Source organism: Ylistrum balloti, unplaced genomic scaffold, assembly GCF_031769215.1.
Source record: "Ylistrum balloti isolate Yb309-2 unplaced genomic scaffold, AGI_CSIRO_Ybal_v1 Utg371130, whole genome shotgun sequence".
In the NCBI taxonomy this organism is placed as follows: domain Eukaryota; kingdom Metazoa; phylum Mollusca; class Bivalvia; order Pectinida; family Pectinidae; genus Ylistrum; species Ylistrum balloti.
In genome coordinates this window covers 596,783-697,982 of record NW_026782620.1, presented here as the reverse complement: position 1 = coordinate 697,982, position 101,200 = coordinate 596,783, and the positions used below count along the sequence as shown (strand labels likewise).

The following is a 101,200-nucleotide window of genomic DNA, read 5'->3' as shown; positions in this document are numbered from 1 at the left end:
GGAATTTGAAAGTAGCGCGAAGCGGAAACGGCGGAAACTGAATCTGCAGAGAAAATAAAAACTTAAATGTTGCTAAAAACTACGCATTCACTATATAAAATGTTTTGAAATAAATTTTTAACATCACAATTTGTTAAATTTAAGGTTTATAATCAGAATCAAAATAAACGAAAACCAAACTCTCATCGTAATCTCGCACTTGAGACTTGCATCATCAACCAAGATGGCGTCATACCTGATCGAACGTGGATCGCTGTCCTGATCATATACAAACTGAGGTTACGGTGATAGGACTTCACTCAAACTTCTGATTGTTGGTGAAATCAAAGCGGTAATTTAAAGCAGTCTTCAAGCATTTTAAATTTTTCGTTAAAAACAACTTGCAGTGAGAGGCGGCGGCGATCGATAGGCTCTACCACGGACGGATATATATATATATATCAGATGTATACTGTCATGACTGTACTGTACAGTAGCGGTCTATCTAAAAAGCGTCAACAAGTGCCAACAAGCGACAACAAGCGTCTTCAGATAATATCTTTTAAAATACTCAATAAACCTAGCGACATCAGAAGATATGTTGTTAATATGATCATAATACATATATACACCAAGTTTCAAGTTGATATTTGCAAAATTGAGTGAGTTAGAGACAATTGAATTTTCGCCGATCGCCGGCGGTACATGTGTGTATTTTGTATATCACGCTGTAGTAGTGTCTTCAAACTATATCTCTAAAAATACTTCATAAAGTAAGCGACATCAGTTGAGTATTTTAAAAGATATTATCTGAAGACGCTTGTTGTCGCTTGTTGGCACTTGTTGACGCTTTTTAGATAGACCCTACAGTAGACATATATATATCCGTGGCTCAGTACACCTACAGATCTATATTTCCTGTATTTTTTCATATATTCAATTGATTTTCTTAACTTCATTTTTGGCCGATTTCAATAAAAGATCACATACAAGAAAGTAACCAACTCCATCTTCTGTTGTTCTGGTAGGCCTAGTTTGAAAGCTGGTTTTCCGGAGCTCTCTTTCAGAGTAGTCGATGATTATTGCCGTGCGTTAACACAAGCGCCGCCATTTCTGTCCTTACCAAAAAAATGTCAACAATAATTGTCTTGAGAATAATCTCTTATATCATTAACTTAATCAGTATATACATTCAGGAAGTTAAGAAAACACAATCAGCGAAATTTATGTTAAACACTTTATATGCACGCATTGCAGAGTAATAAACTCATGAGAGGTCATTGAAAAAAAAAAAAAAATTGGATAGGTCTAGTAAAATTAGCGAGTGACTGAATACTTTCAGCATGGTTCTGCATCTATATCCAGAATTTTTGCTATATTTTTAATAAATATTCATTAATAATTTCTGCTATGTAAATCGTATCTTCGTTACTTCTTGTCTGTTGCTTTTTAAGAAATAGATAATTCTATATTTTGTTTTCATATGCGATACATAATAACTTGCAAATCGACAATCAAAATTATGATGCATTTCGTTTCCCTAATGATAGAATTTAAAATATTCATTTAATGTGTTTGAAGGTTTACATTTGGGACTACAAGACTAAAAGATCTGTTCACTGAACATGGATGAAGATGACATCTTAAAATGCAGGGTGGACGACAAAGTGTGGAAATGCCCTATGGATGGATGTGAGAAATTGTTGTCAAGGAAACAGACTTTAATATGTCATCTTTCAAGCCAGCATCATGTGCAAGGTACAGTTTAATGTATGGTGAAAAACAAATACAAGCATAGAAACTAATGTAATTTCCTTGTTTTATGTGAACTTGTAAATATATTTAAAAAACTTAAAAGAAAACAACAACAAATTTAAAGAAAAGACTAAACACACTTCAGCAGATTTATTTACAATACACTATAAATTTTATGCGTAGTGTAACTCTACATTACACTTTTCCTTGTGACAGCTGGACCACCTTCGAAGCGATACAAACTCTATGAGACTGACAGCTCTGTTTCCGTTCCAAGGACAACTTTTTTTAATAGGCGAAAGGCAGGAGGGTAAATATTTAAAGATAGATAAAGTCATGTATTCTTTGAAAGCATTTTTTTCGAGAACAACTCTGAATGAGGGGTTCAAAAAAATGTACTAAATAAGAAGTAACCTCAATTCTTGCTATATAGTTTATAAAACTCTAAAAACCTTATTTTCCATTATGTACCAAGATTTATGAGCTGAAGAAAGGATTCTATTATTTGAATATAAATTTTACTTGGTCTGAATGTTACCTATGTAACATGACAGAACTCTTAAGACAAATCTTAGCTGATTTTGTAATCAATTGTAAATGTGATCTTACTAAAGATAACAGCAGTTAAGTTTCACCAGAAAATGTCTTTCATTTGACAGTAACAGCATTTACATTACAGAAGTCAATAAATAACTAAATAAGCAGTAATTCATTTCAAATATGCAATGGGACATAATCAAAATGACAATGCTGTGTTTACTGAATGGTAATTTTATTAAACTATATTAAGAAGAGTTATTGCCCTTTATTCCATTTTTTCTTACACCTGTTTCAATTTCCGTTAATCTTTCTGTAGGCTGTCATGTTTGACAGAGAATTTTAGAATGTGATTTAGGAATAGTTTTTAATTGTGACCTTTCCTTAGAAGTGTTATTACTGTTTGCTACACAAAACAGTAAATAATTATGTCTGGTATGTGCTGTGGTGTTATTATGTCTTAACCATCTACTACTTAATTTATAAAGTAACATGCCACAAATACTTCTTTTTTTTATTGTAGTAATCTGGAGAATTACGACTCTCTGCCAGGAAAAACAGGATCTTCCACTGAAGATGAAATGATATCCATCCCTTTCTCACTGGAACAGGCTTCTGATGATGAAATCAACCTTGGTAATATTACTGATGAAGAGGATGACTTCACAGAACAGCCAATGGACATGGTGGATCTATCATCTGATGAAGATGACATTGACAATCAAGAGAATGACACTGGGAGTATCCCCAATCCAGATACCATTAATAATGATCCACCTTTATATGTACTTCCACCAAGTGAGGCAATATATAAATCTGAAGTGCCACAATCAGAATATCTCTTAGCTGCCAGTGCCTTGGTATCAAAATACAATATGTCAGCTACAATGATCAAAGACGTTCTCAAATTTTCTCAGTTGGGGATGCCAGAAAACAACATTGGTGAAACATCTTTAAATCATCTTCAGACAGTTTGTGGTTTTAATTCAGATTACCTGAATTACCATCTTTATTGTGACTTTTGCAAAAAGCTCTTTGATACAGATGCAGAGATAGAAAACTGTAAAACACCCGGATGTACTGGCTCAAAGACCACTCGTCAAACTTATTTTGTCACAGGAAAATTTGACCTACAGCTGCAAGAAATTCTGGAGCGTGAAGGTATGTGGGATTCAATAGAGGAGACGAGACATGCCCCTAATGGAATATTCTCAATTTCTGATATAAGAAGTGGCCAAGGATATAGGAAGCTTCAAGAAAAAGGAGGATTTTTTGATGGAACGCCCAATTTAACCTTCTCAATGTTTATTGATGAAATACCCTTGTACAAAAGTTCATCAGTTTCATTGTGGCCAGTATATCTTTTGATTAATGAGATACCTCCCAAGAAGCACTTTCGGAAAAAGAACATGCTGTTATGGGGTGTTTGGCAAGGGGTTGGGAAACCAAACATGAACATGTTTCTGCGTCCCCTTGTGATAGATTTATTGGAACTCTACGCAACTGGTGTGCCTATATCCATTCCGTCTAAGGATCTAACAAAGAGGACAGTCTTTGTAAAAGCAATGCTTATTGTTGCAACAATGGATTTGCAGGCTAGAGCTTATGTGTCCAATATGACCCAGCACAATGGTGAAAATGGATGTATGTAATAAAACGCTTGCCAAGAATTCTGTCCAACACATATCACCACTGGAAGGCATCAGAGTTAAGGAACTGACTTTTGTTTTATTCATTACCATGCCTTATGGATCACCTTCCCAATGTGTATCTTATACACTTCAGTTGTCTTGTAGAAGCTACCTATACTCTTCTGACTGAGGGAATATCGAAGGAAGAACTTGTGAGAGCAGAGTTGCTTCTACAGGTTTTTGTGAAATCTACACAAGAGATATACGGTCAAAATGCTATGAGTCTAAATGTCCACAACTTGACACATATTCTCAGTTTTGTACGACAATGGGGTCCACTGTGGGCGTGGTCATGTTTTCCCTTTGAATCCTTTAATGGAGAGATTAAGCGATCTGTTCACGGAACAGGAAATGTATGTAAACAGATATTTTGGGCACTTCAAGCTCAAAAACATGTTGAAGCAAGATATTTGCAGGCTACATCTCCCCAAGTGCAAGAATTTTTACAAGGAATGCTTGACCATCATTCTGAAGAGTTCAGCAGAAGCGCACAAGCTTTTCAATGTTCTGTTGTGAAGAGTTCCAACACCACAGTTCAATTACAGGATGATGTTAGAGAATCATTGAAATCTCAAACAAACAGAGACTGTGAATTTGTAAATATATCAAAAATAGCACGCAATGGATATCAGATGTTCAGCAAATCTTGCACTCGTGTGAGAAAACAAAATTCATTCACCATCAAGCTAGAAATGCCCCTGGAAGAAAATGCAGACATAATTGAAGTTTACAATTATGTCATGGAAAAACAAACAAGGAAAGTATTTGCAGTTGGTCCATTAATGAAGTCCTCTGGATCTATCCTCCCAAGGCGTGTTCCACATTTGCAAAAGATTGAATCGATAGGGTAAGTAAATGAACAACCAAGGTATTTTAATTTTAGAGCTAAAATGGAATTTAATAACTTTTTAATATACAGACTTCTTTATCATTAATCGTTACATTAGTATTCATAGTATTTAATTGGTTCTTGATTGTAACTTCTTTGTAACTTTGTAACAATTCTCTAGTTACAAAAAAAGTGGTGATGAACTTAAAAAAAAAAAAATAACACTACAGGTTCTTTGCTTTCAGAAACAAGCATCACGTGGTGGCGGCAGAAAATCTACAGGAGCCAATGATGGTGAATAAAGTCGGTACCTCTGTGTTTGCTTCTGTACTACCGAACAACATGGAACGAGACTGAAAAGTGTTGAAGTCAAAGATTAAGAATTGTCCTGATTTTTAGAACTCAAAAAAATGTTGTCCTGGACTGACAATTTTTCTGCAATGGTTGACACCCCAGATATTTGTGATTTGGGAATGGTTCAAACTTTATTTTATGTGTCTAGGACTTGACAGCAAAAAACCTACAATGAGTACCGATTTAGATGTTTGGTAGTGTATTTGTTGTTTTGTTTTTTTAGGAGAATTACCATATGTGCTTTATAATTTATATGAGATTTCCACATCTGTGACATGTTCGTATTGAGATTCTGGTTAATTTGATATGTATTACGACCATGCTGATAAAAGGAAACTCAAAATATAGAATTTAAAACTTTTTTCCATGTTTTTCACATTTTTCTTACTTGTGTTATTTCTACTTCAGGATGACTCAGCTCTACCCTTTATAATACAAGTTCATTAACAGTGGAATTTTTTCTAAGTCCAACTTTCCACGGCATTCTGCAGAACTTTTGTAGAATTCTGCAGAATATTTCCGCAGATTTATCAAAGCGCGGAAAAATTCTGCAAGTTTTACAGTAGGAATTGCGGATATTTTCCGCGGATTACAAATTTCTGTGGTTTTCTGCAGTTTTCCACAAAATTCTGTGGAATTCTGCGGAAAAGTGCAGAAATTTAATTAAGCGATAAAATTTCTGCGGAAAATCTACAGCCGGGCGTCTCTGTGGTAGAAGCACCTGAACGTACAGGCTGACGACCAGCCAGCTGCATTTAGTATCTGATGTAGAGGGATTTTGTCTAATGGCTGCCGCACTAGTTGCTGCTGCCCTAGTACTGTGAGGTCCGAACTCTGATACATTGATCCCTGCACTAGTCAAAACACTCGTAATCCATCTAGAAATGGAACTGCGACACACTGGTCCATGTGGTGGAACAGTACTTATAAATAATTGTTCAGTGTTGACCCGCAAAGACTCTGTCCGATCTAAATAATCGTAGAATAGACACATAAAGATGGCTTATCATGGAACTTTTTTACCCTAATAGGGACCTGATGATAACCTGGTTTAGATGTCTTTAATATGTTCTTTGTATATAATGTCATGACATCCGCTGTGAAAGAAATACCAGAAGTCTCCAGCATATGAAGATATTGTCCTCTCTGGCCAGTCACTAATGCTAATTTTTTGGTAAGTTCTAACAAGGTTAACGTATTTACAGGAGTAAGGGTTTCTAAAAAGTCTAAAACACTACTAACATTCCAAGTTTTTGCGTACTTAGGTAAACTTGGCCTACTAACAAATATACCCTTTAATAATCTACACAATGGTGGATGTTTACTTACTGGATTATTTGTTGACAATTCCAAAGAACTAATTGCTGACCTGGCAGTATTAATGGCGCTATAGCCCAGTCCTTGAGAAAACAGGCCAGTCAAAAACTCTAACACCTCATTTATGCATAAAGATGGGGAATATGGATCAATCTTCCGTTGACCACAAAATTGCATCTATCGCGAGAGATAACCCCTATACTGTTTTTGTGTATTTTGTCGCCATGAAGCTGACAAGAGAGTGGTAACGTCTTTTGAAAATCCACACTTCTGTTGTGAAGACCTGACACTTGAAAAACTCCAAGAAACATCTTCCCGAGGGGATGTATCCTCTCCCTGTCTGTGGAATGACAGAGACTTTGACGAGGTGCTGGTAATACGTAACATGGTCCCGATATCAGACGTAAGAGGACAGGAAACCAAACTTGTGTCCGCCATATTGGTGCGACAATGACCATTTCTGGGGTACTGTCCTCCTGCACCTTCCTCAGTAGTCTGTGGAGCACAAGTTATATTATCTGAAAGGCTATCCTGATGATCTAAATTGTCTTGGCTGGCTTTCCTGGTGACTTGTCCGTCTTGTGCCGCCCTCATAAAAAAAAGGAGCAACCTTTTTTGAGTGGTGCTGAAAACTGTTGGCGTGACGACGATCCTGGTGGAAATTAGGCTTGCAAGAATTATGTCGTTGTTCTCGATCATTGCCTCCTAAGTGGTAGAGTGAAAACCGTTGAAACTGTTGCCGATGCCTATGCTGATTACCACCTGTTGAACTACGATGGCGAGATCCCTGGTTGGAAGCTGAATTTTTTCCCAGCTTTTTGCTAAATTGTTGGACGGTGGAAATCTCCTTGATACGTTGGTGTAGATCATCTCCAAACAAATCGTCAGTTACAGGTGCATCATCGTTACATAATTCCCTGAAGTCCAGATGTAACTGATCGCGGATCATTTGACGACGTTTTGAGTTCAAGTCACTGAACAAAATTTGTGTCATTTTGAATGTGTCGGTGGCGTATTGCAAGCACTCCCTAATTTCCGCCCCAAACACAGGGCGATTTGCCATCTTCGCCGCATTGAGACGATCCATGAGTCGGAGCAAAGGAAAGGCAGCAGAACACACATGAGTTTGACAGAGTTAAAACACAATGTCAGCATCATGTCCCGTTTGTGTCATATTTTTCCACACAGTTTTGTGGACTCTAGGGGTCTTGAAAGACGGGCAATTTGCTGGCCTGTAATACGCTTTCATGAGTTTGTCACGTTTGTCCTTCCCGACTTTGGCATGAAAGTTAATTGCACTAGCTAATGCTTCGGTCATGTTATCCGAGCATTTGTCTTCTTTGGCGAAATGGTCCAGAAGTTCGTTAAAAAAGTCAGATTTCACCTGAGGATCAAAATTGTCACTGTCGGTTACCGTGTCACTATCTTTGGACTCACCTTGCACAAATACGTCCAAATCATCAACCTCCGATACACTTTCAGAGTGACACAATGTCGAATCAAGCGGAGGTTCCTTGTTACCCGCATTGTTGCTGGATTGTGCAGTCATTAACGCCTCTGATAACGAAATGTAAGCCGACAGGAAGGCCTGAACGTCCATATTGGGCGGAAGTGTCACTGTTGGCAGGTCAGCACTCGACACATGCGCAATAGGCACGGAATTCTGTGACGTCACTGGAGCAGTTGAAGATGCCGGAAGTGAGTTAAAAACATGGCGATCTTCAATATTTTCGACTGTGGCTTCCACATGTACCGTATCCTCACTCAAGCAAGGAGTAGACAAATCCGTACCGGAACAGCCTGAATCGCAGCTAAAAAATGCCGCATTGGCAATGAAGTACGTCCGCACCCTAGGATTGGACGTTTCCACCGACATTTCCCTAGGAAAGTCTTTATGAGTAGGCACCGCCCCTTGCGCAGGCTCTGACGCCATTGTTCCGCCCTCTGACCAGCGAGGTAAACAAAAAACCTCACGTGCCTAGCACGTGGTATCACAAAATAGGCGTCCAAAATCACTAAACAAAACTGTGCAAAACAGTTACAGTGATGAGCGCGTTTTGCCCACGGCAAAACGATAAGGTGAGGATAAAAAACGATGAAAAGAATGCTAGTAGAAAATCCTTGTTGACTGAATCAACTGCAAAGCATGTACTGAATCATATGCGCATGTCATCTCATGGGATCTCTCAGCAGGGTTGATGTGAGAAAATCTCGCACTATCCAAAACTAATGCCAAACAACCGGAGTTCCCACAAACACGTCTGTGCTCTCAAACATCCCAACTAAAAACTCCCGAGATCAGGCTTTTCCCAAACTTAATCAAACACATAAAAGTGATTAATCTAAAGTAATTACACTGAATCTGTCCAAACTCAGGCCAGCGTGTAAGGTAATCCGAGAACACTATGATATATCTGTTGCCTTTGTCTGATGGTGGAAATGGTCCCAACACATCAATTGCGACCCTGTCGATTGGTCCATCAACAGGTATGGGAAGAATAGGTGCACGTTGTCTGTTTTTCGGTGTTTTCTTAGTAAAACAATCAACACAAGATATACTCCAATGTTCAACATCAGCATACATCCCAATCCAAAAGAACCGTTCCTGGATTTTATGATATGTTTTCTTCATAGCCAGATGACCTGCTGTTACATCATCATGGCACCAATATATCACCTCATCAACCAGCGATCTGGGAACAACTAATTGTTTCCTAACGTTCTGATGTTTTCACCGAGAACCTGGACACCAATAATGATATAGCACTCCACTGATCAAGTCATAATCCAGTGCACTTGCTACAACTTTACGACACGCTAAAAGTATCCTGGGATAATATTCCGCTTTCCAGGTACCGTATAAGGAATTAAAGTGTTGGATCTTTTCTCTGTCGTTCTCTAACATTGTCCAGTCTTAGTCCTGGTTCTACATTGTTGTTCACACATACAGACATAGGACAAACAATGTCTTTATCATCTCTGATTTGCCTTCGTGATAATCCGTCTGTGTTTTGATGTTTCACTCCTGGGCGATACTGAATGTCTATGTCATACTCCTGTAGAGATAACACCCAGCGTGCAAGACGTCCAGTGAGATCTTTCTTCCCCATTAGCCAGCGTAGGGGGTTATGGTCAGTAATTACGGTAAATTGCCTACCATACAAGTAATGGCGGAATGTCTTAACTCCCCAAACCACAGCTAATGCTTCAAGTTCTATCAGAGCGTAATTCTTTTCGTGCTTTCGATGCTGTCTACTGGCGTAAGCTATAGTTTTCTCTCGCACTTGTGTCTTTTGAACAAGGACAACTCCTAAACCTGTACCACAAGCATCACAATGGACATAAAATGGTTGTTTAAAATCAGGATAGCTCAATACCGGAGCCTCAGTAAGAGCCATTTTAAGTTCAGAGAAAGATTGTTCTGCATCCAAATTCCACTTGAATGAATGTCCCTTCTTTAACAAATTTGTTAATGGGCTCAATATAGCTGCAAAGTTCTTGATAAACTTAGGGTAGTATGACGCGAGACCTAGAAATGATCTGAGTTCGGTTTCTGAACTGGGTTTTGGATAGTTCTTTACAAATGATATTTTAGCAGGATCTGCTTTCACTCCCTTTGCGGAAACAATGTGTCCCAGAAATGAGACCTCGGGTTTACAGAAGTCACATTTTTCTGGCCTCAATTTCATATTAGCAGCTCTTAGTCTTTGAAACACTTCTCAGTCTTTCTAGATGTTCAGGAAATGTGCTTGAAAACACTATAACATCGTCAATGTACACAAGACATATCTTATCTTGAATACCAGCTAATAACATATCCATAAGTTTTTTAAATGTTCCGGGCACGTTACACAGACCAAATGGCATTACATTGAATTCATATAAACCCTCATTGGTTATAAACGCTGTCTTTTCTCGGTCTGTCTCTGAAACTGGTACCTGCCAGTACCCTGACATCAAGTCCAAGGTGGTAAAATACCTAGCATTATGAAATGTGTCTAACATATCATCCATGCGAGGGAGAGGGTACACGTCGCAACACAGGTCTGCAACACTGGAACTCGATATGGCCTTTGTTTGATAGGTTTTGTGCTACCGGTATCTATGGAATGTTCAGTCAAATGAGTTTTGCCTAGTTGATAATCATTTTGAGCAAATACATCCGGGAACTCAAATATTAATTTCTGAAGTTGTTCTTTTTCCGAAAAAAACATTTTCTGCCTGATCAAATGGAATTTTAGGAGATACTTCAAAGGTCTTCTTACCTTGTGGATTTACTCCATCTACCTCCTCCAACATTCCTACAACAGTATTTCTATTAAACGTAACGCATGTTTAACGGACAAAGCAATACAATAGTTTAATAATTTCGACCCGGTTACATTAACTATATTTATGGTACACTCGACATCATGATTGTGCTGTAGATCGAATAAATTCAAATACATTTTATTCCAATGATTACTGGCAATGTTTCTCACGGTTAATTCACCAATTCTGTAAAAAGACCGATTGACCATTATATGACAAATACACCAAGCGAAATATACTACTCACAATTTGATAGGGATCACACCTAATAATTAGCAAAATTTTCTTTTAAAATAAAATAATACGTATTCCTTATGTTTGTTGGTTTATATCTGTACCGAGGTCTATGTGTATCGGGTGTTTATGTGGTCAGTCACCCGTAACGCCTACACTTCATGTGTACACGCATGAGCCTCCTACGTGCAGATTGTCATCAATACGTTTGTGGCAGAATATCTCGCTTTTTGCTTTACATTTAGAATTTTAATGGTTTCCAAATGCCCCAACAGCAGGCTAGAAGACGTCTAAGCACTTCAGATATGGACAGGGTCATTGGTATGATCCAGTCTAGTAGGTCACAAAGGGAGGTGGCCAATGACCTTGGTGTGTCCCAGAGTTTTGTGTCCCGTATGTGGAATTGTTACCAAAATTATGGAACTGCCTCCAGAAGACATGGTTGGGGTCGGGAACGACTTACCTCGCAGCGTCAAAACCGTTATCTTGTTATTGCATCTCGACGTCAAAAGTTCATCAACGCTACGTCACTACGTAATGTCTTCCAGAATGTCACCGGAACTCATATCTCCACACAAACTGAGAAATAGACTTCATGATGCTGGTTTAAGGTCGCGCAGACCTGCTGTGAGAATTCCTTTGACGTTACGACATGGTCAAGCTAGTCTTGCTTGGGTTCGTGATCATGTGAATTGGAACCTCCATGACTGGTCCCCTGTGCTTTTTACAGACAAGTCTAGATTTTGCTTAGATTTCACTGACCGCCGTGCCAGGGTGTGGTGACTACCAAATGAGAGGTTCCATGCCGCTAACGTTTACCAACATGAACGATACGGTGGTGGATTTGTTATGGTTTGGGGTGGCATTAGCATGCAAGGCAAGACCGACCTTCATGTGTTCCTTAATGGCAGTTTGACTGCACAGAGGTACTGTGACGAAGTCCTGGACGTGTACGTCAGGCCTTATGCTGGTGCTATAGGTCCGGAATTCATTCTTATGGACGATAATGCGCGACCACACAGAGCTCGTGTGACTGAACAGTATCTGGAAAGGGAAACAATTGAGAGGATGGACTGGTCAGCCCGATCTCCATATCTGAATCCTATAGAACATGTGTGGGACATGCTTCAGAACGCAGTTTCGGCGAGAAACATACAACATAGAATGCTTCAGGAACTTCAAGCAGCTCCTGTCGCTGAATGGACAAGTATTCCCCAAAACCGGACACGAGACTTGATCAGGAGCATGCGCTGCCGCTGTCAGAGCGTAATTGATGCTTGAGGACGTTATACTCGATACTAACACTGCATTTTTCGCACTGTTTCGTAGGACTTAATTTTTCGCCCCTTTTGTCGTAATTTGCGATTTTCGGGGTATCTGTGTACAATGAGCATTGAAGCAAATTAATACTGTTATTCTTCGCTTGGTGTTGTTAAATCTTCATCTTATAATGCCAAAATATGTATAAATTGAACTGTATAATATATTCTTAAAATAGATACCGTTACAATTTAACAGGGATCACTTTTTATTTAATGTGCGAGTAGTATATATACAAATGCAGCCTATCTTAAGTTTATTTCCGGGCCAGGATTTAGAAAATCCAATTCGCCAGATTCAAAACATACTAAACAAAAAAAGAAAGGTAACACTACTTTTTTATTCTGTGATTAATTAATTAACCCCTTCATAAATCCTTACCAATCATGTACGAATAAAGTAATTGATCAATTCTGATAAAACTGCAGTCATGGTTCATTATAAAACTTTGCGTTCAGTTGATTTTATTCGACTGTAAATGACGTTGGGGTCAATTTCAAAGGTAACACCATTAGTAACGGGTATGGCCACCATTTGCGAAGTAAACAGCATTGCAGCGTCGTCGCATGGTACTCATAAACCGGCGGATAATTCGAGGAGAGATGTTCTATTCAGCGATCAAGGCTTGGGCCAGCTCTTGCAAGTTTGACGGCTGATTTTGATGTTCTCTCACGCATTGCCCAAGAACGTCCCAGACATGACAAATCAGGTGATTTAGATGGCCAATCTAACACCTGTACGTTATTCTGCTGACGCTACTGGTGTGCGCTGGTGCGTTATCCTGTTAAAAAATGGCAGAACCACTGGTCTTAAAATTTCGTCCCGATATCAAATGCCAGTTAAATTGCCATTTAACAAAACAAGCCAGGTACGAGTCCCCCCACAAATACCAGCCCAAACCATTACACTTTCGCCGCCAAAGCGGTCCCGTTCTGCGACGCAGCAAAACGCTCCCCTCGTCGCCTCCACACTCTGCGCCTTCCGTCACCATGTTGCAGACAAAACCTGGACTCATCTGAAAACAGAACGTTGTTCCATTGTCGTAAGGCCCAACGACTGTGAACACGGGTCCAGTTACGCCGATTATTACGGTGACGTCACAACAAATTGGGTCCAGTGTAGGGATGCCGCACTTTCAATTGGTAGGCCCTCAACCTGTTACCGACTGTTTGGGGAGACCCACAATGCCCAAACAATATCCTTGTAGTCGCTACTGCAGTTACGAATTGATTGCGCAAGTGTATCAATCGTATATGACGGTCATCCCTGGCGGTCGTTTTACTGGGTCGGCCGCTTCGGGGACAATCAGATATTGACCCAGTTAGGTTTAAACGACTTACCAACTGGCAAATTGTCTTAACACTGCAACCAAAATGGCGTGCAACTCCCCAGCCTGGATCATGCCTACAGCCCTTTCTCTCTCTACTTGTGACAGCCGGGGCATAATGATAAAGTTGATAGATAGCAAGATTCGGTGATTTCTAAGTCCTAAGGATCTAAGGAACAGTTGTCAGTTTGAATGTTTATGAAATTCAAGCAAAGATACAAGTTAGTCGCAGAAAACAACGTGCAGCTCCTTCGCTAATACAGACTTTCACGCTTGAATGATTTTGGTAACCTCCTTGGATAATGTAATGTACAACATTACCATTTTCTAATATTGCACAAACGTCATTTTGTTTTCACTCATTTACAGGTATTCGCCAACGAAACATGTTAACCTTTCTTTTTTAGTTGAGTATATATGAATATACAGTACATAATACTAAAAAAAGACAAAATGTACAGTGTAATACAGTGGTATAGACTGGTCAGTTTCGCTTTATTAAATTTAAAGGTCAAACGAAAGTTTGGCTCTATAATTGTAAACAATATCCTGATTTTCCCTAAATTTATCTAATCGATTTTTGAAACAGTTAGTGGTTGGTGCTGATATAACAGATTCTGGTAAAGAGTTCCAAATGCGTGTTGATCTAATGGTAAAAGAGTTCCTTCTTTGTGTAGAATTCGCTCTTTGTGGCAAGAGTTTTTTGGTATTCTCTCTTCCGTTGTGTTTAGAGGCCACATCTGACCATAATTTTATCAAAGTACAACATTCTTATCATAAATCCCGTTTATCATTTTCTATACTTCAATCATGTCCCTGCTCATACGCCGATATGACAATGTAGGTAACTTGAGTTTTCTTAACCTTTCTTCATATGGTAATTTCTGTAGGCCTGGTAGACATCTTGTGGCTCGGCGTTGAACATTCTGAATTAAATCAATATGTTTGTACTTATATGGCTACCACACTGCACTTTCATAGTCAAGTTGTGATCGCACCAGACTAAAGGTATGAATAGCTTAATGTTCATGAAATGAAAGGTTCTTAACATGCCGAACATTCAGTTTGCTTTTTTTACTTTTTCACTAATATGGTTTTCAAAATTTAAGTCAGACCCGATGATTACTTCTGTTTTTTTCCTTCTTTGTAGTTTCTAGTTCTTCATCATTAAGGCTTAATCTGACATACTTTTCTGAAGTTCCTGCGTTCCTTCAAACATGCATGTGTTTGCACTTCTCTGGATGCATTTTCAGCAGCCAATCTTCGCTCCATTTACACGTTTTATCCAAGTCCTGTTTAAGTATTTTTCTCTTGGTAATAATTTTTAAAATGTTCTTATCATCTGCAAAGAGGTACATGTCAGAATTCACCAAACTTTGGAATTCATTTACGAAGATTACAAAAAGTAGTGGTCCCAGAACCGACCTTGTGGTATTCCAGAAGTAACGTCCGTTCACTCCGAGTCCTTTCCATTTACTGTTACCTTCTGTTGCCGACCTGAGACAAAGTTTGAAATCCAAGAGATTAATTGGTGTGAAAAGTTATATGGACGAAGTTTTCTTATAAGGCGCAAATGAGGAACAGTGTCAAATGCTTTCTTATAATCCAGAAATATACAGTCAACCGCATGCCCTTTATCAAATGCATCTGACCATTTGTCAAGAACTTCAAGTAGCTGAAGGGAGGTTGATCTTCCAGATATGAAGCCATATTGTTTAGCCGAAAAGTAATTATTTATCCGCATGTAACAGCTTATATGTTCCCTTATATTACATTCCAGAATTTTACACACTACTGATGTCAAGCTGACTGGACGGTAATTTTCAGTCTCACATTTGTCCCCTTTCTTGTATATGGCACATACATAGTATGTACTTCAGCTTTCTTCCAGTCTTTTGGCAGGTCACCAGAGGACAGTGAGAGGTTGAAGAATTTTGTTAATGGTCTGAAGATAGAACTGGGTGTGAATTTCAGATATGTAGGGTGTAGATCATTCAAGTCCTGGTGACTTCTCCGATTTCAATGCTGACAGATACTTGTTGTTCGTGCACGAGGAGGGAGGTCATTTTGGTGGTTACGGCTCTATTTGGAATTTCTGGTATGTCATTCCTTCCCTCTGTTACAAACACATAACTGAAGAAGTTTGGAAGGACGTTTGCCTTTTCCTTATCTGTGGTAGCTTTAGGCAAGTTCTTGCTCTCCGGTATACAGTATAGATTTCCAATACCATTTTTTGTCTTAGATTTAGAGTTGATATATCTCCAGATAGCTTTTGGACTTGATTTAGCTTTAGTTGCAAGGTTAAATTCAAACTCTTTACGAATATTGCGAGTGAGGTTTCTTTATTTCTTACCCTGTTGTATTCTTTTCTAACTTCCGGGTTCTGATTTCTGAATGCCTTCCTAGAAAGGTAGTGTTTTTTCCAGATCAGTTCTATTGTATATTTGTCTGCAGGGAAACTGTATGTGTTGTTACTCCCTATTCTAACTGATTTGGTAGGGACAAACTTATCCTCTATATACTTTAGAATGGCTTTGAATTTTCCCCAGTTTACATTTACAGTGTTCAATTAATTTAATGTTGTGTCCCAATCTATCCTATTGAGTATATTTATTTCTGAAAAAATTGCCTTATCGTAACATTTTTTTACCCTTTTCTGAATATTTTTTTCAAAATTGCATTCCACACTAAGATAGAACACAGTGATCACTTTTTCCAAGTGGGCAGAGATATTCAATGTTTGAAATGCTGTTCTCCTCCTTAGTACAAGATTTAATATATGAGGAATATCGCTGGCCCGCCATCTGGTTGGGTGAGCCACATGCTGGAAGAAGTTGTCCTCAAGTTTCTGTATGAATTTATATTCTTGAGAGTCAGTGCTGCTCCCTAATGTATCCCATATATCCCAATTAATATTTGGGTAATTAAAATCACCAATTATAAGTATGTCCGAATAACCTTTACCCGATACTTCATCTAAAAGTATTTCTAAATTATTATTGTTCGCTGTTCAACCCGAATCTGATCTATATATGAGACCTATAAGAAATCGCCTATTATTATTCAAATTAATTTCAACAAACAGATTCTCCTGGAAATCAGTTTCTATTTCTACTTCTTTTACCGATAGGTGATTGTTGATAAATAAAAACATGCATCTACCAATGTTATTGTCTACATTTCTAGCTAATATCTGATCCTCCGTATGACTTTCCAATGTGAACACGGATACTTTCATGTCCTGAATCCTGTTTTTTTTTTTTATTTTACCTCCGTTATACATACAATGTCAGGGTTTGTAATTGGTATTCTTTAGTTTAATTCTGGTAATTTATTTTTTAGTTGATCTGCATTGGTGTAGAAAAATTTCAGACTTTTCTGATGTTTGTGTTTTAGGTTTAGCTGCTGATTCTTTTTAACTTTGGTCATTTTTCTTGCCCAGGGTGGCCCTCTGACTTTGTATATAAATTCTCCCGAGGGGTTAGTACCCTGCTTGGTTTATTTAGTTTCTTCTCTTGCTCCCTTTCTGTTTTAGTGAGATCATTACTGATTCTATAATTCCTTAATTCTTCACTGTCTCCAAGCCTCTAACTGTTTTTAAACATGGTTTTCTTAACTTCCGGTGATGGTAATGACACCAGTAGTGGTCTGGCCTTTGCCATGTGAGTATCCTTGTTGAAGCATCTCAGACGGGTACATTTTATCCAATCGTTATCCTTAACATCACATTCGTTCAGAATCCTGTTTGTTATCAGTGTGTCGTGGGACACTCTTTCAGTACGGATGTTGGTATCCATCTCCTCTACACCATAAATCACAATATTAAATTCCCGTGATTTTCTCTCGTTGATTTCAGTCATGATGGATTTGACACTCTGTTTCGGAGTTCTGGCCCTGTTGAACCTTTGGTTCTTCTGCTCTTTCTTCTGTGATCTCCTCATCGCATTTACTTGAAATTTTCTTGCACATTTCCTCAATCTTCTTGATGATATCGGTTCTTATATTAATTTTCACTTGTGGTTTACAACTAGTGCAGAACCAAATTGAGTCCGATTGTTCTAGAAAGGCAAATTTCTTATTGGATTTCCCAAGACATGCGATACAGAAGTGCAGACTGCAGCGCTCACACTCTAGCATTTTGGCTTCGGTGTCCGTGAAAACATCGTTGCACAGTCGGCATTTCCAAGTTTCTTCACAGCTTCTTCGATGTTTTCACGAACCACATTGAGTCCGATTGTTGTAGAAAGGCAAATTCCTTATTGGATTTCCCAAGACATGCGACACAGAAGTGCAGACTGCAGCGCTCACACTCTAGCATTTTGGCTTCGTTGTCCGTGAAAACATTGTTGCACAGTCGGCATTTCCAAGTTTCTTCACAGCTTCTTCATCACTGTTAAATGGGGAGTTAAATTCGGGGATATCTTCTTGGCTGTATGTTTGTCCTACCGCCTCTTGGAGACTTTTTTCCGATTTTTTAGAATTAAATCTGACACTCGGAGGTCATTGCCTTGCCTTGCCTTGCCTTCCTCGTCTCTTGCTAGGGCCGCCGCCATCTTGTTTAGCCTTCTGTGAGGCCATCCCCCGAAAATCGAGTTTTTCCAATGAACTATCCTATGAGACTAATTTAAAGATTATTAATAACCGGTAACGTAGTATGAGAATGTTACTTTACATTCCCATATACGGATCATGACTCAAATCTACTAGAAATCGAGTTTTTCGACGGATCCGAAATTCCGATTGTTTACTCGCCAAAATACGAAGCTACCTATCTCATGGGAAAAACCTCGCATAAAATAAATATTTTTCAAGCTGCAGACCACGTCAAATTTATGCTGACGCACGTGTCGATCTACAAGAGCATTCCCTTACCTGACATATTTGCGTGCTTCAAAACCTTCTTAGCTATAGGTTGCTATACGCAAACAATAATCTTATATACAAATATGTGTGCGGAATTAGATGGCCATCCATTCTACGCTACGGTGCAACAACTGATCATGTATACATCAACAAAGACTGATAAGTTATTACTATACTGCCTTTTGGATTTGCAGCTAGTTAACCAGATATAAAAACGTCAGACTCCTTCATGCCATCACGAAGTTTATTCTGTTTGTCATAGTTATTATATATAAGAATTGTGGTTAAATCTGTTAAAATACAGTTTTGCGATTTGAGTTATATTTCGGTCTGGACAGAAATCACACAAACCATCCATTATCTATCGAACTTGCATGGTTATTTCTACTTCCGGTCCTGCGTGTTACTTGACACGCGTATGCTTCAATGCCCTAAACAAGTCAGGCTATCAAAACAAACCAACATTACTTATACTACTATAACATACAAGAAAAAACATTCTAAGTAAACTGAAATTGACTTATGATTTGACAAATTGCTGACTTAATGTAACCGGGGTGTAATAAATCACCAAGGCATTAAAGTGTTCATCGTGTTGACACTTCGATATAGTCAGGATGTTCTCCGTTCGTCTATTTTCTCTCGCTTCTCAACACCGCACTGAACTACTCACACTGCATGACCTACTTTCAGTCTCTCGGCAATACATACACGATTCGATCTGCCCAAACTGCCTTGAGGGATCTATTCTGATGGCCCGGGAAAGAATCTACCAGGCGTTTAAATCCAAAAGTACAAATTAGGGAATGTTGCTGCCCAAGGACCTTAAGTGTATCATTTTCAACAATCAATCTATATTATTCTTAATTATGATGTCCCTTTTCCTTTTATCTACCATTCTTTTCCATAAGAAGTTTTTTTTGTTTAAGAAATCCTCTGGATTTGGTATTGCAATACATAGTGCAATGATTTGTATGATATGATACTACCTATTCCCTGTAGTATCTTATTACACACATAGGTATTGTAATATGTCTTTATTTTAACTAGTTCATCTTATTACACACACGTGGATGAAGTGTAATATCTACCTGAAAGTTGATGCCAAGAACAGTAAATGCTAATTCACACAATGTAATTTCCATTCTGGATATAGAATTTCCTGTATATTTACACACAAGTGGATCCCTTTCCATATATACTAAGGCAGAGATTTTGATATATTATATTACACAGAAGTTGATAAAAGTTGTACATATATACTGAGGCAGACCATTCCCTGTACATCTAATTACACACAGAAGTGGATAAAAGTTGTTCATATATACTAAGGCAGACCATTTTCCTGTACATCTTATTACACACACGTGGATAAAAGTTGTACATATATACTGAGGCAGACCATTCCCTGTACATCTAATTACACACACAAGTGGATAAAAGTTGTACATATATACTAAGGCAGACCATTTTCCTATACATCTTATTACACACAAGTGGATAAAAGTTGTACATATATACTAAGGCAGACCATTCCCTGTACATCTAATTACACACACAAGTGGATAAAAGTTGTACATATATACTGAGGCAGACCATTCCCTGTACATCTAATTACACACAGAAGTGGATAAAAGTTGTTCATATATACTAAGGCAGACCATTTTCCTGTACATCTTATTACACACACGTGGATAAAAGTTGTACATATACTGAGGCAGACCATTCCCTGTACATCTAATTATACACAAGTGGATAAAAGTTGTACATATATACTAAGTCACACCATCTTATTACACACACAAGTATACACATACATCTTATTACACACAAGTTGATAAAAGTTGTACATATATACTAAGGCAGACCATTCCCTGTACATCTAATTACACACACAAGTGGATAAAAGTTGTACATATATACTGAGGCAGACCATTCCCTGTACATCTAATTACACAAACAAGTGGATAAAAGTTGTACATATATACTGAGGCAGACCATTCCCTGTACATCTAATTACACACACAAGTGGATAAAAGGTGTACATATACACTAAGTCAGACCATTTTCCTATACATCTTATTACACACAAGTTGATAAAAGTTGTACATATATACTAAATCAGGACATTCCCTGTACATCTTATTACACACACAAGTGGATAAAAGTTGTACATATACACTAAGCCAGACCATTGTCCTATACATCTTATTACAGACAAGTTGATAAAAGTTGTACATATATACTAAGGCAGAGCATTCCATGTACATCTAATTACACACACAAATTGATATAAGTTGTACATATATAGTGATGCAGATAATTCCCTCTACATCTAATTACACAAACAAGTGGATAAAAGTTGTACATATACTGAGGCAGACCATTCCCTGTACACAACATCTTGTACATATATACACACAAGTGGATAAAAGTTGTACATATATATATACATCTATTCCCTACATCTATTGTATATATACACACATTCCCTGTACATCTAATTACACAAAGAAGTGGATAAAAGTTGTTCATATATACTAAGGCAGACCATTTTCCTGTACATCTAATTACACACAGAATATATACCAGGCAGACCATTCCCTGTACATCTACTTACACAAACAAGTGGATAAAAGTTGTACATATATAGTCAGACCATTTTTCTGTACATCTTATTACACACAAGTTGGATAAAAGTTGTACATATATACTACACAGTACATCTAATTACACACACAAATTGATAAAAGTTGTACATATACTGAGGCAGACCATTCCCTGTACATCTAATTACACACACAAGTGGATAAAAGTTGTACATATATACTGAGGCAGACCATTCCCTGTACATCTAATTACACAAAGAAGTGGATAAAAGTTGTTCATATATACTAAGGCAGACCATTTTCCTGTACATCTTATTACACACACGTGGATAAAAGTTGTACATATATACTGAGGCAGACCATTCCCTGTACATCTAATTACACACACAAGTGGATAAAAGTTGTACATATACACTAAGTCAGACCATTTTCCTATACATCTTATTACACACAAGTTGATAAAAGTTGTACATGTACACTAAGGCAGACCATTTTCCTATACATCTTATTACACACAAGTTGATAAAAGTTGTACATATATACAGACACACAGCTTGAGTGACTCTTGATCTTTCGAAAAGTTGTATGTTCGTCATATAAGACAATAATGTCGTCAATATAGACAAAACATATCTGTGTATGAAGACCGTGCAGGCACTCCTCCATCACACACACGTTTGGATAAAAGTTCGTATATATATAAACCGAGTGGTCCGACAGTGAAGGCCGTCCATTCCTTGTGGTCTTCATGGATTTCTACCTGATGATACACACACAAAAAGTGGATTTCCTGCTAAAAGTTGTCGATTCTCAGGGCGTATCTTTGACTGTTCTCTGGTTAAGCTGTCTGTAGTCAACGCATAGCCTAAGGGCACTATTCTTCTTTCTAACCAGCACAACATTCTGTGTCCATGGTGAATGTGACCGCTGGATGACACCCGCTGCCAGAAGCTGATGAAGGTGACTCCTGACTTCTTCCAACATCGATGGCGGAATACGGCGGTGTCTCTGTCTAAATGGCGTGACATCATGGAGGTCTATTCGGTGTCTAATAACATCAGTATGACCTAAGTCAACGTCGCTTGTGGCAAAGATCGAACGATACCGCTCTAGAAGTGCTCTCCCTCGGGCTTCTTCCTCATCAGACAGTCTGTCTGTGTTGACCTCAATCTTGTCGAGGGCATCCTCAGAATTTTCTTTGTCGTCCATCTCAGAACTGTCTTCTATCGTAACAAGCTGCAGCTCACACAGCAAAGCCCTCGGCTGTATCGTCGCTGTACGAGTCGATATGTTGGTAACATGGACCTTAATGTTACTTCTATCCTGGTGGCTGTAGGAAGTAATCGCCGGGGTGATGTCCATATCTTCTGGGATAGACGATCCAGGTGTAGCATGTATAAGGGCGCACACCTTTGGGAAACTATGTTTCTTCTCCAGATGTCCTGTGATGGTTACCTCGGAGTTGGGACGGATGGTGATGGGTCCAGCCTCTGCTGACCGTACAAGGGCCAATCGGTGATGGTTCCGCGCAAGATCTCTCGAAAAGTAACATAGAACGAAACGACAGGTACATAGGAGTGGTAAGCTTTCCCTCTTGCAGAAATTTCTTCCCATACCAGTGTTCTGTTCTCTCCAACAAGATCCCAAGTAGGTTGGTTCCTATCAGGACTGGTACCTTGGCGTTGTAGGGACTTGGAGGGACTATCAGAAACAAACCCTTCTGGATGGTACTATCATCTTGCTTCATTCCCATTCCAGAGAACTCAATGGGTACTTCTACTAGTCCGGAGTAAGGAAGAAGCTGACCGTCGGCAAACTCAATGTGCAATACCTCCTTTAACTTCTGTACGGGTATGCTATGAAGGTGTCTCTCATAGAATTCCTGAGAAATAGTCGATATAGTTGATCCAATATCCAACAGTGCCTTGGTGATGATTCCATTCACCTTCACGCTGGCCTCGTTGGCTGTTCCTACCAACTCTGTCTTGGGGCTGGTCGTCTGACTGCAGGCTAGTGTCCGCCCTCTGAAGCTAGCCTGTTGGGGTTTAAATCGGATGGTAGCTTCGCTCGACATCCAAGCTTGATGTGTCCCTTCTGGCCGCATCTGTAGCAGGTTGGCTCCTCATATTATCCAGTTCCTTGCTGCTCTCTCCCATTGACAGAGTACTGTTGGGACTGTTGGCGGCTCTGCTCTCTGTTTCCTCTGTTCCGTTGCTGTCCACCTCTCCTCTCTCTATGTTGCCCCTGGTTTCCACCGCGATCTGTTTTTAGCTCTTTTACCTCTGTTGCCAGCTGCTGGATCATTCCCTTTAGCTTTATCATCTCAGAATGATCAGGATCTGGTGCTGCGGTCGCTGCCTTCGCTATTGCCGCCTCCTTCTTTCCTCCCTTATCAGACTTCCGGCTATTCCAGTCTTCTTCTATGCGTCTCATGGCTATCCTCAGGGCATCAAAATCATGGAGACTCTCATGAAGATAACCGGAGGCATCCTTAAGGGCAGGCTTCATTCCACACCAAAACATGGTACAGAGCATGGAATTGGCATGGGACTTCTCCACTTGTCCACTCTCGATGGCATTAGACAGGTCCTCAAGGCGGCAACTCCATGAAGCAACATCCTCATCACTGTGTTTTCTCGCACTATAAAACTGCGCTAACAACATCTCAGCTTGCTGAACATTACCAAACACGCTGTCCATCTTGTCAAGTATTTCCTGGACAGAAGCTGATGGGTCAAGGTGAGAGCGAACTCGTAAGGCATTTCCTCTCAGGGAACTTCTGATGGCTTGCTGTATAGTTGCAGGTGGATGTCCTTCCTTGATGATACATTGGACCTCGCTCCGCCACACATCATAAGCAACGTCTTTTTCCTTCTTGCTGTCCCCAGAGAATGGTGATATCTTGGGAAAGTGTTGCATCGTCCCTGTAGAGTATGGTGGCATCATGTGCATCATGGTAGGCTTAGACTCTTCAGCTTCAGCTAATGCTGCTGTAGTACCCTGTATCCATACTTGGAAATCCTTCAAAGTATCTACTTTGGGCTTGAGCTTCAGAGTCTTCATGTGCTCCAGGAGCTTCTGCACTTCATCCTCTGTCATGTCAGACATGATTAGAGATGGGAGGGCCAGCAACAGAAATACTACACAAGTAACTCTCAACAGCATCCAAATACCAGTTAATATAGTTAGGTGTTTGTCTCAAGAAAATAATAACTCAATATCACAAGAAATTGTGGGCAGCACTATAAAATGCGAGTGCAAAATAGTTACTACTGAGTATCATATAGGACAGAGTGACAATACGTGTACTATGGTACTATTCAATATGTAAATAAATCCCTCAAAATAATCAAAATATCAATGATATAAAATGGTATAGGGATATACATCAAAGGTAGTACACAAGTAGAGGTAAGACAAAAAATAAACGAAAAAAAAACCCCATAGAACACTGATCACAGAGTACTGAATATATAAGGATAAATGATGTGTGACACAACTACAATCACAACTGATCACCGTCAAAAATATGATCAAAATTTGTGTAAAAAATCTAAGTACACGTTTTACAGTAGTATTACGAAAATATCAATGATCAGAATCAGAAATTTATTCCAAATAAATTGTCCATCTGAATTTTAAGTTCATCATGGGCGCCGCCATCTTGGGGAATACATCTGGATCACTGTTGCGTTTGTAAGGAACAGTTCCTGGATTCGGTATCACCCGAACGCTTGAAAGCGCCTGTCCGTTTACCTGTGTCCGTATCGTAGTACTAAGTAATCACTGAGCGCATCGACCTATCGTCACTGGAAAGTCACAAATCCTCATGCACGCGAAATACAGGTGGTGGAATCATTCATAATACGGCTTCACACTGCACTCGTACGGTCCACGATGTAAACCAGAAATGGTTCCTCACTGGGGGCTCCAATGTTACAGGGTCGGTTATGGGCAAAATACCACAACAACACCTTCGTAAGTTCTCAACCATTAACCTGGTTTTTTCATTGCAGGCGACAAGAGATTAACTCTGTGTATGGCACAGAGTTATAGGGGAAATCTTGTCTTGTAAATATGACCGGCATCGTACATTTGAGCGGGTAGTTATACATGAGGTTTGCAGATATTCACTCGCACGACTTTACAATTTCTCTGGTCACCTCACTGTCCAGTCAGACAATGACCGGAACAAACAAAAAGTGTGAAATGGACAAGAGCCAATAAAATAAGACACAAGATTGTGACGTAAGACAAAGACAAAACTGACCAATGACCAAACGATACGATATAAACAGACGAAAACTAGACTAAACACTTAGACGCATACAGTATAAACGAAACTAATAAATAAGACTAATACAATACTGAGACAATTCAATACAAATATTAAAATTATAGATCCTGCCACACGAGTAAAACGAGACAGTAAGTGGATACCAGCAGTTGTCACCAAACAGAACAACTCCAGGTCATACACAATAAGCACCCCAGACGGAGGTTTTTACAGGAGAAACAGACACCAAATATTGAAAACAAATGAAACACCAATAGATTACACACCTCACATAACAAATAGTCTATCCCCAGATGATCTTACTGATCTGGCACAAAGTTTCATTTCACCAAAGTCTGAAGACTCCAGGAAAATAACAACCACCCAAAAACCACTAGCAACTCCCCAGAAACCTGTGGTAACATGTAAAGTGACAACCCTCAAACTACTAAGCCCTTGCAAGGTGGAATTTCCCAATCCAATACCCAGTGTTGAATCTACCCCAAAGTCTCCCCAGTCAGTGTTGCATGAACCTGTTTATATCACTCGATCAGGTCGACAGGTAAAGGCAAACGTAAAGCCATCAATGTGAGATTATATGTGGGTCATGAACATTGCTTTTCATGAATATTTCGTGATAAGTGTTTAGTTGATTAATTCAGGATGAATTAACTTGCGTTCATTATTACAATGTTCCAACTGAATGAGTTTTTCTTGAATAATTAAGTTGATAGTTAATAATTTCAGTATCGCTGAATCAAATTTATAATTTTTCATAATTCAATATAAAGTGACAATCTTCTACATGAAACGGACAATTGATGAATGGAATTGATATTCCACATGTGATGGACAGTGCTAAATGTGGATGAACTTTCTATTGCATAATTTTCATGGAATCACAGATTGTAATTAGATCTACTTGAATTGATTGTCATTTTGAAATATTTGATTAGTTAAAATTAATCTCAAAGAAGGGAGATGTAACAGTATTAGTATAGACGATCAGAGCTATCGCCCTTATAAGAACTCCCTGTATATCATTATGTAATCCCTGATTATGTGTGCCCGGAGGTAAAAAAAAAAGAAATAAAATAAATGGCTGAAGTTGGAGCACGCTGTCTCTCGTCGTTCCTTCCGAGGGTCTGGCAGCCCTTTATTATAAGGTGCTACCATTTCAGGTAGTAGCTGGAGAGAGAAGTTGGAGCCTAGGGACTTAAAGCGGGAGATGGGGGGAGGATTTAACCAGGAACTTTTGTAACCACAGTGCCAAATAAAACTGAACTCAAATACCACGTGTCGGATTAATTATTGTGCAACACACGTGATATTTTTGGTGCCATTCAGCAGGATTCAAACATGGAACTCTAAAAAAAGTGCTCATAATTGGAAACCGAAGTAATGCGTGGCCATGAACTATTTAACAACGGGAAAAGGGAAATTCAACCCGGCGGAGATTCTCTAAAAGTGAGCGAGTTATTATATGTTTGCAATTGATGATTCAAGGATGACAGAATAAAATGTTGGTCTCTTAATCGAAAATGTAACAGCCCAGTTAACGGGACTCATGTCGGCCATTAACACACAAGGGGTATCCAGCGCAGTTATTAGTTACGAGGGGGACCCGCAAAAATTTAAGGAATGGGTAGCATCAATAGAAAAGTATGCAACATTAACGGGAATAGCTCCCGATAGAATAAAATTGGTAGCATGCCAGTCTAGTAAGGGCCCGGTGGGATATTTTGTGATACTCCGTACCAATACAGTAACCAAAAGTAGGCATGTGGAACCCATGGACACTAGCCCTGCGGCAGTCCAATGGATGTGGGGCACAGCCGAGCTGCCCGTAAGTGCTACAATTGCGGCAAGGTGGGGCACATTCCTAAATAATGTAGAAAAAAACCGTCGAGCTAGGACTGGTGTGGGACAATATCAAGAGGTCTGTTGGGCTTGTGGGAATCCAGGCCATTTTCAACGGGATTGCCAGCAATATAGACAAAGAAAAAACTAGGTTACTCTCCCTTGAGCGAAACCGCTGGGAGAGAAATGTTTGCAATATACATTTGGCAGGGAGTCCAAGCTCATGTATAATAAAAAATGAGAAACAACGATATAGGTCTTAAGTTGACTCTGGGGCAGAGGTCTCGCTAGCACATAAACGCGCTCTGGGAAATTTACAATCGGTAAATGGAGATACATTGCCGGTAGAGGGTTGTGTTGATATAAAATTTAAATTAGGAGATAATAAAGTAACCCAACTGTTTCATGTGGTCAGAGACATGAATCGAAATTTTATCTTGGGCCTGGACTGGTTGACAGACAATTGAGTGAGGTTGTATTTTGATCTAGGTTCCTTAAGATTTCGGAATCAATACATCCAATTATAGGAAGATATTCATATTGTATCACTAGTGCGCCTAAGGCAAAATGTTAGTATTAAACCACAAACAGCTACCTTATGTTTCGGTAGGGTAGGGCCAGCAAACCGTAGAACTGCAGAGCTACTGCAGGTAAAACCTGTGGATTCAGGTTACATCAGCACTGAACCCGGTCCTATGGTCAGCAACGCCGTAACAAAGGTGTCGAATCGTGGACACTTGCCCATTATGATTGTGAATAATACCTATAAATATTACAAACTAAATCGCGGTTGTGTAATTGGCAGGACTGAGTCCCTAGGTGAAGCTTATCTCATAAAGACTCATCAACGGTCGACAAAATCGGAGACGACTCCGGTAACTAAGGACAACTTGAGGGAAATTAAAGTAACACCAGAGCAAAGGGGTGTAGTCACCGAGTTGATTTACACAAATAGGGACCTTTTTGTAGACAACGACAAAGATCTAAGCCATACAGACACAGTCACAATGCAAATAGATACAGGGAATAATGAGCCCATAAAGCTTAAGCCATATCGGACCCCACTACACAAACGAGATATAGTTGATAAGGCGATATATGTTGCAGGCAAACATAATTGAGCGACCAAAATCCCCGTGGTCATTTCCGATAGTAATAGTGGACAAGAAAGACGGTACAAAGAGGTTTTGTGTCGATTTTCGGCAGTTGAATAAAATCACTAAACCATTTTCCTATGCATTGCCGCTCATAGATGATATTTTGGCCCTGCTAGACCGGGCGCAATATTTCACAACTTTGGATCATAAATCAGGCTACTGGCAGGTACTAATGGAAGGAAAGGACAAGGAAAAAACCGCATTTATTTGTCATTTTAAATTTAATGTAATGCCTTTCGGTCAAAGTAATGTCCCCGCAGTTTTCTCGGAACTTATGTCTATAGTCCTTCAGGGGCTAGACATAATAGCTATCGCTTATCTGGACGACATCTCAATATTTTCTCCCACTATAGAAGAACACCTGCACCATATCGAGATCGTTTTCAATCGGTTGAGGCAGCACAACTTGCGTTTTAAGTTAATAAAATGTTTTTCGCCCAAACAGAAACAAAATACCGAGGGTTTACAATCTACAAAGACGGCGTCATGCCGGACATGCAGAAGGTTGAAGCAATCAGAAACATGGCCGCACCAACAGATGTAGGGAAGTGCGTGGGTTCATAGGTTGTATCAGCTATAATCGCATGTTTATCCCCAACTTTTCCCATATTGTGGAGCCACTTCTAGCATTGACAAGGAAATATGCTAAGTTTAAATGGACTCAGGAATGCCAGAAAGCATTCGAATACTTGAAAGACAGTCTTACTGCTATACGTTATCTGGCCTACCCAGATATCAATCAGCCATACATTTTGTATACTGATGCTAGTGACAAATGCATTGGTGCATGTCTTTCGCAACCAACAACTGACGGGGACCCATTTTTACCAAACGTTAAAAACGAAAAACCCTTTTACTCGTTGGTCTACTATAGAAAAGGAGGCATTTGCTATCCACTATGCATTACAAGAGTTAGATCATTATCTACACCAGGCCGAGTTTGTTAATCGTACTGACCATAAACCACTTAAGTATATATTAGACTCACCGATGCAAAACAGAAATATCCAGTTTTGGGCTTTAGGCATATCTGGCTATAACTGCAAGGTAGAGTATATTCCCGGGACGGAAAATATTTGTGCTGGTCTCTTATCATGATCCCCAGGACAGCCCACCGCAGCTGACCATACAATTACCAATGGCGATTGTCCTAACATTACAGATAAAACTTTCGAAATAGCGGTCTTTAATTCCAATTAATTCAATCCCAAAATATTTTGCTAGTTGTCAGATAGCTGGCGACGCCGACATTGACAAATAAAGACTAACATTGCTGGATCTCGATATGAAACAGGAACAGTCAAAGGACAAGACAATTGTTGATTTAATAAAAAAAATGACCGAAGCCGAGGACAGTAAGGCGATATATAGAAAATACATGTTAGTAGAGGAGGTCCTGTTTTACATAACAGACCCAGATACTGAGGCAAAACTAAGGTTATACGTTCCGGAGCACTTGCATGGGGAGGTAGCTACGCAGTACCATGATGAAAACGGGCGCATGGGCATAGATAAAACTTTTGAGGCAATTAAACAAAATATTTCTGGCCAAATCTGTACAAACAACTCTATTCCTCACCTATTCTCAGATAAAACGTACAAAGGACAATTATCAAGTCTTCTTGATACAAATAAAATATTTCGGTAAAATTTCAAACATACACATTTTTCTTAATTTTATATACACCAGTGTCTAACAATTAGCTACATAAATGATGTTTGAAAGGCGAAATGCTATCCTCAGCATGATGGAAATGAAGCAATGATGGCGAAAATTGCCTGTCGCTCGGCCAATATAAATTCCAGAGTCAGCAAAAATATTTTTTAAGCTGTAGCTGCCGTTATTAATGATAAATTCTTGACCTTTATAACATCAGCTGTCAACAAGCCAATTTTTATGATAATATACTCGGCGCCAATGAAAACGCAACACTAAAATTTTGGACATAATATATTCTTCACAACAAGGATTAGATTCTTATTCTGCTGTATTTAGCCACAACACAATGCACTACAAAACTAACGAAATAATGATCGAGTAATATCAACTCCTTGCCGTACCACAGGGCATTGTCGTAAAAGCATGAGTTTGCACGTCGGCGCTCTAAAGGGCGTTATATCCTTGCTCAGTCACTACTAGTGAACACTGTAGTTACAGGCAGACATTTTTCCGTCATCAATTTTTTAAATTGTCATCATTATTTGATACAAATGCCTCGACTGACAGACAATGAAAGACACGAAGCTCGGGGTATGCTGGCAGGAGGGCTTTCTCAGAGGGAAGTTGCCAGGAGAATGGGTTGTTCTGCTTCCACAATCAATCGACTGGCAGAACGAGTGCGACAAACCGGATCCGTGAGAGATCGACCTCGTCCGGGGCGACAGAGAGTGACGACGCCAAACCAGGACCGTTACATTCGACTAAGTCACCAGCTTTCCGAACCGACATGGATTTTGATTGTACAGCTTGGACAGCCTTGGCCAAGTTTGATCGGTCGTACTGCAATATCTTGTTACGTTTCGGCATCTGAAAAAGAGTATTTTCACAGATGAAAATACACATAATATTAATATGTCATATGTGGTATATTGTTTATATTTTGATAAAATAATAAATAAATTAATAAATATATAATATCGATTTTAATTTTCAATATTCATCTAAGACCTTATAAAAAACATTTTTGAACCTTCCCAAACCTTTCTGTTAGATGTGTCCGACATTTATTGCTCTCTGTAAAATATTGTTAATTATTTCAAATATTATATAAAAGGTCATATCTTTTTTTGTTTTCTTGTGGCTAGTAGAATTTTTAAACTTATTAAAAACAATAAAAACAGTATGACGTTGTATTCATTATTTCTACTTACAGCTATTGCAGCTTGAAGTTGGCCCACAAACGTGCACAACAACCTTGAATTTTGTCGGTCGACAACTTCAATCACGTGACTTTCGAAATATCCGAATTTCACCGTAATTTTACCCGACTTTTAGAATCTCCCTATTGATATTTTTAGCAATACGGTTGTTTCCATTGATTCTGAATCACAGAAACGTTTGTATATAATAGAGAATGAACAAGCAAAAAGAACAGCGACAGAAAAAACATTGTTTATTGAAAAAACCTCCGACTTTGAGTGCCTGTCCGAGATTGTACGGATTGCCCCTAACGGCCGTGATTAACTTCCGAACTTTCGAAAACTTTCAATTAAAGGTAAAATTTTATCTAGCACAAGCGTCGTTCATAAATGCGCGCGTTCAGCAACAATTTGCATTACACGCAAAGGACGAGTATCGGGATACCATAACCGCAGTCAAAAGAGAGAATATTTAAATGCAAGTTATTTTTCCGTTAAAGATGGATTTCTGGAGTAAAAGCCCATGAACAATCAGTATAAACGTAGTTTACTACCAACAGTAGCAAAGGCATTGAGCTTCATATTCGGATCACCTAGATTCTATTCATCAGGGTATTAACACATTGGTGGAGAACCAAGAACACATCGCGCATGTGGTCCAACACAGCATGTCGATAATAAACATTACGAGAGTCCATGTATCTGAAAATAGACAAGCAATCAATGCACTGATCCTAAATGTCCTTGAACCAGACTTTAAAATAGCTAATGCCACAAAGGTGTTGGAACGGCAGTTTTTGGAATTTGAACACTTTGTACAAATACACGCCCAACTTAAATCGATCCTTGCTGAGCTCAAATATTTGTGTGATGCCGAAATGTTTTATCTTGAAAATTTAAAGCTACAGCTGAATATGCAATCACTAGGTCATTTATCGCCGAGTGTCATCTCTCCAACGAAACTAAAGTTCGTTGTTGCTCCAAATTGACACCTAATTGCCTTCACACTTCAAATTACATTATGACCCTAGGCGAGAATTATGGAATTTCTTTAATTCGCTGACGTGTAAAACCGTACTCGATGAAAACAAGATCGTTATAATAACTAGTGTTCCTCTACTTGAATCCGATAGCTATTTCAACCTGTATGAAGTTCACAATATACCGTCACCGATGGGGGAGATGAAGCGTCATGAACCTGCTAGAAAAGGGGACATGGTTGTTCATTACGATCTTGAGGCGACTGCTTTAGCTGTTGACGTTGACCGTACACGCTTTTTGTTGCTGGATACCGAACTCTCGCTTTATTAGACCCATTTCACACATTAGTACTTCCGGTGACACAATACACATTGGCCGCCATATTGGATGACACCCTTTACACTTGCACACATGTACAGAGCTATACGTTTTCTTTCTAAAACGCTTACACATTGCTTCCAAAAGACACCTGCGTACTTCGAGAAAATATCGAACGTGACCTACCCGAACATTGTAAACTATCTGCTTTACTCAACAAGTTCTTACACCTTAGATGAATTGAAGGCTTATAAAGGATCCGATGCATATAATCAATTCGTGTGTGGATGGGTACATGCTCCTTCCTAGTCACCAGTAAAGCAATATATATATGTGTAGTATATTTATTTCAAGTATGAGGAGAAAAAAATAATTAAGATGAAAACCGGAAGGGTTTGTTTACCTCGCGCATGTTGTTTACATGTAAAACTTAAAGAAAATGCAGTGAGGTTGGCTAATGCTATTAGGCCAGACAAAATAATGTAAGTGGGAAAACATGCGAAAGAGTATGGGTAGGTGCAGCTAGGTAGATAGAAGGGGGTGTTTGTGTTTAAGAGAATCTGGACTTTAGCAGTGCTTCTTAGAAATTATTGGCTTAAAAAAAATCGGATGACACACAAAATTTACATGTAGGAAGAGTTACTGCAATCACGATTTTTGTTTTATCTTAGGTATTATGAGCTATATGTCATGGATAATATACTGATGCAGTGCTAATGCATGTTATATTGTTCAGTTTTCCTAATGAACAATACAAATTAAAATATCAAAGCGAAATGACTTATAAAATATTGGGGGAAAAATGAGGGGCGTCATTAATGATATAATCTTAATAATAATCAATATGATATAATTATAAGGGTCATCCGCTGAAAGGTTGAAAAGTCTAATATGGTGGCATATAACTCGTAAATAATTATTTCAACAATTTTAGTTTGCGTATTCAGCCTGTACATAGACACATGTTTCATAAATTGTCAGCATCAATAAAGTCCAAACTGGTAAATTAAAATGATATCATTAATTGTGGTAGCAAATCAATGATAAGCATTTGATTTTCAAAACTGATGTTTTTGTTTTCACAGGTACTCCATTCACAGCGTCCCAGTCAGACATCACTTTCACCATGGATCATCATCCAGACAGATGGCAGAGTTCTCTCCGCCCATTGTACGTGTATGGCTGGCATAGGGGAGACATGTTCCCATGTTGCTGCGACTCTGTTTGCCATAGAGGCATCTGTGAAGTTGTGTAGTTCAAGGACAGTAACACAGGATAAATCATATTGGTTACCAGCATCAGTCAGAAGTGTATCTTAAAGCGACATAAGCAGCATTGGATTTACTTCTGCCAAGACATCTAAGCGGAACCTAGACTGTAACTTAAGTGGTACACCTGTCCCACAAAGAAATCACTATGACAGACCCCTTCCCAAGCCAACTACACTGGAGAAGATGAATTTTAATCAAGCGATTCACAATGCTTGTGTCACCATTCAAAGAACAACTTGTTCCAAAGGGCCTTGACGGTAAATTTCCCTTGGTGTTGACAGAACTAATTAATGAGGAAATATTTCCTATGAATTATGCTGAACTGCAACAGCATTGTGCAGCCATCAAAGTGGAAGTGTCAGGCAGAGAGGCTATTGCTGTCGAGGAGGCAACACGTGACCAGTCCAACTGCAAGTTGTGGAATAAATTCCGAAGTGGACGCATTACTGCCTCGCACATGTAATCAGCATGTCACAGTCAATGATCCAAGCCATCTCAAAGCCTGATTAATGCTATTTGTCATCCTTCTGGTGTTAAATTCAAGACAGCTGCTACTGAATGGGGATGTTCACATGAAAAGGAAGCCAAGGAAATTTACACACAGGCTATGTGCTTAGTGCACGAGAACTTAAGAATCAGAGGCTGGCTTCTGGATAAATCCTGATTTCCCCATATTCGGAGCCTCCCCAGATGGACTGTGTTCATGTGACTGTTGTGGTGAAGGACTCGTCGAAGTTAAGTGTCCCTATTGTGCAAGAAAAGGTGGGTTAACTGACAATGCTCGGGAATAATGTTTGGAAATTGGTGATGGTGGACTTAGATTAAAACCCTCCCATCAGTATTTTTACCAGGTCCAGACACAGATTCATGTTACAAGAAAAAAATTCTGTGACTGTTGTATGGACAGAGAAGGAGGTTCATGTTCAGCGTATTGAACCAGACAAGGCTATGTGGGAAAACATCTGTGAAAGGGCAGGAAATTTTTAAAAGATGGCAGTGATGCCAGAGCTTGTCGGTAGATTCTTCTCAAGAGTCCACCAGGAGACCCTTACAGAGCTTGTCTCCAGTGCTACATCAGCAACCACAGAACTCTTATGCATTTGTCAGAAACCAGAGACTCCGAACATGATCACATGTGACAATGAAAATTGTAAACTGCAATGGTTTCATTTTGAATGTCTTAATAAGTGCAAAGTCTGTACCTGAAGGATAGTGGTCCTACCATGACTGCTAAATTACCTCAGTTCCAGAAAAGAAAAAGGATGAGATGCCAGTAGTGAGTGACATTGATGTGTGATGAACAATAATTGATTCAACATTCTACATACATTAATGTGAAAATACTGAAAAGTGCTATTTCAGAAATAATGCTCATGGATTTCTTATTACAGTATTTTATTTTGTTTATTCAAGAATCCACAATTTCCCAAGGAGAGCGCGTTATTTTCGGTATTTAACTCGATATATCCTTTTTGTTTATCAACCGATTTTGACATTTTTTAAAAATGTTTTCCTTCTTTTAGCAAGGCCAATAAGAATTAAGTGATATATCTTCTCTCTAACTATTTCTAAATTATGTTTGGAGTCCCTACTGTTAGCCCACGCGTACATCTTGTCAAAATATCCCGCCGTAACACTTAGTTACAGTCAAATATTGGTTTTCATATTTTTCACGTACAATACAAAATGTATCTCAAAATACTAATCAGAAGGCATCTAAATAATAACAACAGGGTCGATTTTATCCCGTGTATGCAATGTCTTGTCTGATGATGACAGGATATAGGTATAGTCTTATGAAGAATTTCAAACTTGTTCGTAAGAAGTCCTATGACACGCTCCACATGAAGCATAACATTTGCCGCCCTCCTTGTACTTTCAATGTCCATTGCTGAAAGTTGCGATTTTCCTTTAGTAAAGGAAGGCATCTTAATACATGTATCGGCCCAGTCAGTTTGATATTTGTTGCTTGATTACAATGTTACACGAGCAAGTGATAACCAAATGGTATGTTTCAGTTTTTAACCTCATACATCGGTATATTTGTGTAAAAGTTGTGTCTGGCAGTGTGTTATGTGTATAGTAATACCGGCCAGTCGTGTGAATGGGTTCACCGTTGTGGGTATGTGTTTATGGTGTGGATGATTGGGTACTGTTAGGATACTACCTGTTTTATATATCTGTACTATGGATTGCTGTCGTTGGGACTGGGTCTGTTGTCACTGTGTCTTCCATGTTGTAAACTTCCGTGTTAAATTCCGGGGAGGGTTGTAGTTTGTTTAAGCTAGACGCCGATAGGCTGACGGCATGTGTGCATATTGTAACCCTTATTCTCATTGGGTACCGTGACCACATAATACAGGTAACACACGTGCATTCGGGAGTTAGTGATTACGGAGCCCCTTTGGGGACACACAAAACTTTTTTTATCTGGTGCGCACTTGTTATTTTTCTTGTGCGCACATGATAATATCTTGTGTGCACGTGTTAATTATCTTGTGCGTACGTGATGCAATCTTTTGCGCACATAATTTTCTTGTGCGCACATATTAATTTTCTTGTGAGCACGTGAAATTATCTTGTGCGCACGTGATATTATATTTGGCGGGAAAATCATAGCGCGCAGATCCAGTATCGTGTGTACCCGCACGCAGCACCACTACATGTTTTAAAGGTAAGTAAACATGCCGTGTATCACTAATCATATATAACTAGAACCTACTGTAGTCTGTTTGATCTTATTAAGCGGAGAAATTGGGATACGATTTGAATAGACTGACGTCAGCGAAACTAGGTTATGCCATTAAAGAAAATGATGAGAAAGCCAAAGAGGAAGCAAGAGATTTTCAGAAGTTGCTACAAATGGAATTGGGTGTTAAGGTGTCCAAATTGGCGAGGGTTACATTAAAAGACAGACATTTCAACAAACGGACAGAATTACCAGATCCGGAGGATATAAAAAAGTTAGCAACATACCTTGTGGATAAATGGAAAAATCTGTAACTGCAAAACGTCACTGAGACCACCTTCAGGGAAGCCATTGTTTTGGCACAATGCAGACTGCTATTGTACAATAGGCGTAGACCAGGGGAACTTGAAAGTATTGGGTAAATATTCAAGTGGACATGTCTTGCAAGCTTCTGTGCCTTGTAGTTTTCTTTTTTCAAAGTTTCTAGCTTGTTTTGATAACTCAAAAAAATATTCTGGTATAATACCTTAATTAAGTCATTGTGATTGGCAATGTCCTATCAGAATTATCATGGATTTGGAGGGGTGGGGGGTGTGCAAACAACAAAATGTTACTTCCAATTGGTATTTTCCCCAATGAATTTGATAACTTTCTGTACACAGATGTGTCAATGCGGCAGTCCTTGACTGAGCTCGAGAAAGTACTGTTGAAGTCACAGGATCTGGTTGAAATAAGGGGGAAGGTAATTTTTTTCTATCCCATTTTGATGTTAAATAAGATAAAGCTCAGTTCAGATGTGTGTTATAACAAATGGCATTTTCAATTTCTTAATAACCAGAAAGGTCAAGAAATCAGACCAGTATTATGCTGGGATAAAGAGCTGTCTGATCTGTTCAAATGAATGCCCTTGACCTATTTTCAAGGTCACATGGATAATACTTGTTAAAGATTTTTAATTTAAAGTGAAAATATATACTAAAAATATGTATTTCAGGAATAGAAGTATGTATTTAGGTATGTGACAGTAAATGCCCATGGGCCTTGAGTGTGTTATGTTTCTATCTCTGTACAGTTATCTTGTTTCAAATAATAATGAATGTTTATATTTTCAAAATGTATTTTCATAATTGGTGGTATGTGGAAATACTCGGAACCAAACTCAGTACGAATTTATCGGTTTAAAACAAGTTATTCCAGCTTTTATTAATCACTCTTTTTGGAAGAGCACAAGGTGTCTTGATTTGGGAGAAACCTGGAGTACCTGGGGAAGACACACGTGCTTGGGTAGGTGACCCCAAACCTTTTCACATTCTTTCTGGGAATCAAACCTGGCCCACTTAGGTGAACGGCAAGTGAGTTATCACTGCACCATGTGACAACCGTATATGTAACCAATGCCACCCTGTTTGGGAGACATATAAGAAATATAGCATATAGAATAGATACTTGTATTACAGTAAGAAAACCCTATACAGTACTTTAATGTACAACTGGTAGCATGCTTAAAAAATTTGTTTTTTGACTAGACATGGAGAGGAGTTCCTGTCATCATACCAGCAGAAGTAAGAAGGGTGCTAAAGGTCTTGGCTGACAAGGAAAACGGGAAAATGGCTGGGATAAGGAAGAACAATTTCTTGTTTGCAAACACAGGTATAATTTTCTTACCACGATATCAATAAATATTACTTTTGTATTGACCTGTATGTAGTCAATACCTGTTGAATTTACAGTCAACAAAGTTGACAATGTATATGTTGGGGATTATTTCTTGAGTTTTATAGGTAAAATACACATGTTTGTGGTGACGAATTACCATTTCTAGGTCATCTGACCCAAAGGTCATGATGACTTATAGTCATCTTTATTCATCCATCGCCAATGAATTTTGGAAGATTTTTTTTTTAATAACAATTATATGAATTGTTTCTGACCTCCCTGAGCCACTTGCTTTTCTCTTTATTATATGTGTATAAAAATATATTTTATTTGCAGTCAGGTGACTTTATTTTTCATTTAATTGATAAACAACAGTCTTTGGAATAGTAAATTTAGCTTGTAAAGTTTTTTTAGATGTAACTTTTCTCTTTTGTACCTGGTCCATGAATATAATGTGTATAAAAATATATTATATGATCAAGGGAATTTTTTTTTTTTTTGTTTTTTTTTGGCCTTCTTGAATTGTGTTCATCTAAGCTATCTCATGGTCTACTTTTTGGAGTTTTTTAACCTTCACTTTTGGTTTGCACACATTAGGCTCTTCCTAAGTACTACATGTTCTACATATTTCCTGACCTATCCATAGATCTACAGACTTCTAAGAGTGCCCAGGAATGTCTGTTCACCAAGTAATCCCAGTTACTCTATTGCTGGACTTACTCTTAGTTAACATCAGGGCCTTGGTCAGTCAAAAGTGTATTTGGTATTCATGATGATAATGAAGTGAAGTGGGTATGTAACCACTTTGGTCACACCCAACGTATCCATGATCAGTACTACAGACAGACATCTGGCTTAATAGAACGGATAGACATTGCAAAGTTAATGATAATACAAGAGCAGAACTTGGTGGGAAGATTCAACAACAAAAAATTGTCAGATATTCAGTTTGATGGTAAGGTTGATCAAAAATAATTTAACGAAAAGATTGTTACCAAATCAGATTGTATTTTCATTAAACCAAAAGCAATTTATATTTTGGTTCTGTTTCATCAGAAAAAAATGAGGATGTGCATCATTGTGGGAAATTAACTTGAATATATTATCTATGAAATGGAGTAATTACGGAAAAAATGAATGTTTTAGTGGACAATGACTTAATAAACCTGTACATATAAAATAAAGGCCATACTTGTCATCGAGTGATTTTTAGGTCATCTGACCCAAAGGATCAGGATGACCTATCGTCATCATGCACTGTCTGCTATTCATAAATTTTTCACATTTTAAACTTATTCTCAAGTTCCACCGATGTAATAGGGCTGAAATGATCCTGAGAGGCTCCTAACCAAGTGCTATTATTTTTCAGGTTGATTCGAAATTCAAGATGGCTGTCATTGTGGCCATCTTGAAAAACCCTTTTTAAACTTCCTCTGTGTTTCAGTGGTGCAATGTAGTTGAAATTAAGTAGAGAGGAAGAAAGATTGAAATATTTTATTCCTTATCCATCAATGAATTGGGGAGAACATTAAAGAAAGAAATTATATGAAATATTGCTGTTCCCCTTGAGCTGCTGCTGCTATTATATCTTTGATAGTACTTTTTATTAAGATGACTGTTAAGGCCCCTGGGCCTCTTGTTAGAAATGGTTCATACATTCAAAATATTAAAACATATTGTGATTAAAAATTCAGATTTATATGATTTTGTTTACTTTTCCATTACATGAAGAGAAATAGAAAAGATTTAAAATCCACCCTGAGTCTATCACTCAGCAAAAAATAATATACTCCACAAGTGGTACTGTAATTTTCGAAGTTGAAATATAAAAATGCATTCCAGCAAAAGTTGAGTCAATTTTGGATAACATATTTATAACATGTTTACTAGTGGGGTGCCGATTAATCGATTTCGTCGACGATTGATCGTTTTTTGGTTTCAATAAACTGATCGATCACAAACATGAATGATCGATTTTCACTCCAAAAACAGAAGTTTTTGATAAAATGAATAGCATGATATTACACAACAAAACAACAATTACCTTGTTTTAATCTTGTTACCAAACGTAAATTTGTTACGTTAAACGGCATTACAAAGGGCCCTTTACAAGTCGCCTACTTAGTATTGCTACTGCTTACTGCCACTTATGTAATTAAAAATTGCCACCTGTGGGAAGGGACGTAACTCCACCTGTTTATTTTTTCAATGACATAAGCTTATGGATAAGAGAATCATGGAAACGATGTCCTCTGCTCAGGAATTATATCCTCCCAAAAATGGCAGATCGTATGTTTGGAAATGCTTTGGGTTTCCAAAAATAAATCAGAAACTGCCCCCAAGCAAGGATAACATCTTAATGGACGTTGCATATTGTAAAAAATGCAGACGGGGATATAAATACAACGGTTTACCTATAGCGACATGTCTCTTCATTACAGGGACTGGCTACTTATAGCAACATGTCCCTTCATTACAGGGACCGGTTTACCTACAGCAACATGTCCCTTCATTACAGGGACCGGCTACTTATAGCAACATGTCCCTTCATAACAGGGACCAGTTTACCTATAGCGACATGTCACTTCATTACAGGGACCGGCTACTTATAGCAACATGTCCCTTCATTATAGGGACTGGTTTACCTACAGCGACATGTCACTTTATTACAGGGACTGGTTACTTATAGCAACATCTCTCTTCATTACAGGATCCGGTTTACCTATAGCAACATGTCTCTTCATTACAGGGACCGGCTATAGGGACCTGTTACCCAGCGACATGACTTTGATACACATTTATATTTGAAATGACATCAATATGAAGATACCATGGAAATATTATAATGGGATTCAGTTGTATCATACTTACAGTAACATTTGATATACCCTTCTCCAGTAGTCGTTATAGATGTTACATTGCAGAAATATATTCACATATCAATATATAGTTGTAGTCGGAAATTATCTCCCTTGAAATTGGAGCTCTTCCTGTCGATATTGCAAGTTATCGACCTCGATTTTTCGGAGAAATTGTTTTTATTTTCAAGGCCACTTCTCAGAATCTCTATTACAAACTGGATGTTTTTCTTTGAATATTTGGTCATTGTTTAATTACGTAATCTTCTTGCAATATAACGAAAATCGTCCGTACTGACAGCAATGTAAGGTACTAGGGTACCCAACTTATCAATAGGAAATACCACACCGTCCTGCTTATTCTATAAAAAACATGTTGATCTTCGGAACCAATCGTCTATTACAAATAGGATAACGTCATTGAGACCTTGACGCCCTTGACCAATGAAAAATCGGATATAAAAAGACAGGATTTCCGCCGTTTTTAAAGGATTTCCCGGCTATTTTTCGAAACGGTGTTGACGCAATTTTCTACCTGAGTATTCTGCACTGCGCCTGAAATTTATACTTCTCAGCTTAAGTACAAAGACGTGATAAAAGACCATTAAACCATTAATTTTTGCAATCAAAATTTATTTGAAAAAATAACGTGCTGCTTTGCACTGATAACAAAAACAATAATAATAATAAATGAAAAATAGGAATAAAATATAACAGAAAAAGGTGATTACATGTTTAAAGCAATTATAAAATTACATACATGTATAAACCAAGATCCAAGTGAGATAAACAAATCTATGCATGCATTTGCATGTTAAACTTCAACAAAAACTTCATTTCAGTACATGTATTTAATGCAGTCATATATTTCACTTTCATATTAATTGAATGCCTTTTTTTTATATCTGCAGGTATATCATTTTTACATCAACAAATAACTGGCAGTTACACAACCTCAATACAATATAGATTGGATTTTACTTAAGAAAGCATGCTGCATTTTTAATAGATACACACAGAAAACTACTTGGCACATGACTTTGAGTTATGGTCTGCACCATGACAGTTTGAACATTTCCTACTTTCTTTTGTTCTTTTCCCTTTTCCCTCGAGAAATAAGAGCCGATTTTGTTTCTCTAATACTTGCTTCAATGCAGGTAATCCTCTATGACATGATCCCCTAAAAAACTGCTTTGTTATATTATCATTGAGTTTTTCTAGTCCTTGTTGGCTAAATCTTACCATGGTTCCATGAGTTCTAATGATCTCTCCCACATGATATCTCAACAAGTGTATGTATGGGGTAATATCTCTTGTTTGATACACCTGTATATAAAGAGCACACCAGCTTTTTGCCTTCGCTTCAATCTCATCAGGGTCTGGATTTTCAGATTTTATTAACTCATTTATGTCTTTAAAGCCATCCCATAATTCCTGAATCTCTGCTGCTCTGTCCTTATCCTCAAACAAATCTGATGCATGAAAATGGTCAAACAAAACACGCTTCTCTGGACCTGTAAGGTCTCTGTAGTCCAATTTCTTTGTTTCTTGATTTACACCTATCTCAAAATGTATTCCAAGTTGCTGTAGCACATTTTCTAATTTCAAAACATGCTTCAGTTTGTCTTTCTTCTCGTACACACTTGTAAATGTGGAGTTCTCATTTATGTTATCTAAGCATCTTAAGTCAGAAAGGAGAAGATTGAACAATTTGTCAGATATTCTCAAATACATATGCAAATGGTCTATAACAACACGATTTGGAGTAATGCTTGGAAAAAGTGGCTTATTCTTCACAGAAAAAAAACCCTTGTTGACCTTCTTTCTCTTTAGTGATGAAGATTGTACCAATTCCTCACACTTATACTCAAGTCTAGCTCCTTTGGATGGATCAACCATAGACCAATTTCTACTGAGGTCTAGTTTTTCAGCCTTGTTACATGTGCAGTAAATGCAAAAATGCTGACAAGCTACTGAAGATATTCCAGTAGCAAGCAGAAGAAATTTATAATCCCCGCCTAAAACTATTTCAATATCAAAACTTCTATGTTGTACTTTTAGACTATTGCCATCTAGTTCCTCAACTTCCTTAACCAAATCTGATAAACCCAATACTAGATCACTATATTTTTCTGCAGTTCGTATGACAGCCAAAGGGTAGTTTCCCCGGACTGATGCACTCCTTTCTTCATTTACAATAGTAAAAGTAACATTAACAACATGAATCCTTTTCCCTATATTTGTACCATCCCCTGATATTTTAATTTTTACCTTACCTGCAGGGGCAAAGTTCTTGTCAGTTTTAATCTTATGTGAAAGTACGTCATGTAAATGTTTTTTCAAACTCTGCTGAACACCAAGTCCATCTGGAGTTTGGATGATATCAAATTTTGAATTTAAATCTGAAAGAACTTTATTAACAGCGTTAATTCTTGGGAGGGTTTTAAATGCCATACTCAACTCATGATATGCATCTTTACTGATGTTAAATGTATCTAAAATGTAAATCAGAGCATTCAAATCATCTAAAGTTTCACTTGCCTCCAGTGACTGGTTTTCCTTATTTTCACCAGTTTCATACAATCTAAGCACCTCCTCTTTTCCATTCCTGACCACTGTGACAGATACAGGCACAGCATCTGAATCTTTTAAAAATGACAGTGCTTTTTTACAATGTTCTTCATCTTTTTTCCTAATTTTGGACTGCCAACTAGGTGTGCAATCAGCAAATGCTTTCCGCTTTATAGGTTTCACTTCAGGAGTACCAATTACTGCACTTAAATTACATAACTTTTCCCTCAACTCTTTGTTTTCTTTTTCTTTATCCCTTAGATCTTTTTCAGTATCAGCCTTTATTTTATCAACTAAAAACTGAGTTTCTTCTCTATCAACTTTGACGTCCCAACTATATTTGGAATGTTTTAATTGTTCTTTAAACTTTCTAAATTGTGACCCACCCTTCACTTTTGCTTGTAAACCATTTTGTTTAAGCCTAAAAAGTTCAGCACGTAAACATTTCAAACTATGTTCATCTGGGAGAAATTTCAATGTACAGATGCTTTCAATAGCTGTTGATATTTCTTTAACAGTTGGTATATTTAATGGTTTATTCCAATAGTTTTTCAATAGTATATTAAAAAGTTCTTCTCTAGAAATGATGATCATTTTTTAAATGTTAACTTTGGCATTACAAGAGAGGGTCATCCATCAAATTTGGTAACATTCTGTAGTTGCCAGTGCACTTCACAAAACTGACTATGACTTGTTTGCCCCTTGGCCGAAATGATTCTTCAATCCTGAGCTGACCACCAGTCTTTCGGACAACAAATTCTTTGGATTCTCTTAGAGATTTATGATAAATCTTAACTGTTGCTGTTTTAATATAAACACAATCTCCTTCCTTATTAAGTATCCTAAAATCCCAATGTTTCCCAAAAATAGAGTTCAAGTCGAAGCGTGACCTTAAGCTGTACACAGTTTTTGTTTCTGTTTTTTTAAACATGTGTAGCTTTTCTTGAAGACAAGAAAAATCCCTTTCATCCATAGGAGTTTTTAGCCTTACAATGCTGTCCAGTCTTGAACCTGTTGTCAGACTGTCCTTGATCATTGAACCCACATTCACAATTGACTGTGTCCCCTCACATTCATTAGTCTCAAGTTCTGCCTCTTTGATGATAGTGTCATACTTTGCACTCCATCCTATCAATAAAGATTTTACATCATAAATAAACTATGACAAATTTCAATGATGCATTTTATCAAATACACCTGTTGATCTAGTGTGCAAAAACCATTTACCGGTACATTGAATTATTAGCTTGAAGTGACTTCAAACAATTTCTTTCCCCCACCCCCCCCCCCCCCCCCCCTTCCTCTCCCCAATATCCGTTCAATTTCTGGCAGGGAGTTAAATGAGAAGGTACATTTGTAACATTTTGTTCGAAAAATGTTTTGTATTTCATTTCATTACATGTAATATGATCCCATAGTGTTATTTTGTCAAGGGAGGTATTACTCCAGGTAGTTTTTAAAATTAATGTTTTCAAACAAAAATGTATTACTATGATTGAACCATTGATACCTGATAATTTTTTTAAGATGAAGAAGAAGAAGAAAAAGCAGACGAAACTATCATAAGAGTAACAGAGATTATTAATTTTCTTAATGCGTCACTAGGAGTCGAACTCATGACCTCTCACCAGGGACGTATATAACAGAGTATACGTATTATATGTCCCTGCTCTCGCTAACTAGTGTTACACTTTACCGAATGAGATAACAAGATCTCCCTAGCTGAGTTGGTAGGAAACAGCTAGTATTTACAAGGCTGACATAAGATTTTCTTTAGAGGAATTGAAAGATTACATTTGATTATACAGATTTTTCTATATACAATGATATAATATTAATCATGTATCGAAAGTGTTAATGATCACATATTTATGCATATATATAAGGAGACTTGAGTTTAAAAAAATCCTGAAGATTCTTAATTAATGGTATAACATTGGTAATTTGTTTTTAAGTTATAGAACATAACTGTTACTGTTCAACAGCCTGTGTTAAATGTTACACACCTAATGATGAAAGTTTATGCATGCATATATTATATGTATACAGTTAAAAATAAATAATAAAAAAGTCAACAAAATGCTGAAAGCAATAATTATCAATAGTATTTACTACATACAACATACCTGTAAAATGAACTTTGACATAACCATCTTCTGGACTGGACAGGATTTCCACCGGATACAATCCTGCTTTCCACTCTTTTGATTTCAAACTGCTCTTTCTTGCCTTTGGCAATTCAACAAAGTTCAAATCTCTGCAAAAAATATTGATTTTACAATATACAAATGAAATTTTACATTTACGCTTTAGATGTACTTGGAACCTGTGGGTGGAAGAGTGTGAATGCATTAGAAAACTATTTTTAGCTTGAGATGTATAAGCATATATACATGTACAGTATACAGTAAATACCTTACTATTTTCAATCTACATGTACATTTGGCCTATATTTCATGCTACAGTACTAGTACAGTACAGTACTAGTTCAGAACCCCCCCCCCCCCCTCCCATTAGTTTCACACACACAAAATGCTTTCTATTTTGCACATAAACACCTAAATCACAATACTTATTGAATAACCCATATGTTATATCACAGCACATGCATTGAAATGGACTTAATTTGATTTAACCCAAATACATTTTTTCCCGAACGAAGGAGTTCCCGCGGCTCAACTTGCACTAAGATAGTTGGTATATTTTACCGGTAACACCGGTGCAATGCAGCACTGTCTGCCTTTCGATTGTCTATTGGTACATTATGTCATTCCATTCAATCACAACCATTATTAAATACTCGTTTTTACACTTATTAGACTACTTACGAGTAAGAACTCACCGAGATCCCGTCTTTACCTTTGATTTCGGGCTTCCTTTTTGAACAGCAAGTCAAAACCGACGCCATTTTTCTTTTCTACGAGTTGAATAATTCAGGGGAGTTAACTCTGTATGTCACTACAAAATAATCGCCATATCTACACAATGGCCTGAGAGTGGAATAAATTAAAGTAGAATGGTAGAAATATATATATATCCAGTACAGGAAATAGTACATTCCATTCTTACGGAAGACCTTGCAATGGGTAAGCTCTCAGCCCGTCAGGTACATAGAATTTTGACAGTTGATCAGAAGCACACAAGTCGGACTTTGTCACGTGCTAATCTGAATCTTTTAGAGGCAAATGCATTTGATGTCATTAATGAGTGTGCTTTAAATTGATTGAGCATCCGCCTTTTTCGCCTGATCTCGCACAATCAGACTTTCATCTATTTTCAAAATTGAAAAAGGCCATTTCCGGTACCAACGTTTGGTCAGATGATGACGTCATACATGCAGTGGAGGATTTTCAGAGCGGTCAAGAAAATGGGTTCTTTAAAAATGGCATTGATTTCCTTATACATCGCGGGCAAAAGTGTATAAATACTGAAGGGGATTATGTTGAATAATAATGCAATATGTCAGCCAAAATCAAATCCTTAAATATGAGACTCACAACTTATCAATCAATCAGCCGTAGTGTGTAAACTGTATATATAATTACAACAAATGGCTGTCTAGATTATTACAGATTTAAAATTGCAAAGAAAATGTTATCGCGTAAAAATATTAATGCAAGTTGAATAAGTCTTGGTAAAAATAATCTTCATTTAAAAATCACGCTCGATTTGCGAGCCATTGACGAAACACGCTTACTTTTTGATATGTGTATAGGTGCATAAATCAACGGGCAGCATTTTATAAATCCTTGATATGAATTGAAGGGGTTTTAAACTGACAATTGGAAGATCGTCTTCGATTTCGGGAATAATACGTCACATACACCTGCGTAATAAAGGAATGCCAAGTGTATATTGTGACATACAGGTAAACGGTCGACAAACAACATGTAATACATAGTGATCCTGTGTAAAAATGTAAGGGAGAAACCGATCTCATCTTCCATAATCCCGCTACAGTTGTAGATAAAATGACTTCGACACTTGAGGTAAGTCTGAATTTAGAATATGGGCCAAGCAGAGGGAGCAATTTCATAACATTTACTTCACCTAATATCTAATTCAAAGGATTACTTAGATATGTGTTTGTTTTATAGGCATAAAGGTGTTTAGAGGATGAAGCACAGCCAATAGTCATAGCAAATCAGAGATACACGAGATTTTACTTATAGGTAAACATCGGGCATGGTGTAATAGGTAGGGTAGGATTTATCTACCCAAGCAAACAAATAAGATTATGTTGTTTACATGTTTTATGAAATATTGATCTAGTAGATTGGTGACGCCAGAAGTCAGTCTTATGTATGTTTGACTTTTACCTCCCCTTCCCTCACGAATATTCACGAGCGTAAATTCTGTGAATGACGAGTAACGGAACAAGCATACAAAGAAATGCATTCATGATGTAGTGAAAAGTAAGCTGATAGCTCAAATATAGACAAATCGACAATATGGACTGGGTTTCATTAAACAAAGGTATCATGTCTTAGACAAAGTCAAAGAGAATATAAGTGAGTCACTGACTTTACAGGCATGCGTAAATAAAAGAAGAAATTCTCAAAATAATGAAATGTTAACGTTAATCTAAAACAATTGAGTATCTTTGAATATGTGTATAACAATGGATTATATATACACACCGTGTATAACAATGGATTATATATACACACCGTGTATAACAATGGATTATATATACACACCGTGTATTACAATGGATTATATATACACACCGTGTATTACAATGGATTATATATACACACCGTGTATTACAATGGATTATATATACACACCGTGTATTACAATGGATTATATGTACACACCGTGTATTACAATTAATTATATCTACACACTGTGTATTACAATTAATTATATCTACACACCGTGTATTACAATTAATCATATCTACACACCGTGTGTTACTATTTATTACATCTACACACCGTGTATTACAATTAATCATATCTACACACCGTGTGTTACTATTTATTACATCTACACACTGTGTATTACAATTAATTATATCTACACACTGTGTATTACAATTAATTATATCTATACACTGTGTATTACAATTAATTATATCTATACACTGTGTATTACAATTAATTATATCTACACACCATGTATTACAATGGATTATATCTACACACCGTGTGTTACTATTTATTACATCTACACACTGTGTATTACAATTAATTATATCTATACATTGTGTACTACAATTGATTATATCTACACACCGTGTGTTACTATTTATTACATTTACACACCGTGTTTTACTATTGATAAAGAAATAACACTGCTTATAACCATTGATCATGTACATTCACAGTGTAATACTAGTTATCTGTACCTATCCTAGATCAAAATTGATTATATAAATTGTCATGATGCTTTTTGTTATTCTTTTATCCAGCAGCCAAAGTCTGTGGTCACTGAACAGGAGATGACCGAGTGTTCGTCAGGATTTGATGTCAGGCCATCTGGAAGGTCAAAGGTCGTTTTGTCCAGGACTAAAAGATTGAGTAGTGAGCACTCCGAGCTCTACATGACCGAACTTCCACAAAATGAAACCGAGGAGGAAAGCTTACAAAATATTAGTACCCGGGATGTCACCACTAGCAACAAAGGTACTGCAATGACTCACAATGTTGGTGACGGATATTTAATGAGTGAGAACTCTTATACAAATCATCAAATTAAGCTTGAGGAGTTTATATGAAAAGCAAACGAAAATGTTTGTGAAAGTAACACATTTTTGTTACATGATCCTGTTACTAAGAGTATATATCATTTAACATTATAGCTACTATGACTGAAACGTTTATAGAGTAGGGATAACAATTGACACCAATTAACATCACACCTGTTTCTGGTGTGAGCCATGATAAATAACTGCATAGGCTCGGTCGATTAAGCATTTCTCAGAACGTTGAAATTGTTCTTTTTTGCTGTTCACAGAGTGATTTTGAAATTAGCTCTGTTTTGTTCATGAGGTTACCTTCAAAATAAATCCAATGTTGTTGTCCACGGGATGACACCGCTCCAAAATAACTCCTTTTTGTTCAAGGGGTGAACCCACTTCAAAATAACACAGTGGCTGTCCACGTCCCCTACTTTAAGATAACTCTTTTGCTGTTCACAGATTGACCCCACTTCAAAATACCTCTTGCTGTTCACGAGGTGACCCCACTTTAAAATAACTCTTTTGCTGTGAACGGGATGACCCCTCTTAAGAATACCTCTTTTGTTATTCAATGTCCGCTTCAAAATAACTTTTTTGCCTTCACTAAGATTACAAAGTCAATAACAAAAGTATTCGGAGCAGTCGGTCCATCGGATCAGTTACAACTTCATTTATATATGGTATCTATTATATTGACCATCCTGGTGGAATGTCTGTTTTGTGCTCCAGTTTAGAGTTTAGTGACTTTTGGTCTCTGTTACAGATCTTGTAAATTGTCATTGTACACTTTTATGTATTGGTAAATGATAAGTTTGGTTAAACGCCAATTATATATTACTTATGTACAGCTTTATTTTGGAGTTGCACTGCCATTCTACATCCCGTTCTTACCTGTTTGTCGGGACTCTAATAACTGTCACAACTTCCAGATTTAACAGACGTGGTATTTAAAGTGTTTTTCTAGTATTTGATTATTGAGCCCTTGGAAAGTTGTTTTATGAATTATAACAATGCTATATTTAAAACACATACTGAAGATATGACACTGATAATGTTTGAAAAATGGAGGTAGCTGGCCCCGAGGCAATGTTGACTTTCTTTTCATCATATTGGAATAAGAGCTTAACCACGAAGACTTTTAAATCAATACCCGGTTCCCTTTTCAAACAAAGTGGCTGGCAGTATTCTGCCCGTGATAGGCTAATTGATCCAAACACGGTCCTTTAATTATGCGTGCTAAGTACTCAAGATCATTCGAAAGCAAATACGCCTCTCTGAGTGTACGACCGGATATTTCTACATGTTATAGCGATGTACAAATATGAATAATTATGTATGTATACATTTGGCCATCATAACGCTACAGTACCACTAAAACGAACGTGCTAGGTTAGACGGCGCCAACACAATTTCAACATAATAGCAGACTGTTGCTGAAACTGAAACATCTTGTTTCTACGGTGGTAGAAAGATCGAGTTACTGAGAATGTAACGTCTTGCGTCTAGGTGGGAGGTTGATCGAGTTACTGAGACTAAATCGTAACTATTGTGTCTACTGTGGGATGCTGATCGACTTACTGAGACTGTGAATTATGGTGTCTACTGAGGGAAGCTTATCGAGTTACTGAGACTGAAAGTTTTATTCCTCCTGTGGGAGGCTGATCGAATTACTGAGACTGTGAATTATTGTGTCTACTGAGGGAGGCTATCGAGTTACTGGGACTGAAACGTAACGTATTATGCATCCTGTGGGAGGATGATCGATTTAGTGAGACTGAAACGTCTTGTGTCTACTGTTGTGAAGCACACGTCTACTGATGAAGGCTTATCGAGTTACTGGGACTGAAACATCTTGTACCTTCCGTGGAAGACTGATCGAGTAACTGTTACTGTTACGTTTTGTGTCTAATGTAGGAGACTGATCGAGTTACTGAGATTTCTTGTCTACATAGACGTGTTCAGTGGGAGTCTGAGTTACCGAGTCTGTAACCCCAAGTTTTTTTTTATGTTACGACGTTTACCGTGGGATCTGATCAAGTTATCGAGACTGTAATATCTGGTTGTTTATAACGACGTGTACTGTGCGCAGCTTATCGAGTTTCTGAGACAGCGATTTCCTATGTGTATATAGACATATACTTTAGGATGTTGATAGAGTTATCGAGACTGTAATATCTTGAGTTTATACAGTCACGTGGTGTGAGAGTCTGATCGAGTTAACGAGACGTCACTGTGTCCATATAGACGTATTCTGTAGAAGTCTGTTTGAGTTAACGAGGACACTGAAACGTTTTGTTTCTTTTTATTCGTGTACTTCTCTATCAAGGGTTTGGTTTCAGAAACTGTGACACAATAGTTCATTTATCACGTGGCGATAATGGACTAATACGTTTTCAAACCCTGAATCATGGCTAACTCTCGCCTCTTGGATTATCAGCAAATCGGACAGCCATTTCTCGCCGAGGACACTAGACTTCATTTCGGTGAAAATACCTAAATTTTCTTCGTGTTTTTACTAATATCAACACTTATTTTCATATAACCCTCATTTCGCATCCTTTTGTAACATTTTTCAGCTCTAATTTTTTTCTACGTCACGTTTTCATTTTGTTGTCATCTTCAGGATAACGTCTAACATTTGGTCTAGTCGTGTCTTAGATGGACTGTACGCTTTACTGACCTACATTTTTATACACATACGTGTATTGTATAAGCAAAACCATTTCATGAGTATATTGCACTGATGCACTGATCAAATGATGTTTTAATATTGATCTATATTTTTGTATGTTATACAGGATACAGCAGTTTCACTTTGTGTGTGTGTTGCAACAGTTTAAGAGTATATATTGATTTCGTTGTTGATTTTATCATATATTTACAATATCGTGAATAAGATCGAGCTATTGGATGAACCCATGCTAACGTCGTTTGAATATATACAACAAAAGTTTCGTTGTTTAAATTCAGATAAAAAAAAGAAGAACTTAGAACAATCTGATGTGAAGAGGGAGATATATAAAAGAGAGTGCGCCAAATGTCACGTGGTTCCTGTCGGTGCATATCTCCGAACGCCGTCCAGTGGCTCCCTTGTCATACGTCACTACAACCTAGGTCCGAACGGCGCAAAGGCTTTGTCCGCCCCGCTGATGGTAAATGTATTGTAACATTGGTTCTGGCTTAAACAAGAAGTACTTAGTGGAGGGATATAAGTATACATTGTAATCAATAACCCATTGATGTAGGGTCATGCACCTGTAAGATAACCCACTGATATTGGGTTCTGTATCTGTAAGATAACCCATTGATATTGGGTTCTGTATCTGTAAGATAACCGATTCATATAGGGTCATGTACCTGTTTTGTATCTTTCCTTTCAGTTGGATGATACAGTTACACATGTAGACATTGTTGGTAACGCTATAGAGGTACAAGGATTGGTCTTCCTCCTTCAAGCTCTCGCCGACAACCGATCGGTACAACACTTGGTAAGTGTTGGTATATATAGTGACTCCAACTGGTGAGGTAATCCTTTATACTCATCGACAGCTGATGTCATTACATGGAGATACAGCTAGTGATCTCGTTGTATGATATGACTCCTCACGAGTGTTGTGGTTATTTGTAATGACACCTAGTGATGTCTTGTAGCTAATGCCTACTGATGAATGTTGTTATGCATAGTGACACGTGATGTTGTTATACAATGTACGTAGTGATATGTGATGAGTGATGCTATACACAGTGACACATGGTGTTGTCATACAATGTACATAGTGATATGTGATGAGTGATGCTATACACAGTGACACATGGTGTTGTCATACAACGTACATAGTGATATGTGATGAGTGATGCTATACACAGTGACACATGGTGTTGTCATACAATGTACATAACGATATGTGATGAGTGACACCATGAGTTACACATGATGACACAGTGTGGTGTTTATAGATAGTGAGATATGGTAAGTGTTATTATATATGCAGTTACACTTGGTAGGTGAGATTATACATATTGTACGTAGTGAAACCGTGTGAATAGTATAATACGGTATCGCATCTGAAAGTAGCATTAAACATGGTGACAACCTGTATTAAAATTATACATAATGATACATCATGTTTCTTTGTGAAAAGAGAAAATTATCATGGCGATGTGAGTGTATGTAGTGACACCTGCTGGTATAAGCACAGCCTGAGTGTACGTAGTGACACCTGCTGGTATAAGCACAGCCTGAGTGTATGTAGTGACACCTGCTGATAAGAGCACAGCATGAGTGTATGAAGAGAAACCTGCTGATAACAGCACAGCCTGAGTGTATGTAGTGAAACCTGCCGGTGCTGAAATCCAGGAGATTTAAGGAAAACAGGATTAAAATGTAAATCGCTAGAGATCTGTAGTCTTGGATAAAGCTGGTATCCTTCAATACAAAACACTAACCGGTTTATCGTTGATGGGTGGTATTCATGCGTCTATCATTTTTCATCGTGATATGAAATCAGCAAAATGACATCTGGATGTGATAACTGAGCCTAGTACTTTGATTAAGCAACTTTCTTGTCTTTTTAAATACATAGGACATATCTGATAACAATCTGACGAGTACAGGAGCCAAAGTTTTAGGAGACTTCATACGTACCAATAAAAACACAACTCTGGAAAATCTTATAATGTCTGGTGAGTGATTATCATACTTTCTTATACCTGTAACAGTACAACTTCAATTCTGGAAAATCTTATAATGTCAGGTGTGTAATTATCATAAATTCTTATACCTGTAACAGTACAACTTCAATTCTGGAAAATCTTATAATGTCAGGTGTGTAATTATCATACTTTCTTATACCTGTAACAGTACAACTTCAATTCTGGAAAATCTTATAATGTCAGGTGTGTAATTATCATACTTTCTTATACCTGTAACAGTACAACTTCAATTCTGGAAAATCTTATAATGTCTTTGTGTAAATGCATTCTTATACATATCAGTAAAAATTCAACTCTGGAAAATCTTATAATGTCAGGTGTGTAATTATCATAAATTCTTATAAAAACACAATTCTGGAAAATCTTATAATGTCAGGTGTGTAATTATCATAAATTCTTATACACGTAACAGTAAAAATTCAACTCTGGAAAATCTTATAATGTCAGGTGTGTAATTATCATACATTCTTATACCTGTAACAGTACAACTTCAATTCTGGAAAATCTTATAATGTCTGGTGTGTAATTATCATACATTCTTATACACGTAACAGTAAAAATTCAACTCTGGAACATCTTATAATGTCTGATGTGTGATTGTCATAAATACTTATACATGTAACAGTAAAACTTCAACTCTGGAACATTTCCTGTTAGGAAAGTGATTATTATATTTTTAAAGCAATAAAAATACCATTCTAAAATATATGCTAATGTCCGGTAAGTGATTTCAGAACTAACCTTTTAGATAAAGTTCTGGTACGTGTGTTAATGTCTATAAAATGTCTTTACACTTTTACTTGTTGATTAACCCTATTCTGTTTTCAAATAAGGGCATACTAAATATACCAAACCAGAAAACATCTCCCACTTATGAATCTGATTTTGTGCGAATTTAACGTTTCAAGATAAATCCTCATTCTCTATGAAATGTGTAGAGCTATTCAGCGAACCTTCACGGTCAGTGAAATAAAGAAAATAAAAACGATGTCGTATTCTTAAGATAGAAGATTAAGTGTTGGATGCCTGTGGCAAGGCTGTATGATCTGCGGAAGGAACCAGTATGTTGCGACTTAAGTACTCTCTAAACCTTTCTTCACATCATCTTTATTTTATATTGCAGAAATTTTTTGTTTTTTTGTTTGTTTTTTTTTTGTAATTATCTTTTTATTTCCATTTTAATGTACAATACACATCATCATTATCATCATCACCACACAACACCATCATCATCATCATCATCATCATCATCATCATCATCATCATCATCATCATCATCATCATCATCATCATCATCACAATTCAATATCATCCTCATCATCACACTTATCATCACTATAATCATCCTCATCACACCATCATTATGTATCAATCATCATTATCATCACATCACCTCCACTACCACCGCCAACTTCATCATCTCAAATCAAGATCATTGTCATCATCACCACAACCATCATCATCATCATCATCATCATCATCATCACACCCTGATCATCATCATCGTCATTACAAATCAAGATCATCATCACCATTTCATTATTATCTTGCAGAAAATTGCTTCAAAGATGAAGATGGACTGTACTTTGCTGAGGCTATACAGGTATATATGTAGGTCAATGCCTATTTCTATAATTTAGATGATGAATTCACAACATCAACACTATGTTATAGTATGCAGGAGTTTCAACATACCACAATACCATTTTATTTCAAATGTTAGTTCATTTGTGTCTCTTTTGTACAATCTTCGGGGATGCAGGTGTTGGGCAATGCTTGTGGAATACTAGTCCCCGAGGTGTGCTGTAACATCTATACCACGTTTTAATTCATACACACGTACTTTACGTTCTTCTAAAATTATCAGATCTACAAAATTTATACGGAATTCTACTAGATTTTAACAAGTCTTTCGTGCAGTTTGGATTTTCGTAAGTCGCCTCCTATGTTTAAAATTAGAAGCAACTGTATGATGCAGTTTAAATCATTGCTTGGTTCTACTGTATCTGTATCTGATCTAAATTCATACTAAATGTTGCTACTCACTCGTCTTTTCTACAATCTTGCAAAACTTCCTGATTCTTGTCATTCCATACAGCAAAAGTCATTGTTTTTTTAAACTAGGAAAACAAATCTTTGAAGGAGATAGTGTTGTCCCATAATCTGTTTGGGGACGTTAGTGGTCCAGCCTTCGGGAAAGCCCTCGGTAAGTTCAGTAATTTTACTCAACGAAACTACGTTCCATGTAAATTCCGTTTAGTTATCAGACACGTCGAGATACACCATAGTCACCCGTTTTGTTGTCAGTGGTTTCTGTAAATGATGTAGCAAATGTAAAAGCAATTGGATTTTGTCGAGTGTGTGTCAATTCTTTTTGTCAAATTTGCTTTGCTTCCAATTACTTTTTACAGAGCAATGTTGGCCTATATCAGCTATGACACTTTTCAGCTATGCTTTTTAGCAAACGAAAATTCACTTTTTGACGATTGGACGAAAGTGTGAAGACAGACCAAATTGTCAGGACGCATTTTGGACATAATTCTTCTACTGCTTGCAGTCTGAAGGAGGTTGTGTTTCATCATTCAACTATCACTGGCTATCAAAATACAGTCAAAAAGGTGACTCCGCCGATGCCCCCTTCTATCCTGTCTTATCCCGAATTACTTGATCTTTCTCAGTTGCGGTTATCTACTCTCCTGTGGGAGCCTATATAAACTTCTCAGTTTCCATGTCTTCTTGCACATTTACGATGTTTTCCGCCTCCAACTTCTGGTACAAGGGGTTGTGTGAAGTTGAGGAACAGGGTGTGTGTTTTTATCAGTTATGAACTCTCAATATGTAGTTATCCAGAATGTTCCATAAGGAAGGTCGAGGATGAAAAGAAAATGTAAAGGTACTGACACGAAAATCAGAATGCAACTGCACAGAAAGAAAATCAAACGGCATGGTAACCATACCTTATATCAAACGGGTATCGGAGGCAATTTCGAGGGTGTCACCCATGCGTCCACCAACTCCATCAAACAGTTGTTGCTATAGTACGTCGCAAGGATAAGGTGGCAAAAGATTACAAATTGGGAGATTTTTACCTATTTCTGTACAACAGTTGCGTTGAGTTACATCATTGAAGCGGGACAGATCTCAAAAACATCAGAAATACATAATCACAATGGAAAATTAAGTATACACAAGTAAAACCAGGAAGACATCAGAAAAAATACAGAAGAAATCAGTCAAAACAGGTCATGTCAGTACTTACAAACACATCATAGACTGGAATAACTAGAGAATAATGTAGAGAGGGGTGATAAACCGGAAACTGAGAAAGGTGGAGGACTCCATCTGGATAAGGGAGGAAGGAGGCCTGATGAACAGAGACGAAGGGGACACCAGTTGAGTCACCTTTTAGTATATAGTCCATGTTAATAGCCATTAAGAGGCGGAATGGACGAAACAACAACCGTTCCTGCTTGCAGAATAAAAGTGTTTCGAGTATGAGATCAGTCCCGAAAACTGACAGCTGACTTTTTCTGATAGTGAACTGTTGTCAAGTCTTTTGTACCCCATTTTGCTCTGTTCGATAAATTAAACAAATGTATTTGAAAGCCCACAAAAATATAATCTTCAATTACTGTTTGTATTAAAGACATCATCTGAAATATGTGAATATAGATACAGGTGTATATTATTTTTTTTAGATATAAGTGTCTGTAGTAATATGTGACCGCTAGATTTTACTACAGATATATGTGATAACAGCATTATGTGACTACAGGTTTATGTGACTATATGTGATCATCTGTGTATTTGATTACAGGTGTATCGGATTTTTAGATGTATGTGATTGTAGTTAAATGTGACTACAGGTATACATGTATATGTGATCTATAGATGACTATAGTTAGGTTTATGTGGCTACAAATGAATTTGACTACTGGTTTGAGTGTCCATAGTTACCTGTAACAACAGATGAATATGTCATTAGAGGTAAATTATGACAATTAATACTTGTGAAATTACTCGCCTGGTGTAATCGATGACCCAGTGTTACATCTCACCTGACGCTTCACGAAGTCATACGGATTTCTTTTGTTATTCCGTTACAAACGCCGCCGGTATATCGATATCTCCTCGTTCAATAAATACACTACACAATAGTCAGGCAGCGCCTGATTAAACTAGGCCTGTAACCTTTTCATGTGGTGGGTAATCTGTGATAGACATGTACGTGCACAAGCTACATAAAATCTATAGGTACATGTCCTACATATCTGTTCTCTTTTTTTACCAATCCGTTCTTTTATCAGTGCATCTGTTAAGAAAACGATATTGAATTGACACTTTTGTTTGACAAATTTAGAAAATATTGATTTCATCCTGTGACTCAACAATTGATAAAGAATTACAATTTTCGTGTTAATTGATTACTAAGTTTACGGATATACTCTGTTTACATGTGACCTCTTCAGCCGTGAACAGCACTCTGGAGACATTCGACATTAGTTGGAACCAAATTCGTCAAAAGAGTGCAGCATTATTTGTGAAACGGTTAAAAGTAAGTATTCACTGGAATCATATTTACCCAAGTTTTCTGACCTCGGCTTTTTGTCTCGAGTTCTGCTGTTCACTACTGAGGCATATTACCAACACCAAATGACTGACCTGGAATTCGGGATTTTCTCAATGACATTTCTTGTAAAAACGGAGAAAGGATTTTTGCTCAAATGTCACATATTATCTTTTTTTGTCCTTAGTTTTGTATTATAAGATTGCGGGAAATGTCTGATTTGCAACCATGATTAATTACTTGCATCTGGAATATAAAAGCATCCAATAAAACCAAGTCCACTGCATGAAATGAATACTAGATATGTAAATATAATAACATGTTTTTAATGGATCGTTTTTATGTAAACTCAGGCTAACGTTGGACTGACACGACTTAATGTGGGGTTTAACGGATTGGGTTCGGAAGGAGCAACCGAAATGGTGTCTCTTTTGAAAACCAACAAAAGCCTGTTGGAGTTGGATCTCTCTCACAACAGACTAAAGGACCTCGATACCGTGCCTCTCGCGAAGGGTCTTGCCAAGAACAGCACATTGAAGGTTCTTCGGGTGTGTACACTGTGGTAATGTAATTGTTAAAGTAAAAACAGTGATCCGTTTCCGATGATCTTATTAGCACTATTAAGGTTTTTCTAAAAGCGCTAGAGGTTGCGAGGTTTGGAAGTGTCAATCAAGTGTTTGCCTTCATCGTTAGTTTCTTCATGTACGTGGATGCAGAGCGTTAAATTTTCGTTACTTTTTTGTGCAATGTAACATGACTAGCGCCACTTAATGTGTTTTTATCTCTATTTTCACAGATCGGTGACAATCTGCTGACGTCTGTCGGGGCTACAGCCATATTGCATAGCCTCTACGACCCACTCTCTGTTTGTGTTTTACAGACGCTGGATTTTCATGTAATCAAGTTTCTTCATAACTGGCAGCACATGCACCAGTCTTCACATCACAGCATAATTTAATCTTCAACGTTAATATCTTACCTAATGTTTTAAAGCTTAAATATTACAACATTCAATTGTAATCTTTCTGTGTTCTACCTTTTCATATATTACTCTATGTAAATGATACATTGTATTTCTTTTTATTGTTACCAGAATACCAGTGTTGATCTCGCCTTCGAGCGTTACCTGAAGGAGATCAAAGTGGACAGAAATATAAACGTGATACACGGAAAGATAATGACGGTGGGTGATCCGCCCCAGCCAACCAAAACATATATCCGTGTGAAAGCACGGGACAAGAAAAGCAAAGAAGACCAAAGAAACAAAGCGAAAACAACTTCCGGTATCAACACCATGACAACGAAGCGGTGACATGACCTGATAAGTGTAGAACAGCCACGTCATATCGACTTAATCTGGACTTGTCTTCGGTAACACACTCCCTAGCAGTCCAGCGTGAAATTCGCCATGTTACAATACATATATCGCGAGAGTACACCAAACTATATGTTGCATCGATCTAACCCGACGATAGATGTAGGTAGTTGACTACACTTCAGTTCCAAAGCTAGATAATGGAACTAGATAATGTTATTCAGTGCTGTCAGTTTTTTTCTGCTTTGAGTACTTGTAAGTGTAATTTGCGTTCATACGAATGGGCAGAGTGCTATGGTATAATCTCTACTCTGTTGACAGATGTGTAGTAGAAACATTTTATTGTTTTTGATAGTTGCACCATTCTCAAAACAAACTTTTGAAACGTATAACTTCTTACGAGTGTTACAGAAAGTGATGTTTAGATGAAAATTTGCCAATAGGTGTTAGATATTGTGGCTGTAGTTCCCGAAGTTCTGAAGTTTATCTACATTTGATCTACCGTATATCTATTTCTACAACTCAACGATGTTTACATCCAAAACAAACCCATTATCGAAAGCAGCAATTTCTTTGTGGATATGAAGATGAACTTTTTACAGATATCGATATATTCAGGAAATTAACCACAGGTCCTGGTCACAATTTGTTACATGTCTATAGGGTAATTGTCCATTATGTACCAGCAACATAGTCCTGTCAACCAAATCTTCTAGCCATCTACTTAGAAACATGGGAATACAAGCTTTTTAAATCGTTTGACAAAAATAATGTTTTACAATTAATGACGTTACCAAAGCAATATCAATTTCCTATTATTAGCAAATGACTTCGATGATGGAACTGAATATAAAAAAATATTTCCAAAATTCATGGTATTGTGAGCTATCGGAGTAGGAACATAAGGGTGTGAATATGCCAGAAATTTACTGATTCACGGTTGTTGTTATGGCTACCAGCTCGTTTTTCAAATATTACATGTTAAAATAAGCAAATTTTATTTCTATCTGCCAAAATTTCACTACATAAGAAAAGGTTTGTATAACAGAAATAACAGTTTTATCAACCTCCCGAATATACAATAGGAGTCAGAAAAAAATCTCATTTGTAAAAATAATTTCTTTTCGTTGTATAATGTTGCCATGGCAACCAAAACTTGAAACTTTTAAAAAAAACCATAAATATATTGAGTTTATAAACTATTCAATTCGTGAAGCATTGAATGAAAAGTTATCTTATATACATTTTGTAAGTTCTGATCTATTGAATAAGTGTTCTAGATGCAATTAAAAGCATTACTGAATATATATTTTCAGATGTCAGGGTAGATAACTAAGTTTGAAATAAAAAAATAGAAGTTTTGATTTAAGTTGTTTCTTCCAGTTTTTAAACATATTTCTCTTGTAATGAGTATAGCACCACTGGTATTTTTATTAAATGGTGATATAGACAGTGATCATATTTTTCATGAGATTGACATCAACTACATGTAACAGATATATAAAATTAATTTTTCAACATGTTTATTCTCTATGTGTTTTAGTTGTCATGATGGCCAATAGGTACAAACTTGGTTGGTCATTTGAATGTCTAGACATTTCCACTTCACCTGTGGTGTTTCCTTTTCTGTGAAAATACAAAAAAGTATATATAGGATCATAACAGACACTAGTAATTATTTTCATACATATTTCTAAAAATTAAACACAACACATCAATACTCAAAATGAACTTTTGATTCTGTTGTTGGTTGATATTTTATCAATTATGCAAGTGGATAAAAAACTTTACAAGCCAGTGCACTTTCCTCCATAAATCAAGTCGGTAACCTTTCTAATTTTCGAAATCGTAAGAGGCTGTTGTCAAGGAGGCCCTATTGCTTTTGATATTTTCATATTATGTGTTGAAATACTTGCTATTAAAATAGTATTAAAAAGATATAAATGGTATTAACACAGATAACCTTACAAATATATTATCACAACATGCAGATGATACATCAATTATCTTTTACGATAAAAGAAAGGAACCATTACATGAATTAGATAACTTTACAAGTACATAAAGTAAATAAAGAAAAAACACCAGTTGTTTAAATAGGCATTAAAAGATATAGTCAGGACATATACTTTCTAGAGTGGGTTTTACAATGGGGGCATTACTAACTTTACACTATATGGTGTTTGATGTGGACCTACACCAAATTCCGAGACTTAACTATGATAAAAATAATGGTAAAGCTTAAAGCATTAATGAATTAACAGTTAGAATCGAAGGGTTCTTGAACCTCTTGGAAGAAAACATATCATTAAGTCTCTTCTTATATCTCAATCCAAGCATCTTACATATCCTTGCCAAATCTAGATGTATCTTTCGTAGAAAAAAAACTTAACACAAAACTTTTTAATTTTTTATGGATTGAAGTAAATCAGATGAAATAAAAAGAGATATCATTATCAAGAACTATTATGAAGGAGGGCTTAAAATGATACACTTACAAAGTTTTATTGACTCTTTAAAACTAACCAGGATACGTAGGCTGTATACAACAGATGGAAAATGGCTCGTATTTTTTTTAAAGATATGGAAACAAGGATATTTTAGCAATTATGGTAATGACTATAAATCATAAATCATAAATGCCAACAAAACTGTAAAAAATCATTTTGGAAAGACGTATTAGAAAATATATTGTCATGAATATACAAATAAAGTCATTCTTAAAATACCCGCCTGGCAACATAAACAAATACAAATAACCACAGTAAAAGATTTAATTAAAGATCGTGGTAGTGGAGTTTTTTTTTTGTAAATATGAGTTTTCACAGAAATTCAAAAGAAGAAAAAAAAACGGAGGAAATAGTTGAATTTGACAAAGATAAATGGAGACAGATATATTTACTATCATTCATAATTATTTATTATGGATACAAACTTACAATGGTCTCAGTTTAGAATTAATCAACACATTTTGACAACTAACACGTGTTTATATAAGATTCGTCTGGATGATAGTCCATTTTGCTTCCATTGTAAAACTGAATTTAAACCATTGTTCATGCACTTTGGGATTATAAAGAAGTACAGTTTTTTAAAACAAATGTGTTATTGATTCCATTTGCTTTCAATAAGGAATCGTTTCATCTTTGGTTTATAGGATAAAAAAATAAAGTGTGTGTAATTTAATAACTGTAATCTTGAAACTATATATATATACAAGGCCAGAAGTCTTCAAACTACGTTGTCCATTTCTGCCCTAAATAACCTACTAACAGATTTGTATACCATTCAAAAATACACAACTGTTGGTAAAGGTGAAAATGATCTCCTGAACTTGAAAGAACGATGAAAGAAAATGGGAAAGATTATTAGAAATCACATAATTAAAAGATAAAAGTTATATAGCTAGCCTTGTCTAGTCCCGGATGTTTTTATATTTAATGTATGTATGATTTTTTATCATGATATAATTAATATGAAAAATCGATCTTCATTTTTCCTTAGACACTTTCTTTCTCTGTCCTTTCCTCTAGCTTTTCTAATTTATAACTGTCTTCTTTCTCTTTTTAGAAATAGTACAAAGCACTATTTTTCAACTCTTGAAATTATGATTCTGTTTTGCTTTAGTTATATGTATAAGCGTATAAATATATGCTAAGATATAAGATTTTTGTACTGCTGTAAAAATTATTTAAAAAGATACAAAAAACATATCTGTACATTTCTATTAAAATATTTTGTCCTTCAGAGTGATAGTATTACTTCTAACACCAAGATGATGTTTCCAAACCTAGTTACTGGTACCAGTATCATTACACTTTGTCCATGCCACAGCAGTCCAGTGTTGATACCTGAAGTTAGCAATTAGAACAAAGCTAATATAAGCATCCTTTTGTACACATTGCAATTAATACTTTATCATAAAAGAGTTGTAGGATTGGATGAAATAGCAGTGCAATGTTCATGGCATACGCCATATCACATCAGTAATGCAAACAAATTGATGGGCATAATTTATTTTTAAAATATTGATATGAAAATTATCAAAATGTATTATCAGAGGTCAGTTCCTTTATGGATAGCAATTCAGACAATGTCAATATTTACATGTATACATAATACAAAACAAAACTTTACAGAAGTTCAAGCAAGCAAGAGTTAAGATTCTCACTGTTAATGTAATGCTATATTTATCAAACTTCTTTCCAGGGGTTTCAAGATTATAGGGGCTAATTGATCTTGACATTCAAAACATGATGTATAAGCCTCGCAGACTCAAACCTCAAACAGTTAAAAAAAAAAAGATAATAATAATATTACAATTCCTTTTCTATACATATGTTACTTCTAAGATATATTTTCTTTATTTTTAATTAATTTTGTTGCAAAAGTTGCAAAATCTGTTCAGGATGTGTACATGGTCTAAGGAATGTCTGTCGACCATCTGAGGCTGATGTTTAAAATCACAGCTTAATTACTAATTATGGCTCCTCATAATCTAATACAACTCAACCGGAATCCATATTTTCATTAATTTTCTTCGTTATTTCAACTATCATTTTCTGAATGAAATCGCAACTAAAATAAACTAGTTGTAGATTAATTTTGCCAGAATTTAAGAAAAAGATATGCAGGGACCAAACATTAAAGACTGTAACACCAAGGATCTGTATAAGGCAGGAGCCACTTTTTTCATGTTATATTGTACATTTCTAATCACCTTGAACTCATATGACCCCCTTTATTATGTAAAAGTATCATGATATTATCCATACTCTGTCTGAAGGAGGCCGGTAGGTACTGATACTAATACAATGTTATTTGTCCTTTCCATACAAAAATGCGTTTTTGTGAATTCACTACGTGCGTATCAAAATTTAAACCGATATCTCTTACAGTAGTTGATAAATCATAAAGAATATATCGAGTATCCTAAAAAATAGAGGTTAACCCCTTATATTCCAACCACTCCTTCCTACGCATCGTGACGTCGATGTTGGGAAAACAAGTCCTATCTCCCTCATTAAGGACCTGTGGTTAAGATACAAAAGAAACGATGACTTTTATCATTTTTCCTGCACGAGTTCTACACAACGACAAAATCGGCGTTCAGCAGGTCTAGATTGATATATATATATATAGATAGATTCCTAGGCGTGGTGCGACCTGTAATTACATGCATCTAGTCTATAAATCGTCAATTATTCAGGGTAGTGACTACGATTACTGACGTACGATATCCAAGATGAGGGACCGCTCAAGATTCGATAGTTTTCTTTTTCTAGTGTCATGTCTACTTGACCGACGGATGGTTGTTTTTCGCTGTGCTTTCACATTCTGCTGAAAAACAAAAGTTCACAAGATCAGTAAAATAAACGTATTATATTCTTATAAGTCTGGCTCTGTTTATATTCATTTTCATCCTGAAACTTCGTCTGACATTTTCGGAATACATCTGTTACGTACAAAAATTGTACGTAACGTTGCATTTCATGGTGACTGAAGACATCTGTATTTCAACACTTGATTAATAATGTGTTTCAGTTTCAACATTTAAATAAAAAAAAATAAAAAGTAACCTGATGCATAAAATACATGGTCAGTGTCTTGAAATTGAAGTTACAATTTGATTATGGACAGTATATTCTCTGTGTAAAAAGTTTTATATATTATTTCAAACATTCAACGCATTTGTTTAGTGGGCATTTAATTTAATGACAATAAGATATTGAGCTGTACTGAGGGATGATTAAAGGCAAACTGGTGTTTGATTCATTCTGTTAATCTCCTATGTGATATTATCAGAACAATACTGGCTGAAAATTCACCCTTCAGCAATGTTAGTTTGGCTCGTGAAATGAAAATTACGGGTAGTATATTTTTAAATCTTAACTTCTGCATTTGTATATAGACAAGGAAAACTAGAACACTGCTCTGTAATATTATCATACAAATCCGGAACATTACATTATAAACGGCTTTACAAAAAAATACCTATATTCAGTAAAAGAAAGACTTCGGAAAAATACAACGGATGATAACTCGAAATCGCTCATAACACTTGCATGACTTTTTTGGGAACACCTGACTCGATGTCACACCAAGAGGATACCCCATTCGTGATATAGAGATTGAATCGAATTCGAAAACCACGACAAGGATACTTGTACAATGTCCCAGTGTGGACAGATCATCTAATTCCGTCAAGATGAACTCAGATAAGTTTGTAGTCACTACGGTTATTACCATACAAATATCATTTTCTATTTATCAATCTATTTTGAATTATCTATTTTATTCTATTTTTAAAAATCTTTTTGTTAATTTTTATCTATTTCATTTTATTTCTTTATTCATTTATTTTGGGTGGGTGTGAGGGGACGGGGTAGTATTTAACATTTGGTGAAAATTACACCTCTCTATCGAACGCAAGCCAAAAAGTCTCTAATACACACTGCAGATCTATGTTTGGTTTTGTTTTTTTACCATCCTACAAATGTACACCATAATAAAATATTCATAATCAGTACCGAGCATAAAAAAAAACTAAAAAAAAAGTATTTTTGTCATTTCCGGACTTATGTGACCGCTACCTGTCCTTTGCACCAGTTTAGTATTCAGTATTGAGGTCGGCGAAGTTCACAAGTTGATCGCTTACCTTTGCGATGTAAGATGGTTTGACATATCCCCACGTTTATACCAAATGCTTGTTTTGATCGCATGGATTGATTAAGGTAAGTTTGCATAAAACAGCATTTGAATACAGCTTATTTATGATGATCACAATTGATGTAGGGAGGCGGCTTGTATATGTAGTACGGATGACGGATTCACCATACACACATGGCACAATATACTAATTGACAAGTCAATGTGTGTTACATACACTTCGTTGTTACAAAAATAGTGCGTGTTAACATTCATGTATGGCTGACATTATTCGCGTAATATCTATGTAAATAGATGCTTCAGCATGCATATACATATCCGTCACATTAAACCAAGTTGTATGTAACAGGGGGGATAATTCTGTCACTTTGACCATTTTAAACTCTATTCAATGTATACATTTTTATCACTAGAACACATTGTACCGTCGTAATACTATACAAGGACTAAATGCTCAAACATTATGTCCACGTAGATTAGCAGATTAATTTCTGAAATTATTAGCTTTGAATCGTCAACTTTAATTAAATTTATCTTCCTTTTGCCCTCGTATTGCCTTCGTTATCACAAGTCCTTTTTCCCTGGATTTCTAACTGTGGTGTAGTATTTATTGTTAATTATCAAGTATTTGCATGATTTTAGACTCTATATTAGTGTAACATATATTCAAACATTAATCTTTATATTTCACAGCCCACTCCTCACTTCCCAACGTCTATGGAGCGATAAAATGAGTTATCAGATTGCATTCAAAATTTTTCCTCAGAGTTTGTAGCATCTTGTTGTTGAATATTATATTAAGTCGTTAAAGACTATGGGGAGGTTTATCCATAACTAGGGAGGAATAGGGTCGGGTGTGGTGGGAGAGTGTTTTGTGGTCAGTAACTATCATTATCTCATTGACAAATAATCCATTTTCTGTGGCGATATCAAGTAAGAGGTGTTTTAGGCTCAAAAGCATGCCATGTGAATTCGTTTTTGTAAACGTGGTTCACACTCGAGAAATTGATATTATCTGCTTGATTGACCAATGTTTAAATGATGGGTGTCGTCGATGAAATAGAAGACGCTTATTTTTTCCGGAACACCAGGTCTCAGTATTACCTTGTATTAATGGTGTAAATCTTTCTTCTGTTCATATTTTATCCTCGGATCACCATTATCAGTAGGTTTGGAAATTTGTAAATAATTCGGGAATTTTATACTGTTTCTGTACGACTTTTAAGAAACACTGTCTTCGTTACACCCAGAGCTGCAAAAGTTTATTGTATATTCTGAAACGCTATGAACAGAAAAAAATTAAAAGTATCATTTTAACTTGTAGTTGGGACCTTCAGACTTTCCTAAATATGACGCTTTTATCAAGACTGTCACAGAAAGGTACGTTTTCTTCTTAGGATATTATTGAAGTTATAATTATATTTCAGGAATATCATGTTTTGGACTGAGAAATAGCATTTAAGAATTGTTGTGTTTTAAAGTGTACACTGAGAGTAATTTTATATTTAGATATAATGTTAAGAATGCCGTAAAAATAATAATAATGAAAACCCCGTCAAAATCCGTCGCCCCAGTGTCGAGTTATTAAAGCTCAAAGTTGTCGATTTTCACCTGTCCGCCCAGACCTAATCAGCCGAATCGTCCTTTCCGCGGAATCGAGGCTCGTCTACTCGTGACGTCATAAGTTCAACAGAAATGGCAGTCAACATGACTGACAGTGACAACGACACCGCAACTGAGAGCGATTTGAGCATGAGTTTTGAGGAGTCTGATTATGGTGTGAATGATATGTCTGAAGACGGAATAGTCCTATTTGAACTGGAATTACAAGACGATGTATCCAGTGAGGAGGAAAATGACCCTTCGAAAAGTGACGATCGCTTGGGCAACATAGATTGGCACGTACTTCACTGGGTCTCACCAGTAGTCGTGAAAGTAGTCGAACAGTGAATCGTCGTTTCAAAGAAACAAAATAAAATTGGGTGTGGTTTTGGACTAATTTTACTATCTTCAAGTCTCGATCAACAATTTCTGACGTCGGGAAATCGCGTTTGTGCAAGACTATGCATACATTCACGAGGTGTCGGGAATTTTCTTAAAGAAGTTTCGTCCGAGGGGAATTTTTCTTTCCAGGGAATTTTCGTAGCACTATGGATATATATAGATAGCGTGTCAGCAACCAATTATAACACCCTCCGCTGTGTTAATAATAAAAATTGGATGTTTCAGAAGTTTAAACAATTATTTGACTGGTTTTTACCCTAGCACTGGTACGCGTCTGTTGTTAGTCGACAGGCGTGTCGCCTCACAGGTGTCACAATTGTTTTTTCCAGCCACAGAGGTGCTAATTACCTAACCAGGCACAGGTGTGATCATGAGTTTAGATGACATCTCTACACTGTGAACTGTGTTTTCAAATCAAGATTGGTGATCTTATTGTTATTTTTACGATCGCAAAATTAATAACTAAACAACATCGTCTTCTGGAAGATCGAAAAACCAAATACACCTTATACAAACAACATACACACATAACCTTTTCTATAAATTCTAATAATTCTATTCTATACTATATAATAGTAGTATGAAAATTCTCAAAATTCCCGTGACCCATTCACGACTAGGCCTTCTCCGAGTATTAGGCATTCACGATTACGAAGGAGTAATATTCCTATGACCGCCTAAGTCATAGACTAGCCTATCAATTTAAAATGTTTAGTTGTAGAATTAATAACAAAATATCAACCTAACAAATATACTTTTGTTTAATCAACAATCAGTTTTATTTATCGACGTCATGCATCGACACCCTATCCGTGTTAGTGTTAGGACAACCATACACACCGCTTCCCTCCTCGATAGGAAGCCATTTTAGCGGATTTAAGCGCTAATTCACCTACCCCTCGTTCACTACCTTAGATATTGCGAAGATGTGAAGTACTTTCACGTAAATAAACAAAGAAATTACCACGGAAAATCCCAAAATAGATCACAATCACATGTAGCACAGTAAAGACAATATGGCTGCATCAACAAAAGCGTTGAACTTATGACGTCACAGGTTTGGGTGCCCGAAAACGAGGTCAACGCCTCTCAGCCAAAGGTGTGTTTTTCAGAAAAGTCGCAGTTTCTCAGTAACGGAACATTCCACGGCATTCGCGTTTTCGGCATAGTGTATTTTATGTGCAGAACTATTTTTCAAGGTCAACATAGCTGACCTCTCAGGGTACACTTTAAGTAACAGAAATGTTTCACATGAGTCGCAGTCTAGCCCATCGTTAAATGTTTGTTCCGAAACGAAACTTACATATTATGCAAAATGTAATATCAAACTGTACGGAAAAAGGTGCGTCAACGAATCGGCACTCACATAATTCTCTTCCTCTTAAAAACTGTAAAGCCGGCTTAGACATGTTATCAAAATGATCTTTTACAAATCATACAGGCAGATTCTTAAGAATATTGCACACATACAAGAGTGTCTGCCAGACAAGTGACAAATGGACGCGTCTCACACATGCACGTGCGCATTGTGTGAGAATTTCAGCGGTGCCTAATGAGGTACAGGTGGACGACAGGTTTGCAGTGCACGTGCAGGGATTGAATCAGGGTGACGATATCACAATCCAGGCCAACATATGTGATGGTGGGGATGTCCTATTCACGTCGACAGGATGTTTTAGAGCCAATGAACATGGATGTGTTGACATCAGTGAACAGGAAAGTTTGGCTGGGAATTATAAAGGTAAGTTAAATGTGATTTCGTTGCCAGTCTGAATCGATGGTGATACATTCGAAATCACAATGATTGATAACGAACAAAAATAAGGAGCTGTAATTACTATAAGGAATGAAACTGCCAAAATTACTCTGCACACCATCACATGACATGTAATATACTATATTTTTCCGTTGAACAGAACAATATTTCTCGTTAATTTTTGTATGTCAGTGAGTAGGTAAAACATTTCTTGGTTACTTTTTCTCTGATTCATTGGCTTATGAATGTCACTCTTTTAAGGTGTTGACGCCATGGGTCTTATGTGGAGTATGGAGCAGGCTCCGGGAAATAGACCAGGGTTACGTCCGGGTAAGAAGGACGTGTCCACTCCAGAAATTATCAGTCTGAACGTGTTCAGTGGACATCACACTACAGAGGACATTGCACAGAAAGCCCCGCAGCTTTTGGCAACTACCATTCTCGAGCGATTGTACAAGGCGAGGGATGTCAAAATGATAGATGTCGCGCAAGGCTCTCTGCGGGGCCGTCTGTTCATTCCTCCAGGTACTCACCCCTGACTGTCACTAAAATTGTTATCGATCTCATTGATCTGGATCTATTTCTTGAATCTTGATGTTATGGGGTCTGTCGTTTGTGGTAACTTGAGTAAAACACATTTTATTGTTTTTTTTTTGTTTTGTTTTTTTGTATTTCCGAATGGTTCCTAAATGGTGGACTTTGCATACATATTTATGGCCAAATCCATTCCTGAATGAGTTGGTAGGTCCTTTACGTTTAGTATAAATATATACATATGTCGATGGACATGTGTGAAACCAAGTTTATGTCTCAAATTGTGTGTATTCTAGGTGTCTATTATTCATACCTATACATACTACCATTTCCAAATTGTGACATGTTTTGTATGCCCCTGAAACTGTGGTGTGTATTATAGGTCCCGGCCCATTTCCTGGTGTGATCGACATGTACGGCACTGCGGGGGGTCTCATTGATACAAGGGCGGCATTGCTGGCATCGAGAGGGTTTGTAACTCTGGCCTTGGCATTCTTTGGTTACCAGGACCTACCTAAATCGTTTTGGGAACTCGACCTAACATACTTTAAGGTGAATTTTATCTCGTCGTTCCGTTAATTTCTCATTTTAAAATGTCATTTTTTTTGTTTATTTAATTAATTATCGTATTTATCATTTTCATTCGCTTAATTTTGATAATGTGTAAATTGATTTCCTACTACAACAGTTTAGAACAAGTTCACACTTGGAGGTTTACGGTTTATGTCAGATTAAAGTGAATCATGTTTAATCGAGGTTTGATCTGTATCGGAGAACATTACAAAACTCTACGTACAGTAAAGGCCCGCATTCTGCGGGGGGTGGGGCTGTCTAAAATGATAACGAGGTAGCACGTATTGTTCTAAGATAAATTAGTTAGGCCCTTAGTGGAACCTTTTTCCATTTGTTTATATGGCATGATCCGTATATTCATGGAATTATTTTCTATGTGTTGTAAACAATGTCTTCAAAGGATATTTCTGCACGTTTCACCTAATACCATAACATACAACATTAGAATTCTCTGATGAAAATATCCCTGGTACAAAAACATGATGATGCATACTTCCCACTTACGACGTTCCGATTGTGCTTACGTTTTGAACTTTATTACGTAGATATGTGTTTGTTTGCCATTTTATCTTCAACATTCATTTAATTGACAACATGTCCTTGATGTTTCAGGAAGCTGTTAATTTTCTCAGCACTCACCCAAGCGTTATTCCAAACGGTATTGGTATACTAGGACTGTCCAAGGGGGGAGAATTAGCTCAATTAATAGCAATCCATTGTCCACAGGTACTTATATGTGTCAGTATGCATTCATTACCAACTTTATACGTATTTCTGGTCACGTTGTCACGTATTTTCCTAGTCATTTGTGTACATTAAATGCAGAACATTGATGTCTGTGTGAACGTTACTATCACTACTACAAAATTACATTTGTATATCTGTGTGTACTTTACCATCACTACTACAAAGTTATATCTGTGAACGGTAACATCAGTATTGTCTACCTTTATTTCCCCGTTTAATTTATCAAATTTAACACAGATTTAACCTATGTAGCTCACTTATCTGACAGGTGCGTGCTCTCATCAGTATCAACGGTGTACCTTGTCTCTCTATCTCCGCTATGAAGAATGGTTGTGAAACAATGGAACCGGATGCCCCGTGAGTTATCAAGTATACAGAAGCTGTTGGCTGCTGCTCTGGATTGAACTGTTGCAATACTAATGACCTTTGTAGATATACTTTTATATACCACTAAATTTCCTTTGTGAAAGTCCGTCAGGTCAACGTGTCGTGATGTTGTAACAGAGCATCAAGTAAGGGCAACGGAAATATCAGAAAAGACCACCGTCCTAGTTCACGAATAGATTTTAATTCTAAGTTATAAATTTTCCTGAAAACTTGGCATGTTGTTGAAGGGAGTATACTTAGTCTTTGATGTACTAGTTATGACACAGATGGACAACATGCAAATGATGTACTGTAAAAGTATGTATATGTATCCACTTACTTACAATACTTTATATTGTAAATGGTGAGCTATGTCGGTAAACAAATCAGTACGCATCTCCATTAGATCTATCACATGTTTCTATCGCCATAATGTTCTTTATTACAGACGGCATTGTCTGAAATGAAGTCACTATGTTAAGCACAAGTTATAGTTCTCCGTATATCAATGACACATTTCTCTTCCAGATTGGATTCTTCTAAATTTGTATTTACCGATGAGAATTATGTAATATTTAAAAACTGCGTCGTACCAAAGGAAAACGCCCATTTTTTCCCGGTAAGATAGAAACTTAATTCCATTTGTGTTCAGTTGTTTTCTAAATAGTAAGTGTAATAATGTTCCTATTGATTTATTGAGTTAATCTAATTGCCTTCTGTTATCTAACCTTTAAAGATAAATACTGTTTATAGTTCATCATCTTGCTGGTCAACGGCTTTGATCGGTCGTATTCATGTACTCAACACCATTTTGGTCTTGATGACGTTCAGGTGTGGCAGCGAGATGTGGCATTCCTAAATATGTGTGGCTCAGATGATCAACTTACAGACTACCGACTGCAGCAGCGACAGTACGAAGACTTCCCAGAGGACCATAAACACAAAATGGAGTTGGTTGTGTACAAAGGAACTGGACATATGATCGAGCCGCCCTACACACCTGTCACTAGTCTTTCCTATCATAAAGTTTTTCGTAAGTGTTCTATAATTCGCTGTCATGAAATTATATTCAAATACTGTGAGAAACAACTTTCGGTAATGTATCTTTTTGAAAGAGTGATTTTGAAAGGTATTTCACTCATGTATCAACTGTTATTGTTTACATTCCCCATAATTACCCTAGGAAATCACAATACTTGAGTAGAAAAATATTCACTTAACTTTTTAAAAATCTTTCTTTTTTGTTTAATTTTTTTTATCATATCGAATTTATAATCAGAGTTCAGGAAATCCTGCTTTAAGATGTATCGACAAGTCTCGTCTAAACGTTATACAAGATGCATAAATATATCGTATAGTCATCGACTTGCGGGAAGAAAACGGTGACACGATTTCAGATTTCGACAATGCAAAGTACATATACATGTGATGGTATACTTAACATAAGTTAACAAGCCTCACTTTGTTTGGGGTTAACGCATTACTTTGGGTGTTCCTCTACATAATTTCTTCAGTCGACTAGTAGGTTTCAATTGTTAAGGTCCTTAGCATTCAGCTTCATATGTACATGTGTATATAATGCGTTATTTGGCTTTGTTTATCTAATTCTGAATTTGTATTGAAATGTGCTTTTTTTTGACAATTACACTTCGAACAGTCCATGTGGAAATTACAACCGGTTTAACAAGTTGTACGTATTTTATGTCCAGAGATATCCACACCTACTTTCTTTCATAAGAGGGGCTGAAACAATGATGTCTGCACTTCCTTTGATTAAATGATTGCCAGATATCGTCTCGGGACATCTCTCAGATTGTACAAAAGACACACATTTAAAGTTAGACGCAGTAGAATCAAACAATGAATTAAATTGCATCATAAAGCTTTCCCGTCCGTCCAGGACTTGTCAGTGATGCTATGGACTTACATTTTGAAGCCTGGGAGGTTACTCAGGAAAATCCGAAGTGATCAAAAGAAAAGAGAAAATCAAGACGGGGAGGTGCACGAACCCTATAAATAAATACAATTTGTAACTTTCATATATCAGATAAATTTAGAACAACGTAAAGTATATGTATATTCTGAAATAAAATTTCATTAATTGTGATAGTTTATAATTTATCTATTAACTAGAGTCTGAAACATTCTTTTGTCAGTTTATAATTTATGTATTGGCTTGATTCTGAAACGTTCCTATGATAGGTTGTAATTTATCGATTGGCTAGAGTCTGAAACATTCCTGTGATAGTTTATAATTTATCTATTGGCTAGAGTCTAAAACATTCCTTTGTCAATTTATGATTTATCTATTGGCTAGAGTCTGAAACATTCCTTTGTCAGTTTATAATTTATCTATTGGCTAGAGTCTGAAACATTCCTGTGATAGTTTATAATTTATCTATTGGCTAGAGTCTGAAACATTCCTTTGTCAATTTAAAATTTATCTATTGGCTTGAGTCTGAAACATTCCTTTGTCAGTTTATAATTTATCTATTGGCTAGAGTCTGAAACATTCCTGTGATAGTTTATAATTTATCTATTGGCTAGAGTCTGAAACATTCCTTTGTCAATTTATAATTTATCTATTGGCTAGAGTCTGAAACATTCCTTTGTCAGTTTATAATTTATCTATTGGCTAGAGTCTGAAACATTCCTGTGATAGTTTATAATTTATCTATTGGCTAGAGTCTGAAACATTCCTTTGTCAGTTTATAATTTATCTATTGGCTAGAGTCAGAAACATTCCTTTGTCAGTTTATAATTTATCTATTGGCTAGAGTCTGAAACATTCCTTTGTCAGTTTATAATTTATCTATTGACTAGAGTCTGAAACATTCCTTTGTTAGTTTATAATTTATCTATTGGCTAGAGTCTGAAACATTCCTGTGATAGTTTATAATTTATCTATTGGCTAGAGTCTGAAACATTCCTTTGTCAGTTTATAATTTATCTATTGGCTAGAGTCTGAAACATTCCTGTGATAGTTTATAATTTATCTATTGGCTAGAGTCTGAAACATTCCTGTGATAGTTTATAATTTATCTATTGGCTAGAGTCTGAAACATTCCTGTGATAGTTTATAATTTATCTATTGGCTAGAGTCTGAAACATTCCTTTGTCAGTTTATAATTTATCTATTGGCTAGAGTCTGAAACATTCCTTTGTCAGTTTATAATTTATCTATTGGCTAGAGTCTGAAACATTCCTTTGTCAGTTTATAATTTATCTATTGGCTAGAGTCTGAAACATTCCTTTGTCAGTTTATAATTTATCTATTGGCTAGAGTCTGAAACATTCCTGTGATAGTTTATAATTTATCTATTGGCTAGAGTCTGAAACATTCTGTGTCAATCATTGCATTAATACCCTCCACGTAATAAGTGTTTTACCGTTAAACTTATGAACTGATTTACATTCGGTATTTATCTAGGTATGACATTCGTTATCGGTGGTGTGCGAGAGCAGCATGCACGTGCCCAAGAAGATGCATGGAAAAGAATACAAACATTCTTCCGAACACACCTTAAACCTTGATCATGTATGTGTCGACAAGGCTTACACAAATCAACATGGTATGTTACACGGAGCTTCCATAAATCAACCAGTCACAATAGTATGTTATAAGTAGCTATACTGTGAGATTCCTGGATTCTCTAGCGACCTTTCCTGATTTGTCATCAACAAACCCAAATGATGAATTAATGCATTAACCAAAAACATTTACAGTTAGAAATTCATAATTCATTTCAACTTAAATTGATGGCAACGAGTCCACCCTTTGATTGGTCGTTTTTTGAACGAATAGAAGATACACCATGTTGCTCGGTTGACCAACCACTGTCGTAGGCCCATGCCAATGCGCCCGAGTAGCCGTGATTATATGCGTATTGATATTGTTGTTGTGAAGTCATTCCACCCCCTTTCTTCTGGTTAAACTCCGCAATAACCACGGGTTTGTCGACACCAAATTCACTGAGGCTGTGCTGTAAAACGGAAGTAGTGCACATACAAGTGCAGGAGCTAGAAGGTCCGCATGAATGGCAGCACCCCAAGGATAACAACATAAGGATTTCAAGACGGACTGAATAAGGTGGTTGAGTTCATTTGTGAAGATATGAAACCAATACTTAATTTATGCATAATGTTCTTAGAAAACAGCAAATAATTTTCACGACAGATAAACAATCATATTGAGAAATATTGAAAAAATAGGGATAAGGTTATGCTACTTTTAATTGAACATCGGGAAAATGCTGTTATATAGGGACATTGCCCATGAATGTATACTGATATGATTTTATATGTAATTTTAATTAATATTATAAGCGTAACATCAACACTGGGGAGTCTATCTACTGATATGTCCTGATAAAAATGTGCCAACAAATCACAGAAACTGACGTATTCCGAAGAACCTACCTGGAAAGGAGATTGTCCATCGTAGTGACCGTTAAATGCGTACGTATGAAAGGAGTAGAATGTCAGTGTTCCCTGAAGTGAGAAAACCATAGTTAAACAACCAATTATGCCATTAAATATATACAGTGTACTAAGATGTATTTTGTTCATTTTTGTTAATAAAACGCAATATGAAATTTCTCGTGAGTTGACCATGTTTACAGTAAAAAGTAATAACCAATTTGTTTGTAACCTCGGTTGTTTTTATGTCCACGTCAATTTTATGAGGGATTGGATGTATGTCCGTCACGTTCCGTTTCGAATCGATGTCATATGTTGATAACCTCTCAACGTATTTTGTCCATATCCTCCCCCATTGTATCTTACAATTACGGTCTACACCTTGTTGTATTAAGATGGTAATCGGTTAAAGTTAAGGCTCAGAGCTCATGTTTGTCAATTTGTACAAATTCACCAATTATACTTCCATGCATTGGAGCAGGGTATACAAACGTTTTATATTTACCAGCCCTGATTCACACTCTCAAGGCAAAACGTTAAATGTTTACGAATATGTTTCGAGACCGCAATAGTCATTCCCATATTAATATGCATACTGTGATTACAGAAATCTCAATTAATGTTTAACCTGGTACATAATGTCTCGTATAAAATGTCAGAGCACGTGCTCTTGCGGTTTCCTTCAGATCCCCACGACGTATTTGCTTTTGACTCATAACCAGCATTCATTTTTCATCTCTTCATTGTTCTAGGACATTGACTGTTGACATGTTTTACGATTTACAATGCACACATGAAGACTGTCTTTTTCGCCAGCTGTCACAAAATAAATTGAATGTACCAACCAGTTATCATCCACTTACTAGCTGTTTTCCGCCAGCTTTCTTCAGACACTCGTCTTTGTACAAGTTGTGGAATCCGAAATTATCGGTGTTAGATTTAGGGTTCCAGGCACCGACAGTGACCATAGCGTGAGGATCGGCACTCTTGATGGCGGCTGCCTGCCAGTTGATGAACCTGTATGTCAGAGTATGATAGACTTATCTTAAAACGATTCCACAAGCATTATTACAACACTAGAAGAATCCTTTCTAAAGTACACTTTCATGTCAATTGGAAAATTACCATGATTTGTCACATAGGATGTAATTCAGCAAATAAATAGGGTTTTTGGTATGTTGAATAAACTAATCGAAACAATAATACTGCAAAGCATACATGATGAGTGTAATTTGTTACCACTTCAACTGAAACTTATCCAGGATGTTCGAAGAAATGCAGTCATAGGCCGTATTGGTAAACCATACCATATAACTTCATATCAGTAGGGACTTTAATCCTAACAATATACCCTAACATTAAACTATTGTTTTCCACTATATAAACATACTTGGCAAGTTCTTGGGCGGTGTACAATTTACCGGCCCATCCGGGACCCTGATTGTTCAATGGTCGGGTGTCGAAACACGGATCAGCGCTGTACACGTTCGCTTTGAGTTCGCCTTCGGGTTCGTTCATAATGTCCCATCCACCAAGAGCCGGTTCGTCCTTGAGCGCCTGCACCATTGGAATGAGCGCGTGGTCAATGTAGGACTGAAGCTTGGATTGATCCTTGATTAGTCCATCTAAACGGTAGTGGTAGTTTTGGTTGACAGCCGCATTCCAAAGCGTAGGGAAGATCAGGATGTTGTAGCGCCTCGCGGCTTGGAGATATTCTCTCATGTCACTGATGAACGTGCCGTCCCGATCTAATCCTGTCACTCGACCGCTGCTGTCGAACTGTGGTGATGTTTCCCCCTCAATATGTATCCACGTTCCTGTTTATTACCGAAGCAATAGTAAGTGATGAATGCACTAATCTCAGTTTTTTTCCATCATTTCATGTAGTCACACGTGACATCAGATTGAAGACAACTATAACAAATTTGCTTTGAAACCACATGTTCTCTTTACAATGGATACGTAATACAAAATGCCGCAAGCCTATAACAATATTTTGATGTATTGATAGAACTAGATTTGTATAATAATTCCCCGTATAATGATTTCCATTTAATATAATTACAAAATTAGGAAATATAATGAAGATGTCATTAATTAACTACTTCATAGAATCCGATGACTCAACACCTATTAAAACCCTATTTATTTAGAAAATTAAATCACCATGACCAATCAAGATTCATTTTAGTCTCTGCCATCAAAGGGATTTTAATCATACTAGATAATGCAGTAATTTTACAACTAGATGTCCATTCCGGTGCTAGTATGCTTGACCATGCAATTGTTATGTCAATATGCCTGCGATATGATTCTTTCAGTTTACAATAATCCTTGTAACATTGCTCAGAAATTAAAATGAGCTGAATGCTGAAAGCCAACAATTATTCACATGGTTTCATCGCCATCAACACAGATGAAACCTACTTATAGAGTTTCCTCCAGCCTGGTGCACTTGTTGCAGGGCCTGTTCGAACTTTGTCTTCCTCGAGGCGTACTGGTGGTTTCCAAAATCATAGGCATATGACACCCATGGCTGGTTTGTACCGGACAAAAAGATTCGATGACCATCCATCATAAGGTGGGTCCCTTGTACGTACAGTTTGTGCGTGCCGGAACTGTGCGTGTGACCTGGGGAGAAGAGATTTATACAGTGTCAACAAAGAACAGCAGACGTTTGAAAGAATTATGGAGTTCTGAGTTATCTTTCTAACATTGATTAAGATTTTATTTAATTAATTTAATTTTATTTATTTATTTTATTTCCGTGTCACACATTTTTACACAATATATACAATTTCTTTAAAATATATTCCCTCATAGTAAAAATGCCCACCCATTAATTGGCTTATGAGACACGATTATATACATAAAATATACAGTTATACTTAAAACGGTTATCCATTATTTAAAAGTGACCGCCTTCTCCTCATCGCTAAGAATACATAGTTTCCAAGGTTAAGCCAGTGAATTGATCTCTCGAAATGTCAGACCGAAGAGTAAATAAAAAATTAAAGTATGAATGTGAATGATCTTCACACAATTTAAAGAAGACAGTCCTACGTCGAAAACCAATTCTCAAACAAGGAAATGGAACACCAACATGATTTACGTGTTTGAGATAGAGTCAATGGCTCTGATGTGAAAAATCTCAAACTTTATTACATTCCTATGACCCACATACACATAATAAAAAACACTATTATTTACTTGGCGGGTTTGTAACAACAGGTGTTGGTGAAGTCATGTGTGAAGTCCCTGACATCTTGCACACAAAGTTGGAGAGATCGTAGTGAGCCACACACATCTTGTCACTCCACAGACCATTCGGATAGTTAGAGTCGTGTAGGGGCATCAAGGCACATCCTTCCTCGTTGTTGTAATTGTCAGGCTCGCCTGGGAAAAACCCAGATAATTACATAAGTAGCGATATGTATCGTCCGTATATTTTGTTTCAGTAAATGCATTACTCTAAATATAGGCGTAAGCTTCAATGTGTGTGTGTGTGTGTGTGTGTGTGTGTGTGAGAGAGAGAGAGAGAGAGAGAGTGTGTGTGTGTGTAAGCTTTAATCCCAGCTTACTTTATAGTGTGTCTACTCGAAACAAAGATAGGCGATTCCTCACCGGAGTGGAAGTTGTTGTAGGTAAAGGCCGATCCATCTGTCCAGCGGAAGTGTCCAGTCGATTCTTTTTCTAGCCCAATCCAGCAGTATCGACCGGAATCTGTCAACATTTGATAAAACATTTAGATTCTAACTGGAGACTTTCATCGTGTCTGAACAAGGTTATGACTAATAATAAGTATAATTAATAGACCGGTGTACTTTGGTAATTTTCAAAAATCATTTGTCAGTTTTATGTCATGGTCATCACACGTATACGTACGCTGTCGACAGAGGTTGTACACATGCTGGTTCTCCGCGGCCGAGTGGATGGACACTAGATGACCACCATGGGTCTGACAGTAGTGTTCGGCGTCGTAGAACGACTTCTTCTGGGTCACCAACTGATAAGTCACACCTGATAAAGTGTGATAAGGAACGAGATTAGGAACTTTTAATGTTAAGATCATATTGGCAAGGAAATCAACAGAAAAAATTAGTTGTACTCGCTATGTATTCTATCATGCTCTCAAATTATCAAATTTTTTTAAAACTTATGGAAATGAAAGAACTTAAAAAAACTAGTCACGTGTAACCCTTATCTACACATCGTATAGTGATAATATTCCGATCATGATTTCGAAAACAGGCTTTACCGTTTATAGAAGTATTGTGATCTCACCCAGAACGTCTCCAACTAGTACAGCTAACACCCCAACAGTCAACCACTTGTCCATCGTCCTGAAGATGGGATACATTATGTAGGTCCAATCGTAAATTAGATAATAATAATTGATGTTCAGAGAATGAATGTCAAAACAGCAAACCCGTTAGGAGCCTTAGCGGCAGAAGTAGATGGGGAAACCACATACGTCTGAACAAGGTCTTTTACCAGGATATCATAAACCAATTACAAATGAAATAACACACAAACGAGCATTATAACAGTACATTTATTACAAGAGCTCGTTGCTAAAGATGTCACTTTGAAAGCAAGATAGAAAATACTGACATATCAACACAATTTTACTTTAAACCCCCACTCGATGAAACTTTGGCTAAATATGAATAAAAAAGAGATAGAAACCACAATAAAAGTACAAGGACAATAAGACTAGGTCTTTCGTTATGGTAAACGTCTTCGCGGTCAATCCAAACGAGAACAAAGTCAGCGGAACCACCAGGCATACTGACGAGCATCAAACAGTTCAACTTCGTCTCAGATCAGCATGTTCATATTGCTAGTTATCTACATCTTGCACCAAAATCGTGACTATATTTGAAACAAGCCCCCGAATTTCGAATTGGCTTTGACACACGTAAACACTTTAGGTCATAGTGCCTTCTCAATGCAATACCTACATCTGTACTTGATTAATGGTAGTTTTGACCCCCATCAATTTACAGCGTAACACACTGTTACTGGACAAGCAGTATTTTCCCTCGCGTTTCTAATCGAGTTTAAAGATTTATATCATTAGTACGCATGCGCTAACACTAGCAATCAAATAACAGATCATTCCAATTCATGCCTCCATGTATTTTGAGGGGCAAATATCTGTTTGATCCGAGTTTTAGGTTCAGAGGTACTATTACTATGACAAAATCACCGCATATGTAATGTGGCTATATCATGAGATGAAACAAACCCTAAAAGATTGTTTAAAAAAATCCATCGAAGATGACATGCATCAGAAAATATTTCGTTACAAGCACTTGTTTTTTTAATTTTTTAATTGATATATTGAGTAGTAACTGGATATTGAATCTAACTGGACCAGAGTTGTAAGAAATTCGGTGACAACACCGGAAGAAAGTTTAGTTTTGCAAGGGGATTGTACTAAGCAGCATGCAACGTATCCAAACAGCGGATTTAATGCAATCGTCTGATGCGAACGTAAATCTGACGAACAACTGCTGAAGTCAGGTAGAAGAGACATAATAGGAGATTCAAGACAGGTCAGAAAATAGTATTTCCAGTGAAAATTTAACAAGTTGTGTTGCATCTAAGATTTTCTATAAATAAGATTGACTCTGGCGCGCTGAAACAGGAAGTCGTTCAAGGTATTATGATACTTGACCAATATGTCGCCGCGGACGTAAATTATATGTAAATTTGGTTGTTTTATAAAAATAATGAGGGCGAACACCAGGTCCGGTTCCAGATGTTTATTAGGTTAAACCCTAAAGACCCCCAACAATGGGTCAAGGGTCCTAAAGTAACATAGGGCTCATTATGATCGTAGACAATTGACTGATATCATTGGGATCGTAGATGATTAAATTTACGGGACAAGGTGTTCATAATCTGGACGGAGGTTTCAATCGTCCGTAATGGTCAATGTCCCCTTTGTCCACTGAAAACCCGCCAAATACAGACAAAGACCAAAGAACGAAAACGAGACAATAACTGGACATAAGTAGACACACTACGTCACACGGGCAAACTAAACATATAGACGCAACATATATACATACATTTATAACGATCACAGACGACGCGGAAATCCAAACGGCGCGACGCTAGACAACGGCGGCCAAAATTACCTAAAACTTAACCCTATTACATATACGATAACAAACTGCTTTTATTTCTAATGTTAAATAGTAGTAAATTAAACAAAATGTTATGTTATGTTCATATGTATGACCTATAGAGCCATTATTCTATGAAGATTATTGCACGAAGTGTAACTGTATAGAATCTGCCTTACCTGTTTGTCACTCAACGTTATACACTTGTGAAGAGCTACTGAACCTTTACAAGGATTAAGACTTTACATAACCTTTCTCCCGTGCCGGCAATATTCTTATCAGTAAACGCATTTTCTTTAAGTGACACATACAGTACGAAGCTTTCTCTTAATACCTGTCGTATTTCTCACATTCAGGACCCTAACGCTGAATTCATGTTTGAAGATTAGCCTCTATTTTAAGTGCTTAATTATGTTTCTCATTACCATAGCTTCCTGTATATACTTCGCGAGCAAGAAAATTCATCATGAATTTAAACGCGTGCTTGCGACACCATCATAATTATATTTTTGTGTTTTTATCATATCTATAGCACATCAATATACAGCCTACCCATGTGTTTTTAATATGCAGGAGTGAGTTTTTTCATATCAACGTAAATAATGTCAAAACCGGAATTTAGAAACCGGTCTCAATATTTGCTTTAATTTTAGAGTATCCTTGACCTTTACTCCTTAACGCAGAGGTAAACATGGGATAAAATCTATCGCACCGGTGGGTACATTTTGTACCAAGATCTGTTGAAGTACTTGAGAATAGCAGGTCTGCAGGTAAGATATTTTCACTTTAATAGTTTGTCATGCGATTTGAATTCCATGGGATGACTAACCATAACATATAGCCATCCGGTATCCTTGTGTTTTTTACCAGAGTTACCCCTCTTTGTACTGCCTTGCCAATGGTCTCGTTCCTCTGTAACAAAAGTTTGGTAAATGAGAACAAACCTGTAATTTTATTGCCTGACCAGGTGAAGGTCTTGATGTTTGTACAAAAGACAAAAATACGTAAATCATTCACCATTCAATACGACTTTAGCGTAGGACACAATAGAAGAAAACAATGAATAAAAAGTACATCGTCAGTCGGATGAAAAAGCTCTAAACAAAGTTTAGAAGGCGACAGAGGAAAAAAAATCATCGAAAAATGTCGAAACAGATGAAGGAGGGTAATGTCTAAACATAAGAAAGAATTTCACTGGACCCCTAGGATTGAGGACGTGCAAGGTGTTACGGGAGATTTATTAAAGTGTTAAATTGCTACACCATTTGCGTAGTCACGTTAGCAAATGAGATATATATTCATAACAACAAAACCTACCGGGCATACGAACGAATATATCTACAACATCATACCAGCGGATCTAACAAATGATTGTTGCGTTGTACGTAAAACTCACGGTAAGTGGATGATGTGGAAGACACTAAAAAGGGTCTGTCGTGTCCTATTTTCCTTTTCTGATGGGTGCTTGTATATGAAAACAGGAAAATCCCAACATTTGAACGTTATCATGATCCAAACTCAAATTCAATAAAACTAGGGTAAAATATGAACAAAAGAAAGATTCACACGTAGACTCATGAAAAAGTATCAGGAGAAAAAGGCCTGGGGTTTCCGGAAGATCAAGCATCTTCACTTTCATCGACGACACCTGTCATTCCAAACAAGTACTAGTGAGAACAAGGTATACAACAGCGGAACCAACAGGCAAACTAACGAACATCAAATACGTCAAGCTTAATATCGTACAAACAAAAAAATATCTATGACGACCGTAAAACTTGCCCTTATATTCATCAACCTGCATCTCTTGAGACTGTGTTTCTGTCAGGGGATCGTTGCTATCCAGAAATGGAAAATTCACAATAGAGGAATTGAAATCATCAAGCTTGTCATACAGCTGTATATCTGTACAATGGACAGGTCTCCTGTCATTTAAAGACATCATTCATGTAACGTGAAGTAAAAATGAGAGACTTGACAAAGTCTTTGTTACTAGATTGGTACTCATGCTTAAAGGAAACAAAAACACATAATCTTAGAGAGAAATTACAGTTAGTTTCTATTGAAATACAGTTTGTCGAAATTTAACGAATACATTCTCAACAATTATTTGTAACACCACAATCATATGAGCACGAGCTTCCGGAGAACACCATTCAGAGCACCTATAACAGAGGTAATTGGTTTTCATCGTTCTGCAAAGGATTGGCATGTAAACTCTGACTCACTAAGACATCAGTCTACCGAATTAATTCAGCTACTTTCTGTCAGGGATGGATTTTCTCTATATATTACAGGTAATTTGAAGTCGACATGGCAAAAAATGTTACCCTATCAGCTTTCCCCAATGAGGTTTTGGTGGACGACAGATTCACTGTCCGTGTGACAGGACTGGGTTCGAATCAGAGGGCAACTATCCGTTCTGTGGTCAGGGAGGGCAGTATGGCTTTCAGTGCGTGCGGTTGTTATATGGCAGATAATGATGGCTGTATCGACGTGTGTGTCCAGCCGTCCGTATCAGGTACTTACACCGGTGAGTAGACTATATTGTACAATGAAGAATAATTTCCTTTAATCTTAAACAGTCATAAGAAATAGTCTGGTGTTTTGTGAGGTATCGTTGGTTTTGTACACTATTGACATTTTGATCAAGCTATGTACTCGATTGTAATGATTTTAGGCGTTGATCAGATGGGACTAGTGTGGAGTCTACAGCCGATACCTGGTCAGAGACCAGGGCTACGTCTCTTTAAGAAGGACGTTACCACCGCACAAACGATTAAGTTTGAAGTCTTCACAGAGCATCGCGCTTTTGATCATCTTCACGAAATTTCTATTCCACCGCTGTCCACGACTGAAGTGCTGCGGTGGTACAAAGGCAAGAACGTAAAGAGAGTTCCGGTGGAGGTAGGAAATATACGGGGCGTGCTGTTTATACCGCCAGGTAAGGGCAAGTTAGGCCGAAATAAAGTCTTCTACGAATCTTTCCTCTCCAGTTATTTCGCAATTTGTCCTCCTTACTAACGGTTTTTAATGGATGTATGTGGATACGTCTTCATAGAAGTTTTAACCTATCTGTGTCTAATATTGTGAGCTTAAACAGTTGAGCCCTTTCATCAGTTAAAAGCGGTTTGAATTTTTACGTAGGTAAAGGCCAATTTCCCGGAGTGATGGACCTGTTCGGCTCAGCGGGTGGGCTTATTGAATACCGTGCTTCCCTTTTGGCCTCTCGTGGGTTCGTCGTGTTATCACTGGCATACTTCGGATACAAAGACCTGCCCGAGTCGCTTTTTAGCATCTTGAGCATCGACTATTTTAAGGTAACTTGAGGTATATTTGCTCTCGAAATTTTGGACCAATTCAGAGCAAGTGATAAGAATGTAAGAAGAGTTTTTGATAGTGATCATACTAACAATTGAATTGAACATGTATTCAGTGTATCTAACATTAGTTCATCAACATCATTTGCCGATAGAAAACTGCGTGTGCTTATATGCACTGTTGAATATCACAAACATGTAAAAATGTCGGCGAAGTTGAATGTTCCTGTCGACAGTCGACATCTGATACAAGTCACGATAACTTCAGCAATATGGAATACCTGGAATATGAAATAAAGTAACTTTGAGCACATTGTTACCAATTAGTGTGTAAAGCATGTCATTTATAGTAATATCTTGGAAATATATTAAAAAGTAAAGGTTGTAGTCTGACCTATATCGAAACGAAACGCACATTCAAGTTTTATTTTTTGTTTTTTTGTTTTTTGTTTTTTGTTTTGTTAACAGCTTAAATATTACTTTATAGAAACAACAAGAAAATGCCAACATAATCCAAACTCAAATTTGATAAAATCATTCCAAATTATGAACATAAGAAAGATTTATATTTATATGTTGTGCCACAATTAGTCCTAATTATGAAGACATTTCTTCGTATTTATTTTGTTATTTCTCACAAGTCGACAATACAGCTCTGGTGTGGTCAGTCAGTGCCAAGTCGACGCAGCCTTAAAATGAAGGGGGCACAGGTAGATAATGTTAGGATTAGATAAAAAATTACATCACTGCTCGCTGAAGCTACTCCACTCGGTCTTCTTTCCACTGCATGCATTAAACATCCTTGACATGAATAACACTAAATAGTATTTGGAAGTTTGTAGTATCACATTAATACATGGGTTGATATGCATGGTACATAACATGATATTTTCTATATTTATTTAGGAAGGCGTCCATTATCTAAACAGTCACCCTAGTGTTCAGCCTGGTGGAGTAGGGATTCTTGGTGTATCTAAAGGGGCTGAAATAGCGCAGCTGGTAGCTCTACATTCTCCACTGGTAAGTCAACTGATCAAATCAATCAACTGATCGATCGATTAATATATTAATGTTTAATTACATTCTTGCAATTACAGTAGTTTGGAGGCAACAATAAAGATGCAAATCAGCAGAAACATTAAATGTATAACACATTTATATACAATATGGACATATTTTGATTGGATATAAGACCCATGATATGACGCATAATATTACGTAGTCACGTAAGATAATATAACAAAATATAGAAGCAAAGCATCTAAAAAAATTGCTAGTGAAGTACCCTTGATTATCACTCTGTAGGTAAGTATGATGAGCGGTCTATTGGTTTAACTTCGTGCCACATAGATTGTAATCGATCCTGTCTTTACATGGCCGCTTGTGCCTTACAGACTGACGCCATTAAATGTATTTCATGTAATGCACTGTATGTCCATTTGCGTTGTCATATTTACAGAGATGTTGTCGCTTTCGTCTCTTTCTGTTCTCAGTTTCCTGGCAGATTGTTGAAAATAATCATCACTGGTTTTGTGTTTTTCCTGTGTGATGGAGTACAGTTTTCCGATGAGTTGTATTGTGTTGCCAGCCTTTCGGTCTTTTATATTTTGTACAACTACAACTATTCTATACAACTATGTACTAGCAGTGTTATCAGTCTTTCAGCCTTTGTTGTTTTTAATGAAGTAAAATTATTTCTTAAACTGTAAGATACTGTCAGTCGCTGGGTCTCTGCTGTTGTGAACCTTTCAGTCTTTGCTGTTTGTTAAGGAGTACAATTAGCCAATGAACTATATGCAGTGTTATCAGCGTTTCGCTCTTCGTTCTTTGTAATTAAATAACTCCATAAAATACCAATATTTCAACGTAAACATAATTCTCAAATTCAATATAACTGTGGCAAAATAGGAACAAAAGAAAGATTTGCATAGAGAATCCTGAAAATTATAAGGAGATTAAAACTCGTCTTCATCGACAACACCGGCCATGTAAATTTTGACCAATCCAAGTAAGTAATGCCCATTCTCAAATGAGAACAAGGTAATCAACAGGCAAACCAAGGCACATCAAACACGCCCAGGTTCTCATCACACCAAGAAACAGAATAATGGCGTTATTATTTCGTAAACTGTTGTGGTACTATATAAACTTTCCGGTCCGGCTGGTTTTGATAGAGCGCAATTATTCCAATGAACTGTATGTATTATCCAAGTATATAAAAAGAATTTGATTTCCTTTTGGCTGCATATATCTATCACGCGGGTAAGTCGGAAGCTCTCTATCAGCTTAGAATTCAATGTTAAAGCTATTGATCTGTTTTGACGAAAGTCTGAAAATATCGCCAGTAGGTAGACTAAACTACCTTCTATGCATAACCCTTATTAATATGAGGTTAGTGGCAGTCTTAAAACCGTGTCGCACAGGTCACAACTCGCATCACTTTAACTTGAACACCGAACTGTTCTACAAAGGTCTAACAAGTACGACTCTAATTTCTAATTGTATATCAGGTGAAGGCAGTGGTCAGCATCAATGGTATCCCATACGTCACACTACGACCGTACAGTCATGGCGATGACGTCATTCCAGTCGTAAACAACTAAGTAAAATATGTTTTAGTTCAAATAGATTCCGTTATGAAACAAAGGAAAGTATTGGGCACAAATTACTGGAATATCAACATCCCTTATATTTAAATAATCATGTAAAATATACAAAATAACAATGCAATACTTTGCAATGCGTTAGTATAGATCACCCATCCTTGTAAACATTTGCCGTTTCTGATTCCACCAGACATATTCTCCCTCATTGACTGGCATTAGATAAAGAATCACATAACGTACAAATCATGATATCACTAAATGAGTGTATCACCTTTCTGTAAATACAAGTTCCAAATTCATGTCTGTTGAAAAACTAGCTTCTAACGTATTATCATGTACATTCATTGTTAATCGGCATAATTACTACATTTATGTTGAGTTACCTAAAACAGTGAAAACAGTGATCTTGCGAAAGTAGCGGTTACATGTACATGAATATTTTGTTAGCAAAACAAGAAGGAATCAATATCACAAGAAATGGAAAAACGTATACAATTCCACGAACATATAAATAGCAAATTCGTGTAAAATTGTGTATGCCATTTCATGTCCATTTCGTCATTCCATGCACTAAGGATTTGCATTAGAATATATATCTACAAAATATTTGTATTGTCATTGTGGCCTGTACATAGTGCCAAATACGATCTCCTTTACTATGATGACTGAAATCGTATTTGTACAAGCCACACCACTCCTTTAAATTCGAATCGAGACGATCGGTCCAGCGCTATTTGTTATCGGCGTTCTGTTACCATCGTCTAACATGTCGTTGCGTGATTACCGAGACACAATTGATACATTGTCTGACGTTTATGACAGGTTTGTGGAAGAGGGGATCGTCATCGTAATGGGTGACTTTAATGCCCATATCTCAAAGTTATATGGTGAAAAGAACCACGATATAGCCAACTATACCGGTAAGCTATTGGAGGAATTTATGTCAGATAGACAACTTATATCAGCTAACACACAATCGTGGTCAACAGGTTTGAGCTACACGTATGTCTCCGGTAATGGGTCAGTCACGAGTATGATTGATCATGTGTTACTTAACAGTTCAAAAGTCGACTTGGTTGATTTTTGCCGTAATGCTGATGACCATTTTCTCAATGTCTGATCATGTTCCCGTACAAATCGGTTTGCGTAACTTTTCCGAACTACATCGCCAACGCATCCCGTTGCGCGCCGTCAATTGGAAAGCAATAACAGGAACTCATATTCAACAATATCAGACTGTTGTTGAATCTTCTCTACGTACATACGACATCGGTGACAGTATAAGTGATGTTGATATCTGTATCGGGAACCTGGTGAAATCTGTGAAAAGTGCGGTTGATATAATATTTCCGCATAAATAATATAAACCTTATCTGAAACCGTACTGGAACCGTGGAAATGTGAAAGGTTTACACAAGAAAATGAGACATTTGAGGTCGATTTGGATACGAGAGGGTCGCCCTAGAGGGCAATTTTCTGATTCCTACACAAACTACAAACATGCCAAGAAGGTGTTCGCCAATGAACTACTTAGAGCAAGGTCTGAGTACGAGCAAGAACAATTCCGCAAACTTGGGCAGTACGCTGAACTAGACACGGGTACATTTTATAGGGCCATGAGAGCAAGGCGTGGGAATAAGGCGGATAATGGCTCATCAGAATTACGAGTTAATGACACTATATTACGCGACCCAGAGCTTGTACGAGACGCGTGGAGGAATCATTATAGTCTGTTGGCAAGCCCACTTGAAAAAGAACATTTTGATAATTCTCACAAACAATATATAAGCGATCGTGTGTGTGAATTTGAAGCCCAAAGTTTTAACAATTGTGACTTAATATGTGACGAACCTATAACGTTAAATGAGCTTAAACTGGCAATGCGTGATATGAAGTCTGGAAAAGCCGGTGGGCATGATGGTATCGTGGCAGAGCACCTAAAACTTTTGAATGATTGGTGTCTTGAATTATTGGTAAGAATTTATAATCCTATAATGGCTGGCGAACAATATCCGAATCATTTTAAATTTGGTGTGGTTATCAGTCTTTTTAAAGGTGGTAAGAAAGATAAGTTGGATCCGAATAGTTATAGGGACATAACTCTTACTCCCGCTATACAAAAATTGTTTGAAAAAATTATATACTTCAGGCTACAAGAGAGATGTTCCGAATTGGGATTTCCTCATCCGCTACAACAAGGCCGTAGTCGGTGCGGTCGTATAACCGCAGCATTTGTCGCTAAGGAATCCATAGAACACTATCTAGAAAGGGATTCGAGATTGTTTGCTGCTTTTTAGACAATCATAAAGCCTTTAATAGTGTGTGGATCTCTGGTATGATGTACAAGCTGTATAACCTTGGATTTAATGGAAAATTTTGGCGTCTTCTGTTTGACTCCTTTCGAAATGTTGAAGCATCGGTGCTTTACAATCAAATATTGAGCGACAGGTACCCGGTGATGCAAGGAGTCGACCAGGGGAGAACTTTGTCTGCTTGGTGTTTTTTAGTTGTAATTAATGACCTAATATTTGAGCTTGATCATTATAATCACGGGCTAAAAGTAGGAAATGTGCACATTCCAGGCGTTCTTCTAGCGGACGATACTATGGTTTTGGCCGCTTCTATGGTCCACCTTCAGAGGGAATTAGACATTGTACACCGTTATTCCTGCAAATGGCGACTGAATTATAATCCGAAACAGTCCGACGTTCAATCACGCGGCCAATTTCGGTAAAAACGCACTGCCATGGGTAAACAGCACTATCTACGCGGGTGTCAATTTTATTTATAATACAAAAGACAATGAGGAAATATTGGACTCGTGTAAAAAGGGTAAACGGGCGCTTAACTCTTTAGTAGGTGTTGGTATGCTAGTAAGACTATTCTAACGTCTGTGATTACGCCCGGAATCTTAAAACGGATGTGAATTATGGAATCAGTATACAGATAGGGCACAGGAGCAAGTAAATGTTACTTTGAAACACGCCTGTAGAAGGTGCCTTGGTCTCTCTCAAAGATCTCCGACTGTCGTTACTACGCAGTGTATGGGTTTGATGGAACTGTGGAGTGAAGTAGAAAATCGGAAACTAAATTTCTGGAACAAACTGACAAATGGCGATACTTCATTAGACTGTGTAGCTTTATATATGGTAAAATGCTAAGAAAGAAAATTGGCTTTATTCCGGATATTTACCAGATAATGGTAAAGTTTCAAATTGGTGTTTTTTTCAAAGAGGAAATTACAGACTGTGTTTATTACCGAAAGAACTCATTGAAAATTTCATCAAAACGGTACTGTCGAATTGGTGGTGCTTTCGATGACCAGTGAATCTGATGAAGTTTTGTGTAGACTATGTTCAAAGTTGAGCAATGATATAGTGTCTCACTTACTGGTCGAGTGCCCGGTGCTTTACATTACGCGTGATGCATTTTTTGATAAGATTGTTAATGTTGTAAATGTAACAGACTATGTAAAGTTTTTGTTTCTTGAAGACAGTTACCAATCAGACTTTCTATTGGGAAGTCGTACTCGCGTTTGTCTACCTGACGAGGAGTGGGAGAATTTGATGGTGGTTGTTGCCGATGTAGTTGAGATGCTGCTCTCCGATATGAACTCTCGTTTAAACTAGAACTGATAACAGAATGACCTGTGTATAGTTAAATACCAAGATTGTGTTTTGTACCAGCAACTGTAATTAATTTGGTAAATATTTGATGTCATTCTAATCTCTTAACAGAGGAAATAAAGAATGTCTGTCTGTCTGTCTGTATGTCTGTCTGTCTGTCTGTCAAGCCACACCACTCCTTTAGACATCAACCATGCCCCGGATATAATTGCTGATGAAATGTCGCATTTGTTATATACATGCAGTCAGGCATGTGATATTTCAACGAAGAACTTAGGAAAACTATCGATTTATCATATATGTTTCATTCATTGCTCTACGTTAAATGTGCTGTCATGACTTCATTTGCATACACATATGCATTATATCCTGTGTAACAGTGTAATAGAGAATGGATACATGGGATTGTTCCTATTCATATGTAGATATTATTATCGGAAAGTGACTGTAGCTGTCATCTTCACCAAATTATATCAAATGTTACTGGACAATAACTTATATTATATACAAGTATCAGGCATGTAATATTTTAACTTGAACAATTTAGGAAACTATCACTTTGTCATATATATTTGATGTTTAACGTTAGTATGAGTATGATATAATTTGTGATAGAAAATGAGTTTTCTTGAAATGCTTCTGTATTATAATTATCGAAATTTAAATGTAGCGGTCATCTGCACCACACTGTGTCGATTGATACTCTACTCTCCCATTTAGTATGTACGAGTAAGCTGTGATAACCTTTTATATGAACAAATTAGGAAAATTATGAGAATTAAAACTAATGACATTCCTATTACAAGGTATGATCTTAGTATTTTATACTTCTCACATCACTTTTTGGCTGTAATTACTGTAGTTATAAATCGGATGTTGATCGGTGCCTATACATCTCTTGGTAAGTACATGTACGTTTTTTATGAAATGATTTGTATTCATTCAGATATTAAATAATGTAACTGTAGCTACAGCGCCTGGTAAGTCTTTCTTAGCTAGACATTTTGATGTATTATATATACTAGGTCTTTCGAGTTATACGAGGTTTGACTGTAGTATGATAGTGGGTTACAATATACAATGAATATTGTGTTATGCAATTCACAGAAATATATGTGTTTGCAGATTTGATTCTTCTGGCTCAAAAGTAACTGAAGAAGGACTGATATTGAAGTCTTGCTACGGTTTGGATTCTGCTGGGATCTTTGAGGTAATCATGACATCATTGATACATCTGAAATACATCTGTTGAGTACAGTATTTTGGTATACAGTGAAACCTCACCTAACGACCACCTCAAAATTACGACCACCCAGCTATTATAGGCACTTTTTTCAGTCCCGTTTTTTTCCTCTATATATCTTTGTAATGGTCGCTTCGGTATTACGACCACCCCGCAATTCCGTATTACGACCACTTCTTACAGTCCTAACGACCACTAATTAACGATAATTGACCTCACAATTACGACCAAGTTCTGACCAGTGATTAAAGTTTACCTGGTGGGCAGTGAACCGCGAGCATGTGTGTCGTTCTCGACTATTGTTTTAGTCACGGGTTATTTGTCAGAAGGTGCCGATGACTCGGCTTACTCCCATTTCGCCTTAGCTGTCAATTTCATGGTAAAAAAATATTCCCATTTCGCCTTAGTGCCAAAACCAGGTAGTCGCTGGAACTTCTCGATGATGTTGTAGATGTTGGGATGTGCTGTCTTTAATCTCTTCTTTAGTTTATTGTACTCTGGGCATCCCATGGAGTAGTTCGGAGTTTGGATATTTCTTCATCATATATGGCTGGTAGTGGACGAAGTTCGTTTTTAGCTCTCGTTCGTACGTTGTTCATAATCTTCTTGCCTTCTACTGCTGCCCGGTCTGGTAGATGATTGTGAACCTGGCCTATCTTTGTGGGTATGTCATCCCGGGTGCATAATTTTGCAGTTTTTCTCGGTACACTACCATGACATCCATGTGTCCCTCTTGTTGGTCTGGCGATATATAAAGCCATTCCATACAAGATGTCTTCCACCCCTGTTAGTCTCTAAAAAGTCTTCATGTAGCATAACTCCCGTCATGTTGATTGTGAAACTGATACTTTAGCATATTGGTAAAGGACTTTTATATATAACATGTAAGCTGAAATGAGGAGTTTTTCCAAGCTGAATCTCTGTAAGTCTAGTGTTAGTCCAAGCTGTTACTTCTAGGGTGAACAAATCATTCAGTCTGTAAAAATCTACTATGAATATTTTTGCATATATATATATCCCCAACAAAAACTATCTAAAACTATAACTAAAAATATAAGTTGCTTATAAACATAAATTTCATAGAAAAAACTAAGTCTTTAAAATATGATTTGTTCCTTTGAATTATAAAAGAAATAAGAAAAAATTCAATATTCATTTAAATATATTTAATTGATTTAGTGTTAGAATGTACCAGTTCCAATACAAAATGTATTTTTTTATTTCTTTCAATGTGAAAAATGTAATAGTTATTTTTATTTCTTCATATATATTTTACATATTATATATATCAAATCTATATGGCCTTTGGTCAATTTTAATTAAGATTTAACTGTAGAATGAGTTATTGTAAAAACAACAACCGCTGCATGTAATTGGTTTGTTTATCTTTCCACACTTTTCCTAAATTCCCACTTTGCCTTAGCCCCATTCCCATTTCGCCTTAGCACATTTCCACCTGTTTTATACCAAAATATGCAACTAAGGCGAAATGGGAACACGCCGATGACTCTGACACACGTTACTGATATCTCAGATATACTTACACAGATATAAACAGGTAACTTGTATACATGATATTTGGAGGACGGTACTGATATCTAAGACATACGTACACGGATATAAACAGGTAACTTGTATACATGATATTTGGAGGACGGTACTGATTTCTTCTGCTTTAGTTCTAGTAATAGTTGTGAACTATTTTAAGAATAATGCTAGGACATATAGAGTACCAGGTATTCTGATTGATGATGGTCTGTTGCCCTGATACAGGTTGTTCCATGTAACCCCCTTTTGTTTTGTCCTAAATGTCCCCAGCCACATTTTTGAAGGAATGAAATTCACCTGGATCTCTGCTTCCCCAAATGAGTTTTCTCATAACGGAGCCAATTCATGACAAGAACTGAACAAACATCAAGTATATATGCTAGTTCAGATGAATGATAGTTTTGCTATTTCTCAAATTTATCAATGGGGGTTCATGCTGGTTATTGAAGCTGTACATGTGCAATGCCTCTGAAAGCGAGAACTTACAGACCTTTTTATAAACCGATTTGTTTTTAATATTTTGCCTACAGTTGTGGAAGACAGATGTTAAGCTACTTAATATATGTAGTGGTGATGATTGTTCTGTCCCTCCTGAACTACAACAATTCCAATACGACAGCTATCCAACGGACAAGAAGCAAAATATAGAACTCGTGGTGTACCACGGCGCTGGACATTTGGTGGAACCGCCCTACTCTCCGTTATGTAGAAAGTCTTTTCATAAAATCATGGGTGAGTAAAGCGAGCATTTTAACCTTTTTTTGAAGTCCTCCTAAAGTATTCGATAAACTGTCATCGTATGAAAACCCCTTAAAATCACAGAATTAGTAACCACCATATATATTTACCTATCATGCTTACAGTACCTTTGTACAAATAAGACATGGCCGTATACTTGTTATTGTGTGTGAAAATGAAGCAACATCTTATACCATATAGTTGGTTATGTTCACATGTCAAGACTGTTACGATTTTCTATTAAAACGACCGTAATATATTTTACCAAATTGAAATTTCGCGATTTGTATGAAACGGGACACTTAGCATATACGTGTCACGTTATTTCACAGATTATATTTTGGCAATCACGTTACTGTACCGCGAAATAGCGAAAATATCTCTGCGAAATTAACCGGTAATACTTGTATATAGCCTTAATCGCAGAGAACTTAAGCAATGGTCTGTTATCTTGTTCAGATTGTTCTTGTATTTATTAAACTTGTAGAAGTTTCTTGTTGGTTCAAATTGGAATTTCTCAGGTTATAGCGATAATGTACACTAAAGCACCATTAAAAACATTCTTAGTAAAAGTCAATTATGATATTGTTGTAGGTAAAAGAAATGTAACACAAAGACATTTCTATTCATTGCTTTCAGGAACAAACATGGTATGGGGTGGAAACTCACATGATCACGCCTACGCACAAGAAGACTCTTGGAAACGAATATTATTTTTTTTCAGAACTAATCTTCAGGAAAAGTCTAGTGATGTGCGACAATCCAGTCGACTATGACTAATTATATTATACATAGTATCATATATCAGTGTTCATTTACTTAATTTCCATTTAAGTCTAATATGCAGTGAATATATACACCATTTCTATTAATGTATGAGAAAGTGCCGACACAAATCTAATTCCAACGGAGTGTTTGATTAACTGTATCTTAAATTATAGATATGGAGGATGTTTCTGTTTCCATTTTAGGGAAATAAATATAGAAAAAAAAACAAAATAGTATATTTGAAATGTGGTATCTGACTCATGTATAACAGGAAGTCTGAAGAACGTTGAATTTTCAAACAAATACTTTGACTTTGCAGTAACACTAATGATTGAACGGTTTGACAAAGAAAAACATAGTGGCTCTTGTTGCATATTAATTGTGATATGAAAATCGTTTACTTGTAGCTTATCTCATGATGGCTCGATTTTTGATAGGTACTACAATTTCCTCTGGAAAACACATTGTACGTAATTAAAAGTGATGGTTACTGCAGAGTTCAGAGGATACAAAATTTCATGCCAATTTACATTGTTATATATATTACAAGTGCTTAGTGTTCATATGATAGATACAAATATTTATCTCGAGGTGCTATGAAAGTATTTTGACCAAATTTTGCTTCAAATCTGTTTGTTAAGTAGGCTGCAGAGCGACAGGGCCAAATAGGAGTTTTGTACATGTGCAGATGTATTATTTTTTCTGCTTTGATATGAGCGTTTTGTCAAACTTAAGTTTCGAGCTTTCAAATCCTCATCTTTTCGGGGAAAATGTTACAATATAATTGTGAATCATAATGTTTTAGATGAAAGCTGAAGTATCCACGTGAGCGATACAAGCCCCATGGACCACTCGTAAGACCTTTGTAATATCTGGCGTTCCATGAACAATGTTTTCATTGGTATTTTGGAAAGTTGAATACCACATACACTAGAAAAAATGTTATTTAGATTATTGAATATAGAAATTGTATATGTGTTCGTTATCAACTTAATTAACTTAATTAATCAATTACATACTTATATACATCCGTAAGGGAATTATAGTAGGATTAGTATACGTCAGTGGATCCATAAATAGTTTAGTTAACAAAGACTCTGAATTGGAGCGCATTTTCGTTCTTGCTTATAAAGATATTAAAGAAATCTGGCTTTCTTTAATGTTCTTGCGTTTCTATATGTCTTTTGTATCCATAAGTAAATTATTGTTAGTACGAAAATATTAACTATTTAAGTTCGGGATTTGTGTTTATCAAAACTTTTCTACCACAATAGACGGGTATTATTAAATTACAACAGCATCAAATATGATCAAATCATTACAACTTTTGTGTTTACAAAACACCACCCTTGGATTAAACTATAAAGACGTTTTCAATGCCTGGAACAGGGACCTGAAATTGTCAATTTTGCATGATGATTAGCGATACTTCACTACATGTCATATCATAACGCATCAATTGAACCTGGTATTGTAAACATGATATACGTGAGTACAGATCAGGTCAATTTATCATCGGGGCAGTTCTTTTGTTGTGGTAGAAACAGGTCACAAAGACTCCTTGCTCTTAGTTTTATCGTATTATTTCACTCAAGTTACAAAAAAATACAACAATAAAAATTAGCTCATTTGAAAAAAATAACTGTATTGATTTAAAGAACTAACGTATATAACAATTACACGTATGTCAGCTCTTTCTCGCACTGGACTGCTATTAGTTTACTCCAAGGAAAGCTGAACAGTTAATTTGTTTACCGTACCTAAACAGATGTACTGTTCATTTCAGTGTTTTCATTTGTACAAGTTTTGATATTATTAAATCATAAAGTTGGTACACATTACCTGCATAATACTTACATATCATTTAGTAGTGTGTATGTAATGATTTTTCTCGTGTTGATCCTGAATACTGTTTCTGTGATTCAAGTTCCATGTGGTAATGTGATGTTTCCGTTATATTATTCAACCTTGAAGACGTTTGTCTACATACCTAGTCTGAAAGGTTCTGACTATTTATCCGAGAATTTATTTTTGTCTTGATTACGAAAACTCATCAAAAATAATCTATTGGGTTTTTTGTAGAGATTAGTACATACAAATACGGGTAACACGCATGTACCTTATTCTAGAAATAGCCCTTTATGAAACGTGTTTCTACGAGGAGGCGAGGCAGTTACGTAAGGCTTTTTTTTCCTTTTTACTAGCTCTATGTCAATTCAAGTGCGCTGAAATACAAGAATTGTTTTGTTTTGTTTTTTTATTATTTTGATAATTGTTTCCAACGGTGTTTTTTTCTGTTTACAAAGTTAATAATTACTACTGTATGTTTTCTCTTAATCGCATAAAATGATCCAGTGAATTAAAATGCATTTCGAAATGTAAAACTTGATTTTGTTTTGTTTTGGAACATATATTGCTACTGACGTCATTATGTGTCGTAAGATTGTGATCGAAATAGAAGTCTGAATAGAATGCCCCATTGAACATTGATACTAAGTTCTGAAACATCGAGTCTTCGTTATATTTTACTTGTGATCAAACCGGTATAGATGAGAGTGTGACGAATTTTACAAATAAAATGACTTGCTTATTAACATCTTTAAATATGTTAGTTGGCCTGTTGGTTCTGTTGTTGTATACCTTATTCTCATTCGAGAACGTGATATTACTTACTTGAATTGACCCTGATTTACATGACAGGTGTCTTCGATGAAGCAGAAGAAGCTTACCCTTCCAGCGGACTATCTCGTCTTATTCTCCTTGTACTTTTTCATGAGTCTCATTGAAATTCTTTCTTTTGTTCATATTTTGCCCTAGCTTTGTAGAATTAGAGTTTGAATTATGATTATGTTGCCATCTTGGTATTTTCTTGATTTTTTTATTAATACAAATTTAGGAATTTTCGAAAACCGTTTGTGTGGGTGACAAGCCGTGGTTTAACCTAGTTTGGAAAAAAAACCCAAACATGTTTAATATAAAAACGCGTTACCAAATTTTGATAATGTGAAGTCTGATGCAAGCAGGAATGTCATTTGTGCTTAAAAAGTGTAAGGCTATAAAAAACAGGATTGAAATTAAAGAAGAAGACATTGATGATAATGTAACACATCGGTAATGTATGCGCATGTGGATGTGTGGGTGTGTCTCTTGCAAACTTTAAGTAAAAAAAAAAACAAACACGTTTCGATGAAACCTTGAATAAGTCAGTTCAAAATGTACATCTTGTGTATCAACTTGCTCTCGCTTTCAAGCAGTATTTTACGTCAATTTAATACCTCAACCCGGTTCGACGTTTTTCTGTTTTCTTAGCTATATTCAATGTCCAGGACCATGGTCATTTCACACTTATCTACATCGGGTGCGAATGTTGTCCTGCTAGCTGTCGGCCATATTAATTGAACGTTTGTGAAGTTAGTCTAGTTGGCCGTCAATTATCCCATTTTCTTTCTTCAAATTGGAGCGGGAAATTTTTTCGGCAGTGATGATTATGGTAGGCTTTTGTCATAACAATGCTTATTCCAATAACCAAGAGAAAACATTTTGTTGTCATTATCTTTCAGCTTGGTGAATTGATTAAGTAATTTCGGTATCTCGCTAGCTACCAAACACAAATAAGCTGAAATGTGTTCAAATTTTTCAAGTCATAAATGGGTCAACAAAAGTGATAATTTTAAAATCCTTATTTCTTCAACAGAAGACGTGCATGTCTTGACTTCAGTAGTGAAAAAATGGAAGAAGGCTTGCCCAGTTATTCATAGAGTTTCATTCACTTGACAGACAGCACTTGCATCCGATGATGGACTGATGGGCTAGATCTATTTCATCAAACACTTATTTGACTTGTAATGTGTATCAAGAAAAACTATACGAATTAGCAAATGAAATATATACTCGTAATATCATATGGCGAGTTATTCAAATCACAATTTTTGTTCTCTCTGGAAATCGAAGCGTAATATTTACAGTAACCAATTGTATCCGGGTGCAAGGTCACGCAGGTTTTACTGTAGTTCACGTGATGTGGTCCGACAAATTGGCCGTAACGGTCCGGAACCGATCTCGAAACGATAACACATTATTTTTGGAATTAGACCGTATGGTATCATCACTTATATAAGAAATTAAACGCAACATTTCTTGGAAGTATATACATTACAAAGATATTTAAATCTTTAAAATATATTTTAATGTAGTTCCGGAAAGCTTTTCGTGCAAATCTGATTATTAGAATGTACTCGACCTT

At 36.8% G+C, this 101,200-nt stretch overlaps 6 protein-coding genes and 2 pseudogenes across 6 annotated transcripts; 5 read left to right on the top strand and 3 right to left on the bottom strand.

Moving 5' to 3' along the window:
* The first annotated feature begins 3,913 nt into the window (after window positions 1–3,913).
* On the top strand, window positions 3,914–5,148 carry LOC132560931 (uncharacterized; annotated as a pseudogene).
* A 29,690-nt stretch (window positions 5,149–34,838) lies between these two features.
* Window positions 34,839–38,886, top strand: LOC132560930 (uncharacterized; annotated as a pseudogene).
* A 2,908-nt stretch (window positions 38,887–41,794) lies between these two features.
* Window positions 41,795–44,216, bottom strand: LOC132560929 (uncharacterized). The gene has a single exon (XM_060225633.1). It carries the CDS (start codon window positions 44,214–44,216, stop codon window positions 42,075–42,077), a length of 2,142 nt encoding a protein of 713 aa, XP_060081616.1. The 3' UTR covers window positions 41,795–42,074.
* On the bottom strand, window positions 43,718–46,046 carry LOC132560904 (uncharacterized). The gene is made up of 2 exons (XM_060225608.1): window positions 45,749–46,046; window positions 43,718–44,750 (listed from the first exon to the last, which is right to left on the bottom strand). Exons 1-2 carry the CDS (start codon window positions 45,972–45,974, stop codon window positions 44,239–44,241), a joined length of 738 nt encoding a protein of 245 aa, XP_060081591.1. The 5' UTR covers window positions 45,975–46,046; the 3' UTR covers window positions 43,718–44,238.
* A 1,547-nt stretch (window positions 46,047–47,593) lies between these two features.
* On the top strand, window positions 47,594–59,900 carry LOC132560927 (leucine-rich repeat-containing protein 74B-like). Its single transcript, XM_060225632.1, has 12 exons — window positions 47,594–47,611; window positions 49,039–49,252; window positions 49,926–49,946; window positions 52,279–52,460; window positions 52,689–52,796; window positions 53,892–53,991; window positions 55,575–55,624; window positions 56,146–56,227; window positions 58,491–58,576; window positions 58,942–59,136; window positions 59,385–59,483; window positions 59,682–59,900. Exons 1-12 carry the CDS (start codon window positions 47,594–47,596, stop codon window positions 59,898–59,900), a joined length of 1,374 nt encoding a protein of 457 aa, XP_060081615.1.
* Window positions 59,901–66,552: 6,652 nt separating this feature from the next.
* On the top strand, window positions 66,553–77,150 carry LOC132560902 (acyl-coenzyme A thioesterase 5-like). The gene is made up of 10 exons (XM_060225606.1): window positions 66,553–66,637; window positions 67,897–67,952; window positions 70,018–70,317; window positions 70,594–70,857; window positions 71,249–71,418; window positions 72,052–72,165; window positions 72,455–72,543; window positions 73,081–73,171; window positions 73,384–73,585; window positions 75,983–77,150. Exons 2-10 carry the CDS (start codon window positions 67,922–67,924, stop codon window positions 76,084–76,086), a joined length of 1,365 nt encoding a protein of 454 aa, XP_060081589.1. The 5' UTR covers window positions 66,553–66,637; window positions 67,897–67,921; the 3' UTR covers window positions 76,087–77,150.
* On the bottom strand, window positions 76,299–81,310 carry LOC132560926 (mannan endo-1,4-beta-mannosidase-like). Its single transcript, XM_060225631.1, has 9 exons — window positions 81,256–81,310; window positions 80,857–80,991; window positions 80,596–80,694; window positions 80,182–80,367; window positions 79,399–79,602; window positions 78,362–78,788; window positions 77,835–77,988; window positions 76,972–77,043; window positions 76,299–76,535 (listed from the first exon to the last, which is right to left on the bottom strand). Exons 1-9 carry the CDS (start codon window positions 81,308–81,310, stop codon window positions 76,299–76,301), a joined length of 1,569 nt encoding a protein of 522 aa, XP_060081614.1.
* Window positions 81,311–83,794: 2,484 nt separating this feature from the next.
* On the top strand, window positions 83,795–89,031 carry LOC132560925 (acyl-coenzyme A amino acid N-acyltransferase 1-like). The gene is made up of 6 exons (XM_060225630.1): window positions 83,795–83,878; window positions 85,406–85,641; window positions 85,789–86,052; window positions 86,256–86,428; window positions 87,335–87,448; window positions 88,939–89,031. Exons 2-6 carry the CDS (start codon window positions 85,422–85,424, stop codon window positions 89,029–89,031), a joined length of 864 nt encoding a protein of 287 aa, XP_060081613.1. The 5' UTR covers window positions 83,795–83,878; window positions 85,406–85,421.
* Window positions 89,032–101,200: the final 12,169 nt, after the last annotated feature.

Bases quoted from the DNA above. Each gene is read 5' to 3' on its own strand.
- LOC132560904 (XM_060225608.1), bottom strand. From the start codon at position 45,974: ATGCATTCACACTCTTCCACCCACAGGTTCCAAGTACATCTAAAGCGT. The intron at 44,751-45,748 runs GTATGTTGTATG...CTTTATTGATAG, and splicing joins TGTCAAAGTTCATTTTACAG to GATGGAGTGCAAAGTATGAC.
- LOC132560926 (XM_060225631.1), bottom strand. From the start codon at position 81,310: ATGGACAAGTGGTTGACTGTTGGGGTGTTAGCTGTACTAGTTGGAGAC. The intron at 80,695-80,856 runs GTACGTATACGT...AAATGTTGACAG, and splicing joins GTACAACCTCTGTCGACAGC to ATTCCGGTCGATACTGCTGG. The intron at 78,789-79,398 runs GTAGGTTTCATC...GGTAATAAACAG, and splicing joins GGCTGGAGGAAACTCTATAA to GAACGTGGATACATATTGAG.
- LOC132560929 (XM_060225633.1), bottom strand. From the start codon at position 44,216: ATGATCATCATTTCTAGAGAAGAACTTTTTAATATACTATTGAAAAAC.
- LOC132560925 (XM_060225630.1), top strand. From the start codon at position 85,422: ATGGCAAAAAATGTTACCCTATCAGCTTTCCCCAATGAGGTTTTGGTG. The intron at 85,642-85,788 runs GTGAGTAGACTA...TAATGATTTTAG, and splicing joins CGTATCAGGTACTTACACCG to GCGTTGATCAGATGGGACTA. The intron at 86,053-86,255 runs GTAAGGGCAAGT...ATTTTTACGTAG, and splicing joins CGTGCTGTTTATACCGCCAG to GTAAAGGCCAATTTCCCGGA.
- LOC132560902 (XM_060225606.1), top strand. From the start codon at position 67,922: ATGACGCTTTTATCAAGACTGTCACAGAAAG. The intron at 71,419-72,051 runs GTGAATTTTATC...TTGATGTTTCAG, and splicing joins TCGACCTAACATACTTTAAG to GAAGCTGTTAATTTTCTCAG. The intron at 72,544-73,080 runs GTGAGTTATCAA...TTTCTCTTCCAG, and splicing joins ACAATGGAACCGGATGCCCC to ATTGGATTCTTCTAAATTTG.
- LOC132560927 (XM_060225632.1), top strand. The intron at 49,253-49,925 runs GTACTGCAATGA...AAGATTACAAAG, and splicing joins TGTCACCACTAGCAACAAAG to TCAATAACAAAAGTATTCGG. The intron at 53,992-55,574 runs GTGAGTGATTAT...ATTATCTTGCAG, and splicing joins GGAAAATCTTATAATGTCTG to AAAATTGCTTCAAAGATGAA.